Here is a 122,197-nt window from a genome sequence, read left to right as displayed (position 1 = left end):
AAGATACAAACTGGAACAAGTTAAATGGGAACTCGAACTAATAGGAGATGTTTGAGGAATTCCAAAGGGATAGAATATTGAATGATCCTTTTGCCTCCTCATTTACTGAACTCGGTAGAGTCACTATCTCGTGTCCCCTGCCTAGTTTATCTCATATCCTAAGAATGAGCTGTCCTCACAGCTGTAATATTTGTTTTTTTATCAGATCCGTTTCCTGGAGAAAGATGAATGTAGAACCCATTTAAATTCTGAAGCCAGGAATCTGTGCTGAGCATCGTTCCTCTCTTTATGCCTTCCCAGAAAAGCATTTCTGAATCCCTCAGAAGGCTGCCCTCATAATTTTGCCAATTTATATTATTTGTTGCTAACCCTTCCATGGGGAAACTGCTTTTTTTTCCCATCTCGGCGGTGCGGTTTGGTTTCCTGGTGCACTGAAGAAGTGACAAAGGCCCACAATGGAAAAATAAGTCTTGCGTTGCCATCACCCTGACTTTTCAGCTGAGGTGCAAGCCTCTTCTGAGTCACTGTGAAGTATTAGTACGGCTTTATGCATCTTTAGTAAGGCTGCCCCTGGAATATCGCATCCAGTTTTGGTCACCACGTTACAAAAAAAGATATCAAGACTTTGGAAAGAGTGCAGAGAAGAGCAGCTAAGATGATCAAGGGCCTGGAGACAGAAACATCTGAAGAACGGTTGGAGGAATTGGTTACGGCTAGTCTAATGAAGAGAAGGCCTACTAGGGGGTGACATGGTAGCAGTTGTCCATTTATTTCAGGAGTTGCTACAAAGAAGAAGGAGTAAAGCTATTCTCCAAAACACCAGAATGCAAGAAAAGAAACAACGGGTGGAAATAATCAAGGAGACAAGCAACCTGAAATTAAGGGGAAACTTCCTAACAATGAGGAGAATTAACCAGTGGAACAGAAGTTGTCTCCAGAAATCATGGGTCCTCCATCACTGGAGGTTTTTAAGAAGAGACTGGACAGTCACTTGTCTGATAGGGTATAAAGTCTCCTGCTTGAGCAGGGGGCTGGACTAGAAGACCTCCAAGGTCCCTTACAACTCTGTTATCCTATCCTAATCCTATCCTAACCTACCCTACCCTACCCTACTCTACTTTACTCTATTCTTATTCTTATTCTTATTCTTATTCTTATTTATTCTTATTCTTATTCTTATTCTTATTCTTATTCTTATTCTTATTCTTATTCTACTCTACTCTATACTCTATTCCATTCTCCATTCTCCATTCTCTATTCCTATTCCTATTCCTGTTCTGTTCTGTCAGGAACAACAAGAAGAAGGGAGAGCAGTTATATATTGGCAGCTGAAAGATAAATACAGTATACTTTAAATACCTTATTACAATAATATCACATTTATTTATCTAACATTAATAAAGCTAATACAATAAAACTATGGATTAAAATTTATTAGAAAATAACGAAGCAAAATATTGATTAAAAAGGGCTCTTTGATTTTTTTTAACAGGTTTTCCCTTACTATCATTGTAGCTGCAAAATAACAGCAATGAAATATGTTGCTCAGGCTTAAATTCCATTTGCAATGGTGTACTAACAAAGGTCATAATTAAGCATATTTTTATGCTTACTGATAATTACTCCACAAATTCATCTCAGCATGTAGAAACAACTTCAAATACTGGACTATTATATAGCCTATTATTTTTCAGCCTGCTAACACCACAGATGATTTAAGTTAACATCTAACTCTGAATTATTTAATTCAAACTGCAGTCTATTTGAATTCTTAATTAAAATATAAGTGTGTCCTCTAGAAACAGATGTATACAACATCAAAAAGAGCAGGGACTTAAGTAAAAAAAAAAATGCTTTTTCCAAGTCTTCCAAGTGCAGAAACACCTATGTGCCTTGTTGCATGCATCGGAGTCCCAGATAACTAGAAACTGCCAAGAGTATTCAAAGCAGTAGGGTGTGTGTTGTTTGACTGGTTCTTTTTTTTGTCATGATAATTTCCATTCATGGGATCAATTTCTATGCAATTGTGCAATCCTCCCACCCCTTCATTTGCAAGGAAGGAAATGGAAGCAGTGGCAAGAAAAGATAAGGGGCATTAAGCATATTCTCTACTTGTCTATGCAGAGAAAAACAGGAGGGAAATACCTATGTCTTAACACATCAAGGTGTGTTGTTGTTTTTTTTTGGAAAAAGCTGCCTTTTTCCAAAAGGCAACTGGACCTTTTTTGTTGTTTTTCCTTGAAAACACTTGGGACAACCATGATCTGGATAACTGAGAATCTCCATAGACACATCACAATGAACAAAATTCCTTCCTTCCTTCCTTCCTTCCTTCCTTCCTTCCTTCCTTCCTTCCTTCCTTCCTTCCAGCATGTGATAAAGAATCTGGAATTGACATCATACACAATCATACAAAATAAGATAAGATAACCTTTATTCTTATATTTTACTTGATCACGCTGGCCCAGGATAAAAATGAAATTCTGTTGCCTGCCCTCAAAACAAAGAATACATCTACCCATACACATACAACACACACACACACACACAAATATAAATATTAATCTCTGTCCATCTTGAATTCAGAGGAAACGCTCACTACATGATGATAGCATTGAGGATCTTACCTAGTTTGGTCACGAAATGTCTGCAAGAAAGCAACCAAGCTCAGAGAGCACCAAGGGCCCCACAAAAATATTCATTTTGCACATACTGCTGTGTCAATTATCAATTATCAAGTGTAGATAAAGTGTACCTTTCATATGAATGGAGTGAGATCCTACCGAAGCTAAGATTCCTAATCTTAACAACCATACTCTTGTGTCCTAAGTGTTTTGTAACCCTGTTGTTCCCTCACACCAGGCACCCATTAAAGAACAATAACGGGAGATTGGCTTGACTTCTTGGGATGAGGGAGGAACTGGCCCAAAGCCAGCTGGCTTTCATGCTTACAGTAAGTCAGGATGAGAATTCACTGGTCTCCTGACTTGTAATTTGGTGTCTTAACCGCTAAGCCAGACTGGTTCTCCAATGATAAATTAGAACATGGCACACAGAATCGTAACACAGAGGCTCAGCTAATCTCAATGTACACACATTGTACTTTGACCATAAAGGTTTTTTTATTTTATTTTATTTTATTTATTTATAAGGCTGGAGTTCTTCTAGCTAGCCCACCTCCCTGCTAAGGCAGGAAAGCCTATACCATCTCAGACAAATGCTTGTCCAATCTCTTATTAAAAACACCCGGTTATGGAGCTCCCACAACTCCTTGCTGGCAAACTATTCCGTGGTTTAATTGAGTTTCCACCCGTTAGAACTAAAGAAGCTTCTTAGGTGAGAAGCAAAACATTTCCAAAGGAAACAACCACCACAAGGAACCCCAGTTGCCTTTTGGAAAAGCCCCTTCAGGACAGCCAAGACCTACAGATATTTTATACATATGAAGTTGCAAACGCGTGTCCTCTCTTTTTTTGTTTTTAATGTAATGCTGTGAAAGCCCTAATGTAGTTGTGTGTTTTGGCTTCGGGGTTTAAAAGGAAGAGGGGTGGGGGGGAGGGGGTTTGTCCCCTTTAGATATAATACTTGAGTGTTGTTTAAAGTCAGTAAAGTATTTAAACTAGAAAAAGTGTTCTCTATCGTTAGAGTTAAAAAAACAACACAAAGTGAGATTAGAGGATGCCCTTAATATGAATTATGATAAGATTAATGAGTCGATAGAGGTATATATTATTCCCCACAGCAAAGAGAAGCAGAGATGGTCTTTTCTCCGAAGAAGCGAATATATCTAACCCTGTTACTATTTTGAAATGGCTCCCAGATTTTCTGCTTGCAATAATAATAATAATAAAAATATCTTGATTTTGTTTTTGCTAATTAGACAGGTTTTTTATATAGAAACGATTTGCATGTACTGTTGTGTAAAAATAAAAAATTGCAATTGTGCTGTTATCTTCTACTACTCTAAAGAGAGTCAGTTGGTGCCTTTTTTCTTTCTTTTCCTTCTTTACACTATCTTTTGTTCTCTTCCCTCCCCCTTCTCCTGGCTATTAGTTTTTTTTAATTCCTCTTTGTATTTTATATTTTGATAAACCCATAAAACTATTAGAATGGATTTTAAAAGAGAGAGAGAGAATCTCCATAGATATTTAGCCATGCACTTCCACCCATTCCTTCATCCTATTCTCTTTGCAGGATGTGCCAATCCTTTCTTCTTTGTGACAGCCTCTCTAATAGAGTAGAATAATAGAATAACAGAGGTGGAAGGGACCTTGGAGGTCTTCTAGTCCAACCCCCTGCTCAAGCAAGAGACCCTGGCCCAGACTATTTCAGACAAATGGTTGTCCAATCTCTTCTTAAAAACTTCCAGTGTTGGAGTACAAAGAAGAGAATTATCTTGTCCCTCTTAGTTCTTCTCTTTGATCATCTAAATATACCTAAGCTCCTTCAACTTTCATCATTCGATTTAGCCTCCTGGCCTTTTTTCACCTCTAATTCCTGCAATATGGTAGCCACAAGAGCTTTCATAGCTGTGGATTTTCCTAAATTTGGATTCCCTGTCTTTCTTTTCTGAATGAACGGAAATGAGCATCGTAACTTCCCCTCTTTAGTAATTTAAGTGAAGTAGGAATGGCTTTCCGAAGGCCCTTGGTTGGTTCTCAGTTTGAGAGAGTGTACAGCAGTGGCCAAAATTATGGGAAACCTTCTGGGAAAAGTGTATTTTTGAGGTTTGATGGCTAATAACACCACTTTTTTTTTGGAGTGGTACCATAAAGTTATATATCAATGGAAAGATAATTTAATCAAGAACGTAATGCGACATAGTTTGTTCAATTGTCTGTACTGCATTCTATGAAAAGTTATAGCCAAATAACCAGAAAAAGGAAGCACAACTTGCTCAGGTTGATATCAGGTAGCTTTCCTTCCTCCGATTGTAGCCAATGAGCATGAGTGTCTAGAGAGCCAATCGGGTGTCATCTTGTTTTGGCAATGAGCCAATCAGATCACAGTAGGATTCGGTTATTGACATGATGTATTGAAGCCAGGGCTTTTTTTCCTCATAGAACGCTCAGAACGGAGTTCCGGCACCTTTTTTGGATGGGACCTTGTAGGGTAGGCAAGGCGGGTTGTATGACGTGTGTGAGTTCCGGCACCTTTTTCTTTTACAAAAAAAGCACTGATTGAAGCTGAGAGGAAGGACATTTATCAGTGTGCGATGTGATCGCTATCAAGTTGGTTGGGTATTTTTTGTGTGTGTTCTTTCATTGAGTGAGCTTGTAAAACATAATGAAATTAAAGTCACAGTGCAAAGAGTTGACTGGTCGCCAAGAAAGCAATGTAGAATAGTATTAAGTGAAACAAGGCTACAGTTATAACGAAATTAGAAGAAAAATGGGTGGAAACTTAACCAAAGGGGGCATTTCTGCTGTACACTTTTCCCAAAAGGTCTCCACAATTTTGGCCACTGCTGTAGACTTCAAAAGTTAAGCACAAGAAACATTCCATGAATTATGCCCAGGAGCATTGAACATTGTTTGGCTGAGAGGCAAAGTGAATTGATCTGGATGCTGAAGAAAGAGTTCTATTATTTCCAGATATGTCAGAAAATAAATGCCATAGAGGTTAATGGATTTGTTCTGTGTCTCCAATTGCTGGTTTATTGTAGTGATTAAGGCATCAGGCTAGAAAACTGGGTGACTGTGAATTCTAGTTCCATCTCAAGATCAAAGCTAACGGGATGACCCTGAGCCAGTCACTCTTTCTCAGCCTTACGAAGGAAGCAATGGCAAACCACTTCTGCCAAACCTTGCCAATGAAATGGCAGGGATTTGTTTGTCTTGCAGTCACCATAAATCAGGATTGACCATGGACCATAATATTATAATCACCTGCACGGAGAGCTAAGTGATTATAATTTCTAATGATTCTTCTTTACAAAGGAAAAATAGCTAAGGAGATGTGCAATTTTTAGGAGAAAGGAAAAACAACTAAGATTCTATTTCCAAAGAATTGTGTTTTAAAAATATTTAAAAAAACCCCAGCATTTAAAACTTCTAACATAGTTGATTGTACGTGGCCCCAGCTGGCCACATTTTTACTGTTTTGGAAATATTTATCTATTAGGATTTTAATGTTTTCATGCTGTAAGCCGCTCAGAATCTTTTCAATATGAGATGGGTGGGCAAATACATGTAGATTTGAATAAATGATTGATCCCAAACTTCAAGCAAAGTTATTTCAGAAGAAAAATATTGCATTAATATATTTACTTCTTCCATGGCTCCAGTATCAAGCTAGCAATTCTTAACATCTGCAAGGTAAGAACCCTGATTTTAAATCACAATATCCAGGGGGCATAGCTTGTGAGTTAGCTGAAAAGTAAAAGTTTTAGAGAACTAAATGGCAGCAATTTAAAGCATTTTTTTTAAAATCTTTTCAAAACAACTTAATGGCACTTTAATTGTAGGTCATTTAGTTGTAAAATGCTTTGGGGATCTTGTTATTTTAAAGTTAGAAGAAACAACTTGGTGAGAATCCAGAGGTCGGCTTTCAAGTGTAAAGTCTGAGGGTTTCCCAAATAAAATGAACATTTTTAAAGCTACAGTATTATATGTCTGCCTATCCAACAGGAGAAATATTTAATAAGTCCTGGCAAATATTTAACAACTGATTTATTAATCTACAGTAGGATGGCAGAAAATAAAACAGAGAACCTCTGGAGCCTTTGACAACAATTGACAAGTATTTCTAATTCTTACGTTTAGCTCAAAATTCCACTGGTCTTCATTTCATATTGTTTTCACTGTAAATAGTATCGAAATAATCTTATCTATTCCCGGGCTAGACAGTTGGTATCAAAAATATAAAAAAGGAGGAAGAGATAAAATCCCCCATCCTGATAACATTCACCCATCTTTACAGATGAGAGGGTTTAAAATTCTCTTTATTTTATGGGGATATGACTAACCTCTAAAATAACTGGCCTGCTTTCCCACTTTATACAGCTTGGTGCTTCTAGAAATTGCTCCTAAGTTAGTGCATGTGTATATATACAGCCTTTTTTTTAATTTCAGTTTTATTTTTGATTTATATATCAAACTTTTGAACCACACGTCACCCTCATAGAGTTTTACAGTTTTTTTTGGCTTTTTTTTTAGGTTTAACTCAGGCTTTTGTGCCCTGGAAACCTCCGTATAAATAGAGGTGAGAAGAAAAAAGGAATATTTTTTTACTCTCAAGTGTAAAATCTTGGCGCTGCTGAATGAAGCGATGACGGCGATTAATTCATTATTTTATTAAACAGATCTATACAGCCGCCCAACCCACGTCTCGCCCCCTTTAAAAAATGATGACGACTCTATTTACGGGGGTGTCTTTTTGATCGACTGGCCCCACTTTTCAGAAACCGTAGTGGTTGATAGTGAGGAAATGTTTTTAAAACAAATCAAGGTCCTTTGTAGAAGGATGCCCCCCCCCCTGATTTGCAGCAAGTGGCTGCTTTCAAAGAAGTTCTTAAAAGAATGCTATCAGCAGCTCCCAGGAGAGCCAGCATGTCATAATCTCTCAGTGCTGAATTCCTCAAGGTCATTGAGCAAGCTAAGCTGCCTTCTTGAGTATTGCTTCTTGAGAGGGTGGAGAGTGTTGACAAGCATGGTGGACTTGAAGTCAATCAGAATAGAGCTGGAAGGGACCTTGGAGGTCTTCTAGTCCAACCCCTGCTCAAGCAGGAGACCCTATATCAGAGGTAGGCAACCTTGGCTCTTTTATGACTGGTGGACTTCAACTCCCAGAATTCCTGAGCCAGCATGGGGGAACTATGGCCCCCTCATGGACTTCAACTCCCAGAATTCCTGAGCCAGCATGGTGGAACTATGGCCCCTTCATGTCTGGTTGACTTCAACTCCCAGAATTCCTGAGCCAGCATGGGGGAACTATGGCCCCCTCATGGACTTGAACTCCCAGAATTCCTGAGCCAGCATGGGGGAACTATGGCCCCCTCATGGACTTGAGCTCCCAGAATTCCTGAGCCAGCATGGGGGAACTATGGCCCCCTCATGACTCATGGACTTCAACTCCCAGGATTCCTGAGCCAGCATGGCTCATCTTGGAAACCTCTCAGGAATTCTGGGGGTTGAAGTCCACGAGTCATAAAAGAGCCAAGATTGCCTACCCCTGCCCTACACCATTTCAGACAAATGGTTGTCCAGTCTCTTCTTAAAAGCCTCCAGTGATGGAGCATTGATGCTGTCTGTAGGCAACTTCTGTTCCATTGGTTGCTTGTCCTCACTGTTCGGAAGTTTCTCCTTGATTCCAGGCTGCTTCTCTCCTGGATTAGTTTCCATCTGTTGCTTCTTGTCTTAACCTCCGGTGCTTTGGAGAATAAATTCAATTAAATAAATGAAACTTCTCAAGGTCAAGCTAATACCGACGCTTCCTGGCAAGGGATGGGACAGCCAGCCCGTCAGTGAAGAACCCAAAAGATTGATGTTCTAAAATGTTCTAGGTGGAGAAAGCTCAGCTCTGTCTTTAGATAGCTGCTTTTCAGAGGAAGTCAAAAGATCTACTTTCTTGACGAATGTAGCTAGTATATCATCAACTCTCTGGGGCAAATGCAAGTTCTTGAAAAGCAGCTGTGTACAGTTTTTCGGTCTTTTGAGCCTCAGAGTAAAGCTCCTCAGCACAGGAAGCTGTTGATACCTCCAGGCTGTTTTCTTGACATTGGAAATAGTTTGCCATTGCTTCTTTCCTGGCTTTTTTTCCTCTTTTTTAACTTCCCAGTCTTTCCTAAAGTCTCCTAGTGGTCCTCCACCCAGATCCTATTCAGATCCATCCCTTTTTTTTACTATTTGAGAATAATTAAACCAGTTACTGTGGGTTACATATCCGTAGCCTTGAACTTAAACTGGTTGCAAGGCTTCCTGCTACCGTAGCTAGGTTGCCCACGTGAAGCGTAGTCTTTATATACACAGGAAGAATTTCTCTCCTGTTCTGGAGTGCCTTAAAGCAAGTAACAGGCTTTCCTGGCACCCTAAAGCAGCCAGGAGAAGCTTTCCCTGGTGAATTTCTGCCTAGAGGAAAGGTGTCCAATTCTTCCCCTTCCCATTTAAAAAAAAAGAGAAAATTTAAACGTTGCTGCCAGAGTGTCTGTGGAGGTATATAGTGTGTGTGTGTGTGTGTATGTGTGTGTGTGTGTCTGTATATGTTAAATATTTGTCAAGTCATTTGAATATGCCTTGCTAATTAACTCTTTCTTTCCTGTTTGGCCTAACTCAAGGCTATCCACAGGATATAGTAACAACTTATGACAGCTCATTATTTGTGAATAATTTACACACACACACACACACACACACACACACACACACACACACACACACACTCTTTATATACCTCCACAGACACTCTTTGGAAGCAACATTTAAATTTTCTTTTTTGGCCCTCTCAATTCCTGGCAAATGGGGAAGAAATGGAGGTAGTGACAGATTTTACTTTCCTGGGCTCCAAGATCACTGCAGATGGGGACTGTAGTCAAGAAATTAAAAAACGATAAATTATATTCAGAACAAATATGGGACTAAAAAGTTTCATTTAGCTTATGAGTAGATTTTAGTGGGATATTCTTATTAGCACGTTGTTTGTAGTTATATTAAAGGGGAGTTAAAGCACATTATGAATTTGGTTAATTGTATATTATGCATAATTTTTATTTAGAATATGATTATTGTAACTATAATCCTGTATTTAGCTCTGGGAAGTGGGGGGGGGAAGTGGGTGGGTTTGGGGTGGGAGGGATTTGGGGATATATTGTAAAATTTTGTTTTTGTAAAACTCTTTAATAAAAAAAAGAAAAAAATTAAAAAACGCTTGCTCCTTGGGAGGAAAGCCATGGCAAATCTAGACAGCACACTAAAAAGCAGAGACATCACCCTGTCAACAAAAGTGCGTATAGTCAAGGCTATGGTCTTCCCAGTTGCAATGTATGGCAGTGAAAGTTGGACCATAAGAAAGGCTGAGCGCCAAAGAATCGAGGCCTTTGAACTCTGGTGCTGGAGAAGACTCCTGCGAGTCCCTTGGACTGCAAGGCGATCAAACCGGTCAGTCCTAGAGGAGATCAACCCTGACTGCTCTTTAGGAGGCCAGATCCTGAAGCTAAAACTCAAATCCTTTGGCCACCTCATGAGAAGGAAGGACTCACTGGAGGAGAGCCTCATGCTGGGAAAGATGGAGGGCAATAGAAGAAGGGGACGACAGAGAATGAGGTGGCTGGATGGAGTTACTGAAGCAGTAGGCGTGAGCTTAAATGGACTCCAGAAGATGGTAGAGGACAGGAAGGCCTGGAGGAATGTTGTCCATGGGGTCGCTTAAAACTGGACCAAGCGTCAGCTGGCATCTGTGGCTGTTCGGTACTTTGAAACTGGTTTTCATAGCATTTTTTTCTTTTGCATTTTAGAGTTTTTATTGTGCAGTTATTTTATTCTGATTTTCTGCATACTCTCTTGGGAAAGTGGTGAAGGACAGAGTAATAGTGTGTACCTTATATTTTGTCCTTCTGAGTGACAAAAAGTGCTTTTCTTTTACAGGAAAAAATAGGGGCAAGTTTTGGAAAGAGCAAAGGTGATGAATTAAAATTTCTCCGTAATGTAAACCCCATTTAGAGTTTCTGCAACAAGCTGGCTGCAAGCTCTCTCTCTTTTTTTCTTTCTTTATTTTATTGCAAATTTTATTATTTAAAACTTTGGACAAGGTGTTAACGGTCTGACATTCCTTCTTGTCTTACATCATTTTTGTGTTTTATATACATATATACACTTTATGTACATATCATTTATATACAGTTATACAATATTCAATCTTATCAACCACCTTATTGTAATAATATGTGAAATCAGCATCCTGTATATTTCTACTGAGAACCTTCCTTTCTGTCCCCACCATAGGTAAAACTTACTCCAAATTTTGTAGTAATCTAACTGATCTTTATTTTTAATTTCCAAAGTTAACTTGTCCATTTCTGCCCACGCCCAAATTTTATTTATCACTTCACTCTCATCTGGTATTTCACTGTTTTTCCATTTCTGGGCAAACGTCATTCTCGCTGCTGTGATGATGTGTATCATTACATATAACTCTTCTTTGGTATGCTTCTCTGTTGTTATGCCTAGTAGGAAAAATTCTGGTCTATAATCTACTCTCCGTCCTGAGCAAATTCTCTCTTTTCCATGCAATCCTTTGCATGTCTACTCAGAGGTAAGCCCAGTTGATTTCAAGAGACCTTACTTCCAGGTAAAGCTGCCCTCAGCTGTGGCCTCAATCCCAGGGCAGATAGAATAACAAAACCTCAGTGCAACCTCAATGTAAAGCTTCATTTAACATTATTTTTCAGGGTCATTTTGCAAAGGAAGAAGGCCTAATCTTAAAATATACAGCAGAGTATATTGTTAAGGTTTTAGTATATATTGTCCTGCATTCGAACCTGGAAACTGAATATCTTAATCACTGTATGAGCAAAAAAAAAGGTTTATAATATAATCCTGGGGCAATGGGAAAACATGTGGACTGAAGTTCGTATCAAATTATAATTTGAAAGCTTTTTTTAAGAAATTCTCTTATGATCTTTGTTTCTATTTGTATTTTATATTACAGTAATTTTTTTAAAAGGTGTCCACCTGTAGTTGCTTGCTGCAGGCCCCTTTTTGACTGGATCTTTCATGATCATTGCTAGATATTAACCAACTTTCAGTGTCACACACACACTTGCAAAATGTGATTAAACTACTTGGCAAATTACTAATGTGTTTGGACCATGGGATATTTCCATCGCAACCCGTGCAATTGATCTTCACTTTAGTGTGCTGATGGATTCCAGACCACCCCTGTTCCTTTTCTCCAACATTTCTGCTCTCATTACAAATTCTCTCATTTCAGCTGCTTCTTTTTCATTCTTATTCACCTCTTTTCTCCAAGCTGTATTCTTAGAGGCTACCTCAATCATTCCTAGGTTCGTGGTTAGCTCTTGAATTATCACTTTCCACCGGGCCTTAGACACACACACACACACACACACGCACACGTGCTCCTGCACAGAGGGAGGCAGGCCCATGAACCCACCACCTTGTCCAGATTAACCACAGCAGATTATTTAGCCCCACTGATAGGGGTTTGTATAAGGGATCAATGGAGACAATAGCTATTCCAATTTTCTCTGCCCAAACTGAAGTGGCTCTTGAGAGTCTGGGGGGGGGGGAGATGAAGGACAATTTTCACGCCTGTTAATTTGATTGTTTGGTGTGTCTGCCAGACTCCAGTAATCATGTGCCTTCTTATCTGCTTTTCAAAGGGCCTCTTGAAGCAGTTCTGAAGGGGGATGGGGGGGGTGGGGGGGGACAGGTTCCTTGTGGAGAAGTCACATTTTTTTTCGTTTAGTTGGGGAGCATTTCCCAACCCTTTCCAACAACGCTTTTTCATTGAGAAATGCATTTTCCCTTGAAAAAGCTTACAGATATTCACGTATGGAGTCCGTCCTTCAGACACATTGGACATTTGGAATAGAATAGAATAACAGAGTTGGAAGGGACCTTGGAGGTCTTCTAGTCCAACCTCCTGCTCAGGCAGGAAACCCTATACCATTTCAAACAAATGGTTGTCCAATCTCTTCTTAAAAACCTCCAGTGTTGGAGCATTCACCGCTTCTGGTGGCAGGTTGTTCCACTGGTTAATTGTTCTGACTGTCAGGAAGTTTCTCCTTAGTTCTAGGCTGCTTCTCTCCTTGGTTAATTCATAGAATAGCTGGAAGGGACCCTGAAGGTCTTCTAGTCCAGCCCCCCCCCCCCCGCTCAAGCAGGAGAACCTATACTTTCTTAGACAAGTGGCTGTCCAGTCTCTTCTTAGAAACGTCCAGTGTTGGAGCATTCACATCTTCTGGAGGCAGGTGGTTCCACTGGTTAATTGTTTTCAACCAGTTAACTGAGTTAAGCAAATTAGTTAATCAACATATTGGCAAAAGCAGATTCTTGTTGGGAGGTTTCTCCTTAGTTCCAGGTTGCTTCTCTCCTTGACTAGTTTCCATCCGTTGCTTCTTGTCCTGCCTTCAGGGGCTTTGGAGAAGAGCTTGACTCCCTCCTCTTTGGGGCAGCCCCTGAAAAATTGGGACGCTGCTATCATGTCACCCCCAGAGTCCTCCTCTTCATTAAACTCGTCATACTCAATTCCAGTAATAATAAATGGACTACTGCAGTCCACCCTATGTGGGGCTACCCTTGAAGAGCGTTTGGAAGCTACCGCTGGCGCCGAGTGCGGCAGTGGGTAGTTTTTTGGGGCCCCCCCAAGAATGGGCCCTGGGATACCGCTACTCCATAAGCTGCACTGGTTACCAGTCCGGTTTCCAGTTCAAGGTGTTGGGTGATGACTTTTCAAGCCCTTCATGGCAAGGGTCCCACTTACTTGAGGGGACATCTCACCCCACGGAGATTGGTCTGTCCCACTCATGCTGGCAGAGGGGCAGATAGTCGGGCTGTGGGTCCCATCAGCCCAATTATTCCGGCTGGTGGGATCTGGAGGGGTGGGGGAAGCTTCTTCCCCCTTCCCCAGTGTGAGGTTTGCCCCAACCCTCCTATCTTTTCGTAAGGGTCTACAGATGTGGCTCTGCCAGTCAAGGTTGGTCCCCAGAGGGGAAACAGTGCTATGGAGGTGCTGGATCTTCCCTCCCCCCCACCCCCATCCCTGCCTCCCCCTCTCCCCGTGTGCCTTTGGTTTTAAAGTTTGATTTTAAGTTTTAAAGTTTTAATGAGCTGCTCAGAGTTACCAGTAAAATAATAAATTAAATTGAAATAAAATAACAAAACCAAACCATAATAAATAAAATATAATAAAATAAATAAGATATAATATAATATAATATATTAAAATGATAATATAATAATAAAATAAAAATAAATAAATAAAATAAAATAATAAAATATAAAATAAAATAAAACAATAAAATAAAAAAAATATCTTTGTGTGGCTGTATGATAGTGATCATTCTCTTTCTCTCTCTTGGGTGCAGTCACGGATATCTGAAAGAAGAGAATAATCTCCTTTGGGTGTATAAGCGTCTCTGTTCTATAACCATATATTTTTTAAACAGCTTGTCAAAAGGATGATCATTACTGTCTCTGTTTCAAATTTCCTGCTATCATCAGTGGGGTGATTTTACCTTGAAAACAAATTTCTCCTACCTAGACCTTTAGGTGTGTTGCTTTTCGAAACAAACAAACAACACACACACACACAAATAAACTATAAATCTATTAAAGGGGCCATGTGCCCATTGCTTTTCCAAACAAACAAATAATAATAATAAAAATAAACTAACCCTACTAAACGGGCCAAGTTCCCACTGTGATCCGGATCAGTTAATATGTAAACTCTGAAATGCATTGTTGATCCTGCTCTCTGGATCACAGCCAAAGCTGAGTGAGGAAAGTTAAGCATTTAGTAGCGTTGAGAAAAGGTTGACACTTCTAGAAATCTACCCATCCAAACAAATTCTCCCTCCTACTCCTCCTCCTTCTCCACTTTGGGTGTTGAGGGAGATAACAATAATCCTGATGAATTATCTGAGATACATCAGGAGGAAATATTTAGAAAATCTCGGAGAGTTAGAGATGGGAAGCAACATTATCTTGACTGGTCCATGAGACAACACAATTGTCACAGCTGCTCTGGGAATATCTCGGTCCACTGAGGACTGAGATGTGCATATTTTGTTCCATCAGCCAGAAAAGATGACTCACTGGTGTCGACTTAGGTCTGAGCCATGTCCAACTTCTCCAACTTCTTTGTGTCAAGCATCTCTGCTTGTCGGGCGCGTCTTTGAGGCCCTTCAAGTCACTCAAAATCCTCAAGAGGGATCCAGGTGCTGTTAACAGTCCGAAGACTTCTGAGTGGTGCTCAATCCTTGATTAGACAGAAATGCAGATCCGTGTCTCACCGCATCCTTAAGAGATAACAAGAGGCCGAGGGCTAGGCAGATGGAAAATTTTAGGATTTGCTAACACAGTAGAAGCTCACGTTGTGGAAAGATGGCACAAATAAATCAGTCTGTACTTTTCCTGCATTTGTCAGATAGCTATGATCTGCAGAGAATACCCTGGGCACGAGTTTCTCGTACCTCAAACCCTGAAAATATATTAATGATTAACAGTGTGGTTTTATATGGGCCCCCTCGGCAGATAAAAGCATTCCATGTAGCTCACAAATAGCCAGAAACATGTAATTAAACCTTCTCCTCCTCTTCTCCTCCTCTTTCTCCTCCTCCTCCTAAAATGCTGGTTTTTCATCCAAAAGATGGTAACGGGTGGAGTTGTTATTAAATACATGGGCAAACATCTCAGTATATTAACTCAATTTATTTGATTAGGGTGCCAGTTTTGTGGACAGATTGAAAGCATTGGATCAGAAGTCAGGAAACTGAGTTAATTCTGCTTCAGATATAAAAGTTCTTGGGGCCGGTGGGTTTTTTTCTTCCCCTTTCTCTCTCTCTCTCTCTTCCAAGTCATCTCTAAAAATTTGCTAAACAACCTGCCAGGATTTGTATCTGTGGTCTCCAGGAATCGGCAGATAACTTGATATGCTGTTGCAATAACACAATTAAACTTATTCGAGCGTTATAATTACCATTTGAGATTATACGGATCCTAACCCAGTGTTTTCATTCCCACTTGGAGAGGAGTCACCGAAAAAAGAGTATTGATTACAGTAAAAGATTACCGCCTGTATTTTGCTAATGTTCATTTAACAGAATTCTTCTTCCCAACTTTTGGAAATCACTTCTATGCATTACAGGCTTCTACAAATAAATTAGGAGTCCCACAGCACCCTGAAGACCAGTGGTTTTTTTTGGAAAAGAAAAAGGTGCCGGAACTCACACGTGTCATACAACCCGCCTTTCCTACCCTACAAGGATCCATGCAAAAAAGGTGCCGGAACTCCGTTCTGAGCGTTCTATGAGAAAAAAAGCCCTGCTGAAGACTATCAAGTATATTATGAGCTTTTGTCACGTACAGCCCTTTATAACTGGCTTGTATTCTGTGAAATCTTACGCAATCATGGATTTTATACTTTGGGGTGATTCAGGATTCTTTTTGGGATGTTGCTTGAAAAGCAAACAACCCCACAGGGGAGAAAAGAAAAAATTACAACTTAGGACAGTTCATTGAGTGACTAGCTACAACACCGTTGAAGAAAAGGAACTGAAGGACCATTTTTTCCACACTTACGACCGTGGCAGCATCTCCAGGGTCACGTTATCCAAATTCAGACACTTGGCAACTGACTCATACTTTTGACGGCTGCATTGTCCCGGGGGGCAAGAAACGTTGTAAAATGGGGCAAAATTTACCTAAGAAATGTCTTGCTTAGCAACAGAAATTTGGGGCTCCCTTGCGGTCGTAAGTCAAGGACTGCCTGTTAGTATAAATGTGGCCCCTTATGTGTTTTTAATGTTTGCTTTAATGGACATGTTTTTTATCTGTGGTACAAGGACTCAGGTTTGTTCTGCAGAAAATGAGTTTTTCCAGGCTTAAGAAGTGAGCCTATCAGTTATTTTGTTAGCAGCCCTTTAAAGAAGGGCTGTCAAACTCAATTTCATGGAGAGCCGCATCAGCATTGCGGTTGCCCTCAGGGGGCCGGGTGGGCGTGGCCAGGGTGGGCGTGGCTAAAGTGCGTATGGCCTACTGGGTGGGCGTGGCCAGCTCTACATCGTTGGCATCAAGGGTGCCTATGGGGGCCTGGGCAGGAGTGGGACAGATCTGACGGTCTCTGGGCCAGGGCCAAGGCAGTGGGGGCCGTTCCCTCACTGTTTCCAGGATGGCTTCACGGGCCGCATGAAACCACTTCGCGGGCCGGATCCGGCCCCCGGGCCTTGTGTTTGACATGTCTTTAAAGCATAAATTCTTGAGAAAAGATTGGGGATGTTATCTACATTTTTAAAAAAATAAAGAAATAAATAAATCTTGAGTTTATTTCCAAGCGATGCAATATATAGGCCAACGTATAAAGCATATACAGGGCTGTATTTTTAGTTCCGACAGACCACCGGGCCTGGCATTTTTTTATTCCTAGCAGTTATGAAAACACAACAGTAAAAAAATTATCCGATGTCACTAAACTATTTTTTTTTAAAAAATACAAGTTTTAATTGTTCAATGGATTTGAGGATCTTTCATAATTTCTGTATTTTATGTTGAATTCTTGACCTCATGAAACATTCCCTTGGACAATATCTCATAGATGACAGAAGACACCGTGCTGAGTAACTCAAGAATTCCGCATTTGGTTGTAAATCTATTCCTTTATTTAGCTTATGGCATATTGTACATGGGCTTGCCACCTATATTTATATGTTAGGTATATGTAAGGGTGTGTGTGTGTGTGTGTGTGGTATTTAGCGTTTTTAAAATGTGTATTATGTAGGTGTGGCTCAGTGGGTTAGGATGCTGAGCTTGTCAATCAGAAGGTCGGCAGTTTGGCGGGTCGAATCCCGAGGGCCGCGTAGCAGAGTGAGCGCCTGTTACTCATCCCAGCTTATGCCAACCTAGCAGTTCGAAAGCACGTAGAAATGCAAGTAGAAAAATAGGGACCACTCCGGTGGGAAGGTAACAGCGTTCCGTGCGCCTTTGGCGTCTAGTCATGCCGGCCACATGACCACGGAGACGTCCTCGGACAAGCGCTGGCTCTTCGGCTTTGTAATGGAGACGAGCACCGGCCCCTAGAGTTGGAAACGACTAGCACGCATGTGCGGGGGAACCTTTACCTTTACCTTTTACACTTTGAGAGGAAGCAACTAAATTTCATTTTTTAAATGTGTGCCGTTGTGCCCACGGGAAAAAAAAAGACAATAAAGGTTATCTGTTCTAATCTAACCTGTATTACCTTTGCTGTAGAAAGTAAGTCTAATTTGGGCAAATTTCTGTCTGTTGGCGAAATGCATTTCTGAGTTGGTTTGAGTCTACTGTCTACACACAAAGGGGCTAACCATCTCACACACATTTTTACAAACACAAGTCTGAAAGAAGACTCGCCCGTCAAAGTTCAATCAGTTTTGGGAGTTTGCTCAAACAGATGTGTGTGTGTGTGTGTGTGTGTGTGTGAGAGAGAGAGAGAGAGAGGGATGCTCCTCTTTCTGGAACCAATGCTGTGATACTGTTTCCCATGGACACCTTGTAGGAATTTCTCATGATATAGTTAGTTGCATACAGCTGGTTGTGTGCCATGACAACTAGACAGAGAGATAGGTTTTCCCCTCCTGCCGTCACTCAGCTGAACACCTAGATTTCCCAGCTGACCAGTTTTGCCTATTGTGTATGCATATTAACACAGAGTGTATCTGTCTTCTTCTTCTTCCTCATCTCTTCTTTTGCCACTTCCTTCTCCTTCTCTTTCCTCTTTTCTACTCTTCCTTTTCCTTCTTCCTCTTCCTCTTTCACCTTTCTTCTCCCCTTCTCCATCTTCCTTTCTTCCTTCTTTCTTCTTCCTCGGGATTCGACCCGCCAAGCTGCCGACCTTCTGATTGACAAGCTCAGCGTCCTAACTCACTGAGCCACACCTACATAATACACATTTTAAAAACGCTAAATACCACACACACACACACACACACACACACCCTTACATATACGTAACATATAAATATAGGTGGCAAGCCCATGTACAATATGCCATAAGCTAAATAAAGGAATAGATTTACAACCAAATGCGGAATTCTTGAGTTACTCAGCACGATGTCTTCTGTCATCTATGAGATATTGTCCAAGGGAATGTTTCATGAGGTCAAGAATTCAACATAAAAAGAAGAAGAAGAAGAAGAGGAGGAGGAAGAGGAGGAGGAGGAGGAGGAGGAAGAGGAGGAGGAAGAGGAGGAAGGAGGAAGGAGGAGGAGGAAGGGACCTTGGAGTTCATCTAGTCCAACCCCCTGCTCAGGCAGGAAACCCTATACCAGACATGTCAAACACAAGGCCCGGGGGCCGGATGCGGCCCGCGAAGTGGTTTCATGCGGCCCGCGAAGCCATCCTGGAAACAGTGAGGGAACGGCCCCCACTGCCTTGGCCCTGGCCCAGAGACCCTCCTCCTGCCAGAGACCCTCAGATCTGTCCCACTCAGGCCCAGGCCCCCATAGGCACCCTTGATGCGAACGAGGTAGAGCTGGCCACGCCCACCCAGTAGGCCATACGCACTCTAGCCACGCCCACCCAGTAGGCCACGCCCACCCTGGCCATACCCACCCGGCCCTCTGAGGGCAACCGCAATGCTGATGCGTCCCTCAATGAAATTGAGTTTGACACCCCTGCCCTATACCGTTTCAGACAAATGGCTGTCCAGTCTGTTCTTTAAAAACCTCCAGTGTTGGAGCATTCACCGCTTCTGCAGACAGGTTGTTCCACTGGTTAGTTGTTCTCACTGTCAGGAAGTTTCTCCTTAGTTCTAGGTTGCTTCTCTCCTTGACTAGTTTCCATCCGTTGCTTCTTGTCCTGCCTTCAGGTGCTTTGGAGAATAGCTTGACTGCCTCTTCTTTGGGGTAGCCCCTGAGATACTGGAACACGAAGAAGGTTGGATAATACATATTTGTTCATTTCTGTTGCAAGGAAAGTCACAACTCACTTCTATTTCCAACTTTTGTTACCTTAGTTCTTTTTTTCTTCCTTTTTTTAACTTTCTACATTTTTTTTTCTCATCCTTTCTTCTACTTTTTTTTGAGATTTATGTTTCATTACTTGATTCAAAAATAATGCAGCATTTTGACATACACATACACACACACACAGAGAGAGAGAAAAAGGGGTGAGTGCTGCTAAGGTCAGTTTGATCCCTCACCCCAGACAGAAAAGCAAGATCATTAAGCCACAATTGGTCTAATAGTTAAGGAGGCCCTGAGTTCAAGTCCCACCTTAGCCATGAAAGCCAACTTAGGAAACCTGAACCAGTCACTTTCACCCGCTATCCAACCCATGTGTCTAATAAATCTATCATCTGTTTGTGCCTGTCTGTCTGTCTGTCTGTCTGTCTGTCTGTCTATCATCTATCTATCTATCTATCTATCTATCTATCTATCTATCTATCTATCTATCTATCTATCTATCTATCTATCTAATAAATGTGTCTATCATTTGTCTATCTAATCTACTGTATCTATATCATTTCTCTATCAAATCTATCATGTCTAATAAATCTATCTATCATCTATCTATCTATCTATCTATCTATCTATCTATCTATCTATCTATCTATCTATCTATCTATCTATCTATCTATCTATCTATCTATCATCTATCTACCACCTACCTACCTACTCATCCACTCTTTCTTCCTATATCATCTATCTGTCTGTCTGTCTGTCTGTCTGTCTGTCTGTCTATATCTATCTAGTGTCTATTTAATAAATCTATCATTTGTCTATCTAATCTATCATGTGTCTAATAAATCTATCTGTCTGTCTGTCTATCTATCTATGTATCTACCTATCTAATGTTTATGTAATAAATCTGTTTATCATTTGTCTATGTAACCTACCTACCTACCTAGCTACCTGTCTGTCAGTCTGTCTATTTATGACTTGTCTATCTAATCTGTCTGTCTACGGTATCTATCTATGGAAAAACATTTCTTCATTAATGCAACAGGCAAATAAGCCAGTAAAGCAGCAAACGGCAAAGGAAGAAACAAAGAAAGGGAGCCCCCCACCCCCAAACGAGCCCCAAAGCCCCGTCACCCCTCGCCCTCTCCGGAGCGCCCGAGCGGCGCCATCCCCGGCCGCGCCAAAGCGCCCGGCATCGCCCAGCCAGCCCGGCGGCCACCGAGCGGCGCCCTCCGCCGCCCGCCCGCCCCGCTCGCCAGCCATTCAGCGGGAGGCAGAGGCGGAGCCCCGGCAGGCGACTTCGCCTTCTTCTGCCGCCGCCGTCCGGGCAGCGCCGGGCTAGGCTGGAGGCAGCCGCGGAAAATGGCATCTCGCTCGGCCTCGGCTGCGCGCTCCGACCAGCCCGCCACCTTCTTCCGACCGACCCGGCCGTTTTTCGTGGTGCTCATCGTGGGCCTCATGCTCTACTACGGCGTAAGGGGAGGAAGGAGGGAGAGGGGGAGAGAGAGAGAAAGAGAGAGGAAGGAAGGAAGGAAGGAAGGAAGCAGCCGGGCTGGCAAAGCGCAGGAGCCTTTGGAGAAATGCGCACCGGCTTTTCCGCTCCTTCCCCACCTGCTCCTTTCTCTGGGGAGGGGGGCGAAACAAAGAGGGGGGGGCTCTCCCCAGAAGAAGACCCCTCCCCCCCATCGTGTGCAACGGTGTGTATGTGTGTGTGCGCGTGTGCAAGGGGTCAGGGGATGGGATTGCAGGTGTTGGAAGGAAAAGTCCTGGCAGTGGTCCAGTCGGAGCCGGAGAAGATGCTTGCGTGATGCTTCAGAGGCCGCCTCTCTCTATTCTCTAGTGTGCTGTCTTTGCGCCTTCGATCATCCCCTACGATGGTCTGGGTCCCTTAGGAAGACTCACAAAATATCTGCAGGAGAACCACAAAACCGCTTTCCACGTAGGGTAAGTCGACAACGCTTGGGGGGGGGGGCTGTTTAGACAATAGCAGTAGCGCTTAAACTTATATGTCACTTCATAGTGCTTTACAACAAAGCGTCAGTCTATCACACACACACACACACACACACACACACACACACACACACACACCCAACAATCTGGCTTCTTTACTTAATTGACCAGAGAAGGATGGAAGGCTGAGTCAACCTCGAGCTTGTCAGGATTGAACGTCAGGCTGCGGGCAGAGTTTGTCCGCAATGTACTGCATTCTAGCCGCTGCGCCACCATGCCTGTAACGAGCCAGATGTTTATATGGGCATGCGGGAAACTTAAAGTTTCCGTATGGTTGGGATGGGGTAGTAGAAGGACAGGCAGAGCCCAGAGGTGGAGTCAAGAGAGCTATCAGCCTGGAGTCATTGTTGTTGTTAGTTGCGAAGTCGTGTCCGACCCATTGCGACCCCATGGACAATGTTCCTCCAAGCCTTCCTGTCCTCTACCATCTTCTGGAGTCCATTTAGGCTCACTCCTACTGCTTCAGTGACTCCATCCAGCCACCTCATTCTCTGTCGTCCCCTTCTTCTCTTGCCCTCAATCTTTCCCAGCATGAGGCTCTTCTCCAGTGAGTCCTTCCTTCTCATTAGGTGGCCAAAGTATTTGAGTTTTAGCTTCAGGATCTGGCCTTCTAAAGAGCAGTCAGGGTTGATCTCCTCTAGGACTGACCGGTTTGATTGCCTTGCAGTCCAAGGGACTCGCAGGAGTCTTCTCCAGCACCATAGTTCAAAGGCCTCCATTCTTTGGAGCTCAGCCTTTCTTAAGGTCCAACTTTCACAGCCATACATTGCAACTGGGAAGACCATAGCCTTGACTATACGCACTTTTGTTGACAGGGTGATGTCTCTGCTGTTTAGTATGCTGTCTAGATTAACACGCGCTTGACAGACAGCAACACAATGAGCTTTCCTGTTGCAAGAAGACGAATGAGAACACTGAGTACTTTGCCAGAGAAAACTGGGCTTTGATAAGTTTGGGGCAGGGTTTGCCAACTTCCAGAGGTGTTTATCGAAACTCTCAGAATTCTTAGCAATTTCTTGACTTCTGGGTTTTGAAACCCAGTTTTGGAAAGACCAGGGTTATGGAGAATGATGGAAATCAAAGATTTCTCCCTGAACGATGTTCTGAGAACAAGCCAGCCCAACACAGAATGTAGAAATACATTTTTATGACCAAACATGGTGTTTTGGAAGTCGTCAGAAACCAAACTCAGAATGTTTTTCTGAGTTCCATAAATGTGGACAGATCCCAGAGGAGTTTTGCACAAACCTGGGACACGAACTTCCCCTTCTCTTCTTTTTTCCACCTATCCCCTCTCCAGCCTTCTTTCTTCACAGTCCTTCCCTTCCCTTCACTGATGTCCCCAGTTGACTAAACTTTTTCAATGACCTTAGATCAGGGGTAAGCAACCGTGGCTCTTTTATGACTTGTGGACTTCAACTCCCAGAAGTCCTGAGCCAGCCATGCTGAGGGAAAAGCGAGAGGTTTCCAAGCTGAGCCATGCTGGCTCAGGAATTCTGGGAGTTGAAGTCCACCAGTCATGAAGGGGCCATAGTTCCCCCATGCTGGCTCAGGAATTCTGGGAGTTGAAGTCCACCAGTCATGAAGGGGCCATAGTTCCCCCATGCTGGCTCAGGAATTCTGGGAGTTGAAGTCCACGAGTCATAAAAGAGCCATGGTTGTCTACCCCTGCCTTAGACCAAATAACAAGGCAATAGAATAGAGGTAAAGGCAAAGGTAAAGGTTCCCCCGCACACGTGTGCTAGTCGTTTCCGACTCTAGGGGCTGGTGCTCATCTCCGTTTCAAAGCTGAAGAGCCGGCGCTTGTCTGAGGACGTCTCCGTGGTCATGTGGCCGGCATGACTAGATGCCAAAGGCGCACGGAACGCTGTTACCTTCCCACCGTAGTGGTCCCTATTTTTCTACTTGCATTTTTACGTGCTTTTGAACTGCTAGGTTGGCAGAAGCTGGGACGAGTAACAGGTGCTCACTCTGTTACGCGGCACTTGGGATTCGACCCGCCAAACTGCCAACCTTCTGATCAACAAGCTCAGCATCCAAACCCACTGAGTCACCGCGTCCCTTTAATAGAATAGAACAGAACAGAATAGAACAGAAGAGAAAAGAATTCTAGAATCTGTACCAATTCAGCCTCAAGAAGACCAAATTCTGGACATCAAAGTTGAGGAATCAAACTTAGGAATGCTTCCTGTAAAAGACTTCTGGGGAACATACACTTGCCAAGTTAGTGTAGATATTGAGACCGTGTAGATATTGAGACCGTGTTCTAGGTAACCTCCAGATCAGCTGTTAGGTTCTGACAGACATATCATACAACACAACTGTATCTATTAGCAGGGCAATCAAGTCAATTTGAAGGTGAAAGATTAAGAGGAAGTAACACATCCGTACCTCATACAGCCTTAAAATGAGAGTGTCCTTCCCCGAGGCTGCACAAGTCTGGGCAAAAGTTGTGACTTGTTTTTAAAGGTGTTGCTGGAAAGCCCTCTGCACCCCTTCTTTGTTTTTGAATTTGAATCACTTCGTAAGCCCTCTGAACGATTGAGACACGACAGAGTGAGTTTTGGCCTTTCCCTTTATTTGAACTGATGTCTAATTTATTGTTGACAACCCTGGTGCTGTTTGTCTTAATTACAGATATCTGCTGGCTTGTTTACTTCATATCGGAGAAGCATGCTTGAGTATCTGGTTATGCAAGTAAGTTCTCCTAACTTCTTCAGGAGTTAATGGTGGCACAGCTTCAGTTGGGTTGGCACGGTAGTTTTCTACATCTAGGAATCCTCTTTGTGAATAGAACTCAAATTCGAATAGAATAGAATAATAATAGAATAGAATAGAATGGAATGGAATGGAATGGAATGGAATGGAATGGAATAGAATACAGAATACAGAATACAGAATACAACATAGAATAGACTGCAGAATATAACAGAATAGAATAGAATAGAATAGAAATAAAATAGAAAAATAGAATAGCATAGAATAGAATAGAATAGAATAGAATACAGAATACAGAATACAGAATACAACATAGAATAGACTGCAGAATATAACAGAATAGAATAGAATAGAATAGAAAATGCAAGGCATAATAGAATAGAAATAGAAATAAAATAGAAAAATAGAATAGCATAGCATAGAACAGAATAGAATGCAGAATACAACATAGAATAGAATGCAGAATACAATGCATAATAGAATAGAACAGAATAGATTGCAGAATATAACAATAGAATAGAATGCAAAATACAATGCATAATAGAATAGAAATAGAAATAAAATAGAAAAATAGGATAGAAGAGAATAGAATGCAGAATATAACAGAACAGAATAGAATGCAGAATAGAATGCAGAATAGAAGAAATAGAATAGAATAGAATAGAATAGAATAGAATAGAATAGAATAGAATAGAATAGAATAGAATAGAATAGAATAGAATTCTTTATTGGCCAAATGTGATTGGACACACAAGGACTTTGTCTCTGGTGCATAAGCTGTTAGTGTGCATAGAAGCCACAAGTGATAAATCATGATCACCGTCATAAAATACCGTCACCATAAATCTTAAGATACAACACTCAGTGATAATTGCAGGATACCAAATAAACAATCAACACAAATCATCAGCTTCAAACAGTTACAGTCCTAAGAAGCTAAGGAAATAGCTAGTAGGAAAGATGAGAAGGATAATAGTAATACAGTCCTATTAGGGGGTTTGACATCCTAGTGCAGGGGTAGGCAACCTCAGCTCTTTTATGACTCATGGACTTCGACTGACTCAGGAATTCTGGGAGTCGAAGTCCATGAGTCATAAAAGAGCCGAGGTTGCCTACCCCTGCACTAGTGTGAGAATTAGTTGTTTAGCAGAGTGATAACTGGGGGTGGGGGGGTGGGGTGGGGGGTGGGAAGGGGAGGGAAACGTCCTTGTGTCTAGTAGTTTTGTTGTGCAATGCCCTATGGCCTCATCTCGAGGGAGGAAGTTGAAACAGACTTATGTCCAGGATATGAGGGGTTTGTAGATATATTTTCACAGCCCTCTTTCTGACTCGTGCAGAAGACTGGTCCTCAGTGGAAGGCAGTCTGGTAGCAATTGTTGTTGTTTTTTTCCTGCAGTCCTAACCATCCGTTGAAGTTGTGTGTCTGTCTTGTTTGGGACGTGGTGGCTCAGTGGGTTAGGACGCTGAGCTTGTCGATCAGAAGGTCGGCAGTTTGGCGGGTCGAATCCCGAGGGCCGCGTAGCAGAGTGAGCGCCTGTTACTCGTCCCAGCTTCTGCCAACCTAGCAGTTCAAAAGCACGTAAAAATGCAAGTAGAAAAATAGGGACCACTCCGGTGGGAAGGTAACGGCGTTCCGTGCGCCTTTGGCGTCTAGTCATGCCGGCCACGTGACCACGGAGACGTCCTCGGACAAGCGCTGGCTCTTCGGCTTTGAAACGGAGATGAGCACCAGCCCCTAGAGTCGGAAACGACTAGCACGCGTGTGCGGGGGAACCTTTACCTTTACCTTTTTTACCTTGTTTGGTGTATGAGTGAGGGACGCTGCGCTCCCTTATCTAAAAGGTTGCAGAAAGGACTCCCACGTTAATTGTGGCGTTAGAGAGGTGGCACATATTCAGAAATAATACGGTTTTCTCCTCCTCCTCGCAAGGTAGTCCCCAACGTACGGCCACAGTGAAGTCAAAAATTTCAGTTTCTAAGTGAGGTGGCTGTTAAGTGAGTTTTGCCCCATTTTATGACCTTCCTTGCGGAGGTTCAGTCAGTCATTGACTTTGCTTGTCAGAAGGTCGCAGAAGGGGAGCCCGGGACACCGCAACTGTCATGAATGTGAGACAGTGGCTGGGTATCTGAATTTGGATCACGCGACCCCTGGGGATGCAGCAATGGTCGCTAAGTGTGAAAAAGGGCCGTAAGTCCCGTTTGTCAGGGCTGTTGTAACTTCAAACCGTCTCCAAATGGACTGTTAAAATTCGAGGACCACCTGTGCTTTCATTGGAGAGCTGTAAAGAAAACACGTTGAAATAAAGTCCAAAATGGGTCAGTGTTACGTGGAGATGGTCTAGGTACGAAACAACAGGTAGCTGACCTCAGTTTAGGACAGCCAAAAATGTCTTGCTCAATGGGTTCCCCTGGAGAAGACATCTTACTCAGTAGAGGGTGGAGTGTGCTAAATGCCGAAGACACTGTGTGTGATTTCACAACCCTCCTTTTCCACCCTAACAACAACAACAACAACTTTATTGATTAGCCCTTGGGCCATATCAAAGTGTAAAGTTCCAGTAACGAACAGTCACCAAAACTTGATAAAAGCAATCCAAAATGGAATTTGATAAAATACAATTTAAAATGGAATTAAAATAAAATACAATTTAAGATGAAATAGTAATAAAATACAATCTAAAATGAAATTGTAATAATGTACAATAATTTAAGATATAGATAAAATATGATAACATCATATTTCGGAGTCGCCCTTGCAATCTACCCCAATCAGTCCCACATATGCAGATCTTAACCGGATCATTTTGCAGTGGCAGTATCGTAGCCAGTGAGGTTTATCCGAGGCGCGATTATTGCTAATTGAAAACTTTTCCCTTTGCCACCCTATATCCGTCGATAGGAGCTCGCCGTTCATTTCCTTCTAATCCTTTCCCTGAGGCAATAGAAGCAATTACTTGCCCGGCCCAGAGTGTTCTTGTTGCAGAAGAACAGATTCACACCCCTGTTGATTGCTAAGCAATAATTAAATGTGGTCCAACCAAAACAAGATTGATCTGAAGACATACATATGGTAGGGTGAGAAGTTAAGTTATACAAGAAGGAGCAGAAGAGAACAGCCGTGGGGTCCTTGGTGTTTTTCTTGCAGACGTTTCATGACCAAACTAGGTAACAGTGGTAGAAGGGGTTTGCAGAAAGGAGGAAGAGGAGGAGGAGGACTGTGGGGTCCTTGATACTGTCTGAGCTTGGTTGTTTTCTTGCAGACATTACATTACCAGACTAGGTAACATCAGTGCTAGAAGGGAGGAGGAGGAGGACAACAACCGTGGGGTCCTTGATGCTCTCTGAGCTTGGTTTCTTGCAGACATTACATTACCAAACTAGGTAACATCAGTGCTAGAAGGGATGAGTTTTGAAGAAGGGAGGAGGAGGAGGACAACTGTGGGGTCCTTGATGCTGTCTGAGCTTGGTTGTTTTGTGGCAGACGTCTCATGACCAAACTAGGTAACATCACCAGTGAAATTTTCAGTGCAGAATTAAGAATTGAGTAAGCAAAAGAACTTTCTTCCAGATTTATACTCAGATTCAAAAATAGGTTGAGTAACTGGGAATTGGGGTTCCACACCGCAAACAATTGCTTTTCTGATTGCGGGATATGTGCAGAGCCTCCCACATCGTTATTTCAGCCTGAACTGTGTTCCCAAGCGTCCTTTCCCTCTCTTTTCCTCGCAGTAAGAAAGGCATCACGGACAGCAAGACTCAGCTTTGTTGGTTCGTTCAAACGCTTTTGTGCGGCATCATGTCGCTTTATTTTCTGCTGGTTTATAAGCCGCCCAAGAAAACCCAGTGAAGAATTGGAAGTGGACAAGGAAAAAGAAATGAAGAGAAATGTGGTCCACCAGGATGACATGGCCCTTAACACCGAAGGATCTCTCAGTATTTTGGCATTTGACAGAAAACATCTCTCACTGTTACCTGAAAAGAGAAAAACCCTTAGTTTTGGAGCACCCCGGTGATAAACCCATGAGCTGATCAAGGGGAAATCAGATTTTAAGTCGGGAACCTTTTAGAACGTGCACAGTCTTATTGCGCGAGATAACGCAGGAGTAAACACAGTAAACAGTGGTCTATATTAAATGGTGGTTTTATCTTACACTATCTACAATATCATACACCGGGGACAATATACATACACAAGCATGGCTGGCTCAGGAATTCTGGGAGTTGAAGTCCACGAGTCACAAAAGAGCCACGGTTGCCTACCCCTGGGCTAGACAAACTCAAATCCTGCAGCCGTTCTTCGTATGTTTTAGTCTCCAGGCCTTGGATCATCTCAGTTGCTCTTCTCTGAACTTTTTCCAAAGTCTCAACATCTTTTTTTGTAGTATGGTGGCCAAAATTGGTTGCAGAATTCCAGATGTGGCCTCACTAGAGCTTTATAAAGAGGTACTAATGCTTTGTGTGACCTTGATATAGGTGAGCAATAAAGCAATAACGGCAATCCAAAAAATTTGCAAAAGTTTATTTTACATATTTGGAAATATGGGTGCACGTGAGGTGGAAACAGATCAAAGCATGCAACCAGTTTTTATACCCCCCCACCCCCACCCCAAGCTCAACACTGTTCTGGTTTCCCATTAGTTGAATACTAACAAGCTTACAACCTATCCGGAATGCTTATTAATAAACATTTTTTTAAAATCCCATTTATATCCCGCCCTTCTCCGAAGACTCAGGGCGGCTTACAATCTAAGAAGCACAAATCAATGTGCTTAGCAGTAGCCTTCATTCTATGTATATGCCTTCTTATTAGGGCTTTCGCCCCCCCACCCCAGCGGCATTATTACAAAGTCAGCTTATTGCCCCCAACAATCTGGGTCCTCATTTTACCTACCTCGGAAGGATGGAAGGCTGAGTCAACCTTGAGCCTGGTGGGACTCGAACCTTCACTAATTCCCAGCTATAGCGCAAAGTCTCCCCTAGCTACAGTGTTAAGTGTAAGAGCAATTAAAAAGTTCGCCAACTTTCTTCACAATTAAATTTTAGAAGCAATACTTCATATTTCACAATGGTACTTTATATTTGCATGGAGGGGTCAGCAAAGTACAGAGAATTGCCTGATAGAGCAATAAGTGGACGAAAGTGTTCTCTAGAACAAGGGTCCCCAATCTCCAGTCTGTGGACCCGAACTGATCCACAGTATGTCAGAAACTGGTCCGCGCAAACAATCAAAGCCCCATTAGCGGGATGCAGGCAGCCCGCAATACCATGCCGCCCCTCCGGTTCACAGAAAATCCTTTCTCCATGGAACCAGATCCCTGGTTCCCCAAAGGTTGGGAGAAATATGCGCGACAGTTCACTACGCCTGGGGGACCCTTCCCCCCCCAAAAAAAATCAGCCTAATCCAGGCAGCCTTGCATTTTGATTTCACACCATTTACCTGCTCTGTAAATCGGGTTCTTTCTTGGGTTTATTTTTTTTTTAAAAATCCCATTTTATGGAAGGCTGAGTCAACCTTGAGCCTGGTGGGACTCGAACCTGCACTAATTGCAGGCAGCTGGTGTTACTTGAGGAGGCATTAGCTCACTGCTCCACCAAGGCTCTTTGGTGCTTAATTGGTGCAATTAATTGTGCTTAATTGGGCCGGGAGTGGGTTCCATCGACTCCTCTCGGCTGCCCAAGCAACTCGCAAGCGGTGTAGTTGCCTTCGCTTCGCCTTGCTTGAGAATATATCCTGCCTCTTCCTTATCCTTTCTGTGTTAGCTCGAGAAAGTTCTGCAGACGTTGAAAGTGGTGGCTCCTAAGAAACTTAGAATAACAGAACTGGGAGGGACCTTGTAGGTCATCTAATCCAACCCACCCCAACCCACCCAAGCAAGAGACCCTGCACCGTTTCTGACAGATGGCAGTCCAGTCTCTTCTTGAAAGCCTCCAGTGATGAAGCTCCCACAACTTCTGAAGGCCAGCTGTTCCAATGGTTGGTTGTTCTCACTGTCCGAAAATTTCTCCTTATTTCTAGGTTGAATCTCTCCTTGATCAGTTTCCATCCGTTACTCCTTGTCTGGCCTTCAGGGGTTTGGGGAAATAGGTTGACCCCTCCTCTCTCCGTTAGACCCCCCCTCAAGTATTGGAAGACTGCTATCATGTCTCCCCTGGTCCTTCTCTTCACTGGACTAGCCATATGCCTAGTTCCTGGAACCGTTCTTCATACATTTTAGCCTCCAGTTCCCTGATCATCCTTGTTGCTCTTCTCTGCACCCTTTCTAGAGTCTCAACATCTTTTTTTTATAGTGTGGTGACCAAAACTGGAGAATTAGGGAGGGCAGAAGTAGAGCATTGTTAACAATTTGTGGCCCTTTGTGACTTTGAAACAGAAATACGCTTTTACAAATGTATGACAAAAGCAATCTTTAAAATCAGGCCACTGTCTGAATTTCGTGGTCTAAAGACAGAAAACCTTTCGGACATGGGATGGGATGGGGCAGGGAGATATTTCTTCCCTCTTGAACATGCTTTATTTTCAAGGGCACAAGAGGAAGAAAGCAAGATAAATGCTTCAACTATATAGGTGGTCCTCAACGTACGAGCGCAACCGAGCCCAAAATTTCTCCTGCTAAGCGAGACACTTCTTAAATGAATTTTGCCCAGTTTTACGACCTTCCTTACCATGGTTATTAAGTGAATCACTGCAGTTGCTAAGTTAGGAACATGGCTAAGTGCATCTGGCTTCCCCATTGTCTGGGTGTCATGGTTCCGATAGATGAAACCAGTAGAAATAAGAACTCCGAGGCAATGGCTTTCCTCAAAAGGAACACATTTAATGGCTATATAGTATCGGCACAAATAAAGGTGAAACCAAGACTGAAAGTCCCTCCCCCCCCAAGGTTACAAAGTAACAAGTTGAACTCCCCACCGTTGCCGTGTGTCATAAATCACAATCCCCAATTAACTACTTTGACGGGGTTTCTAACGGTAGCTTCAGCCCACCAAAAACTTACATAACTTGACCTTGGTTCCCACAGAACAATTTGTTATGTCTAAACTAAGAGAACATATCTCCCCCTCGTGGTGGGATTCAAATAGGTGAACAACTGATTCTCTGTGTGGATGCCGCTTCCAGAAGTCCATTCTCGGCCTGGGCAACAAAATATTAGCTACCGGTTCTGCCGAAGTGGTGTGAACCGGCTGAATCCCACCACTGTCCCCCCCCCACATTACTGTGCCAACTGAAAACAGAGTGAAGATGGCTGCAGCCAAATTCGGTTAAAGGTTAACACTTGGCTTATCTGAAGGGGATAATGTGACCCCGGGACACTGTGCAACTGTAATAAATATGAGTTACCAAGCGCCTGAATTTTTATCACGTGACCGTGGGGATGCTGCAACGGTCGTTAAGTGTGAAAAATGGTGGTAAGTCCCTCTTTTCACTGCCGTTGAATGACTTTGAATGGTCGCTAAACGAACCGTTGTAAACTGAGGACTACTCATGTTACTTGGTTTAAGATGTAGAATGAAATAGTTACCTTTTTGGATGGAAAAGATGTCTATTTTGAGAAAAACCTAAATAGTTTTATTTTAAAACATCTTTTGAAACCTTTTTTTTTTAAAAAAAAATGTTAAATTAGCCAGGGTGGAAAGAAACAAAGGCAATAAAGCAAAAGGAAGATTTCCATCAAAAAAAGGTGTGTTTAAAATGAAAGGGGAAAAACAACAACAAAACCCTACAGTGATACAGGCGGCAAATGTTTTGAAAACATTTATACACTTTGCACTACGAACCTGACGCATTCTGATGTACACGACCATGATAAAATAAGTTATACACCAAGTTGGATTTAAAAGAAGAAGAAAAAAAAAGACTCCAAGATAAAAACAAGCACACTTACTTAAAATAAATGCAAGTGAAATCTGGATGAGATTTCAGAACATTCTTGGCAGCTTCTAATGGGAATTAGAAATTTTTGCAATCCTGGACATTTCGAGATGTTAATCCCACAGCTTTCTATAATGGCAGGTTGGGATTGACCTGAAAAGTGTGTAATGCAATAAGAGAGCGTCTTATACAGCTTAAAGCCTCCTATTAGATTTGAAGAACGCATTTCTGTTAGCTCATGTTAGCTGTTCCTTATCTCTGCTTCACCCTTTTCACTGTTGCCTAATCTCCACAATTTGCCTGATTTCAGTAACAGAGGAAGCAATCCTAGTTCAATGTCTTGAAAAATCCAATTCTTGCTTTCCAAAAAGGACCGGTGTTGTTTAATTTCTCTTTTAAAAAGGCACGGGCCACTCCCTCCAATATTCTGCTCTTGTTACCTTTGCCTGAATCGGATCAGCTTCGAGGATATGATGTTAAATCCATGGATGGGTTGGTCATTTGAGAAAGCGTATTCGTGCATCAAAATAATATGGAATGGAATAGAATGGAATGGAATGGAATGGAATAGAATAGACATAATAGAAGAATAGAATAGAGTAGAGTAGAGTGGAGTGGAGTGGAGTGGAGTGGAGTGGAGTGGAGTGGAGTGGAGTGGAGTGGAATGGAATGGAATGGAATGGAATGGAATGGAATGGAATGGAATGGAATGGAATAGGAATAGGAATAGGAATAGGAGTTGGAAGGGACCTTGGAGGTCTTCTAGTCCAACCCGTTGCTCAGGCAGGAAACCCTATACCATTCCAGACAAAGGGCTGCCCAGCCCTTTCTTAAAGCTTCAAGTGACGGAGTGCCCACAACTTCTGGAGGCAGGTTGTTCCACTGATTAATTGTTCTCACTGTCAGGAAATTGAGGGCCCAGATTGTTGGGGGCGATAAGGTGACTTTGTAAAAAATGCCACTTGGGGGGGGGGAAAGCCCTAATAAGCAGGCATATACATAGAATGAAGGCTATTGCTAAGCACATTGATTTGTGCTTCTTAGATTGTAAGCCGCCCTGAGTCTTCGGAGAAGGGCGGGATATAAATGGGATTAAAAAAAAATAATAATTCCTCCTTAGTTCTAGAATAGCTTGACTCCCTCTTCTTTGGGGCAGCCCCTGAGATGTTGAAAGACTGCTATCCTGTCACCCCTAGTCCTTCTTTTCATTAAATAGCAATAGTAGCGTTTTTTCTCTTTTTAGAGGCATGCATATATCTGACTAGCTAGTGTTTCTGATGGAGAGAAGGCCATATAGAACACAAATGTGGTGGTGACACGGCCCCATCAGATCCTGGTTCAGAGGTGGAGTTGGAACTGGGATTGTGTGGCAGGGATGGCAAGTCTCCCGTGGAATGTTTGGAGAGGCCAAGGACTGGGCCCGATGCTGGGGGAGGTGGTGAACAGGACAGGGAGCTGCCTGCCCTGGCAGACATGGGGGAGGTTTGGCTGCAGACAGGCAGTGGTGATGAGAGGCCTCAGATCCCCTCTGATGAGGAACAGCTGCCTCCCCCTTTTGATCCGAGGACACGGAGAGTAGAGCGGAGGCAAGCTCACAGTAGGTCTGTGAGGCTGTTTGGAAGAAGGTCACCCCACCCCTCCTTACAAGAAACACCTGGTTTGGGTTGACTTCAGCAGTGGTCGGGGGAGCTAACGTGCTTGGTGTGTACTCCCCCTTGGGAAAACTCAGCCTTGACTCGTGTCTGCCTGTGCCTTGGTGCCTTTGCCTTGTGGACTTGCCTTGCCCTGTGGACCTTGACTTTGGACCTTTTCCCATGAGCTTGTCTTTAGACTTCTTCTCTGCCTTTCCAAATTGTTGCCTACTGGCTTTTGTTTGTGGGACTGTGGGTGGCTACGGGCAGGGAAGTTGGGGTGGGGCTGTACTGATCATTGTAGGGCTGTTGGTTGTGCAATTTGCATTGATTGTGCTTAGATTGTAAGCCGCCCTGAGTCTTCGGAGAAGGGCGGGATATAAATGGGATTAAAAACAAATTTAACAACGCAATAAAGGACTCTATCGAATCCTGCTTCTGCCTAGGTAACCTGGGTCATAACATGTGGTGTGGTGTGGAGTTCAAATAATACAGAGTATCTTCCCTTCTTCAAATCGTTTGTATAATAGGACTAGGCTCTGGATTTCTACCACTCTGAACAAATCCAGATCTCAGGGCTATTAGTCAAATAAAGAGCAAACATTTACAACATAGAAGATGTTGTAAAATTTAGGAGGGGTGCTCTGATACAACAGAAGTTTCAGCAAAGAAGATCGGCTAACTCCGTGTCTTCTTTGTTTGTAAGGTTGAGGTCACTTTGCTTGGTCCTTCCTCACAGCCCTCCTCATCCCTGCTGCTCCAGCAACACCCAATGGGGAAATGCTTGCCAACAATTTTGATACACAAAATAATTCCTCTGTTCAGTTCCTCAGCTAGAGGAGGTGGTGAAGATCACTGCTTGTGGCGTTGCTTTGCTGTGATCAAAACACTTGTGTTCCATTGAAGCTTCTTTCTGTCGCCTCTTGGTGGGACACAAGAGTTTACCCAACGCAACCTGTTAAAGACACTTCAATGTTGTCCCACGCAGGTCTACTGAAGGATGATGTCCTTTTCTTCCGAACTATTAATTCTTGTTTAATTTTGTTGAAACAGTAGAAATATTTATTGTACATTCTGTTCAGTGTATTCATCTAGGAATACATTTGGGTATATTGTCAGGCCACACTGAAGAACACTACTTCTCCATGTTTTACTGGAAACGTTTTGTCAGCTCCAGAATGTTATGGTAATCTTGGCTTTCCCACACTCATATTTGAATTATTGGGTTTGTCTGGAGTTGCTATTTCCCAAAAGGGTCTAGGTTTTTGAGTGTTGAATATCTAGAAGGTGTCCAGGTTCTGACTGACGAACCCAAACAAAGTAAGCGTAGCTGAGATGATCCAATCTCTAATGCAAAACTTTATTGAGCAAATCGTTTTGGCACGGATGAAAGGAAAATCAGCTCTGGTTGTTTCACACCTAAATTGCTGTATTAGAAGTATAGAAACCTCCCTCCCTTCATAGTGCAGGTCACATTATCCAATTATAAGACAGACACTTATTATAAGAGAATGTCTTCTGTTCTCAGTAAACAAGTCTGGACTGTTCTTGGTTCTCACAGAGAACCATTCTTACAGCATCTCCCTTCCCCCCCCCAAGCTTGTAGTCAAGCTAAGAAGCAATAAAGGCTAAGACAGCATATGATAAAAATGTCAGTTCATTTCTGCATTTTGGATGCCTTCTAGTTTCAGTAAAAAGCACAACGCACCTCCCAAATAAAATCTACGGACAACTTTGTTACAAAGGGAAGTGGGAGAACTACATCCTATCACTATTAGCCAGATCATTAAATTATCGTGTACAATCAGCTAATCAAATGCTGCATGTACGTGTGTTACTTATGTATGCAGTCTAACTGAAGATCCATGGTAAGGCAGAAAATAATGGATTGTTAGGATCAACAAAATGGCTGCTGATGCTTCCACAGTTTCTGAAAAGCTGACACTCAGCCCAAAGACTGAATGAGCTGCCTCCACACTAGGCATCCTGCAACTTAATTTGTAAGGCAGATTGGTTGCATTTGTAAGGCAGATTGGTGGCTGTAGCAGTTCGGGCGGACTACCAACTATTTAATTTTCCATCTGCCTCCTTTCTCCCCTTTGGATTGGGATGGACCTGGGCACAAGCCACAGTGGGAGAGTGGCTTGTTTTACATCGGCAGCCCCATAGAGGTGGGAGCTCTATGGGTCTTGCCCCACCCAGGGTGTACATTTTGGACCATCCCCGGGAGCGGATTCGCGACCCGTCGTGAGAGGACGGGTTGTGGTCCGCCCTTGGGAGCACCCAACCGAGTGGCAGTAGGTTGGTTGATAGCCCAAATGTTTCACTCCCTCCCCTTCGAACCTCCTATTGGACTTTTTCAACTACGGGACTGCCTTCTCTGGACTTTATGTATAGATACTCCAGCACGGACTTGTTCGCCCTCAGGGGTGCCCCCCTCTCCTGGGTGCGTCCCGCCTTCTTTGCCATTCCCAGTCTGGAGGAAGGACCCAATTATTGGGACCCTGAGAGATGGCCGGGTAAGGGCAGGGGCCCTCGATATAAATTTAATAGGAGGCCCCTGGTTAATTTTTTAGTGAAATTTTTTATGGGGCTAGGGAGAGGGGTGGGGGGTAGTGGTTGTCTGACTATGGGGGGTGACCATACAACCGTGGTTCAGGCCAGGCCGGGGTCTGACTGCGTAAGGGGGGAGCGGGGTGTGGTTACATCCGGGGCTCGGGAGCGGGTCGTGGGACTACCTATTCCCACGACATTGGGGTATGGCAGCAGGCGTATGGACAGGGGGCCGTATCGTTACCGGGAGGGCCGTCTCCGCTATTTACAAGCGGTGAGGCGCTCCGACCCTCTGTTTCTTCCCCGAGGTTCCGGGAGCGAGGATGTGCAGCCTCCTGAGCTCCGGCTGGTGTATCTGAATGCCAGGTCCGTGATTAATAAGGCTCCCCTTGTGCGGGATTTGGTTGAGGGTGAGCATGCGGACCTGGCTTGTATCACCGAGACCTGGTTGGGTCCAGAGGGTGGGGTCCCTTTGGTCGATCTTTGCCCACCAGGTTTCCGAGTGCTACACTGGCCTCGGGCTCAAGGTAGGGGCGGGGGAGTGGCGGTAGTTATTAGGGAGACCTTATGTCCGCGGGAGACCACCGTTTCTCAGATAGTCGGGTGTCTCTCTTTTTGAGGTTTGGTCCGGGGGCGCAGTTGGGCTTGCTGCTGGTGTACGTTTCGCCTAGTCGCACAGCGGCAGCCCTGCCTGAGCTACTCGATGTCCTCTCCGGGTTGGTGATTGAGTTCCCCAAACTTATAGTTTTGGGTGACTTCAATCTACCATCCCTGGGAGGGTCATCTGAGTTAGCTCGGGAGTTCATGGCTTCCATGATGGCCATGGACCTGACGCAGGTAATTTCTGAACCAACTCATGAGGGAGGCCACACCCTTGACCTGGTTTTTTTATCTAGACGGTGGTTTGATGATCTTGGTGGGGGCTCTCCATTTATTATGCCCCTGTCATGGACCGATCACTACCTCATGCGGCTGGTCTTCCGTTTTGCCACCCCCCGCCGTGGGGTTGCAGAACCAATTAGATGGTACCGCCCTAGGTGCTTAATGGACCCTGATGGGTTCCAGGCAGCGCTGGGATCCCCACCTGCCTCCATTGCTCACAACTCGGCAGATGCCTTAGTGGAAGCCTGGGAAAGGGCAGCCACTGAGGCACTTGACCGAGTTGTACCCTTGCGACCCCTGACCCGGTGCAGATCCCAACGAGCTCCATGGTTCTCTGCGGAGCTCCGGGAGATGAAGCGTTGGAAACGGGGCCTAGAGAGCTGCTGGAGGTCCAGCTGATCCGAATCCGACCGGTTGCGACTAAGAACCTATATTAGGTCTTATCTCGCAGCGATGAGGGCGGCGAGGTGTAATTACTTCTCTGCCCTCATCGCGTCCGCAGATAATCGGCCGTCCGCCCTGTTTAGGGTGACTCGCTCCCTCCTTAATCAGGAGGTGAGGGCGGATCCCTTACAGGGTCGTGCCGAGGAGTTTGGTCAACATCTGTCGGATAAAATCGCTCGGATTCGGACCGGTTTGGACTCCAGCTGGGCAGAGTCTGACGATCAGGACACGGGCGGTCTTGTCAACGTTATTGTTGTGACTCAGGGCCAGCCTGTGGGTCCGACAGCCGGGTCCGATGTATCGGAGGACTCAGATGTGGGGGAGGAGGGAAACGAACCGGCTGATGATGATTTGGAGGCTTTGCAGAGTCCTCAGCCGGGGACCTCTTCTCAGCTGTGTGAGCCCGAGAGTGCGGAGGATGATGACCCACAGCTGGCCCTGTTCAAGGACGCCCGACGCAGGAGGCAGACGAGCAGGGACAAACAAAGAAAGACTATGGGACTCCTCGGGAGGAGGCACAGGGAGACCACGCCCTGAGCTCTCTATAAAAGAAGTGTTTGGGGAGGGGCTGGTTGCTGAAAGCAACTTTTCCGCTTGAGAAGACAAGCTCTTGTGTTTTTGTTAACTGCGTAATTAAATCTTGGCAGAAGCCTTTTAGCCTTGGACGCTTTCCAGACTCTTCTTTTAATTAGGGGTTGCGAGAAGAGGGCTGGTTCAGAACAGTTTGCTTTCAGCCGCCCACCCCTTAATACTACGATGGAGCAGCTTCTTGCCGAGAATGCCCAGCTCAACCAGCAACTCACCTTGCTGGCCACTCAGGTGGCACAACTGCAGGCTCAGGTACATGCTGCCCCCCCACCCAGGAGGAAATGTCAGATAGCTATGCCGGATAAATTTGCTGGTAAACCAGAACTGTTTCCTGCCTTCCTGGGACAATGCCAGCTTTATATCAGCGTGAGAGCAGCTGATTTCCCCACTGACCGAGATAAGGTGGGATTCGTGTTGAGCCTTCTGTCGGGAGATGCAGCTCGTTGGGGCACGCCTCTGTTGGCACAGCCTAGCCCTTTGTTGGATAACTTTGGGGGGTTTTGTGACCATATGCGCCTCATGTACGAGGACCCGATTAAGGCGCAGACCGCCACCCGACGTCTGAAAGCTTTGAGGCAGGGTCAGCGCCCCCTACAGGCCTATATCAGCGATTTCCGGCTGCTTAGCCAGGATTCCGCCTGGAATGAGGCTGCGCTCGTGGATGCCTTTCAGGATGGCTTGTCAGAGGAGATGTTGGATGAGCTGGCCCGCGTGGACATTCCCTCAGACCTGAATGGGCTGATCCATCTTTGTCTGCGGATCGATGCCCGGCTGCAGCAGCGTAAGAGTCGCCGTGCCACCCCACAGACCCCTGCCGCCCCTGTTGTGCGTGAGCCCCCAGTCCAGAGGGAGGAGCCAATGGAGCTGGGTGCCGCCAGGTCCCGTCTATCGGTGACGGAAATGGACAGACGACGATCGGAGGGGTTGTGTTTTTACTGTGGGGACCCTGGACATTTGGCTGCTTCTTGCCCGAAGAAGCGTCAGCGGGCGTCAGTGACCAAGCCTGCCCCGAGAAAGTCCCCTGCTTTGCTATCGGGAAACGGCCCGAGCCCGATCTAGACGGTGTGAAAGATCGGGCGACCCACAACGATCACGCCGAGCGACGCCGTTCCGACGGTGCCTGTGAACCTCCACGGCATTTGATTTTGGAGGCACGACTGATCCTTCCTGGCAAGCCAGAGGGGATTCCGGTCCATGCCTTAATTGACTCTGGGGCTACCACTAACTTTATGGATTCGGCCTTTGTGGCCAAATGGGCTGTTCCCCAGTGTCCGGTGGATCCGCCCATGCTTGTGGAGACCATCGATGGTCGAGTGCTCCTGTCCGGGCCTATCACGGCCGCCACGCAACCCGTGTGTATGGCCATCAGTACCCATGTGGAGGCCATTCAGTTTTACGTCACTTCGGATCTGCACTTCCCCGTGGTCTTGGGACTGGCGTGGCTCCGGGCGCATGATCCACAGATCTATTGGTCTCAGAACTTGGTCACCTTCCCAAGTTTGCAGTGCGTGGACCACACCCGCCATATCTGTGCCGGCCAGGTGGAGGGTTCCTCAGGGGTTTCCTTGCCTCCCGTACTGTCCGACTTTGCTGACGTGTTCAGCGAGTCAGAGGCGGACCAATTACCCCCGCACAGGCCCTACGACTGCTCCATTGACCTAGTCCCTGATGCGCCTCTCCCAGTGGGGCGTTTGTACTCCATGTCGGAGCCCGAGTTGGCTGCATTGCGGGACTTCCTGACAAAGAACTTGGCTCGTGGTTTCATCCGGCCCTCGTCCTCGCCAGTGTCTGCGCCCGTGCTCTTCGTCAAAAAGAAGTCGGGCGAGTTACGACTTTGCTGTGACTACCGGAAACTCAATGCCATCACGGTGCGTAACCGCTACCCGCTGCCCCTCATCCCCGAGCTCTTGGACCGACTCCGGGAGGCTAAGATCTTCACGAAACTGGACCTGCGTGGAGCTTACAACCTCGTCAGGGTTCGGCCGGGTGATGAGTGGAAGACGGCGTTTGGTACTCGCTATGGACATTTCGAGTACACGGTGATGCCGTTTGGCCTGACCAACGCCCCCGCTGTGTTTCAGCATTTTATGAACGACATCTTTCGGGATCTGTTGGACCAGTTTGTTGTGATTTACCTGGACGACATCCTGATTTACTCCCCGTCGCGTGAAGCGCATCATCAGCATCTCCGTCAGGTCCTGCAGCGCCTCCGGAAACATCGGCTGTTTGCCAAGTTGGAGAAGTGCCAGTTCTACCAGGTGACCATTGATTTCTTGGGCCACCGCATTTCTCCTGAGGGCATCGCCATGGATCCAAGTAAAGTTGAGTCGTTGCAGAGTTGGCAACCCCCGCGTCGCGTGAAGGATGTTCAGCGACTTCTTGGATTTGCCAACTACTATCGGACATTCATCCCTGGCTTTGCTGCCTTGACAGCCCCCCTCACCCGGCTCCTGCAGAAGAAGACTCGGTTCCAGTGGAACGCCCCCGAACAACAGGCGTTCCAAGCTTTGAAGGACGCCTTCATGAAGGAGCCCATCTTGAAGCATCCTGACCCGCAACGGCCGTTTGTCGTGGAGGCGGACGCCTCCGACATTGCCATTGGGGCCGTGTTACTCCAGGCAGCGACGCCCAACGGTACCCTTTTCCCTTGCGCGTATCACTCTCGGAAATTGAATCCCTCGGAGCGCAACTATACCATCTGGGAGAAGGAGCTGCTGGCCATCAAGGCGGCGTTCGAGGCTTGGAGGCATCATCTGGAGGGGGCGCGGCATCAAATCGAGGTCCGGACGGACCACAAGAATTTGGAAAGCCTGCAGACCGCTCGGAATTTGAACCAACGCCAGATCCGGTGGTCCCTCTTCTTTGCGAGGTTTGACTTCCGGGTGCGGTACATACCAAGCGGGCACAACCAGAGAGCGGATGCTCTGTCCAGGAAGCCCGAGTACACCCGAGTGGAAGACAAGCTTCCGCCCAGGACAGTGATCCCCGTCGAGTCTTTTGCTGCGGTACGGGAGCCGGTGGATATACGGGCTCGGATCCGGGAGGCGCAGCAGCAGGAGGCGTGGGTGGCTCAGCGGAAGGAAGAGGTGGGACCAGATTCGCCTTGGTCGGTCACGGATGGACTCCTGTATTATCGTGACCGGCTCTATGTTCCAGGAGGGCCACTCAGGGGACTCGTCCTCAGCCAATGTCATGATAACCCGGCTGCGGGGCATTTTGGCCTGTTCAAGACTCTGAACCTGGTCTCCCGTACTTTCTGGTGGCCCCGAGTCCGACACGATGTCCAGTCTTATGTCACCTCCTGCGTCCCATGCAGGCAGGCCAAGTCAGCGACAGGGGCCCCGCCTGGTTTATTGCAGCCTTTGCCAACGCCCAAGAGACCCTGGGGGGCTGTGTCCATGGACTTTCTGACGGATCTACCCCCATCCTCCGGCTTCACGACAGTGTTTGTGGTGGTGGACATGTTGACCAAGATGGCGCACTTCATCCCCTGTCGCGGCTTACCGTCAGCTCGCGCCACTAGTCGCATGTTCATCCAACAGGTGTTCCGGCTGCACGGCCTTCCCGATAGGGTCGTCTCCGATAGGGGGGCCCAGTTTACAGCCCGCTTCTGGCAGGAGTTGATGCGGGCGTTGGACATTAAGGTTTGCCTCTCGTCCGCGCATCATCCTCAGACCGACGGGGGTACCGAGAAGGTCATCGGCATCTTAGAGCAGTATCTGCGCTGCTACGTTAACCTGCAGCAGGACAACTGGGTGGACTATTTGGCCATAGCCGAGTTTGCCTTTAATAACTCGCAACACACCTCCACGCAGATGACACCGTTCTTGGCCAACGTGGGTTATCACCCCAGGTTCTTCCCTCTTTCTCCCGTGGACTCACCGGAGCCGGCAGCGAACGAATTCATGGCGGAGTTACAGGCGATCCATCGGTTGGTGCGACGGCAGCTGGAGAAGGCCAAGGCCGACTACAAGAGGTTCGCCGATCGGTCGAGAAGGGATACGCCTCCACTATTGGTGGGGGATCGGGTCTGGCTGTCCACCAGGAACCTACCATCCACTCGGCCGGCGAGGAAGCTGGACCACCGTTACCTTGGACCGTTCCCAGTCGAGGCCGTCATCAACCCGGTCGCCTATCGTTTAACTCTGCCACGTTCCCTGCGCGTGCACCCCGTCTTCCATCGGTCCTTGTTGGTCCCCGAACAACCGGCCTGTCCACTTCGCCAAGCGGAACCTCCCCCATCAGGAACTCGTGATGGAGGCAGCACCCCCGAGTACGAGGTCGCCAGCATCAGGGATTCCCGCTGGCTGAAAGGTCGCTTCCAGTACCTGATCGAGTGGAAAGGGTACGGGCCGGAGGACTTCACATGGGAAGACGCGACCGCCGTTCATGCCCCTGCGTTGGTGACTGCTTTTCACGAACAGTTCCCATCCCGACCGCATCCGGATCGGCAGACCCGAGGGAAGGGCCCTGCGGTGCGGGATAGTGTTGTGACTCAGGGCCAGCCTGTGGGTCCGACAGCCGGGTCCGATGTATCGGAGGACTCAGATGTGGGGGAGGAGGGAAACGAACCGGCTGATGATGATTTGGAGGCTTTGCAGAGTCCTCAGCCGGGGACCTCTTCTCAGCTGTGTGAGCCCGAGAGTGCGGAGGATGATGACCCACAGCTGGCCCTGTTCAAGGACGCCCGACGCAGGAGGCAGACGAGCAGGGACAAACAAAGAAAGACTATGGGACTCCTCGGGAGGAGGCACAGGGAGACCACGCCCTGAGCTCTCTATAAAAGAAGTGTTTGGGGAGGGGCTGGTTGCTGAAAGCAACTTTTCCGCTTGAGAAGACAAGCTCTTGTGTTTTTGTTAACTGCGTAATTAAATCTTGGCAGTAGCCTTTTAGCCTTGGACGCTTTCCAGACTCTTCTTTTAATTAGGGGTTGCGAGAAGAGGGCTGGTTCAGAACAGTTATCTGGGAGGAGTTTGATTCTGTGACCCCTGAGGAAGTGGACAGGATTATGGGGAGGTTGAGCTCCACCACATGTTTATTGGACCCGTGCCCTTCTTGGCTGGTTTATGCAGCTAGGGAGAGGACACGAGGCTGGTTCCAGGCAGTTATATCTGCTTCTTTGAGTGAGGGCAATTTCCCCACCGTCTTGAAGGAGGTGGTGGTGAGACCTCTCCTCAAGAAGCCTGCCTTGGACCCAGCTGTGCTAAACAACTTTCGTCCAGTCTCCAACCTTCGCTTTCTTGCGAAGGTTGTTGAGAGTGTGGTGGCGCATCAGCTCCCTCTGGTCCTGGATGAAGCGGATTATCTAGACCCGTACCAGTCGGGTTTCAGGCCCAGGTACAGCACGGAGATGGCATTGGTCGCTCTGGTGAATGATCTCTGGAGGGCCCGGGACAGGGGATATTCCTCTGTCCTAGTCCTATTAGACCTCTCGGCGGCTTTCGATACCATCAACCATGGTATCCTGCTGCGGCGTCTCAGGGGATTGGGAGTGGGAGGCACGGTTCTTCGGTGGTTCTCCTCCTATCTCCTGGGACGCTCGCAGTCGGTGTTGGCAGGGGGTCAGAGGTCGACCCCTAGGTCTCTCGTTTGTGGAGTTCCTCAGGGGTCGGTTCTCTCGCCTCACCTGTTCAACATCTACATGAAACCGCTGGGTGAGATCATTCGTGGTTTTGGAGTTGGGTATCATCAATATGCCGATGATACCCAACTTTTCATTTCGACCCCAAACCACCCCAGTGATGCCCTCGCTGTGATGTCCCGTTGCCTGGAGGCGGTTCGGGTCTGGATGGGGAGGAACAGACTTCAGCTCAACCCTGACAAGACTGAGTGGCTGTACATTCTGGCATCCCGGGACATTCAAAATGTTCCATCGCTTTCTATGGGGGGTGAGTTTTTAACCCCCGTGGATGGGGCTCTCAACTTGGGAGTCCTCCTAGATTCACGGCTTACCCTAGAAGACCACATAGTAGCCGTGACTAGGGGGGCTTTCGCTCAGGTTCGCCTGGTGTGTCAGTTGCGGCCCTATCTGGACCGGGATGCCTTGTGTACGGTCACTCATGCGCTCGTGACCTCTCGTCTTGACTATTGCAATGCTCTTTACATGGGGCTTCCCTTGAAGACCACTCGGAGGCTCCAACTGGTACAGAATGCGGCCGCGAGAGTTGTCTTGGGAGTTTCCCGGTACTCCTATGTTACACCTTTGCTCCGCGAGCTGCATTGGTTACCAGTTGTCTTCCGGGTGAGGTTCAAGGTCTTGGTGATGGTTTTTAAGTCCTTACATGGCATGGGTCCGGAATACCTCGGGGACCACCTGCTGCCGGCGTCGACTCCCCTCCGCCCTGTGCGTTCCCACAGAGAGGGCCTCCTCAGGGTGCCTCCGGTCAAAGAATGCCGGCTGGTGGCCCCCAGGGGGAGGGCCTTCTCTGTGGGTGCCCCGGCCTTATGGAATCAACTGCCGGTTGAGCTCCGGATGGCACCGGATCTTCGCTCCTTCCAGCGCGGGTTAAAGACCCATTTATTCGAACAAGCTGGCCTGGCCTGATGGGGTAATGTTAGGGTTTTAATGTTTTTTGTATATTTTGATTGTTTTAATTTGGGCAATAATTTAATCCTTTTTAACTTTTGTACCTCTATTTATATGCCCTGTTCACCGCCCTGAGTCCTTCGGGAGAAGGGCGGTATAGAAATTCAATTAAATAAATAAATAAATAAATAAAATAAATCTCCGTCTAAAAAGGCTTCCAATCCAAGGAAAGGCAAATCCTTGGCTGTGGCAACTTCTTGGTGCTAAAATTTAAGCTTTGCCTATCTCACTGAAATATCAGAGCAGAAATTACATTCCAGTTTGCCCTAAGAAACAGCATCCTACAAACTCTGGATCTGTGAAGGCAATATTTTACCTGCATTTGTTTTAGTACACTTTGACAGTTTCACTTTAGGGGGCGCAGTGGCACAAGGGCTTAAAGACACTGGATTTGTCAGCTAGCGATAGTGGGCATCCTGGCGGTTCAAGTCCTCGGCACTGCCTGATGGACTGAGTTCCTGTCCTTGCTCCGGTTCCTGCCCACCTAGCAGGTGAAAATGTAAGTAGATAAATAGGTACCCCTCCGGTGGGACAGCTAGCTTTGTTTCCAAGTGGACATCCTCCAAACGCCGCTAGCCCATTGGTACAAAGCTAGCTCACCCCCTGTAGTGCACCCTGGATAGTGCACATGTGTGAACAAAAGATCTAGCAATGTTAAGCTGCAGCCTGTGATCCCGGCAGCTGAGTCTGGGGAATCAGAGGAGGAGGAGGAGGGGCCTGGGGAGCCCTCAGAGTCGGAGGAAAGCTCTGATGCGTTACAAGACTTAGAAAGAGAGGAAGAACCTGGCCCCTCCACTCGTGATCGAGCTGAAAGCCAGCTGTGCTGGGAGGCTGAGTCAGACTCAGAGGTAGCACAGCTGGAAGACCTCAGAGACGCACATAAACGTAGACTGGTCACACGAGTTAAATCAGAGGGAGGCAATGGGACGACTCCAGGGGAGAAGGAGAAAGCAGTGAGAAGCCACGCCTTGGCTGCGTAACAAAAAGGGAATGTGTGAGCAGGGCTGGTTGCTGGAGGCAACCGTTTGCAAAGAACTTCTGTGTCAAGAGATGATGGTCTGTTTATTTTACCAGTGAGTTATTTCCTGTTTTGGCTCGTGCTCCGTTTTGTTTGTGGACAAGGTCTGTAACTCAAATAAAAAAGGGTTTATTTTTCCAGTCTACTGTTAAAAGAGGGGTTGCCTTGTGAAGTAACAAGGACATACATAGGCTAGGACAGAACATTGTCTCAATAGGATATTTTTATTAGGGGTCAGTGACAGTTGGGAAGTCCAGGCAGGATCTGGGGAAAATCCCACCAAAACGGTATAGTTAAGCAAGCAATATTCCTCCTTCCACCAAAGTCATCTCTATTGTATTTGTTTCCTGCATCACATTGCTACTCTGATTGTTCTTTATTATTCTTGTGATGCATTTTACTGGTCCTGTTCTAATCTCACTCTCTAAGAAGATGGCTTCGGCATAGTGATGGCTTGTATTGTATTTCCTTAACTCCACATGAAACAGAAGGTGGACCTAATTTTTCTGATAAGGCTTAACTTATGAGAAGTAATTAAACTCTTTAATGTAATTAAAGAAAGACACATGGTGTTGGCTCACAGAAGGTTTTCAATGACATTGAGGTCATTTTGTTGTCCTTCTCCATGGACACAAATGCTCACGAGGAACTTACTTGACATATTGTCATAGCTCAAAAAGTTCTTTTCTCAGTGGAATGATGGTAGACTTATTTTTCTGATAAGGCTTAACTCTGGTTTGAGAGCAGGTGTCTGGCCTTAAGGCTGTAATAAACAGTTGTTGTTGTTGGTTTGAGACGGGTAGGCAATCTTCGCTCTTTTATGACTCGTGGACTTCAACTCCAAGAATTCCTGAGCCCAGAATTCTGGGAATTGAAGTCCACGAGTCATAAAAGAGCCAAAGTTGCCTACCCCTGGTTTGAGAGCAGAAGAGCAAGAAAGCCTAAATCTGCTATCTCTGAGGAGGAGGACAAGTGGCAGTCAGGAGGAGACTCACACTGACTTCCTGAGGTAAATGAAGCAATAAGGATTGTGAATTTTCCACACAATCCAGAAAAGTGTGTTATGGATGATCTGAGCATACCAAGGAGAGACGGGAGTCTCCATGGAGGTCTCCAACTACTTCTCCTTTGCAGAACTACCAGGAAGAGACTTCTTTCACTTCTCAAAATGGCCTCTTGGTAGTTGCTCGCCATCCCATTCCTGCAGAGCTATTTCGACTGAAGCAGAGGGATCAGACTAGAATGTAATTAAAGGAAGAAGCATCTTTTTGGTCCACTGAAGGCTTTCAATAACATTGAAGCCATTTTATTGTCATTGAAGGACACAAAAGCCTATGAGGGACTTAGTTGACATATTGTTTTACCTCAAAAGTTTCTTCTCTCAGTGGAATGATGGTAGACTTATTTTTCTGATAAGGCTTAACTCTAGTTTGAGAGAAGAAGAGCAAGAAAGCCTAAATCTGTTATCTCTGGGGAAGAGGATAAGTGGCAGTAAGGAGGAGACTCATGCTGTCTTCCTGAGGTAAATGAAGCAATAAGGATTGTGAATTTTCCACACAATCCATAACAGTGGGTTATGGATAATCTGAGTCTACCAGGGAGAGACGGGAGACTCCATGGAGGTCTCCAACTACTTCTCCTTTGCAGAACTACCAGGAAGAGACTTCTTTCACTTCTCAAAATGGCCTCTTGGTAGTTGCTCGCCATCCCATTCCTGCAGAGCTATTTCGACTGAGTCAGTGTATCTCATGGTTTATGAAGCAGAGGGATCAGACTAGAATGTAATTAAATGAAGAAGCATCTTTTTGGTCCACTGAAGGCTTTCAATAACATTGAAGCCACTTTATTGTCATTGAAGGACACAAAAGCCTATGAGGGACTTAGTTGACATATTGTTTTACCTCAAAAGTTTCTTCTCTCAGTGGAATGATGGTAGACTTATTTTTCTGATAAGGCTTAACTCTAGTTTGAGAGAAGAAGAGCAAGAAAGCCTAAATCTGTTATCTCTGGGGAAGAGGATAAGTGGCAGTAAGGAGGAGACTCATGCTGTCTTCCTGAGGTAAATGAAGCAATAAGGATTGTGAATTTTCCACACAATCCATAACAGTGGGTTATGGATAATCTGAGCCTACCAGGGAGAGATTGGAGTCTCCATGGAGAGGTCTCCAACTACTCCAGATTTATTGTTTTACCTCAAAAGTTTCTTTTCTCAGTGGAATGATGGTAGACTTATTTTTCTGATAAGGCTTAACTCTAGTTTGAGAGCAGAAGAGCAAGAAAGTTTAAATCTGTTATCTGTGGGGAGGAGAGCAAGTGGCAGTCAGCAAAGGACTCACACTGACTTCCTGAGGTAAATGAGGCAAGAGGGATTATGAATTTTACACACCATCCACTACAGCCTCTTTTGAATGATTTGAGCCCATCTGGGTGAGGTCAGAGCCTCCATGGAGAGGTCTCCAACTACTCCAGGCTTTGGGGAAGAACCAAGAAGAGACTTCCTTCCCTTCTCAAAATGGCTTCCTGGCAGTTGGAGTCACCATCCTATTCTTGCAGCTCTGCTTGGTTTGGGTCATTGTATCCTGTGGTTTATGAAGAGGAGGAATCAGATTAAATGTCATTAAAACCATCATTTTGCCCCACAGAAGGTTTTCAATGACATTGAGGTCATTTTATTGTTATTCGCTAGGACACATATGGCCATGATGAACTTAGTTGACATCTTGTTTCACCTCAAAAGTTTCTGTTTTCAGGGGAATCATGGTAGACTTATTTTTCTGATAAGGCTTAACTCTGGTTTGAGAATGGAAGAGCAAGAAAGCCTAAATCTGTTATCTCTGGGGAGGAGGGCAAGTGGCAGTCAGCAAAGGACTCACACCGACTTCCTGAGGTAAATGAGGCAAGAGGGATTGTGAATTCTCCACACCATCCAGTGTAACCTGTTTCGGATGATCTAAGCCCATCAGAGTGAGGTCAGAGAGGTCTCCAACTACCCCAGCCTTTGGGGAAGAACCAAGAAGAGACTTCCTTCCCTTCTCAAAAGAAATTCATGGTGAATGGACCCTGGACCGCTCAGAGCTGCTTGGATTGAGTCTCTTTATCTGCTGTTTATGAAGAGCAGGAATCTGACTAAAATGTAATTAAAGAAAGAAGTGTCGTTTTGCCCCACAGAAGGTTTTCAATGACATTGAGGTCATTTTATTGTTATTTTCTGGGATACAAATGCTGGCGAGGGACTTACATGACATCTTGTTTTACCTAAAAAGGTTTCTTTTCTCAGGGGAATGGTTGTGAACTTATTTTTCTGATAACACGTAGGTCTGATTTGAGAATAGAAGAGCAAGAAAGCCAAAATCTGTTATCTGTAGGGTGGAGAGCAAATGGCAGTCAGGCCAGGACTCACATTGAGTTCCTGAGCTAAATCAGGCAACTGGGAACTATCTCACCCCAAAGGGATTGGTCCACCCCACTTGTACTGGCAGAGCGGGCCTACTGGGATCCTCTCGGTCAAGGAATTCCTACCAGAGGGGTCCAAGGAGAAGAGCCTTATCTACCGTGGTTCCTACCCTTTGGAAGATTGTGACTTTCAAGATGGCTCCCACCTTCCTGATTTTTTGTACAAGACTGAAGACCTGGCTCTGCCAGATGGCAATTGGGGAGCTTCTTACTGGAGACCATTGACTAATTAAAATCTAATCCCCTCCCCCCTCCCCCTCACGTGTCCAGCTCTCTCCTTTGCCATCTGAAAGGTTTTATCTGCTGTATTATATTATAACTGATGGTCTTAATGTTTCATGTCTTTATCTTGTAAGCCGCCCAGAGTCATTGGACATGTATTTATAACAAAAACAAAATAAATAAATCTGTTATCTGTGGAGAGGAGGGCAAGTGGTTGTCAGGAGAGGACTCACATTGACTTCCTGAGGTAAATCAGGCAACATGGATTATGAATTTTTCACACCATCCAGCACCACCTGTTTTGGATGATCCAAGTCTACCATGGGGAGAATGGAATCTCTACGGTGATCTCAAACCAGTACAGCCTTTGGGCAAGAAGCAAGAAGAGGCTTCCCTCCTTTCTCAAAATGGCCTCATGATAGTTGGACCTACCATCCTATTCCTGCAGTTCTGCCTGGTCTGGCTCATTGTATCTCATGGTTTATGAAGAGGAGGAATCAGATAAATGTAATTTAAAAAGCATCGTTTTGGCCCACAGAAGGTCTTCAGTGTCATTGAGGTCATTTTATTGTTATTCGCTAGGACACAAATGGCCATGATGAACTTAGCTGAGGTCTTGTTTCACCTCAGAAGTTTCTTCTCTCAGGGGAACGATGGTAGACGTATTTTTCTGATAAGGCTTAACTCTGGCTAGAGAGCAGAAGAGCAAGAAGGCCTAAATCTGCTATCTGTGGGGAGGAGAGCAATTGGCAATCAGGAGAAGACTCACATCGACTTCCTAAGCTAAATCAGTTAACAGGGATTGTGAATTTGCCACACTATCCAATGCAACCTGTTTTCAATGATCTGAATCTACCAGGTGTCAGAGTCTCCATGGAGAGGTCTCCAAGTACTCGGGCCTTTGGGGAAGAGCCAAGAAGAGGCTTCCTTCCCTTCTCAAAATGGCCTCATGATAGATGGACCCACCATCTCATTCTTGCAGATCTGCTTGGATTGGGTGTCTCATAGTTTAGAGTAGACATGTCAAACACAAGGCCCGGGGGCCAGATCCGGCCCGCTAAGTGGTTTCATGCAGCCCGTGAAGCCATCCTGGAAACAGTGAGGGAATGGCCCCCACTGCCTTGGCCCTGGCCCAGAGACCCTCCTTCTGCCAGAGACCCTCAGATCTGTCCCACTCCTGCCCAGGCCCCCATAGGCACCCTTGATGCGAACGATGTAGAGCTGGCCACACCCACCCAGTAGGCCATACGCACTCTAGCCACGCCCACCCAGTAGGCCACACCCACCCAGGCCATACCCACCCGGCCCCCTGAGGGCAACTGCAATGCTGATGCGGCCCTCAATGAAATTGAGTTTGACACCCCTGGTTTAGAGAATCAGGCTAAAATGTAATTAAAGAAAGACAGCGTCTTTCCGGCCCACGGAAGGTTTTCAACGACAGAAGGCATTTTGTTGTGTTTCACCAGGTCACAAAAACTCCTGAGGTAGTAGTTTGACTTACTGATCATATACCTCAAAGATTTCTTTTTTTACAGGGGAATGAGGGTGGAGTTATTATTTTGATAATACTTAGATCCCGTTTGAAGCAGAGGAGAAAAGAAGGACAAGAAAATTTAAATCTGCTATCTGTGTGTGGGGGGAAGGGCAAGTGGCAGTCAGGAGAAGACTCTGCAACCAGCTTGTTTAGCTAAATAGCACCCATGGATGTATCTTGCCATCCTTCATTACTTTGGAGCAACTATCACATTACACAGATACAACCGATCTTCTAAAACAGGGGTCCTCAACCCCCAGTCTGTGGACCGGCACCAGGCCGTGGCATGACAGAAACCATTCCGTGTAAACAAGCAAAGCCCCATTTGCAGCACGCAAAAACATGCCTCCCTCCGGTCCATGGTGTATTGTACGTGATTGTCAACACTGTTCAATATAAGAAATGCGTGACAGCTCCTTTTGACAGCTGACAGCCGCACACACGGTTTCCGTTGACAGCTCCACACACAGCTACAGTTGACAGCTGAGTTTGACAGCTGCACACATGGTCCGCATGGATTGGAAAGAGCCAAAATGGCGGGAAGTATTCTAGGACAGGGATTGGCTAGCCACCCGCTGGCATCCCTATATAAGGGGAGATTTGTCCCTTGCTTGTTCGTTCCTGTGAGGCAAATAAACAACTGTTTGTGTTAAAGCCAGCTGTCCTCCTTCTGACAGGAAACCCGCCGCGAACACTACACATGGGAAAACCAGTTTCCACAGAACTGATCCCTGGGTGCCCAAAAGGTTGTGTACTGGAGTTCTTTTAAAACTGCCTTTCTTTAAACAAGGAACAGGACCCCTTGCTTTTTAAAAAATGTCAGTTATTTCACAGCCAGTGAAATACAGGATTATGGATTATGGAAAGCATCTTCTGGAGATAATACTGTGTAGATAGATAGATATTTGGACCTACGAAACCATGAAGAGTCCGTTCCAATCTGAGTGGTCTTTTTAACCAACTCACAAAACTAAAATCTTTGACAACCATGTCAACGTCTGCAAAACATAAAATTAAGAAGTGATACGAGAGGCAGCGTGGAAAATCTAGGAAGGCGTGGTCTGAATGATTTTGCTTCTCTTCCCCAAAACCTTTTTAAAAGTCAACAGATCATCTTTCATTGCAATTATTTATTCTTCTCTGGAAGTTTTATCCAATTTTCGTTGGCTGTGGAATGGACAAAATCTCTTATTTGTTATCCCAATGGATGGATGGACCTCAAATTATGTCTCCATCCATAATTTGAGAGAAAGAACTATTTCTTTCTCTCTTTCTTTTTTCTTTCTTTCTTTCATCTCCACTGCTAATATATTTACTACTACTACTAATAATAATAATAATAAAAGAAGAGGGCAACCGTTACGTGATATTTACCATACCTCCCTATCTTTGTTGAATGGAATTAAAAAGAGAAACATCTGTTTTGTTTAACCCAGTTTTACACTTCCATCGGGCCACTGACCACGGACCCTGCAAGCTGGTGGATCAACCTGTCTTCTGAACATTTATTTTACCGCTGTTGTAGATGCCCACTCAGAAATATTGCTGAAGGTATTAAACTCTTGTTGAAGAAGTTAAACTCTCGGTAGAGTTTAAATTCAGATCTGACAGGCGTATCATTTTCCAATCAATTTTACCAGCCCTCTTTGACTTGTGAGACAGGTTTTACCTGCTTTTAGTGTATCTCTGTCGGCATCAAGGTTGGGCTCCACAATAATGTGGGTACTGTCAGGACTCTTGTTTTTACTCTGAATAAATAAGTCCACTAATTTGCATGATATTGCTTAGGACGTTTTGTTACTTAATTTGTGGACATTAAATTTAAATCAAATTTCAAAGACTCCTTGCAGGTGAGGAGTTGACAAGCTGGCAAGATCTGTAACAGAAGCCTAATGTAAGGACCTGCCTTTCTCCTAAGGAAGCAGAACTCTTGAAACAGGCTTTTGTGTGTGTGTGTGTGAAGCTGCCATTATTAACGAGAATCACTAATAAACCATATCTTTGAGGCTGCTTGACCCGTGTAATCTTAATAGCGGTGACGTTTCATTTTACTGCATTTTTTAAAATGCCTTTTTCCTCTCCCCCTTGATAACCGTCAGTTGTTTTATGTCTTTTTTAAGCTGGCAAAGCACAAAATTTTTGACAAAAGTTATGAAATGAGGCATCCTTTAAAAGTTGACTTGGGTCCATCCCATTCAATCTTGACCAGTATTTTAGTCTTGAGATTCAACTCAGCGTCTTTGCTACCAACACCGTGTTCCTTTTTTTAGACCTGCCAGGCATTTAAACCAAACATCCATCTGGCAATATAGGAGAGCGTTAACCCTGATGTATTTTTAAAAAATCTATTTGGATGCCACCCAGTTCTAACTAATTCTAGACAATTTCTTTGAAGAAAAGCTCAAGAAAATGTCCATTTATTATTTTAATACCCGTTGTATAAAAATGGACAATGAGGTTTCATTTCCCCCCCCCCTTTTTTTAAACTAAACTTCAGATCTGTCAAGCTTCTTTTATATACTGTTGTAAGTCAATAAGTAGATTTAGTTGCTTTAAAGGTAGCCTTGTTTTATTGTTTGTAAAACTTGCTATAATAACCAATCTCTTTTTTTTAAAAAAAATATCATTTTCTATTTTTGTGATAGAAGCTGTCCAGAGTTATTCTGCAGTCAAGCAGCCTCTAAATCTCGTAAAGAAATAAAAAGTAACATTAGCTAAACAATCAATATTGATTTCATTTTATTTGGTGAAACTTTTAATTTCTATCTTCTGTAACGGGAATTGGCCCTAATAAACTGGCTCACCAGGGCATCTGACAGACTGCCCGTTCTCGCAGAATTACTGCTATCCAGAAAAATTGGAAGAGGTAGCAGTAGCTATGCTGCCTTCCACCCCTACATAAAAGGCAGAATACGAATCTAACAAATACATCACATCTCCCATTCAGCTTCAGAATATCCTTCTGACCGAGGAAGCAAGTCTTTTAAGAAGCCAAACCCCTCCAAAGAATTAAAGTTGAAATCTTGAGAACATTTTAAATAGACACAGGATTGCAACTTCTCAGGAACCAAACCCCCCCACCCCGATGCATTAACCAAACATTACTTAGGTAGAGAGCGATTTTTAGAGGAGGGAAAAAAATCTTCAAAATTCTTCAGGTCACGCAAATAAGTGCAATCTTTAGACAGCTCAACAGGATAGGGAAGTTTGCTAAATTGCCTCAGGCAAAGCATTTTTCAGACTGAGTCCTCCCTCTACAAGTTGGAAATGGTGAGAAGTTAAACAATATAGCCAAGGAAGGAACAAGCGAAGGAGGAGGTGACTTCGTGCATTAACAAATCACTGCTAATGTAATTGGCATATATATAATTCAGACTTAGAATATATACATATATATACTTGCAAGGTCAACTCTCCTAAAAGGTAAAGACACATTGGTCCTTTTTTTCTCTTTCCAGACGGTGTGCCAGAAATAACTATCAGTGAGTAACTTGTAATTTTTATGGACTACTGATACAGCAATATTGGATCAACCCAGAAATTATGAATTGTCATCAAGTAGAACATCTATAGTAACGCTGCATCTCTGTCGGTTCTCCATAAACTGAGAAAGATGGAATTATGAACTGGAGTTTAATTGATGCCTTTTACGGATCTGAACAAAAACTCTCCTGGATGAAATAAATAAGCTACTTGTGATTTTGCAAGGTTTATGCTTTGGGAAAACTTGAAAGCTATTTTCTGCCTATTGATGGCTCTTTTAGATTGCAATCTCTTGAGACAGGCATACGTCAGCCAGCTCTGTCACTCATGTATCATAAAGTATAAAGATGTTCTAGAAAGAAATGCTACTTGCAATATATTGAGCTTTCCGTATTGCTTTTCCAAATAAACCAACAACAACTGGAGCTTCTCAGTCAGCTGCCATCATCTTCACCGTTCCACCCAGGTTATCATCGGATAACGCTCTGCCATGATCTTTCTTAATTGAGTAGTATGGCTTCTGTCTCTCGTTTCTACAACACAGGAAACCTGAGAGCGGGGAGGAAAGCATATTGAGTTTCAGGAACCTAAATCAGGGCTTTGGAAAACAATTGATCTCAATCTTTTTTTTTAATGACCCTGTAATCCCTTGCATCAGGGTGGAGTCGGGGCGAGTGAATGGAGCGGAGAGTTTACTGGCAGAATGCCCTTCCTGATGCCTACACGAATCTCACAGCAGATATTTTGTCCTTGCTCCCAGAGAAAGAAATATCTGCCACCACACAGGATCAAACTCACAGCCTTCTCACACAGAGGCAAGAGTTCCACTTATAAGCCACCACACCTCTCCCAATTGATCTCAGTCATAAAATGAAGGTAGGCAGGAATTTATGAAATTCCGTAAACATATTTTAATGGGTTGTAATCACTGCCAATCCTTATTCCACCCCCTGTTCCCAGTTACCCAGTCCCTTGAATTTTTCTCCAGGAAAAATTTGTTAGGATGGAGCCTAAATTTTTTTGCCCACTTTGAGGTTTTCACTGTGTGGTGTTACAATAATGGGGGGGGGGATACAGACTTGTATTTTAAGAGCATTTTAAGCCTTCCCAATGATGGGCAGAATAAAGAGACATTAACACGGGAACTGGGAAGAAATTAAATACTGCTAGGGTACAATTGTGGCAGTAAGTTGGGAGTAAGGAAGGTAAAGGTAAAGGTTCCCCCGCACACGTGTACTAGTCGTTTCCAACTCTAGGGGCCGGTGCTCATCTCCGTTTCAAAGCCGAAGAGCCAGCGCTTGTCCGAGGACGTCTCCGTGGTCATGTGGCCGGCATGACTAGATGCCAAAGGCACACAGAACGCTGTTACCTTCCCACCGGAGCGGTCCCTGTTTTTCTACTTGCATTTTTACGTGCTTTCGAACTGCTAGGTTGGCAGAAGCTGGGATGAGTAACAGGCGCTCACTCTGCTACGCGGCACTCGGGATTCGACCCGCCAAACTGCCGACCTTCTGATCAACCAGCTCAGCATCCTAAACCACTGAGCCACTGCGTCCCTATTGGGAGTAAGTAGGAACCTGCTGTACTCTTAGTACTGTCTATCTTGCAACTCTGCCTTCCTGTTTTTTGAAAGCATTCAAGAAAGCTTATGAAACCAAAATGCCAAATCTAAAATCAAGAATAAAATAAATGCAGTGAAATTCAAGGCATCTCAAAACAATTTAAGCAATATATATTTAGGTATGTATTTATAAATGTAGTATATGCAGGGCTTTTTTTTCTCATAGAACGCTCAGAACGGAGTTCCGGCACCTTTTTTTGGATGGAACCTTGTAGGGTAGGCAAGGCGGGTTGTATGACATGTGTGAGTTCTGGCACCTTTTTCTTTCACAAAAAAAGCACTGAATATATGTATACAAGTACCGTATACTGTTTTACTAGAGTTTTACTAAGATTTATGGATAGCCAACTAGAAAAGATTCATGGATGATTGGTTTTGTATGCAGCAAGGCTATTTTGTGGTAATAATTAACTATACTGTTGTTGTTTTAACTATTCAGTTGTATCTGATTCTGGGCGACTTTATTGGCAAGTGTCTTATATTAGATTATTGGTTTTGCTTGCAGCAAGGCTACTATAGGCATAAAAAATGGGGGAAATACAGAAATACCCACAATGGAGTAGACTGTAAAAATGGTAGAACTTGAAATGGCTAAATTATCTTATCCAATTAGGAAAGGAACAATAACTATTTTTAATAGAAGATTTCTAATCTTTCTAAGCCTTTATGCAATCTTTTGCTGAAGCTGAGCAAAAACAAATGGATGATTTCAAGGTTGACTGATTAAAAAGGAAAGAAGGGGACCAAGATATGCAATGCGGGAGGGTGAAGATGGTCCTTATTCTTTTGTTTGTTAAGTGCTGCCAAAACATTGCTTTAAATATTTTTCCTTTCCCCTCTTTCCTTTTCCTTTCTCGTTTTCCTTACTCTTTTTCTTTCTCATGTTTGACGTTTCCATAATTTTCATCTTACGTAAAGGTTCCTCAGTTAAAAATTACATATTAAAAAGACACCTCCAATCCATCTTCAAGCCAAATACCATCTTTGGTCGTGTAAATTAAGAGCATCCCATAGATAGAGCTTTCAGGATTATCCTCTTGAATCCAAAGCTAAGTTGTTTGATTGAATTGCTAGAAATCTAACTCCTTCCATAGCTCAGAAGTATTATATGCGGAACTTGGCGGAGTGCAGTTAAAATGGCGTCTGACTGAGCTTTTTCCTCCTTGCTTACCTCACTGGTGAATAAATCAGCTCTCACGTATGGTTGTTCTTGTCTGATATCCAAGATTCTGGAACAAAGAGATGTTTATGTAAGATTGTAGCTAGTTCAGTCTCACAGGCAAGAAGCAATAATGGAGTTTTTGGCAGGATTTCTGCAAGCCAATCCAGGCCCGTGTGAATAAAGAACCATGGAAATTAAGAAAGTTTAAAGAAAGTCTACCCCGGGGCCTTTGTGTTGCACTGTTTCCATTGCTTAGAGAGTAGCTATTTTGACAAAGCGTTTCTCGGTTTCCGTGTATTTTTCTTAAATGGAGATTTATTTATTTATTTAAAAACGGAAGTTGCTATGTTGATAGGACACCTTGAACGTTTTAGGTTAGTGACTGGTAGCTACAGCAGAATAGACGAAGTGACCTTTTCCTTCCTCTTCAGATGCAAAAATGTCCTTTCTGACCTCCCACCTGTGCTGGCAGAGAAGGCCTACTTTGGATCCATCGGTGAAAGAAGTCCGACTATTGGGATCCAGAAGAAGAGCTGTCTCTGCTGTAGCACTCATCCTGTGGAACATCTAAGTAAGGTAAGATCCACCTTCACCCTCCTATCCTTCCACAAGGACTTGAAGACCTGCGGGTTGATCTTGGGTTCAAAATGGGGGAGCTCCACACTGGAGGTGGCTGCTGGATTGAGGGCAAACTCCACCTCCTCTCTGCTCTCCACCCACCCATCTTGTTGGTTCTCCTATTGGTGTGTTCTTACTTTTATTGTTCTATGGTTTTGCTTCTGTTTATACGCCTTTCATTTTTTCTTCCCTTGTATTATTGTAAGCCAACTACGGTAGCCCCATGATGAGATAGATGGCAAATAAATTTAACAAATAAATACATTTTCCACGTATTCTAGACATGGAGGATTTTCATGGGCAAAGTAGTTGGCTTCATACCACATCAGAATCTCCACTAAAGCCAACCTCTTGGTGACTATCGGGGCACATCTAGATGGGTTTCCTGGCGATAACCGTGCATATTCTTTTGTTTCATTCAATCTTTTCAGCCTACTATACAGGTTGGTGGATTATGGTCCCCATCAAAGTCAAACCGCGGTTTAGGCTACCTTGCTTCCTCGCGAGCTAAGGTCTCCAATAGCTTTGAAATCTCCCCTGGACAATCGGCGATTGTGACAGTGAATTTACACACTCTGTTATCCAGAGTAAGGGCGTGATCCAAGCACTGCCTCATCTGAGGGAGTTCCATGTTTCCATTGCTCACAGCAACAGCCACTCTGAAACAAGGTGAGAAAATGAAATAAACCATTTTTCTCCCATAGCTGATTTGATAGATTTAATAGGACCAAGGATTAAAATATACCATATGGTTCCCTTTGACCATCTGTAACAATAGCCTTCTAGTAAATGCCTTCAATATTTGTACACCTTTGTCTCCATACCTACTCAGCTCCTCCCGTTCTTCTAGATTCGACACTTATAATAATCCATTTACTGGATTATAATTTCCATCATCCTGTTCATGTGGACTCAACTACCAGAAGAATACAGGGCTGGAGAAAACTAGTTTACAGGTTAAAAAACAAACAAACCCAGTTTCTGATTTTAATTCCTTTGAATGAATCTTGGGCCAATAAAGCAGGAGATTTTGGAGATCAAAGTTCTCCAGAATGGAGTGGACTAAAATGTCTCTTTCTCTTGCCTCATTCCAAGTGAGGGTAGGCTAGTCCTTCACCCATTTTTTTTAGGAGGAATATTTATAAACAAAACCAGCACAGGTTTTGTTCCATCTTATTATTTTACACCACTTGGGAAGGCCTAGCAAGGAGTTGAAAAACATCATCTGCTGAACTTCCATGCTCAAGGAAGTCTGTAGTAATAGACAGCAGATGCTTTTCAGGGTAAAATTTCTACTTAGGAATTATACTTTTTTTTAATTTCATACACCTGCCTTTCTGTTTCTTCAATACCTGGCCAAAAGGAGTAAAACACAAGTTACTTCCTGTCTTGTCCACATACTCCCACTTGCAGTTCTGGTGGATATGGCCCGTCTCCAAATACTGCTAATTTTAGAGCCATCTGACCCACCTACCACTAACTCAGGGATGGAAAAAATGTAGGAAGCATTTGCATCATTCCCCCCCACACACACATCCGTTCACCCTAGCATTAAGACAGTCCAAGGATTTGATGTATCCTTTGAAGGACCACACCTCAAGAATTACAGAGTAGGGTAGGGTTAAGATTTCAAGATTCCGTGAACTTGGATGGGGAGAATAGTGACAGTGTAATTTTTGCCATTTCATTCTGTGCATTTTAACTAGGCGTTTCTCAGAATGATCCATGGATTTCATCAGATTCTCAAAGGGGACAGAAACGGTTAAGAACTCCTGGAAGGGATTTTTAAAGGATTTCTAACAGATAATGCTAAAACTAAAACCATCATGACTAGGACATAAAGCATAGAATAATAGGGTTGGAAGGGGCCTTGAAGATCTTCTAGTCCAACCCCTGGCCAAGTCAGGAGAGCTTTTACCATCCCGGATAAATGATTGTCTATTTTTTTTTCTTGGAATGCCACCAGCGATGGAGCACCCACATCTGTCCCCACATCTAGATAAATTTGGAGATGTTGAAGACTACTTGGTGTAAAACAGAACCTTGAGGTGCCCCCCCACCCCATTTCACACTTCCCTCCATGTAGATGTAGTTCCATTGAGAACTACCTGCTGGTAGTATACAGTCAAAAATTTGCTCCTGAAACGAATTAGCAGATAGGGCTCATATTTGCAAATTGTATTTTAAAATGACCCCCCCCCCCCACCAAACCAAAGGGAGTAACTATGACTCTTACAGTTCAATTATATGGCCTGGGTGTCTCCTCATGGCGACTGCTGGAGAAACTGCGGGTGGACTACTTGCACCCCTAATACTGGAGCTAAGATGCAGGCCACACACACACACAAACACACACACACACACACACCTTGCCGGATTACCCCTTGCAAGGGGTTAACTGCTGGTTGTGTCAAATAGAAAGAAAAAGAAGTCTTTGTCCCTTTCGATCACAAGAGTCCAGAGTAGACTTTCTCTCCTACATGAAGAGGTCTCTTGGCTTGCTCCATGTATACTCTGACAGCTTGGGACAAGGCTTGCTTAATGTTTACCCAAACACTCTGTAGGGACGTCATCCCCCTGACTTAAGAGTCTGTGAGAAGGGGGGCTCCTGTGGGTACTCGGGCATAGGAACAAATTCCCTGCCAGTTGCTATCTTAAATGGGGTCAGACTGGTGCCACCATGAATGGTATTATTGTAGGCTAAAGGAAGGAATTGGTAGTTCCCTCCCTTCCATTCAGGACAGAGCACAGAGGCGTTGCTTGAGCAGTGTCCGCAAGATTGTCTGGATGCTACACGTCCTCTTCACGACCTGTTTTCCTTGTTCCCTTCGGGGCGGAGGGAGGGGGGCTCCGTGGTATCCGAAGCAGGGCATCCAGATTCAGCCACAGCTTTGTCCCATACAGTACCAACCTTGTGAACTCTCAAGCTTCCTTCTTCCATTACGCATTCAAGACGGACAGCGATTAATATTTATATGTTACTTACACGTCAGGATGTAGCTCTATACATATGGCGTGTATAGGAGGCTTTAAGTGGGCGTTATGTACGTGTACACCTTGAGAGGCAGCAGCTAAATTTCATTTTTTAAATGGGTGCCACTGTGCCCACAGGAAAAAATGACAAGGTTATCTAATCTAATTAATTAGTCTGTTGATAGTTAACGTAGGATCTAAGGTACTGTTCCACCATTGCGTTTGCACGTTCAGCCGACGGAAGAGAGATGGAGGTGCCAGTTGGACAATTGCTTCCACTAACAGATCTTCTTGCCTCCTGTGTTCCTGTGGGCTCCAGTTCCCATCATTGCGGAGCCTCAGTATACCCAGATTCTACTGCCATCCTGGCAAAACACAATGCCGAATGAGTAGCTGCCGTACGTGTTAAGCACCTGATAGAGTCCCCCGGAGGATGACAAGGTTCTACAATGACAATGACTATCTCTTGAAGACGGGGATGTTAAAGGAAGAGCTCCTTGCAGTACTGGACACCCCCCCACACACACACTTCCCAGGTCATGCATCAGGAGCCATAAAGTAGTGCCTCAATTCATCAACCGTCCATCAAATGGACAACCACGATGTCCTAAACTCAAGACGTTTAAGTTGGTTTCGTTTTATGGAATTAAGAGAATCTGACAAAATTAGCCTTCCAAACTCTCAACTAGCTCTCCTTTATCAGCTTCCGAGAGAAGCAGCAGCTTGAAGCAGGAGATTTATTTAACAGAATAACCGAGTCGGAAGGGACTACGGTGGTCTTCTAGTCCAGCCCCCTACTTTTCTTTTTGACTTGGAAATAAATGTCCCCTTTGCTTTCTGGATGTCGAGCTCAACAGCTGGAGACCAAGAGAGACTAGCTTGCCCAAGCAGATGTTTTTTCTGGTGAGAATAAGAAAGTGGTTTTTCCTCGTTTGAGATATCTCGGTAATCTCTCAATCAAACCCCGATACTCTGCTAGGCTTCTGAGATCAGCCAAGATCAACTAGAAGTTCACCAACCAAATTGCAGGAAGATAATTCTCCGTTGAGTCAAACTCAACTCTCCTGGCATAATGTTGCAGTTCTGCAGTCTAGTGTACAACCTTGAAGTTCCTTGGGTGGCCGCCCAGTCCAAGCACTAAGCTATCCCCAGATAATATCAATAACATACAAAACTGAGCTTTTGGATAATTTTATACCTTTTGCCCTTTAATTCTGGCAGTTTCCCAGACACCAGGGCAGCCAGTGCAATTGCTCCTTCTATGTCGACAGCAACACGTTCGTATTCCAGCAACCTCAGCATAGAAATCAAGACGTCCTCTTCCCTGAAGGAGGAGAACAGCAGTTATTCAAAAGTATTGCACTGAACAGAGCAAGGCTCATCTTTGTCACACCCAGTACAGGGTAAAGTCCTTGACTTACGATGGGATATCTGGAAATGCACGAGGTTTCTCAACCTGACGTTTTGTAGCTGCAGTGGATTTTAGTAAGGTAAAGGTAAAGGTTCCCCCGCACATGCGTGCTAGTCGTTTCCGACTCTAGGGGCCGGTGCTCATCTCCGTTTCAAAGCCGAAGAGCTTGTCCGAGGACGTCTCCGTGGTCATGTGGCCGGCATGACTAGACGCCAAAGGCGCACGGAACGCTGTTACCTTCCCACCGTAGTGGTCCCTATTTTTCTACTTGCATTTTTACGTGCTTTCGAACTGCTAGGTTGGCAGAAGCTGGGACGAGTAACAGGCGCTCACTCTGTTACGCGGCACTCGGGATTCAACCCGCCAAACTGCCGACCTTCTGATCGACAAGCTCAGCATCCTAACCCACTGAGCCACCGCGTCCCTTCGGATTTTAATTCTAGTAAAAAAAAAGTGATTTGAATCGCTTAGTTTCCTTCTTCTTAAAGCTCCGTGGTCTGAGCTGAAAGGGATGATATTCAGGTATAACATAGACAGCTGGCAACTAAATTACCAAGGAGTTGCACTCACACCTGGGAAGGCAGTTCAGATTTGGAACTCATATGGGAGGGGTTTATTCAAGTTTAAAGGGACAAATTACATAATTAGGGTGCAACTCACCATAAATGGCACGCCCATCTTTAAAATGCAAGGTTTTCCTTGCATAACTAGAAAAGAAAAACCAGGGACCTTGTGTTCAGTAGGGAATGGAGATAAGAGATGATCTGACATGGGGAGCAAACACCAAAGTTGTGATGAAGAGAGCACAGCAGAGGCTCTACTTCTTGAGAATTCTCAGGAAGCATCATCTCTCAAAGGACCTGTTGTTGGCATTCTACCACTGTACCATAGACAGCCTGTTAACCTATGGTCTGTGTGTGTGGTTTGGGAGTTGTACAGTCAGGGAAAAAACAATGCTGTCCAGGGTCTAAAGACTGCGGAGAGAATAATTGGGTGTACTCTTCCTACTTTAGATCAAATCTATGCCTCCAGGTGTTATAAGAAAGCTGTGGAGATTGTGCAGGATTGTACGCACCCCAGAAATGATCTCTTTCAGCTTCTGCCTTCTAGAAGGAGGTATAGGGTCATAAAGACCAGGACTAGCCGCTTGAGAAATAGTTTTTATCCAAAAGCGGTTTTGGCTTTGAATGCAGCAGAATGCAGTTTCTGAGAGAACTTCTGTATTTAGTTTTTACAGTGTTAGAGTGTTTCTAGGGGTTAAATGTGTATATGTGGGGTGGGGTGGCTGGTATGTTGATATGTATTTTGTTGTTTTTGTTGGGTTTTGTGGGGTTGATGTGGATTTTTCAATTTCGTTGTTCTGTATGGGACAATGACAATAAAGATTATCATATCGTATCGTAACTCAACACGCCTCTCAGAGGCACAGGGAAAACTGCTAGTGTTCTGTTCTCTGGGCCCAACAAATCTGTTGCTTCTTCTCAGTCCAGTATTTCTGGATATGAACCTACATTAGATTCCAAGGTGAGATATAGGAGGTTTCATGCATTTGTGAAGAACCAGCTGTTGCGAAACATTGGACACGTTCCTTTTGAGTGCCAACTGCAGAAAAGTCTGCTTGCTTAGATTATTTCAGAACTAAATAATACTGGGGCCTTAATGTTTTGCAGGGAACAAACCTGCATCTCATTAATCATAGATTTATAGGGCTGGAAGGGCCCTTGGAGGTCTTCTTGTCCAACCCCTTGCCCAAGGCAGGAGTCCTTATAGCAGTGATGGCAAACCTTTCAGAGTGCCCAAACTGCAATCCAAAACCCATTTATTTATCGCAAAATGCTAACACAGCAATTTAATCTGAATACTGAGGTTTTAGTTTAGAAAAAAAAAAACAACTCCTACATTAACATCTTTTGTCTTAAAAGAAAAACACAGTAGCAAAGCTTTCAGTGACACAAGCAACTTTTTACTGAAAGGTGAAAGTTTGCATTTGGCACGCTTTTGAACAATGAATGTGATTTTTGCTGTTGTATGCATGCTGGTATTTTGTCTAACCTTGGCTCATAGTTTGTACGTTTGAGGGCAACACATGCAACACTCAGGCCATCTGTTGGTCTGCTTCTGGTGTCAGATTTGATATAATTCAAAGCTGAAAACAGCGTGCTCGCTCCGGAGGCTTGTTTTGACTAGGAAGGGGCCTGAGAAATGGCTTTTTTCTGTGAAATCTTAGCCAAAGAGGGAGGCGCATGTGCCCATAGAGAGGGCTCCAAGTGCCCCCCTCTGGCACGCATGCCATAGGTTCGCCACCACTGCCTTATAGCATCCTGGACAAATGGTTGCCCAATCTTTTCTTGAAAACGTCCAGAGATGGAGCACCCACATCTCTAGAAGGCAATCTGTTCCATTGATTGTTCTATCAAGGAAATTCCTCTTTAGTTCCAGGTTGGAAATCTTTCTCTGAGCTGCTTCCACCCATTGCTTCTTGTCCTATCCTTAGGTGCTGCGGAGAATTAATAGACCCCAACCCCTTCCCTGCAATAGCCCTTCAAGTATTGGATGATGGCTAGCAAGCCAAAGGCCAAAGAGAATTGAATATTGAGATCAGATTGGGGTTAACTGCAGGGATGATGACTTGCTATGGACATGTCCTATTTTCTTTGAATCTACTTGTCTATTTGTATTCGTTTTATATTTTATATATTTGTGCCGGCGGGTGACTCCCAGGGGGAGAGCATTCTCAGTGGGCGCGCCTGCCCTATGGAATCAGCTGCCGGTGGAACTCCGGATCGCCCCCGACCTTCGTTCGTTTCGCCCGTACCTAAAAACCTGGCTATTTGAGCTGGCCGGCCTGGACCTGAGGGGTTTTTAAGGTTTTAAATTCAATTTTAAAGTGTTGGGGCTATTAATTTAATTGTATTTTAATCTGTATATTGTATTTTTTTTTAATTTGCCCTGTAAACCGCCCTGAGTCCTTCGGGAAAAGGGCGGTATATAAATCGAATAAAATAAAATAAAATAAATAAAATATGGTCAAATGACTGCATCTATAGGGTTTCCATTCTACGTTCTTCTGGATAGGAATCAATTATATCCCAATTAGAATCTGCCTGCTCCCCATTTAAGCTCAGATCTATTTTGTACCCAAGTCAGAAAACCCAATCTATGGGTTGGTTCTCAAGATCACCTGGAAACACCCCAAAACGTAAGCACCACAAATGCTAATTTTTAATCAGAGTAAAGCGTTGCCTTCACATACCTCACCGTTACAACTTTATCAACCCAGTTCCCTGTCAGTTGAAAAGAGTTGGTGCCAAAACCACTCAATTCTGAAAAACGAAGCAACAAAAGAAAGAAGAAAACAAGGAATACATGAATACTTTTACGCACTGGTTATAAAATAAATGCTAAATCAACGTACAAGGTTTGACTGTTTTGTAGTCTAATGTTAGAATTCAGGCAAGGCTATTGCAAGGTCCAGAAAAAAATCTTTCAAGTTGTCACCGGTTATTCTGAGATTAAGGACCAGTCAAAAGAGTAGCACAAAGCGAGACGTAGGATGGACAATCAAGGCCAAAAGATAACCAGAGGGGTAAAAAGATAGGAAGAAACCGGGGATATGAAAGAAATTGAATACAACTATCTAGATTTAATCGTCAGAATTGCCTCTGAAGCAACCATCCAAAGCGCTACTTTTAAGTCCATGGCATCAAGTCTTAATGAAAATTATTCTGGCCGTGTTCTTCAGAATCACGATATTTTTACAAGGGAATTTAATGTTTTTTTTAACTGTTTCCTTATTTGCACAGAAAGAGAAGGGTGAGAGAAAGTTTTTTTAAAAAACCCACTTGGGAGAGGAAACTAAGCCTCAGGGGAGACAGATTGAAGCGCGGGGGGGGGGGGGGGAAGAGCAAGATTTTTCCTGCTCTGTAGAACATCCTCCGTTCAGAGACCAGAATGGACCCAACTCGGTTAGCCTTTTGTAAAAGCACCCAGTTTATGTTCCTTAGTCTGGGGTGCTGAATGTGGCCAGCGCCCCCGTTTCCTGGCTATATCGCTAAAAAGCCAGATACATCTTACTCTCGTGTATCTTGAATTGGCAGTTTGTAATGTTGTTACTGTTTTTGTTTTAAAATGTTCATATATATATATACATATATATATAATTTTTAATCCTAATATCTTTTTCTCAACTGTTAAGCTACCCAGAATCATTGACCGAGATCAATGGCCATAGAAAATGAACAAACGAACAAACAAATGAACAGTTAAGCCTTGTTTGAAGGAGATAGAACCCCTTTTAAATCTTCGGTAGATTTAATCTTTTTCTGATATCACTAGTAAGTAGTATGTAAGTAGCCTACAATTGGATATTTTATTGTTTCTGGCCATATGGCTGTAACAAACTGATCTGATTGGATATCACTGGTGCTTCTAGCGATAGCTCTGGAGTTCTAAGATACGGGAAAATAGATTTCAAGGGAATACTGGAGGAAAGCTTCCTCACAAGTAAACCAATTGTTAGTACAATAGCTGTTGCTGGAAAGCTATCATTTGGGAGTAGCTAACAACTCTATTAATTCTGTAACAAAGCGGTGAACGTTATACTATGCAATTCATTTCGTTAGTTGTTAGTACATTACTGTCTTCATTTGGTGCACTGTTTTTGTTCTTTTTAATTTTGCCGGTCAACTGAATAAATGTTACTGACTGATGTATCATTCTGGGGTAGTTTAATTAGATTCCTGCCCTGAGCAGAGCATGAGATAAAACAGCCTTTACAAACCATCTTTTGGGGTTTGTCAGCCAGCTGTAGCCCAAGATAAGCCCGCGAGAATTGCAGTTGCTAAAAATGCTACCGCATCACAATGTTTAGAATTTCAATTGCCTGCTGTGGAGAATTAAATTTTCCCAGTTTTCATTTTTGGCACGTTTCCCCGTTTAAAAGCAGTCTCAAACAGGGGATGTTAAAACAGGGTTAAAAAAAAAAGCTTTTTTTTTCTTCCCCTCTGGTTTTTTAATAGTTTTACTCCCGGCAGAGGAAAGACAGAAGCAAACCTACAATACAGGGAGTCAGCCTGTTTGAAGTAATGCCATAGAAATAAAATGCTGTGTATAATATTGTAGTAAAAAATGTTAGCTTTTGCCCTGTTGTTGCAGCGGTAAACAGGTATTAAGTCACTGATAGTCCTTTGGCTATCCCACTTGAATTAGCCTCAAGTGGTGCTTAAAATCGAATTATCACTTGAACCAGAGATTTCTATGGGAAACAACCAGCTTCTGCAAGCTAAACCAGGACGGGCTTGAAGGAAATGAATCATCCTTGCCCCTCAGAGGCCTTTCTCCCTTTCAAAGGAGAGTTTACAATAGGAAGTCTCCACCCTCTTGCAACTCAACCTAAGATTTCCTACAGAGCCTCACCCAACTTTCTACGTTATGGTTTTTTTTTTGCAGCTCAAACAAGTAGCTGGCATAGAAAAATCACACACACACACACACACACACACACACACACACACCCCGCTAGTTTTAAACAAAACTTCACGGTTTCTGCAATTTAAGCAAGCAGTTACATCTGGAAAATCCCGCCTTTTTGCCCTTCCACTCCCACCCCAAAACCAGCATTTTAGCAGACAGGACCAGTTTTTCCAACCCACAAGCCACACCGTGGAATGCTCCCCGTCTCGCAGACTTCAAATTTATAGTTTTCTGAGAACGCCTCTCATCTTTGCGAACCAACCAAGGAAGAGTTGGGGCGGTGCTCCATCCTAAGGATTTACAGCTGGAGAGATTTGACCCCCCCCCTCTCTCTCTTAGATGCTGCATTCCTTGTGCCTTTTAAGTTATTTGTTTGGAAGGCTGAGTAAAGGGAAAGTATATCCAGAGTAAGCGACTCTCTGCTTTTTGCGAGCAGAGGACTGGGAGATGAAATAATGAAGGCCAATCTCCACATTTTTTTTTCTTCCACCAGTGTAAATGCCCCCAAATTATAATTATTTTCTCCTCCTCCTCCTCCTCCTCCTCCTCCTCCTCCTCCTCCTCCTCCCCCCTCCTCCTCCTCCTCCTCCTCCTCCTCCTCCTCCTTCTTCTTCCAAAACTTCATGAAAACTGGCCATTGGTGACTTTGCTAGTTGCTGCTAGAAAACTAGGACTGACCCTTAAAAATCCTTCTGTGTCCAAAAGACTAATTTGAAAGTTATACTCTGTTTGTGCCATGGTACTTATTTATACATCTTTCTGTTAGTTATCCTGGATATTATTATTATTTTTTTAAAAAAATGCTGTCAAACAAGCAGGGTTTGTTTTCAAGAAGAGCGCTGCCTGACTTTCCTACTGCAAAACATTATGCAACTTAAAAATATCCACTGTTTTTCTTTAATTGCTATCAGAAAGAAAGAAAGAAGAAAGAAAGAAAGAAAGAAAGAAAGAAAGAAAGAAAGAAAGAAAGAAAGAAAGAAAGAAAGAAAGAAAGAAAGAGAAAGCAAGGAGGAAGGAAGGAAGGAAGGAAGGAAGGAAGGAAGGAAGGAAGGAAGGAAGGAAGGGAAGGAAGGAAGGAAGGAAGGAAGGAAGGAAGGAAAGGAAGGAAGGAAGGAAGGAAGGAAGGAAAGGGAGGGAGGAAGGAAGGAAAGAAAGAAAGAAAGAAAGAAAGAAAGAAAGAAAGAAAGGAAAGAAAGAAAGAAAGAAAGAAAGAGAAAGAAAGAAAGAAGAGAACAAGAAGAGAGAGAAAAAAGAGGAAGGAAGGGAGGGAGGAAAGAAAAAAGAAAGAGAAAAGAAAGAAAGAGAAAAGAGAACAAGAAAGGAGATAGAGAAAAAAGAGGAAGGAGAAAGAAGGAGAAAAAGAAAGAAAGAGAAAAAGAAAGAAAGGAAAAGGAAAGACTTTCTTTCTCATAATAAAGGCTAAGTGGTAATCCAGGAAGACTAATTGCCATTTAATATGAATATAAATTTATCTATGATCTCATGTCCGTTTTTTGTATGCCTAGAGATGCCATCCAGGGCATCTTTTAAAGAAAGGAAAACTGTAGCTCAATTGAGCAGTAGTTCATTTTCTTGTCAGATTTCAACTCTGGCAGAGTTGAGTCAGGATTACTCCAAGTATTAGCTTATACACAGAATCCTCCAACCTGCTCTTTTTATAACAATGGGGTGAGCGAGAGAATGGCCAGGGACACGCCGCAATACAGCAACTCCGATTAATTGCCTTGCCTACCGTCTTATCACAAAACGGCCTCATTCACGACTTAGAATGACATAAGCTGCCTTTACATATATATTTTTTTCTGCACAGCTGAATGTGCTTAAACTCCTCCATCCTTCAGTTTGCAGAAATCTCCGTCATCTTGAAATTTCCTACTTGCCAATTGCTCTCCCGTCTCAGTTGCCTCTGGCTTCCCAGTCACTCCGGTCCCCTACAAAATTTGCAGACCTTCAGGCTGTCTTTGAAGAGGGCTGGAAGACATAGGAAGACATCTCCAGAAATGCCTCTGAGCCTGTCCCACTCATGGAGTAGGGAGTAGGAGGAAGACAAAGTTGTATGGACGCAAAAGAGGTTCCCGGGAATATTTGCACAATAGTTTCAGTCGAGAGAGAAAAGGCCCAAATCTTTTACCTCTGTAAAATTGAGGGTGGCTGGAGGTGTGATCTTGAACAGGTTGTCCTATCTTTAATGACTGCTGATCTACGGGGATGTTCTCCAGTTCTACACCCTGAGGAACAGGAAGCAAACAAGAGCAGGGTTTCAGTTGAGCGCACACATATTGCACCTCCAAAGGCCAGTGCCTTTCACAGCTCCACAAATTTCCAAATAGTTTATATTTAAGAATACTCTTTCATTTTCCCCTCTGGGCTCTTTGGTTCTCCTGCAGAAACTTTAGACTCGACACTCTTAGGGTGAAATTAAAATGTATCCCAAAACATAATGACCACCTTCCTACTGCTACCCATTGCAAGGAACAGCCCTTATCTAGTGTCGGTCTATATTTCTGGAAAGGAGAATAATTGTACACTTCTTATGGTATGAAGCCATTCCCCACCATCCAGTCAGAGCTGAAGAAGCTTCTTGGATGAGAAGCGAAACGTCTTCAAAGAAAAACAAGGAAGTCCAGTTGCCTCCTGAAAAAGCACCTTGGGGACAACCATGACTTGGATGACTGAGAATCACCATAGATATATGAAGTAGAGCTTCACACCATCTGAGTTGGTTCCCCATCACTCTAAACCACCAAGGGAGAGAAATCACCAACAGTCATAACTAACCCAACTTGGCATGTTTGCAAATGCATTTGCTAGAACTTGGAGAGTCCATGTGGTTTTATGGTTAGGGTGCTAGACCAGGGGTAGGCAACCTTGGCTCTTTTATGACTTGCGGACTTCAACTCCCAGAATTCCTGAGCCAGTGTGGGGGAACGATGGCCCCTTCATGACTTGTGGACTTCAACTCCCAGAAATCCTGAGCCAGCAGGGGGGAAACTTTGGCCTCTTCATGACTTGTGGACTTCAAGTTGAAGTCCACAAGTCATAAAAGAGCCAAGGTTGCCTACCCCCTTGCTAGACCAATAGTGGAGAGATCAAAATTCAGCATTTCAGCTGTGGCTTTGCAGGATCAAAATATCATAATGCTTCTAGAGGGCATCTACTTTGAAGAAGGTGACTTAAGAAATTCCTGTGCTCAAAAAACTGGGGAAACTCTACTGGCAATTCCGCTTCCTTGTTTTAATCTTGTGTTCACCAGTCCACATTACAAGGAGGCGAAGGGAAAGAAGATGGCTCTGTTTCCTGTTATCCTACTGAGATTTAGTATCTTTCTCTTCCTTGGTTCGGCAGATTAACCAGGTCTGAAGCTGAAGTAAAGGCTTCCAAACACACGCACGAAGAAAGCAAAGTTGTACAGATGCTTACCACCACAAAGATATGTTGGTTCAAATGTTTCAAGGCAGCAGAGTTGCTGGCCAGCAATCCACTGGGCGTGCCTGCTGGCAATATTATTGCATCCAGTTTGGGCACCTGCTCGTAGATCTCCATACCCATGGTGCCCAGCCCTGATAGATAGATAGCACTATCATCTCTGCAGACACAAGCAGGGGAAAAAAAAGAGAATGGCTATTTAACGAAGAGCAATAGTGTGTGACCTACCTTCCTTGTGTTCCCTCAACCCACCTCCTTATGCCTTTTTTCTTTTCTTTTGTTTTTTTGACTCTCTCTGTACAGGTCACGGCACCGATGTGGTATGTCTCATCGAAACCTGATCCAGAAAGTTCTCCACTTGGAAAGGTGAATATAAAACGAGGGCAAACTCCACTGCCTACTAGCAATGATGATGTTCCCTTGTTTGGTAGTGAAACGTCTGCAAGAAACAGAGCACCAAGGGTCCCTTCTATCAAAAGGGCTAATTTTCCTTCTCATCTATGTTGAAACGGCTTGGCTGTTTCAGGACGCAAAGCTCCCCTTAAAGTTTTTCCTCTCATAACTCCTCCACGCTCTGTAGCCTGAGGAACTGTTCCATTGGATTTGTCGTTTTTAACCATTCTTGGCGATTTTGATAGGCAAGTGGTCTCCATGCTACCTGGCCAAGCACAGATTGTTTCAGCGATTGCGTGCTCAACTTTGCATTAGCTTTGATGTTATGAAGCCAGCGTGCCCTTCACTTGTTCTTTCTTCTTGCTCCATCAACCATTCCTAGCGTCACAGACTTCTCCGTTGAATTTCCACCCATGATATGGCCAAAGGAAATCGGAGGCAGCCTTATGACTTCAGCTCCTATCGATGTGTCTGGTTTTATATGATTTAACACAGGGGTGTCAAACTCAATTTCATTGAGGGCTGCATCAGCATTGTGGTTGCCCTCGGGGGGGGGCGGGGGTGTGTGGCCAGGGTGGGAATGGCCTACTGGGTGGGTGTGGCCTACTGGGTGGGCGTGGCTAAAGTGCGTATGGCCTACTGGGTGGGCGTGGCCAGCTCTACATCGTTCGCATCAAGAGTGCCTATGGGGGCCTGGGCAGGAGTGGGACAGATCTGTGGGTCTCTGGCAGAAGGGGGGGTCTCTGGGCCAGGGCCAAGGCAGTGGGGGCCGTTCCCTCACTGTTTCCAGGATGGCTTCGAGGGCCACATGGAGCCACTTTGCGGGCCAGATCCAGCCCCCGGGCCTTGTGTTTGACATGTCTGATTTAACACATCTCTGTTACTTACTCTGGCTGTCCATGGTAAATGCAATAATTTACGCCCCCGGCATAGTTTAAAGGCATCAGTCTTTCTTTGATCAGCCCTTCTAAGTGTCCAACTCTCACACCCATGCATCATGATAGAGAAGACTATTGCTTTAACTAGCCTACTTTTTGTAGTTCGATCAATATCTCTGCTTTTCCCACATCTTATTCATGCTAACTACTGTGGGGCAGCCTAAGGTTATCCTGTGTTTGATTTCAGGAATAGAGCTGCCATTGTGGACAATGTTAAATCCCCAAAGGAAAAAAATAATAATGTTCCATTTGATTAGGCTGAGACAATTCTGCACCAGAGGTTCATAGCCTAACACTTTCAGGAGCATCACAGATGTGTCCAAAGTCTAATATTTTCCCCTCTTCCAAAGAGTTTGTTTGCTTTTCTACAATGGCACTTTGGAAATAAACCTTCGTTTGGTTATCCATAACAGACACTCGCAGAATGTTTATTATACACATTAGAAAACTGCCACATGACCTTAGTTTTTGATATAATCGCCATTCAAATTGAGGCGCTCGTCATAACGTCTTACAAGGTTTCAAATTCCTTAATCGTCGCTCAGCACCAAATCTGGGCTATGGGGAGGGGGGTGATCAGAAACAACCCAACGGAACTGCTTCAGAAGTTCTTGGGTGCGTCTAGCGGTGTGCAGACGAGCATTGTCGCAAACCAACACCACACTGGAAGTCAGCAGGCCCCGACACTTGTTATGGATAGCTTGTCTTGAGTTTTCACAATGTTTCACAGTAGACGTATGAAGTAATGGTCGAACCACGCTCCATGAACTTCATTAGCTGTTACTCCTTTGGCATCTTCAAATTTGGCGGGATTTTTTATGGCGCCACTTCCGGCGTGGGTGTTGCTTCACGATAATGCTCACCCGCACACTGCTAGACACCCCCAAGACCTTTTGAAGCAGTTCCGTTGGGATGTTTTTGATCAGCCCTACACACCCCATAGCCCAGATTTGGCGCCGAGCGACAATTTCAAACCTTGTAAGACGTTATGACAAGGGCCTCAATTGGAATGGCGATCACGTCAAAAAGTCATGCAAAGTGGTAGTTTTCTAATGTGTATAATAAAAGTTCTCCATCTGAGAGTGTCTGTCACTGATAACCAAACGGAGGCTTATTTCCCAAATTGCCCTCGTAATTTTGGCCAATCGCATCTGTGGGCACAAGACTAACACAGATCTTAAGCGTGGCATACCATTCTTTTGCAACTGCTCTTTGCAAGCTCTGATTCTCTCTCTCTCTCTCTCTTTCTCTCTTTGCTGGTAACCATACTGCAAACGAGAGAAAGCTCTGCTATTTTCTAACGCTTTCTGCCACTCCATAAGAGGGTAAAAGGAGCTTGGCATGTAGGTGGGCCAGGGAATTTATAGGAAACAAGTTAAGTCCATATTGCACGTCAAGCTTAGCTGCGTAATTCTTTCCGCTTTGCAGAGCCAAAATTGGAAGCTTTAACCTTCATCTTTGAAGACTTTGATCTTAAACGGGTTAAAAAAAAGGTCCACGTAAGACAGGGGTCTTCAAACTTGGCCCTTTTATAACTTGTGGACTTCAATTCCCAGAATTCCTCAGCCAGCATTCTGCATTATTCTATTCTGTGCTGTGCTGTGCTGTGCTGTGCTGTGCTATTTCTATTCTATTCTATTCTGTTCTGTTCTATTCTATTCATTCTCTATTCTATGCTACGCTATGCTATGCTATTCTTATTCTATTTTCTATTCTACTCTATTTATTGTCTGTTTTGTTCTGTTCTGTTCTATTATTCTATTAATATTGGGCATGCCACAAAATGTAAACTTACAAACACTGCCATCTATCGGTTGGCTATAGCTGTTGTTGTAGAAAATATAAAGAGTAAAATTGTTAAAAAGAAATTTATAGAAAATTTGGTATATAAAATCTCTTGCTTCTTGTTGCAGTTAAGCAGAGAGGCCCATGCGGACTCTTGGTTTGTTCTATAGGGCTCTACAGGGAATTTCTAACATTTTGCAATGGAAATTTGGGGTTAATTTGTGGTCCAGAGTCAACGATTACGTGTAGCTTGCCCAGGGTGTCTCTTGGGATGCTATTTTTAATTTCCCAGGGTAACCTACAGACAGCTTGGTGTTCTTAATGGTCTCCTATTTAAGTGTCTATGGAGATTCTCAGTCATCCAGGTCATAGTTATCCCAAAGGTTTTTTTTTTCCCCCAGGAGGCAACTGGACTTTCTTGTTTTTCTTTGATGACGTTTCCCTTCTCATCCAAGAAGCTTCTTCAGCTCTGGCTGGATGGTGGGGGAATGGAAGGATTTATGCTCCTTGCAGACAGCTGGTCGTTTGCTTCCTTTTAGAGGGTTGTTGAGGCCACCTGGAGGTTTACCTGTGTCTTCAGAATCACCTGAGTGGGGCAAATGGGTACAATACCAGTCTTTTCAGCAGTTCCAAGAAGGCTCCACACCCATTTGCCCCACTCAGGTGACTCTGAAGACACAGATAATACTCCAGGTGGCCTCAACAACCCTCTAAAAGGAGGCAAATGACCAGCTGTCTGCAAGGAGTATAAATCCTCCCATTTTTCCACCATTCAATCAGAGTTGAAGAAGCTTCTTGGATGAGAAGCAAAACGTCTTCAAGGAAAAACAAGAAAGTCCAGTTGCCTCTTGGTAAAAAAAAAGCACCTTTGGGACTCCTATTCAAGTCCTGACCATTTGGGAACCATGTTTAGTTTTGGGCCCCAAATCAGCTAGATACTGCCACCTACAGGTAGGAATGAACACTGCTACTCAGAATCTTCTGTGCTCATTTCAAGTGTGGGTTTTGCAAACACGTTCGGCAAGATAACAACTTACTCTTCGAGGTATAAGTAGTTGTTTTCTTGGGCAAGTCTCCTGGCGTGCAACTGAGAGTCTCTGACAGTAGAGCCGTAGGAAATGACCATGGCACCGTACTCACGACACGTCTTCACCCTGGTTGGCGGACTGCAAGCAGACATGATGACAAAGACCGGAATGTGGAGCTCCGAGGCGTGATACGCGACAGCCATGGAGAAGTTGCAGTCTGAGGCCACAATCACACCGTTTCTTTGCTGGTCCTGGAGAACGCGAACCCACAAACGTTCAGGACATTGGTTAGGAGCTGGATACAAGCTTTCCCAATCATGTGAATAGAATGACAGAGTTGGAAGGGACCTTGGAGGTCTTCTAGTCGAACCCCCTGCTCAAGCAATGCAATCCTAGACAATTTCTGACAAATGGTTGTCCAGTCTCTTCATAAAAACTTCCAGTGTTGGAGCATTCACAGCTTCTTGAGGCAAGTTGTTCCACTGGTTAATTTTTCTCACTGTCAGGAAATTCCTCCTTAGTTCCAGGTTGCTTCTCTCTTTGATTAGTTTCCATCCATTGCTTCTTGGCCTTCCTTCAGGTGCTTTGGAGAATAGCTTGAATCTAACCTTTTGGATCTAATCCAGGGGTCTTCAAACATGGCCCTTTTATGACTTGTGGACCTCGACTCCCACAGTTCCTCAGCCAGGCACGCTGGCTGAGGAATTCTGGGAGTTGAAGCCCACAAGTCATAAAAGGGCCAAGTCTGAAGACCCCTGGTCTAATCTGTTAAAACAATTCATCGGGGTCAGCTCAAGAAGGCAGCAAACAGACCTGGTTCACATTCAGGTATTCCTCCACTTAACAAGCATTCGTTTAGCAGCCATTTCAAGACATTGAAAATCTGACCCTTGGACTTAGGGCTGTTGCAGCATCCCCACAGTCATGTGATCAAAATGCTTGTCAACTTGCATGTATTTAGGATAGTTGCAATGTCTAGGGATGGATTGGATCACCATTTCTGACCTTTCCAGCTAGTTTCTGACAAGCAAAGTCAAAAAGGGGGAAGCCAAATTTGCTTAACAAACGTGTCAAGACAGGTCATAACATTTGGGTGCCCCTCACTTAGCAAAGGCCTCGCTTAGCGATGGAAATTCTAGTCCCTATTGTGGTCGAGGCAATGGTGGGATACGGCCGGTTCATACCGGTTCAGCATTACCGGGAACTAACTTTTTTCGTTGCCCAGGCCCAGAATGGACATCCACACAGAGAACTGGTTGTTCACCTATCTGAATCCCACCACTGGGTCGAGGGCTACCTGTATTAGCATTATAAAAGGGAAAATGCGGGGAGGAAAGTCAAAAGAAAAGAGATTGAGGTTGTCTCATCTTTTTTTAAAAAAACAAACACAAAAAACAATAATTAAATTCAGTGGGAAGGGGTGCTTCCAAATGGCAACACTGGGCAAGGTCAGACACAGGTCTCGACTTTTGCATTTCCACAAGTGTCATTTCACACTGAACTTATGAAAATCTTCTAATAAGGACAAGCTATCAATAATGAAGTCAGGTTTATTGTCAGCACTGTCTGGCTGATGCTAATTTACTGAGGTTTGGTTGCCTTCAAGAGCTAAGGACACTTTATAAAGCCTTGATGAGACCACACTTGGAATACGGCATGCAGTTTTGGTCACCACGATGTAAAAAAGATGTTAAGACTCTAGAAAGAGTGCAGAGAAGAGCAACAGGGATGATCAGGGGGATGGAGGCTAAAACATACGAAGAACGATTGCTGGAATTGGGTATATCTACTCTAGTTCAATGAAGAGAAGGACTAGGAGTTGGACCATGGCAATCTTCAATATCTCAGGGATTGCCCCAAAGAAGAGGGAGTCAAGCTATTCTCCAAAGCACCTGAAGGCAGGAAGAAGAAGCAACGGATGGAAACTATCGAAGGAGAGAAGCAACCTAGAACTAAGGAGAAACTTCCTAACAGTGAGGATAATTAACCAGTGGAACAACTTGCCATCAGAAATCATGGGTCCTCCATCACTGGAGGTTTTTAAGAAGAGACTGGACAGCCATTTATCTGAAATTGTCTAGAGTTACCTGCTTGAGCAGGGGGTTGGACTAGAAGACCTCCAAGGTCCCTTCTCACTATTCTGTTATTCTGGTTTGGGGTTCAGTAATAATACATAAGAAAGTATGTAAAACTACTCTTTAAGATGCTGTCCTCCATAGAGCTTATAAGTAGTCTGTTCTCTCTCTCTTTTTTTTTTACTGTTCCTGCTTCGTCATTCATATTACTTTCTGGGTTTCAGGTCTTCCAAGGTGAACGGTGCCTAGACAGCTTTCAGCTCCCCCTAAAAGGAACCACTGGGATTTTGTTCCATCCACCAGCTAAATGATTACAACACGGAGTTAATATTTCACTCAACGCAAAGGCTTTATAGAAACGTGCAAGGTCAAAAACATGAGCCCAGTGGCGGAGCGTCAGTTGATTTATGGAAAGCCAGCTTCGTATTCCAGTTTCACAGCAACACTTATTAGGGAAATTTTTTTTTTTTTGGGAGAACAATTTCTCTCCTTGGGAAAGGTGGCCAAGAGAACTTGGAAGCTGGTTATCTTTCAGACTAGGCTAGCTCACTTCTTGCAGTCCTTTCAAAATTTAGCAAAGCATTGGTCCGCTCTGACGCTCGCGTTTCGCTTTTCTGATTTTCCTACCTCTCTTAAGGACATCAGAAGGTAAAGGACGCCTCGCTCCTTCGCAGTTCCCGTATGCTGAAGAAGCTCTTTCTTTAGGTATATGTCCATTCCATATTGCTTTGAAAGCCTAGAATACTGGAAAACAAAGGGACATCGTTGCAAACATACAGACTTGCAAATTTATTCAATCCGTTTGCCAATATTGCTGTAAAAATCTTAGCATCCTGATTAATGAGGGATATTGGTCTATATGACCCTGGGCTTGATTTTAAAAAAAGGGAATGATTCATTAAGTAAATAATTATAATGAAACACTGGAGGATTTTATAAAAAAAACAGCGTTGGTGGAAGGCAAAGGGAATAAACCTACTCAAGAATATATCCTATTTTGGAGGGGACAAGGGCACAATTGAAATATATTGCATACTGTTAGTTGTTACATAAGAAATATAGGTAATAAAAATGGTCTCCAAGGGGGTGGGTGCACTGTAATATTTGTTATTTTTTTATACTGTTTTTTTATTTAAGCTTATATGTATTATGTTTGTATCATTTGCATTTGAATAAGATTAATGAAAAAAAGCAAACAAACAGACTTGCAATGTTTTATTCAGCCACCCTTACAATGGCACTGGAAAAAGGAATTTATGACCGTTTTTCAGACTTACGTCCCCAAGGGTCACGTGATCAACATTCAGATGCTTTGCAACTGACTTGTACTTATGCCTGTGGCAGCTTCCCAGCCTCCCAGACCCCTTTTACGACCTTCTGACAAGCAAAGTCAATGGGGACGCCAGATTCACTTTGCAGCTGTTTTATTAACTTAAGAACTGCAGTGATTCGCTTAGCAACGAAAGGTCGTAAACTGGAGCAAAACTCACAGTAAAGGAAGTCGCGTTGAAGTGTGGATTAATTTATTTCTGGTCTACACCCGTTTCGCTGCTAAATTCATGGTCTCCTGGCTTTTGCATGGATTTGTCTTGCTTTTAATGAAACACCGTGCACATTCTTTCTGAACGTCTTGTTTTTTGAGTTTATTTCCCATTAAGCTCCCTTCTGATTTGATTTGCCTTAATTAGTTGTTAGAACTGTACCCCAGCTTTCAGAGAAATGTCAGAACAATAGAGTGGTGACTATAATATCTGTGCGGATCCACAAAATAAAACTGAAGTCATTCCACTTAAGGCTGCAGACTGCAAAATCTCAGAGGACCTTCATCCTGAACGGCAGATGTGATTTGTCACTGAAAATTTCCCTCGATTGATCACCAATTTTTATTTGCTCTAAGCAATCGCACCAACGCTAGCAAGCACCGTTCAGAAGAGGCCACAGATTAACAAGCACAAACAAAGCCTTATGGGTGATAAAGAGATCTGCCATGGACAGATGTTCTATTCTAAGGGATCAATATCATGTTGTTGGTAGATTATTTATGATTTGGATGATAATGGGCTGGTTCTGGCTTATCTTGGCTTGCTTGCTTCCTGTGAGATTAGAATTGTTGATAGTTCTTTGATGGGAAAGATCATTCGGAAAACTTAGTTCTTCAGCTGTGATTGTTGAAATGACTTTGGGTTATTGAGTTGATAAGGCAATGGCTCGTGTTTATCAAGGTGGTGGTTGATTACTATGGGGAACATGTTACGCATTGAATGTCTATGGAATGTCTCCACAGACATTTAGCCTTGCACTTTGGGATGAATGCCCTTCAGATGGTGCAGGAATATGAACGGATTTCCAGAAAACATTGCAGATTACAAGAACAGGGCATACACAGCCTGCAGCCAAGAAGGATGCATGCACATTTGCACCACTCGGGTGACCCTGAGGACACGGATAAACCTCCAAGTGGTCCCAACAGACTCTCTAAAAGAAGGCAAATGACCAGCTGTCTGCAAGGAGTATAAATCCTTCCATTTCTCCACCATCCAGTCAGAGCTGAAGAAGCTTCTTGGATGAGAAGTGAAACATCTTCAAAAGAAAAACAAGAAAGTCCAGTTGCCTCATGGGGAAAAAAACATCTTTGGGACAGCTTCCTCACCCTATGTATTGAAAGGAATGTGTTTTGAGGCACCATGCTTGGGGTCTTCATTAGAAATAAGAGTCAGTCAACTGTCTCTTCAGCAGCTCGCCCAGTTGGATATGTCTCCCTTCTGGAAATGTTTTAGTTATTTCCACCCTACCACTGGTTGGTTGATGCCGGTATTATGCACGGTAGACTTTTATCTTTTAATTACGTTGCTCCCCATCTTAGAGGGATCTCTGATCGATGCAGCCAGCTGGGAATCTCTTATTTCTCGCAGACTATAAAAGATGGTGATTGAAATATACGGAAACTCAGTTTTCCAATTGAACCAACTCAAACGATGGAAACCGTGTCAATTTACGTCGTTTGTGTGATGGCCTCAACACATGAATGGCACAAATTGATTTAATGGGGCAGGGGGGGGGGAAATAATGGACAGCCTTTCCTACAGTCTGTTAAATGGCAGTTTTGTATTGAACTATACACTGGTCTTGCTTATGCCATAAGTGAAAAACTGCACAGCAACTAAACTTATTTTTAACTTGTTTCTTTCCGTTCCGTGAATAGCCTCCTGTAATTCATGAGAACAACTTTCAGGGGAAAAAAATGGAGGAACATGTAATACATTACAAATGTTTGCAAGATCATAGGTGTCTGGGGAGGAGGGGGGCAGACCCAGGCTTTGCAAATAAAGCTAAAACAGGGAGGTCCCTCTTAGATATCAGAATAACATAGTTGGAAGGGACCTTGGAGGTCTTCTAGTCCAACCCCCTGCTCAAGCTGGAGACCCTATAGCATTTCAGACAAGTGGCTGTCCAGTCTCTTCTTAAAAATTTCCGGTGTTGGAGCCCCCACAGCTTCTGGAGGCAGGTTGTTCCACTGGTTAGTTGTTCTAACTGTCAGGAAGTTTCTCCTTAATTCCAGGTTGCTTCTCTCCTTGATCAGTTTCCATCCGTTGCTTCTTGTCCTGCCTTTGGGCACTTTGGAGAATAGCTTGATTCCCTCTTCTTTGGGGCAGCCCCTGAGATATTGGAAGACTGCTATCATGTCATTCCTACTCCTTTTCACTAGATTAGAAATACCCAATTCCTGCAACCGTTCTTCATACGTTTTAGCCTCCAGTCCCCTGATCATCTTTGTTGCTCTTCTCTCCACTCTTTTCAGAGTCTCAACATCTTTTTTTATATCGTGGTGACCAAAATCTCTTTCAATATCTCTTTTAAAGGACCTTGTCTGGTGGCATCTGCAGGGTGGAAGAGGTATCACATGCACTGTGATTTCATTCCCCAGGGGCTGTGAATAACTGTGGCCCAGGTATCTTCAATACTCAGGAGCAAATCCAATCCACAGGGTGTACAACAAATTTTGCAATCCCAACGGTGGCTTGCAAGTTGTAGGTGCTTCATCACTCGAGGCTTTTAAGAAGAGATTGGACAGCCATTGGTGGCGCAGTGGTTAGAATGCAGTATTGCAGGCTATTTCTGCCGGCTGCCTGCAGTTTAGCAGCTCGATCCTGACCGACTCAAGGTTGACTCAGCCTTCCAACCTTCCGAGGTCGGTAAAATGAGGATCTGGATTGTTGGGAGGCAAGAATCTGACTCTGTAAACTGCTTAGAGAGGGCTGTAAAGGACTGTGAAGCAGCATATAAGTGCTAGAAGGAAGGAAGGAAGGAAGGACAGTGGTTAGAATGCTGTATTGCATGCTAACTCTCCCCATTGTGAGGAGTTCGATCCTGACTGGCTCAAGGTTCATTCAGCCTTCCATCCTTCCGAGGTCAGTAAAACGAGGACCCAGATTGTTGGGGGAAAATAGGCTGACTCTGTAAACCGCTTAGAGAGGGCTGTAAAGCACTGAGAAGTGATATATAAATCTAAGTGCTATTGCTATTGCAGGCTAACTCTGCCCACAGTCAAGAGTTCGATCCTGACTGGCTCAAGGTTGATTCAGCCTTCTATCTTTCCGAAGTCAGTAAAACAAGGACCCAGATTGTTGGGGGCAAATATGCTGATTCCGTAAACCTCTTAGAGAGGGTTGTAAAGGACTGTGAAGCGGTATATAAGTCTACGTGCTATTGCTAGTGTTATTTGTCTGGGAATGGTATAGGGCTAAAAGCCTTCCAAACTCTGTTATTCTGTAATTCTGATTTCTGGTTTGGCATTGAAAAACAACCAAGAACGATACCGTGCACGGGGTTTTCAGGACCCCGTACTGGATCTTGAGCGCCGCAGCGTTGATGTCTTGAATTTTTTTGCAGGCGGTATAAATCGGCTTGTTAATGGCCACCTCTGGGCAGGTGGCAGAATCATTCAGCTTTCCCTCCTCGTGGCTAATGATCTTCATTTCCCATGTCTTCACTCCCCCATTTAATTCCTCTTCCTCCCCGAAATCTTTCAGCCTTTCCGGGTGGATGGACGATCGCCTTTGCTCAGCGCGGTTGCTTCTTCTTTGCCGATCCTTATGCGAAGGAAAGGCAGAACTGGTGGATGCCGCTAGCTTTTCGGGTCTGCTTTCACCACTCCTAAAGGAAGAGGGAATGAAATGGGTTATGAACGATTCATCGCGTTGAACATCAACCGTGGGAGATATGTGGACATTATCTACTTAGGGCCTAGATCAGGGATAGGCAACCTTGGCTCTTTTATGACTGGTGGACTTCAGCTCCCAGAATTCCTGAGCCAGCATGAGGGAAATTTGGCCCCTTCATGACTTGTGGACTTCAACTCCCAGAATTCCTGAGCCAGCATGAGGGAAATTTGGCCCCTTCATGACTTGTGGACTTCAACTCCCAGAATTCCTGAGCCAGCATGGCTCAGCTTGGAAACCTCTCCCTTTCCCCTCAGCATGGCTGGCTCAGGAATTCTGGGAGTTGAAGTCCACCAGTCATAAAAGAGCCAAGGTTGCCTATCCCTGGCCTAGATTCTCCCTCATGTTCTTCCATTATTTCATTCATCACCATGCAGTCACATATATACATGCTGGAAGGGGATCAGTTAGGTGGCTGGACATTCTATGAGAAAATTATGTAAACCAGGTCCCCCAGCTGTAGAGATGGAAAGTCCTGGGGAAAAAAAACTGGATTTTTTCCCCACAAACTGTGGGGGGAAAAACACAGAAATAAAACCCCGTGTTTTTCCCCAATTTTTCTGGACCCCCCCCCCCAGGCATTTCATCTCTACTTAGCTATAAATCAGGGGTCTTCAAGCTTGGCTCTTTTACAACTTGTGGACTTCAGCTCCCAGAATTCCTCAGCCAGTGTGCCTGGCTGAGGAATTCTGGGAGTTGAAGTCCACAAATCATAAAAGGACCACATTTGAAGACTGTTGTATACACTGCTCACAATTGTCTATTGACGACTGAACTGTATTAATATTTTATATGGGTTCAGAATCCTGCATTCTTCAACAAAGGCTAATAGTGGGGTCCAGTGTGTGTTTTTTAAAAAAACATATTCAATGTTGCAAAATCACAATTCTAGTTATTTTCTACATGCTTTCTTTTAAAAAAAAAGTGATACAGAACATTTTTTTTAAAAAAAATATTTTATAGTTAACATTTTACAAAGACACATACAGTACATGCACACAAATACACACAGATGCATGTTTGCCTTCTTAATTTTAGTTGGTTTAATAAGACAAGTCATGGGATTTTTAAAAACCTACTTTTTTGCAAATAACATCTTTCCAGAGCTATGGACAGAAAAAGAGAAAAATCATTGATATGTTTACATGAAAAGAATTATGATATGTTGAATAAAAAGAATATTGTTATGTTTACGTGAAAAGAATAAACGAAGAAGAAGAAGAAAGCAAAACAAATGGCGGAAACAAAGCTGAATTAGCAGTCTTTCCGTGAGTATCGTTTCACTGCTGAGGAACCACTGCTTTGTTTGTTTATTCCTTACAATAAACAGGAAATGTTTTTAAAAAGCCAAGTACAATCCTTACACAGTATTTAATATTAAATATTTAAATCAAGCATAAATATTTAAATCAAGTGATTCCTCAATGTTTCATATCTGGTTTCTCCCCAAATCCTGATAAGTTTCTGGATTGGATAAAAGCTCCTATCTATACCAGTATCCTGGTGTCCTGGTTCCGAGAGATGAAACTCTGCAAAGAACTTCAAGGCATTGTTTACCTTAAAGAATCTTTATTTGAGTAGTATGGCATCGGCACGTACGCAGGCGAAACCAAAATCTGAGTTCCCCTCCCCTGAGCACATAGTATCAAAGCACAATTCCCTCCTCCAATTGACAGTCATAAATCACATTCCCCAATTAGTTTGAAGTGTGGGCTTCCCCTCCAGCTCTCCAGCCCGCCAATTCTTTATCATCTCTTATTTCAATAACCTTGGTTCTCACACTAGGTTCAGTACCGTTATGTCTAGCTAGACTCTCGTGCACGTTCCTTCCCCCGGCGTCATCTAACTCTTAACTCTTAAGAGTAAAATGTAAGAAGGAAAATGGTTGCATCTCCATCTGTTGTCAGTGCAAAAACATCCAACGTTAGCAGCAGCGTTGAGACCTGGATGTTGTATTGCTGAACGGCATTTGGCTGTTCTACACGTAATCAAATTGTAAAAGTTGGGTGCACATACTGTAAACATGCTCTGCTTAGATGGGATCTAGTATGTAATTTGGCATACGACATCTGTCATTATAATAGATGGATGAGTGATTAATTGCCTTTGAGGGGAAAAATATATGCTATTATCTACCTTTTGTTTCTATAATCAAATAATGGTAAAAGCCATTGTTTTGTTTTTTTAAAAAAATGTCATTAATTTGATGATGAAGAAACCCTAGGGCAATTAATAAATTATTTCTTTATCTTATCTTACTACTTTTGCTAATGCTTTTCAGAGCTTCTCTGGCTTTAAGCAAAGCGTACTTTTTTTTCCTAGGTCAGTTCCTTTTACTGCTTTCAGTCTTGATATTTTACAAATATTTATCTCTCTTAATCTATGCAATTAGGTCATAATTATTCCTATTTTTGTATAAGCTGTTATGGGAATGTAATGCTTGCGGCTGTTTAAAAATTATTTTCTGAATTACTGACTCTGTGGTTATGTTTTAAAGTGTGGTATTATTTTACAATCTTATCAAAACTTGCTTTGCTAGATGCTAGGAGGTATCAATGCTTTTTATAATGTGAGGAGAAATTAGAATTAGTCAGTCTGCAAGTTGTCAACAAGCTCCCCTTGCTGAGTATAACTTATTTATGATTTCTATTATAGAAACATGAACAGGATCGGCTCCTACAACTTTGGTGCTATCATACAATTAGCTTTGAAATCAGTCCATAATCAGCTGTCCAAATAAGCCACATCTTACGAGGTTTATACAGAACACAAAGGAATTCAGATAAAACATATTAGCCCATAAAATGGCTTCTTGATTTCACTTCACATTCGCAGCAAGAAGTTAGAACATAAAAACCATAGAAACTCAAGACAGTCCAGTTGCCTCCTGAGAAAAAAAGCACCTTTGGGGCATAGAAACTAAGAGGAAAATGACAAAATAATAACAATAATAATCTACAGTGTAAAACAAACAACAAATCTAATTACTGGGAAAGTGCAATGTACCTAGCAACGTCGAAAGAAAGAAAGAAAGAAAGAAAGAAAGAAAGAAAGAAAGAAAGAAAGAAAGAAAGAAAGAAAGAAAGAAAGAAAGAGGAAGGAAAGAAAGAAAGAAAGAAAGGAAAGATAGAAAGAAAGAGAAAGAAAGAAAGAAAAGAAAGAAAAGAAAGAAAAGAAAGAAAAGAAAGAAAAGAAAGAAAGGAAAGAAAGAAAGAAAGAAAAAGATCGAAAGAAAGAAAGAAAAAGAAAAAGAGAGAAAGAAAGAGAAAAATAAAGAAAGAAAAACAACGTAAGAAAGAGAAAGAAAGAAAGGAGAAAGAAAAAGGAGATAGAGAAAAAAGAAAAGAAAAAGAGAGAAAGGGGGAGGGAGGGAGGATGAAAATGAGGGAGAGAGTGGGAGAGAAATAAATAAAAGAAAAAATGCTAAAGAGAAATAAGAGAAAAAAGAGAGAAAGAAAAAAGAAATAAGAGAGAAAGAGAAAGAAAGAAAAGAGAAAGAAAGAAAGAAAGAAAAAGAGAGAAAAAGAAAGAAAAGAGATAAAAACGAGCAAGGAAGGAAGGGAGCTTTTATCCATTCTTCGCAATATTCATGCTAGCTACAATTTCGCCGAAATGAGAGGAGAAAGAGACAGTCCGTCATAGTGTCGTGATTACCTATAAAGTAAAGCAAGGAAACAAATGAAGAGGCGAACTAGCGCTCCAACGACTGCATTATAAGGAGGCAGGCGGGGGCCACGGGAGGCAAGGGCCACGGATTTGGCCGCAGGTACAAGCGTGGGACTGTCCATAACTTTTAAAAGGTGGGGAGAGAGAGAGAGAGAAAAAAAAAAAGCAACAGGCTACGTTCTACACATCACAGGGCAACAGAGTCCAACCTTTGCCAGAACGGATCGTATTCTTGTTCTTCTTCGCTCTCTTCCTTGGATAATCCATTTTTTAAACCCGTGGAATAGAAAAGCTGGGCAGCAAAATTCATGGCGACCTCTCGGCTATCCCTGAAACGGGAAGATTCCCCGGCGAGGAATTTTTTTAAAAAAGGAAGAAGAAAACTTGGATCTTCAGAAGACGGCCAGGTGGGTTGCAAGAGACCCACAGATTGTGTGGGTCCAGAGTCCGGCTACACACACTGTCCTCTGACGTGACAGGGGACTGAAGAAACGGCTTTGAAGATTGACGGCTGCTATATAAAGAGATTATTTCACAGAGAGCAACCTGTCCTTGTCAATTTGAGTCAGGGCCTGAGTGACGCTTAGTTCAGTCCGGCTGACAATTTGCGGGTGTTAAACTCTTTGCAGCTTCTCTGTCTTGGAGGGGGGGGGGCAAATCGATGCTGAAACGGAACCCCAAAATCACAGCAAAACAGGAAGACGGATTCAGGTTCTGGAGTCCAGTATCTCAGGCTATCCTCCAAAGCACCTAAAGGCAGGAGAAGAAGCAACGGATGGAAACCAATCAAGGAGAGAAGCAACCTGGAACTAAGGAGGAATTTCCTGACAGTTAGAACAATTAACCAGTGGAACAACCTGCCTCCAGAAGCTGTGAATGCTCCAACGTTGGAGGTTTTCAAGAAGAAACTGGACAACCATTTATCTGAAATAGTATAGGGTTTCCTGCCTGAGCAGGGAGTTGGACTAGAAGACCTCCAAGGTCTCATCTCTTCTCTTCTCTTCTCTTCTCTTCTCTTCTCTTCTCTTCTCTTCTCTTCTCTTCTCTTCTCTTCTCTTCTCTTCTCTTCTCTTCCCTTCCCTTCCCTTCCCTTCCCTTCCCTTCCCTTCCCTTCCCTTCCCTTCCATTCCATTCCATTCCATTCCATTCCATTCCATTCTATTCTGCACTCTACTCTACTCTACTCTACTCTACTCTACTCTACTCTACTCTACTCTACTCTACTCTATTCTATTCTATTCTGCATTCTACTCTACTCTACTCTATATTGTATTCTATTCTATTCTATTCTGCATTCTATTCTATTCTATTCTGCATTCTATTCTATTCTATTCTATTCTATTCTATTCTATTCTATTCTATTCTATTCTATTCTATTCTGCATTCTATTCTATTCTATTCTATTCTATTCTATTCTATTCTATTCTATTCTATTCTATTCTATTCTATTCTATTCTATTCTATTCTGCATTCTATTCTATTCTATTCTATTCTGCATTCTATTCTATTCTATTCTATTCTATTCTATTCTATTCTATTCTATTCTATTCTATTCTATTCTATTCTATTCTATTCTATTCTATTCTATTCTATTCCAATTCTAGCTCTGGTAAACCCTAAAGAAGACCAAGGCGAAGACAACCTCAATCAACATGCTTTCATGAAGAGATGATCCACCAACCCAAACTAAGAGCCAAAGAGCATTGCAATTCTTTGGCTCCAGGCTCCAGTATTTCTTGGCCCCATCCTGCCAAGAATGGAGGATTTGACTGCATGCCAGGTGCGAATAGCGCTTGGGTGTGTGTGCGAGCAGGAAAAACTGTGTAGGGCAGGGTTGGGAAGAAAATATAAAAGAATGAACGAAGCTTGAAAGGAAACCATCTTCACAGCAATGTTAGCTGAAAGCCTTTTTTGTCTGAAAGCAGCTTCAATTTTGGAAAGGAATCGATGCACGCAGAGGCTTTGAAGACTTGAATTTCTATCAGTGTTTAAGATAAGTAGCTTGTAATTAAGACTGCCATATCTAGGATGTAAATAACCAGATTACTACTAAATGACAGCAAAGGTGGTTCATTCTCTCTCTCTCTCTCTCTCTCTCTCTCTCTCTCTCTCTCTCTCTCTCTCTCTCTCTCTCTCTCTCTCTCCTCTCTTATCTCTTTTTTTCTTTCTCTTCTCTTTCTCTCTTTCTTTCTCTTTCTCTTCTCTCATTTTCTCTCTTTCTCTTTCTTTCTCTCTCTCTCTGCTCTCTTTATCTCTTTCTCTTTTTCTTTCTCTTCTCTTTCTCTTCTCTCATTTTTTCTCTCTCTCTCTTTCTTTCTCTCTGTTTCTCTTCTCTCTCTCTCTCCTGCCCACTTCCAGTCATCTAAAAAATAGCATTATAATGAGCTCTTCTTTCACGTCCAAATTCAATTATCTGGGATTTCTAGAAAAGAATAAATGAGACTGCCTGTTCAGGTAGAATAGAATTACTGCTAAGCTTGTAAGCCGCCCTGAGTCTTCGGAGAAGGGCGGGATATAAATGGAATTAAAATAAAATAAAATAAATAAATAAATTTTCAATTATTCCATAATAATCATAATAATAACCACAAATAGCAACTCCGCCCTCTAGTTGATCTCCACTTCTCCATTCATGGAGTCTTCATGCACTTGGCAATTATTTGTTTGGTTTTTTTTGTTGTTGTTTGTCTTTTGGGATTTCCACCCCCACCCCCCACCCCAACTGCCCAGTGTAGATGATGGTCTCCAATCAAGGACTAACCGGGGCCAACCCTGCTTAGCTTTTTTGCGAACAGGTCAGGCCAGCTAAATACTGCCCCCTGCTGGGACAGCCCACAAAGCAGTATCCTGTGTAATTCTTGCTTCTGAAGACTTTAAGAAGTATGGACTTCAACTCCCAGAATCCCCCAGTCTGCAAGGAATCTTATTATGTAACTCCTGAATTCTTCTTTGAAGGGGTACAAGTCTAACCGAGGTCCATCAAGTTCAGTAAAAGTACTGGGGTCCAATCCTTCTTCTTTCCCTTCTTTGTAAAAAAAAACAAAAACAAACAGATGTTGAGACTCTGGAAAGAGTGCAGAAAAGCGCAACAAAGAGGATTAGAGGGCTGGAGGTTAAAACATAGGAAGAATCAGGGCGGAGATACAGATATTTGCCACTACTGCACATATGAAGAATTGTTTGCAGGAGTTGGGTGTATCTAGGCTAGCAAAAAGAAAGACTTGGGGTGACACGATAGCAGTGTTCCAATATTTGAGGGGCTGCAATAAAGAAGAGGGGAGGTCAACCTATTCTGCAAAGCACTGAAGGCAGGTCAAGAAGCAACGGATGGAAACTAATCAAGGAGAGAAGCAAACCTAGAACTAAGGGCAAACTTCCTGACAGGGAGAACAAAAGTTGCCTTCAGAAGTTGTGGGTGCTCCATCACTGGAAGCTTTTTAGAAGAGAATGGACAGTCATTTATTTGGAATGGTATAGAGTCTCCTACTTTAGCAGGAGGTTGGATTAGTCATCAGAAGGCCCTTCCAACTCCGTTATTCTGTTCCGTTCTTTCAGATGTCATTCAGCTTCTCTTCTTTTCAAACAAATAGCAATAGCAAATGACACCCATCATCCCCAGCCAGCACCTCCTTGTTCTTCACACCTGAAAACTAGGAAAGGCTTTAGGGATGCAAAAGGAAAGAAGAAATACCTAAAAGCAAGAGACTTGGTAAATAACATCATCATCATCATCATCATCATCATCATCATCATCATCATCATCATCATCATAATTTGGAAGGGATCTTTGAGGTCTTCTAGTCCAACCCCCTGCTCAGGCAGGAAACCCTATACCATTTTGGATAAATGGCTGTCCAATCTCTTCTTTCAAATTTCCAGTGTTGGAGCATTCACCACTTCTGGAAGCAAGTCGTTCCAGTGATTAATTGTTCTAATTGTCAGAAAATTTCTCCTTAGTTCTAGGTTGGATCTCTCTTTAATGAATAGAATAGAATAGAATAGAATAGAATAGAATAGAATAGAAGATTGAAGAATAGAATAGAATAGAATAGAATAGAATAGAATAGAATAGAATAGAATAGAATAGAATAGAATAGAATAGAATAGAATAGAATAGAATAGAATAGAATAGAATAGAATAGAATAGAATAATAGAATAGAATAGAAGAGTTTGAAGGGACCTTGGGGGTCTTCTAATCCAACCCCCTGCTCAGGCAGGAAACTCTATACCATTTCAGACAGATGGCAGTCCAGTCTCTTCTTGAAAGCTTCCAGGGATGAAGATCCCACAACTTTCTGTGACAGCTCCCCCAAGACAGTTGTCAAATCCCTCCCTATTCCTTCTTTCAATAGACTTGAACATACCTAGTTCCCTCAACCGTTCATGGTTGAGAACATTTGTTTGGATGGTCGGAGGACATTTCAGTTCAATGATGAGAAAAGGCTTTCTCCACGGTGAACTGTACTCCTAACCATCCAAACGAACCAAAATTTGGGGGGGGGGGGTAGCTTTCTGAGAATCTGTGGCACATTAAAAGAGAGCGCAGGATTATATACCAGCTGCAAAAAAATCCGTACTTCTGATGTGTAGTTAGAACTTCTCGAAATTGCTCCAAGTCCAGGAAAGAAGGAATGAAGCAAGCCACCCAAAAGAGCAGAGACCAAGGATCAGAGACCAAACTAGTGTGAGAAGCAGTTTAGTAGATATTATTAGGCAAAATCTCTCTGGCTCAACCCAAGGCTACTTCAGATCTCACTTTTTCTAGAGATAATGCAAACGCGGAGACTTTCCCAGGACATGAAGGCCCCTAGACAGCGTGATTTTAGATAAGACCTTGGCCAAAATTTAACTATGGTGATAGCGATTACCTTGTGAAGAGTAGCCATCCTTGGTTTAAAATTAACTGTGCCTAGGGTCAGAACTCTTTAGCGTCTTAAGACGGGATAAACTGGAAAAGGAGCTATTATTATCCTGACTCTTCGTTCCTTCCACGGCTTCGAAGAAAGCCGCTTATTTCGGTTCCAGACACAGCTTTTGCAAGTCCTGAAAAGGGAGTCTTCGCCCAGAATTACTAGCATATTATTTAAGCTTCCGTCTTAGATTTGGAGCAAAATTGAGACGAAATAGCCTTACCATTCAATGGAACAGCGTTAAATAAAATCCATGGTCTTTTTTTTCTTCCCTGGCATATGCTCGGCTTTCTTTCCCCTTACTCTGACCTTCTAATCTTTTTCAATCCTCTCCAATCCTCTTCAATATTAAAGAATTAATATGGAACGTTCCCGCTGCCCTTTTCCTTTTGCAGCCATTCAGCCTCTTCTGCTGATTGCAGGAATTGGGGATGTCTAATTGTGAACAGAAGGATTAGGGTGGCGTGATAGCAGTGCTCTCCAATATCTCAGGGGTTGCCCCAAAGAAGAGGGAGTCAAGCTCATCTCCGAAGCACCCGAGGGCAGGAGAAGAAAAAATGGATGGAAACTAATCAAGGAGAGAAGCAACCTAGAACTAAGGAGAAATTCCATGACAGTTAGAACAATTAATCAGTGGAACAGAAGTTGCCTTCAGACGTTGTGGGTGCTTCATCACTGGAGGTTTTTAAGAAGAGACTGGACTGCCATCTATCAGAAATGGTGTAGGGTCTCCCACTTGAGCAGAGGGTTGGACTAGACGACCTTCAAGGTCCCTTCCAGCTCTATTCTGATTACCTCTTCTCCAAAGCACCTGAAGGCAGGACGAGAAGCAACGAACAAGAAGACAACCAAGCTAAAACTAAACTTGCTAAAAATTGTTCTTTAGCAAGAACAATTAATCAGTGGGATGGCTTGCCTTCAGAAGCTGTAGGTCCTCCGTCACTGGAGGTTTTCAAGAAGAGATTAGACAGCCATTTGTCCCAAATGGTCTCCTGTTGGAGCAGGGGGCTGGACTAGAAGACCTCGAAGGTCCCTTCCAACCTTGTGAAGAGAAGAGAAGAGTTGGAAGGGACCTTAGCGGTCTTCTAGTCCAACCCCCCTGCTCAGGCAGGAAACCCTACACCATTTCAGACAAATGGCTGTCCAGTCTCTTCTTAAAAATGTCCAGTGTTGGAGCATTCACCGCTGCTGGAGGCAGGTTGTTTTGGAAGCAATTCTGTTATAATGCTGACTGCCGTCTGAAGACCGTGTTGAAATTTTGATTGAGGTACCTGGTGCCAGTTTCCTTCTTCTCTTCTCTGCAGCCCATGCCAAATTCGTTTGGCTCCCACCAAAGTGGAAGGGTTGTGTTGTTTCACACCCTTCCCACGTTCCCAGATGGGTAGGAAATGCTGGTGGTGGGTTTATTGAGCCCTTTTCCTAATATGGTGAAAATATGAGAGACTCGTTGTGTTTCTGGACCCAACCCTGAAGCCAGAGGGAAACCAGGCATGCCTTAAAATAATATTCATTCCTAGCCAACTCTAACGCCATCCAAAAAGATATCAGCAACATTTTTTTTAGCAAATTCCAAACCGTGGATTTCTGTGTTTTGGCTTTCATTTCTGCAGGTAGTAATCCTTGGCTTACAACAACGGCTGGGACTGGTGCTTTTGTTGTTAAGCAATGCGGTCGGTCGTTAATGAGTCACACCTGATTTGACAAGCTTTTGGTGCCTTAATCAGGAATCGTCATTTATTCATTGTGAGATGAATCTGGCTTCTCGCACGGACTGGGAAGATTGCAAATGGGGGGGGGGGTCACGTGACCCCAGGATGCTGCAACCATCATCAATATATCCCAGTTGCCAAGCAACCGAATTTTGATCAGTGATTGTGGAGAAGTGTGAAAACTGGATCTCGGATGATTTTTTTCTTTCTTTTCATGTCTCGTAATGTTGCAACTTATGAACAAATGGTCACATGTTGTCTTGCAAAAAATTGTGCCTTTAACCCAGTTGTAGCACGGAACCCACATTCCAGTGTCTTAACGTCGCCGCTTTCTAAAAGGGACTCCAGACAAGAAGACCTGCAAGGTCCCTTCCAGCTCTTATTATTCTGCATTCTACAGATAGCTCTCATTCCTGTAGAGCAGACATGTCAAACACAAGGCCCGGGGGCCGGATCCGGCCCGCGAAGTGGTTTCATGCGGCCCGCGAAGCCATCCTGGAAACAGTGAGGGAACGGCCCCCACTGCCTTGGCCCTGGCCCAGAGACCCTCCTCCTGCCAGAGACCCTCAGATCCGTCCCACTCCTGCCCAGGTCTCCCCATAGGCACCCTTGATGCCAACGATGTAGAGCTGGCCACGCCCACCCAGTAAGCCGTACACACTCCAGCCACGCCCACCCAGTACGCCACGCCCACCCAGTAGGCCATACCCACCCGGCCCCCTGAGGGCAACCGCAATGCTGATGCGGCCCTCAATGAAATTGAGTTTGACACCCCTGCTGTAGAGTCTATTGGCCGTCTACTTATGAAAGAATTTATCATAATCACGTTTTCTCCTCTAGTAAACAAAGTTCCTGGAAGATCCAGCAGGCCAAGGCCTGAATGATTTCATGATGCAAATGGGAGTGAAACATTTATACATTCTCATCAACCCAAGTTGGAAAGGACATCCTCGTCTGACCCAACCTAACATGGATTATCCCTAAACAAATCCTAGGTACATCCACCCTGGTTCTGATGCCTTGAACAGCTTTCTAAAATCCCCACAAATCAGCTCCATCTAGGTTTCTCAAACCCATTCCTAGAGAATTTAGGTGGAATTGGATGTGGATGGAAGCTCTCATCTGGATCCTGAAGCACCCCTGAAAGTTTAGTTGAGTAGCAAACAGAATGGAAAAAAAAAGAAAAAACACCCCAAAGGGATATTTTGTCAATCCAGTGTGTTTCCTCACATGCTTTCTAATGGTCTTTCCCACTGCTGTGTGGAAGTGCTTTAAGGTAAAGGTAAAAGTCCCCCCCCCGCACATGCGTGCTAGTCGTTTCCGACTCTAGGGGCCGGTGCTCATCTCCGTTTCAAAGCCGAAGAGCCAGCGCTTGTCCGAGGACGTCTCCGTGGTCATGTGGCCGGCATGACTAGACGCTAAAGGCGCACGGAACGCTGTTGCCTTCCCACTGTGGTGGTCCCTATTTTTCTACTTGCATTTTTACGTGCTTTCGAACTGCTAGGTTGGCAGAAGCTGGGACGAGTAACAGGCGCTCACTCTGTTACGCGGCACTCGGGATTCGACCCGCCAAACTGCCGAACTTCTGATCGACAAGCTCAGCATCCTAACCCACTGAGCCACCGCTTTAATGGACAGAATACGACACAAGCTTGGATTATCTCCATTCTCCGTCTGTCTTTACTGTTTTAGTTCCCAGTCAACTTGATTTCCCTGTAAAGCGACCAGGTGACAAAGTTTGGCAGATTTTACACACTGAGTTTGTCCAATGTTGGGGAAAAAAGGGACAGTTTTACAGCTAAGGACAACTTCAACTTATCTTACTCATGCACTTAACAGGATAACAGAGTTGGAAGGGACCTTGGAGGTCTTCTAGTCCAGCCCCCTGCTCAAGCAGGAAACCCTACATCATTTCAGACAAATGGCTGTCCAGCCTCTTCTTAAAAACCTCCAGTGATGGAGCATTCACAGCTTCTGGAGGCAAGTCATGCCACTGGTGAATTCGTTCCACTGGAGGTAAGCTGTTCCTGTGATTAATTGTTCTCACAGACAGGAAATTTCTCCTTATTTCTAAGTTGCTTCTCCCCTTGATGAGTTTCCATCCGTTGCTTCTTGTCCTGCCTTCAGGGGCTTTGGAGAACAGCTTGACTCCCTCTTCTTTGGGGCAGCCCCTCAAATATTGAAACACTGCCATCTTGTCACCTCTAGTCCTTCTTTTCACTAGACTAGGGGACGCTACAACAGTCATAAGTGTGAAAAACAGTCACAAGAGTTTTATGAGAGCACTCGTAACTTTGAACGGTCGCTAAGTGAACTGTTGTAAATTGAGGACTACCTACAGCTATTTGTTTTGTCCACTGACACTTTTTGCAATCTCTAAAAAAAGCCAATAGCACTTATATTCTGCTTCGTTGCTTTTCACAGCCTAAGCGATTTATCAACTGATAGCCATTCTGTCACCAGGCTAAATTTTAGCCAGGCTGAAAACTGAGGCAGGGAATGGAATACAACAGAAAAGCTAAATAAACCCTTGCTGTTATCAACAGAAGATTTCTATGGAGATTCTCAGTCTGTCCAGGTCCTGGTTTTTTTTTAATTTTTTATTTTAATTCCATTTATATCCCGCCCTTCTCCGAAGACTCAGGGCGGCTTACAAGCTTAGCAGTAGCCTTCATTCTATGCATATGCCTGCTTATTAGGGCTTTCACACACACCCCAAGCGGCATTATTACAAAGTCAGCTTAATTGCCCCCAACCATCTGGGTCCTCATTTTACCTACCTCGGAAGGATGGAAGGCTGAGTCAACCTTGAGCCTGGTGGGACTCGAACCTGCACTAATTGCAGGCAGCTGGTGTTACTTAAGGAGGCATTAGCCCACTGCTCCACCAAGGCTTTGTCCCAAAGACGCAACTGGACTTTTGTGTTTTTCTCGGAAGACGTTTCGCTTCTCCTCCAAGAAGCTTCTTCAGCTGAATCAGAGTTTCGAAGGAACCTCTCCTGAGAAAGCACCTTTGGGACAACCGTGACCCTGGATGACTGAGAATCTCCACAGAAACATTATTTTTTTTTGTATTTTTCTTTGAAGATGTTTCGCTTCTCTTCCCCTGAATCAGAGCTGAAGAAGCTTCTTGGGTAAGAAGTGAAATGTCTTCAGAGAAAAACTAGAAAGTCTAGTGTCCTCTTTAATAATAATAATAAGTTGGAAGAGACCTTGGAGGTCATCTAGTCCAACCCCCTGCTAAGGCAGGAAACCCTCTACCATTTCAGACAAATGGCTGTCCAGTCTCTTCTTAAAAACTTCCAGTGTTGGAGCATTCACCACTTCTGGAGGCAGGTTGTTCCACTGGTTAATTGTTCTGTCAGGAAGTTTCTCCTTAGTTCTAGGTTGCTTCTCTCCTTGACTAGTTTCCATCCGTTGCTTCTTCTCCTGCCTTTGGGCGCTTTGGAGAATAGCCTGACTCCCTCTTCTTTGTGACAGCCCCTGAGATACTGGAAGGCTGCTATCACATCACCCCTCACCCTTCTCTTTGTTAAACTACACATACCCAATTCCAGCAACCGTTCCCTGTATGTTTAGCCTCCAGTCCCCTGATCATCTTTGTTGCTCTTCTCTGTACTCTTTCTAGAGTCTCGACATCTTTTTTACATCGTGGTGACCAAAACTGGGTGCAGTATTCCAGGTGTGGCCTTACCAAGGCATTGTAAAGTGGTATTAGTACTTCACTTGATCTTGATTCTGTTCCTCTGTTAATGCAGCCTAGCACTGTGTTGGCTTTTTTGGCAGCTGCAGCACACTGCTGTCTCATATTGAAGTGATTGTCCACTAGGACTCCGAGATCTTGAAGAAGCGCAGAAGGTTTTCCCCAAAGTCTAGCTCGGGGGGCCTTCAAACTTGGGCCCTTTTATGACTTGTGGACTTCAACTCCCAGAATTCCTCAGCCAGGCGCCTGGCTGAGGAATTCTGGGAGTTGGAGTCCACAAGTCATAAAAGGGCCAAGTTTGAAGACGCCTGGTCTAGCTGAATTCCTGTTAATGACTGTGTTGATCCCTCTTTGCTCCTTCTTTCTCTGCCTGCTGAAAATTGCACATACAGAGCAAGTTAGCTGCTTCGCCCTTGTTGATGCAGTCTGTCTTCCGCCCATTCCACTCATGAACAGCATAAATTAATAACCAACACCCTACTTTTTCCCTGTGGCAGATCTGGCTCAGAATGAGCTTGATGGATAACTAGACCCAATGTAGTTGGAATTTGGGGAGGGGAAGGGAGGGGAAGAAGAAAGAGGGCTGTGTAAGAAAGTTGGCTCAGCTAAGAGACTCTTTCTTACCAACCCCAGCTATTTTGCCAGAAGTTGATCTGCGTGTCCTGGAAAGAAAAGCCATTTATTTCTCGTCATCTACCGAAGCAGGAGAGAGCGACAGGAGGTGGTGAAACCATGCTTCTTTACACCGTGTCTCTTTTTTTACTTCTCACAGTCAACCGTGGAGGCTCGGGTAAGTGTTTGAAATGCTTGCAAACGTTCTGCCTTCTTTTGCAAAGGTGAAATAATTCAGAGGGTTCTTGCAACAGAGAAAAAAGGTTGTTTGTTCAAACCTGGTGGAGGAATTTTTTTTTTAAGTGGACGGATTTCCTAACAACGAGGCATGCAAAGGAGGCTATGTTTCACAGAGGAAAACAAATGCATTTAGGGAACACTCAAAGATTGGCAGGCGGTTTAAGCCTTTCCCCAAATCTTAAAGAGTGATATTAACAAGACAGAAGCCAGGTTAAAGGATTATGATCCCCTTTGCAGATGCAAATGTTGCTGCTGGAAACACATTTGGCTGTGAGGTTTTTGCAAAGAAGTTCTACTGATAAGAAAATCTCGGTGGCCCAATTAATAGGGAAGTTAACAAATCAACAACTAATCTTTTCCTGGGCTAATGCACTAATAAGAATTTGCTTGCACGCTGCATCTGCTTAAATAAATAGCACAGCCGCTGGGGGGGGGGGAACGTTTTGCAAAGCAAACACCGAATTTGAAGCTCAATATGTAGCAATGGTTTTGAAGTGTATTTACATCAGATAAGTTTGAAAAAGTTGCCCTCTTAACTTTAGGAAGGCATCAAGTCTGTAATCATTTACCTGAAATGTTGCTATATATCCAGTGGACACAGTGCTCAAAGGAACGTTTCCATGTCTTCCAGTAGAGTATTTTGCAAGATCATAAATGTCTCGTCAAAAGGATTCACTATATTCACACACGGATACAAGCACACAGGCATGTGTGACATTCCTGCATCTCTTTTTCCTTCTCCAAGGAGACCATTTGTAATCTTGCATAGAAAATTCCACAGATGTAACGTCTTACTCTTAGAAAGGTAGGGTTAATAGCTGGAGCAGGATCTCTGGGTAATGACGATACCGCTTTATCAGATAGCTCCAGGCAATATTTAAGTCAAGTAGGATTCTTCACAGATACATTTAAGTGGTTTTGTGGGGGTTTTTTTGGCTTGATGTGGAAGTGGTTTGCCGTTACCTTCTTCTAAGCTGTGTTGACTTTGGGGGTTCCTGAGACTCCCTCATCCAAATCCTGGCCAAGATCAACTCTGCTTGGTTTTTCCGACCAGTCAAGATCAACTAGGATGGTGTCACAGTGGTTAGAGCACAGCATTGCAGGCCGACTCTGCCCGCTTTCTGGAGTTCGATCCTGACTGCCTCAAGGTTGACTCAGCCTCCTTCTGAGGTCTGTAAAACGGGGAACCAGATTGTTGGGGGCCACAGGCTGACTCTGTAAACCGCTTAGAGAGGGCCGTAAAGCACTGTGTGAAGTGGTATATAAGTCTAAGTGCTGTGGCTATTTGTATCGACTCAGCCTTCCGTTCTTCTGAGGCTTGCAAAATGAAGACCCAGATTGTTGGGGGTGACAGGCTGACTCTGCAAATTGCTTAGAGAGGGCTGTAAAGCACTCTGAAGCAGCATATATGTCTACGTGCTATTGCTATTGCTGGATGTTTAACAGAAGAAGACAATTGGAAGGTCTTCAAATTCCTGTTCAAGCAGGAAGCCCTACACCATTTTAGACAAACGGCTGTCCAATCTCTTCTTTAAAGCCTCCAGTGTTGGCGCATCCACAACTTTTGGAGGCAAGTTATTTTACTGATGATTTGTTCTCACTGTCAGGAAATTCCTCCTTAATTCTGGGTTGCTTCTCTCCTTGGTTTGTTTCCATCCGTTGCTCCTTGTTCTGCCTTCAGGAGCCTTGGAGAACAGGTTTTTTTATTTTTATTTTTTTATTTTAATTCCATTTATATCCCGCCCTTCTCCGAAGACTCAGGGCAGCTTACAAGCTTAGCAGTAGCCTTCATTCTATGCATATGCCTGCTTATTAGGGCTTTCATACACCCCCCAAGCGGCATTATTACAAAGTCAGCTTATTGCCCCCAACAATCTGGGTCCTCATTTTACCTACCTCGGAAGGATGGAAGGCTGAGTCAACCTTGAGCCTGGTGGGACTCGAACCTGCACTAATTTCAGGCAGCTGGTGTTACTTAAGGAGGCATTAGCCCACTGCTCCAACAAGGTTGTCCCACTCCTAGTCAACTCAACTGCTGAGCTGGCCTGTCAAAACCCAAGGATCCTGTAAAACGTTTGCAGCTTATTCAAGGTGCCTAAGGAAGCGTTGAATTTAACGTTTGCCTCAGCCAAATCAGTTTTTTAATATTCTAAATCTGTCATTTGGCCTGACAGAGCTCAAAGCTACAGCCCAAAGGTTCAGCGAAGCTATATATTTAAATCCATGTTTGCACCAAATCCAGGTTTAGAGGCAAAAAGTTGAGAAGTTGCTGAATGGGAAGCAAGCCTTTTTGTCGGTGTGATTTTTCCCATGCTATTTCCCCCTGTGACAAGTATAAAAAAGAGGGAAAGCTGCTTTGATCCAACCATTGCACTGCCATTTTGGTTTGACTACACCTTGATCTTGATCTTGTGCAGAAACAGGACCATGAAACCAGCAAGATCTGAGCTTGACTTGGAACTAGCCCTTCCTTCCTTCCTTCCTTCCTTCCTTCCTTCCTTCCTTCCTTCCTTCCTTCCTTCCTTCCTTCCTTCCTTCCTCCCTCCCTCCCTCCCTCCCTCCCTCCCTCCCTTCCTTCCTTCCTTCCTTCCTTCCTTCCTTCCTTCCTTCCTTCCTTCCTTCCTTCCTTCCTAATAGCACTTAGACTTATATACCACTTCACAGTCCTTTACAGCCCTCTCTAAGCAGTTCACATCTTCCTTCCTTCCTTCCTTCCTTCCTTCCTTCCTTCCTTCCTTCCTTCCTTCCTTCCTTCCTTCCTTCCTTCCTCTTTCCCTCCCTCACTCCCTCCCTCCCCCCATTCCCTTGTCTTCCTTCCTTCCTTTCTCTTTTTCCTTCCTTCCTTCCTCCCTCCCTCTCCCCCTCCCTCCCATTCCCTCATCTTCCTTTTCCTTTCCTTTCCTTTCCTTTCCTTTCCTTTCCTTTCCTTTCCTTTCCTTTCCTTTCCTTTCCTTTCCTTTCCTTTCCTTCCCTTCCCTTCCCTTCCCTTCCCCTTCCTTCCTTCCTTCCTTCCTTCCTTCCTTCCTTCCTTCCTTCCTTCCTTCCTTCCTTCTTTCTTTCCTTCCTTCCTTCCTTCCTTCCTTCCTTCCTTCCTTCCTTCCTTCCTTCCTTCCTTCGTTCCCTCCCTCCCTCCCTCCCTCCCTCCCTCCCTCCCTCCCTCCCTCCCTCCCTCTATTCTAGGAACTGGTGAAGTTCTACCATTCTTTCATTTGAAGTCCATGAAATTTATTTATTTATTCCTGGACTTGGGTGGATATCACAAATTCATTGAAGCATTTTAGCCGGTCATCGCATTGTAAAGTTTGAGTACCGAAGCAGAAATCCATTTCCTTTTCAGAACCTTTTCAAACCTTTTCTGACCTTGGCATAACCACAAAAGTATTCTTTAAAGTGTCCTTTTATTCTAGGCAATCAGAAATGCGTCTTAAAATAACCTCATGGGAATATTTACGCTGCTGTCCTGAGACAGGGTACACATCTTCAACAAGCCAACACAAATTAAACGAGGCATGAACATGTTTCCACTACCCTGTGACCTTACTAGACTAGTATGTTTAAATATTTAATTGCTTTTTAAAAAATATATATTTATATAGTGTTTAGGGAGCTGCAAACTTTTAAAAAAATGGATTCTGAGGGCAAGTTATAAGCAGATTTTACTAACAGGTCATTGAAGAGACCTATGAAGTTTTCACGGAACTGTTAAAAGAATTAGAGTGAAATATAAAGGGCTTGAAAACTCCCCCTATATATTAAGGACAAAGTGTTATAATCCCAACAAGACCCATTAATTCGATGCTCTTGAAAATATGCGAGTGTCTGAATACAGATTTATTTGCTTTCTGGGCACACAAGCAAGCACAACCACAGCAGACACTTGTTTAAGCCAAGATCATTTTTACCCCACTGATGTCATCGGTTGGAGCGAGGAAGCCTTCGCCAGTAAACAGACCAGAATGGAACGAATCAGACCATCTTAGGATAACAATAGACGTTTGATCTGTTTGCAGAGGAACTCCCTTGCGTTCCAAATTGGGGACACAGGAATGCTTTTGGCAAAGTTTGCCACCGTGAAGACAAGTCCAGATGTTCATCTCTGAGTCATCACAGTTCCCTGTATTCTTTCCCCACCAAAACCAAAGAAAACCCATTCTAAATTGAGAGAAAGGGTAAATTGCACTATGCACCCCATTTGCACAGATGACCTGGATAGAATAGAATAGAATAGAGTAGAGTAGAGTAGAGTAGAGTAGAGTAGAGTAGAGTAAAGTAGAGTAGAGTAGAATAGAATAGAATAGAATAGAATAGAATAGAATAGAATAGAATAGAATAGAATAGAATAGAATAGAATAGAATAGAATAGAGCTGGAAGGGACCTTGGAGGTCTTCTAGTCTAGCCCCCTGCTCAAGCAGGAGACCCTATACCATTTCAGGCAAATGGGGTGTCCAGTCTCTTCTTAAAAACTTCCAGTGTTGGAGCATTCACCACTTCTGGAGGCAGGTTGTTCCACTGGTTAATTGTTCTAACTGTCAGGAAGTTTCTCCTTAGTTCTAGGTTGCTTCTCTCCTTGACTAGTTTCCATCCGTCGCTTCTTGTCCGGCCTTCGGATGCTTTGGAGAACAGCTTGACTCCCTCTTCTTTGTGGCAATTCCTGAGATATTGGAACATTGTTATCATGTCACCCCTAGACCTTCTCTTCATTAAACTAGACAAACCCAATTCCAGGGTAAACTAGGAGCGCAAAACATCCTTTAGCCCCCAAATTAACTCATTTGCCAGTATGGTTTCCCCCCCAAAACACCATTTCCCCCCCTGTAAAATAATACATTAGTAGTGTCTGCCTTCTTCTGCCCTTGGCTAGAATGGAACAGAACAGAATAACAGAGTTGAAAGGAACCTTGGAGGTCTTCTAGTCCAGCCCACTGCTCAAACAGGAGACCCATTTCAGACAAATGGTTGTCCAGTCTCTTCTTAAAAGCCTCCAGTGATGGAGCATCCACAACTTCTGAAGGCAACTTCTGTTCCACTGGTTCATTGTCCTCACTGTTATGAATTTTCTCCTTAGTTCTAGATTGCTTCTCTGCTTGATTCGTTCCCATCCGTTCTTTCTTGTCTTGCCTTCTGGTCCTTTGGAGAATAGGTTGACCCCCCTCTTTTCTTGTGGCAACCCCTGAAATATTGGAAGATTGCTTTACCCGCCATCTCCCTTACCTCCTTTGCCAGACGGGTGAAATGGCCAGATTTTGAATTTGCAGATGTTATCTCGGCAGAGGCCAAGAGGCATTTTAATAAGGAGAAAGTCACGGTGAAGTCAGGAGGGTGTGCTGAGCAAAGATTGAAATTGGCTTGCTGTGTTCTCAGTGGCCCATGAAATTCCGAGCAGACTTCATGTGGAAAAAATTATTTGGATTTCTCTTTTCTTTTGTGTTCCGCGAGCAGGAAAGTATTTTCTCGTTGGCCATAACTCAAAGTTAATTATTACCTAGTTTCAAGGTTAATTCCGGGACCAAAAAGAAAAGGAAAAAAATGCAATTTTACCTTTTCCTTCATCCATTTCTACTGCCAGAGAATTTGTCCTCTTCTTTCAGCCTAGGTTGGCCTATCCTGGAAGAAATCAGTGTCGGAATAGAGCATCTCTTTGCAATTAGGCCTTATTTCACAGTTGGATAAGTGGCCTCTGCAACCCAATTTGATAATTGATTTCTGCCAGAGGAGATCATGGCACCTAACCAGGTTGACGAAGGCTAAAAAAGCTAAGCCAGATCTAATGTCTCAAGTCCCTAGTATGGGAAGCTGGAGGGAACAGCACAGAAGAAAGTGGGGGCCAGTTATGCTGATGTTGTTGCCAAGAAGAAAAAAACACATGTATCCATGGACTGTAGTCGCCCTGAGTTAAGTTCAACTGGGAGACGCAGATTTAACTTCGTTGTGCCTGAGGGCTGAAATCGAGAAGGCACAAACTCAGTGCCAAGTTATAAGCTTGGCAGCCTATGCTTTTTGCAATCGTAGAAGCTTGCTTTCATTTTGTAACAACAATGTGATGATGAAAAAAAAATCCTTTGTAAAGTGGTTTCTTTCTTTTTTCTTTTTCCCCCAGGAAAGACTTTGTTGAAAGTCTCTTCCCTTCCACTCCAAGCAGCAAATGCCTTTGGGGTGTGGGGAATGGCTTTCTGCCCTCTTTGAAGCCAATTCCCTGATGTTGAAACCAGCAAGACGGACATAGTTTTGGCTTGTCCTCGTTCTTAAGTGGGTGGGGAACTCAGCTGCAAACCCGAGTTAAGGCTTGATGGATGTCCAAGGAATTAGAAGAGAAAGCTTTTCTTGCTTTTATAATCACGGCTTGTTATTCTTCCTTAGAGGGGAACTTATTCTGCCTTTTAAGAGGCAAGGGTAAAACTTTGTAGGGGAGGGGAAGGAGAGAAAGGAACCATTGAGAAGAAAACAAAGGAAGTAGTCTTTCCAATTTCAAAAAAAAAAAAAAGAAAGAAAGAAAGAAAGAAAGAAAGAAAGAAAGAAAGAAAGAAAGAAAGAAAGAAAGAAAGAAAGAAAAGGGGGGGACTGATGGAATCTGGGATTTTTCCAAGCTAGAGTTCATTAAATGGGTTGGTGCTTCATGGTCCGGGATACCCCATGAGATTTTGGAGAGGGACCTCGGGAAACAGGCTGTAGTTAACATATCAAAAGGCATCAGGTTAAGGAAGACTACTTATTCTGGAGCTGCTAACCATAACTGGAGCATCTTTCTCAGGTTCAAAGCATGGATGTTTACAGCCTTCCTTCCTTCCAAAACGAGGTTGATCTGCGTTTAAAGCAAGTCGGAATTCTCCAAAGACATACTGCCTCCTGGTGACCTCTCGGAAATGACCGTGTGTCATCTTCTGCACCAAAAATTCAGAATTATATTGTGGTTGTTAGCTGCAAAGTTGTGTCTAACCCATCGCGACCCCCATGGACGACGTTCCTCCAGGCCTTCCTGTCCTCTACCATCTTCTGGAGTCCATTTAGGCTCACGCCTCCTGCTTCAGCAACTCCATCCAGCCACCTCATTCTCTGTCGTCCCCTTCTTCTCTTGCCCTCAACCTTTCCCAGCATTAGGCTCTTCTCCAGGGAGTCCTTCCTTCTCATTAGGTGGCCAAAGTATTTGAGTTTCAGCTTCAGGATCTGGCCTTCTAAAGAGAAGTCAGGGTTGATCTCCTCTAGGACTGACCGGTTTGATCGCCTTGCAGTCCAAGGAACTCGCAGGAGTCTTCTCCAGCACCAGAGTTCAAAGGCCTCAATTCTTTGGCGCTCGGCCTTTTTTATGGTCCACCTTTCACTGCCATACATTGCAACTGGGAAGACCATAGCCTTGACTATATGCACTTTTGTTGACAGGGTGATGTCTCTGCTTTTCAGTGTGCTGTCTAGATTTGCCATGGCTTTCCTCCCCAGGAGCAAGCATCTTTTAATTTCTTGGCTGCAGTCCCCGTCTGCAGTGATCTTGGAGCCCAGGAAAATAAAATCTGTCACTAGATTTTATATAGAATTATATAGCTAACGTATTTTTCCCAAAATAAGCCCCACCCCCAAAATGAGCCCCAGTTAAGATCATCAGCCAGACAGATGCATTGAGTACCGTATTTCCCCGAATATACGCCCTAACTGAAAAATAAGCCCTAATTAGTCTTTTGGAGCAAAAATTAATATAAGACCCGGTCTTCTTTTCAGGGAAACACGGTATTTTTGTTGTTCAGTCGCACAGTCATGTCTGACTTTTCGAGACCGCATGGTCCAGAGCAGGTCATGCTGCCCCATCCTCCACTGTCTCTCAGAGTTTGCCCAAATTCATGTTCAGCGTGTTGATGACACCATCTAACCATCTCCTTCTCTGTCATTCCCGTCTCCTTTCACTTCCCCTCTTTCCCAACATCTGGCTCTTTTCCAATGAGCTATTGCTTTTTTAAAAGAATCCCAGTCTTTTAAAGAATACTTAGTCTAAAGGTCTACGGAGATTCTTAGCCATCCAGGTCCTGGTTGTCCCAAAGGTGCTTTTTTCCGGAGGCAACTGGACTTTCTTGTTTTTCCTTTGAAGACATTTCTCTTCCCATCCAAGAAGCTTCTTCAGCTCTGACTGGATGGTGGGGAATGGAAGGATTTGCATTCCTTGCAGACAGCTGGTCATTTGCATCCTTTCAGAGAGTCGTTGAGGCCACTTGGAGGTTTATCTATGTCCTCGGGGTCACTTGAGTGGTGCAAATGTTTGTGGAGACTTCATGGCTGCAGGATGCTGTGTTGAAAACATCCTGCAGCCAAGAAGGCTCCATACCCATTTGCACCACTCGGGTGACCCCGAGGTCACAGGCAAATGAGTATGAGTATGAATGAATCATGAACTCAGTTCGCACGTTGTTTGGGAAATTAACATATGTGTGTAAAGAATAAAAAATTATATATATATATATATATATATATATATATATATATATATATATATATATATATATGGATCTTCGGTCATTCGGGTTTCCTCCTGCGTAGAAATAAAGGTGTAGGTGCAACATTTTGATGGGATTCCGTCGAAACGTTGCACCTACACCTTTATTTCTACGCGGGAGGAAACCCGAATGACCGAAGATCCACATATAAACACCCGCGAAAACCTCATATATATATATTGCGTAATTCAATGAAGCTATGAGCTATGCCGTGCAGGGCCACCCAAGACGGACAGGTCATAGCTGAGAGTTCTGACAAAACGTGATCCACTGGAGAAGGAAATGGCAACCCACTCCAGTATCTTTGCCATGAAAACCCTATGGACAGTACCAAAAGGCAAAACGATATGACGCTGGAAGATGAGCCCCTCAGGTCAGAAGGTGTCCAATATGCTACTGGGGAAGAGCAGAGGGCTAGTACTAGTAGCGCCAGAAAGAATGAAGCGACTGGGCCAAAGCCGAAAGGACGCTCAGCTGTGGATATGTCTGGTGGTGAAAGGAAAGTCCGATGCTGTAAAGATTTTTTCTCCATAGGAACCTGGAATGTAAGATCCATGAATCAAGGAAAACTGGACGTGGTCAAACAAGAGATGACAAGACTGAACAGTGACATCTTAGGTATCAGCGAACTAAAATGGACAGGAATGGGTGAATTTAATTCAGATGACCATCAGGTATACTACTGTGGGCAAGAATCCTTCAGAAGAAATGGAGTAGCCTTCATAGTCAATAAAAGAGTAGGAAAAGCAATACTGGGATACAATCCTCAAAATGACAGAATGATCTCAGTTCGAATCCAAGGCAAACCATTCAATATCACAGTAGTCCAGGTCTATGCCCCAACCACCAGTGCTGAAGAGGATGAAATTGACCAGTTCTATGAAGCACTACAGCACCTTATAGAACTAACACCAAAAAATGATGTTCTTATCATCATGGGGGATTGGAATGCTAAAGTAGGAAGCCAAAAGATAACTGGAATAACAGGCAAGTTTGGCCTTGGAGTGCAAAATGAAGCAGGGCACAGGTTGATAGAATTCTGTCAAGAGAATACGATGGTCATAGCAAACACTCTTTTCCAACAACCCAAGAGACGGCTCTACACATGGACATCACCAGATGGTCAACACAGAAATCAGATTGACTATATGCTCTGCAGCCAAAGATGGAGAAGCTCTATACAGTCAGTAAAAACAAGACCAGGAGCTGACTGTGGCTCAGACCATGAGCTTCTCCTTGCAAAGTTTAGGCTTAAACTGAAGAAAGTAGGGAAAAGCACTAGGCCAGTCAGGTATGAATTAAATCATATCCCTGTTGAATATTCAGTAGAGGTGACAAATAGATTTAAGGAATTAGATCTGATAGACAGAGTGCCTGAAAAACTATGGACAGAGGTTCGCGACATTGTACAACAGGTAGCAACCAAAACCATCCCAAAGAAAAAGAAATGCAAGAAAGCAAAATGGCTGTCTGAGGAAGCTTTGCAAATAGCTGAGGAAAGGAGGGAAGCGAAAGGCAAGGGAGAAAAAGAAAGATACACCCAATTGAATGCAGAATTCCAGAGAATAGCTATAAGAGATAAGAATGCCTTCTTAAATGAACAGTGCAAAGAAATAGAAGAAAATAATAGAATAGGGAGGACCAGAGATCTTTTCAAGAAAATTGGAGAAATGAAGGGAACGTTTAATGCAAAAATGGGCATGATAAAGGACCAAAATGACAGGGACCTAACAGAGGCAGAAGAGATTAAGAAGAGGTAGCAAAAGTACACAGAAGAACTATACAAGAATGAGTTTAACATTCCTGAAAATCACAATGAGGTGGTCACTGACCTTGAGCCAGACATCCTAGAATGTGAAGTGAAGTGGGCCTTAGAAAAGCTGAGCAACAACAAAGCTAGTGGAGGTGACAGTATTCCAGCTGAGCTATTCAAAATCTTAAAAGACAATGCAGTAAAAGTGCTACACTCAATTTGCCAGCAAATTTGGAAAACTCAACAATGGCCACAGGATTGGAAAAGATCAGTTTACATTCCAATTCCAAAGAAAGGCAGTGCCAAAGAATGTTCAAACTATCGCACCATTGCACTCATTTCTCATGCTAGTAAAGTCATGCTTAAAATCCTACAAGCTAGACTTCAGCAGTATGTGGATCGAGAACTACCAGAAGTGCAGGCAGGATTTCGAAGAGGCAGAGGAACTAGAGATCAAATTGCCAACATACGCTGGATCATGGAGAAAGCTAGGGAGTTCCAGAAAAACATCTACTTCTGCTTCATTGACTATGCTAAAGCCTTTGATTGTGTGGATCATAACAAACTGTGGCAAGTTCTTAAAGAGATGGGAGTACCAGACCATCTTATTTGTCTCTTGAGAAACCTATATGCGGGTCAAGAAGCAACAGTGAGAACTGGACACGGAACCACTGATTGGTTCAAAATTGGGAAAGGAGTCCGGCAAGGCTGTATACTGTCGCCCTGCCTATTTAACTTATATGCAGAGCACATCATGAGAAAGGCAGGGCTAGATGAATCAAAAGTTGGAATTAAGATTGCCGGAAGAAATATCAACAACCTAAGATACGCAGATGATACCACTCTAATGGCAGAAAGTGAAGAAGAACTAAAGAGCCTCTTGTTGCAGGTGAAGAAGGAGAGTGCAAAACTTGGGTTGAAACTTAACATTAAGAAAACCAAGATCATGGCATCTGGCCCTCTCAATTCCTGGCAAATAGATGGGGAAGAAATGGAGGTAGTGACAGATTTTATTTTCCTGGGCTCCAAGATCACTGCAGATGGGGACTGTAGCCAAGAAATTAAAAGACGCTTGCTCCTGGGGAGGAAAGCCATGGCAAATCTAGACAGCACACTAAAAAGCAGAGACATCACCCTGTCAACAAAAGTGCGTATAGTCAAGGCTATGGTCTTCCCAGTTGCAACGTATGGCAGTGAAAGTTGGACCATAAGAAAGGCTGAGCGCCAAAGAATTGAGGCCTTTGAACTGTGGTGCTGGAGAAGACTCCTGCGAGTCCCTTGGACCGCAAGGCGATCAAACCGGTCAGTCCTAGAGGAGATCAATCCTGACTGCTCTTTAGAAGGCCAGATCCTGAAGCTAAAACTCAAGTACTTTGGCCACCTAATGAGAAGGAAGGACTCAATGGAGAAGAGCCTAATGCTGGGAAAGATCGAGGGCAATAGAAGAAGGGGACGACAGAGAATGAGGTGGCTGGATGGAGTCACTGAAGCAGTATGCGTGAGCTTAAATGGACTCCAGAAGATGGTAGAGGACAGGAAGGCCTGGAGGAATGTTGTCCATGGGGTCGCGATGGGTCGGACACGACTTCGCAGCTAACAACAACAACAACAATATATATATATATATATATATATATATATATATATATATATATATATATATATATATATATATATATATATATATATATATATATATATATATATATATATATATATATATATATATATATATATATATATATATATATATATATATATATATATATATATATATATATATATATATATATATATATATATATATATATATATATATATATTAGTTATATTTATATACCGCCCTATTCCCTGAGGACTCAGGGCGGTTTACAGGGAATTAAAAATCCAAAATACAAAAATTAAGAACCAAATTAAAAAAATATTAAATTGACCCTGTAGTCGATTAAAAAGAACCCCAAATTAAAATTTCTCCTCAGTCTGGGCCCGAGAGCTTGAAGAGCCAGGTCTTCAGGCCCCGGCGGAATGATCGGAGGTCGGGGGCAGTTCTCAGCTCCACCGGCAGCTGGTTCCAGAGGGCAGGCGCTCCCACCGAGAAGGCCCTATCCCTGGGTGTCACCCGCCGGCAATCTCTTACCGGCGGGACCCTGAGCAGACCCTCCCTGTGGGAGTGCACATGCTTCTCCCAGAAGAAGGAAGCTGAAGCCACCAGCCTGAGGATGACGGATGGGATTCCGTCGAAACGTTGCTCCTACACCTTCAATTCTACGCATATATATATAAAGGGACGTGGTGGCTCAGTGGGTTAGGACGCTGAGCTTGTCGATCTGAAGGTCGGCAGTTTGGCGGGTCGAATCCCGAGTGCCACGTAACAGAGTGAGCACCTGTTACTCGTCCCAGCTTCTGCCAACCTAGCAGTTCGAAAGCACGTAAAAATGCAAGTAGAAAAATAGGGACCACTACGGTGGGAAGGTAACAGCGTTCCGTGCGCCTTTGGCGTCTAGTCATGCCAGCCACATGACCACGGAGACGTCCTCGGACAAGCGCTGGCTCTTCAGCTTTGAAACGGAGATGAGCACCGGCCCCTAGAGTCGGAAACGACTAGCACGCATGTGCGGGGGAACCTTTACCTTTACCTTTATATATATAAAAGGAAACTGGGAGTCCGTGAGTTCTAGTCATCAGGCACAAAGCCCAAAAGAGATATCTCTCTCAATCCTAGGAAGATGAGGGCAATGCCACGCCACTTCTGAGGTATTGCCAAGAAAACCACAGGGACCTTTGCAGGCCGTGACCCTGGGTCAACACGGAGAGCGCCAGAAAAACCAAAACAACCCAAACAGAAATAACAAGGAGAGGGAGGGGGAACGATGGATGAACCCAACTATGAAAAAAATCACCTAGAGAGCTTTAAAACGGTGAGGTCATTTGCTTTTCTCCTTTCCCAGTTGCTGCTGGTCCGGCCGCTGACCATCAGGGAACCTCAGAGCAAGAGGACTGGTGTGATGATCCCAGCACCATTCACCAGCGCTTGGATGCTATCCAAGAGGTAAGAAGATGCAATGGCACAAGATGCAGGATGGTTATCCCCACCTACCTCCCTGTGCAAAAGAGGCTCCCGGTTCCATGGGGGAAACTGAACCGCAGAGTTCTGGAACTGGGTTGCAGGAAATGGAAAAATGGGAAGTGGGAAACAAAATCAGAAGGTCTAGAGCAGTATTTCTGCACCTCAGCAAGCCTTAAGCTGCGTGGACTTCAGCTTCCAGAGAGAGGGAGGTAATCTGTTGAGAAGGTTTTGGGAAAGGAAGGAAGGAAGGAAGGAAGGAAGGAAGGAAGGAAGGAAGGAAGGAAGGAAGGAAGGAAGGAAGGAAGGAAGGAAGGAAGGAAGGAAGGAAAAGACAGATGGAGAGGGAGGGAGAGGGGAAGGAAGGAAAGGAAAGGAAAGGAAAGGAAAGGAAAGGAAAGGAAAGGAAAGGAAAGGAAAGGAAAGGAAAGGAAAGGAAAGGAAAGGAAAGGAAAGGAAAGGAAAGGAAAGGAAAGGAAAGGAAAAGACAGATGTAGAGGAAGGGAGAGGAAGGAAGGAAGGAAGGAAGGAAGGAAGGAAGGAAGGAAGGAAGGAAGGAAGGAAGGAAGGAAGGAAGGAAAAGACAGATGGAGAGGGAGGGAGAGAGGAAGAAAGGTTAGGAAAGGAAAACGAGGAAGAGAGGAAGGAAGGAAGGAAGGAAGGAAGGAAGGAAGGAAGGAAGGAAGGAAGGAAGAGACAGATTGAGAGGGAGGGAGAGAGGAAGGAATGAAGGAAGGAAAAGAGATGGAGAGGGAGGGAGAGAGGGAGGGAGGAAGGAAGGAAGGAAGGAAGGAAGGAAGGAAAAGAAAGATGGAGAGGGAGGGAGGAAGAAAGGAAGGGAAGAAGGAAGGAAAGAAAGAGAAAAAGAAAGAAAAAGAAAGAAAGAAAAGACAAATGGAGAGGTAAGGAGGGAGGGAGGACTTGAGTAGCAAATTTAGGAATATCACCTTTAGCTTAAAGAATGGAGACCTGCTGATAAAATAGACAAAAATGAGTTATATGATTCGTGGTCATATAACTTAGAAAAACAAACAAATATGTATTGTCCAGCTCAGATGGTGACTCCTAGCTGACCCGGAGCAATTGTGAAAGAAGCTGAACAGGGTCATAGGTGATTTGCACTTCGATGGGAATCCATTAATGAGCAACAGTTAAGAATGTTCCCTTTCCATTCAGAATTACTGTAAGTCAGAGTATGTTGATTCCAAGGCAGCAATGTTGCAATGGATGCATTAGTCCTGGATTAAGGACTTTCTTGTAGAAATCTCAAGTGGAGGCTTGCATAAGAGCAATTCTTATTCTGGCACCTCTGGCTATTCCCCTTGATAAATTGTTTGAATAGAAGAAGACGCATTTGCTACAAACTACAACTCGGAAGTTGTGTGGTCTTCAACAAGACTTGCTTCCAACCTAAGTGATCGGTCGAGAAAAGCAATCTCTGTCAAAAAAAATTTTTCCAGAATCCTTTAATTCTGATTTTCCTATTGTTTGCAATTAAGTGGGTTTTTTGGGCTCGATTTATACAACTTTCTTAGCCTGGTTCCTGAATTAACCTATACAGTTTTCCCCAATAAATTGAATTAGAAAGCTAACCAAAAGGGTTGAGTTTCCATAGCGCTTTAAGCCACGAGGGAACCAAATCAAGTTTACCACTAACCTTAGCATGTTGGGCGAATGAGTTACTAGGTCTTAAGCATGAAGCAGCAAGGCCATTAAGTTCCCCGAATTTCTTCTCTCCTTCCATCAGCAACTGGAAAAAACAGTTGAACATTTGGACTCCGAAGTCAAGTCACTGCTCAACGACGTTAGTGAAACTGCGTGGACCAAGCCACTTGCTCCTGGGACCCCACTGGTAGATCTCTTTGAAGGTAGGAAGTGGAGCCAAGCCAAGTTGAATGTCCCCACCCAATCGAGGAGTCGAGATATAGGGTGCAAGAGTTCTCAGAAGTTCTCCAACTATTTTGGAAGCACAATGCTCCCTTTTTAGGAGCCCTGCTACTGGATAACCCCATTGTGTGGAGGGGCACGGACTTGAAATACGGGTTTTGTAGTACTGTTGCACTGACAAACTAAGAGGGGTTTACCCATAGGTGCTCTCCAAAAAAAAACAACTGACCTCTCTTTGTTGTTTCCTTGAAAGTGTTTCGCTTCTCATCCAAGAAGCTTCCTCAGTTCATTGAAGCTTCTGCAAGTTGAAGCTTGTTCACTTCAGTGCAGAACTGAAGAAGCTTCTTGGATGAGAAGCAAAATGTCTTCCTCTCCTCTCCTCTCCTCTCCTCTCCTCTCCTCTCCTCTCCTCTCCTCTCCTCTCCTCTCCTCTCCTCTCCTCTCCTCTCCTCTCCCCTTTTTGGTTATTGGAAGGACCAGACTGAATGCTATCCATTGCTGTGTTTTGTCAGCAACTGTGGCTTTTTGCTGTGCCTGAAAAGGTTATCAACCCAACTTCTCTTTCTCTTTCTAGATCCTAGCTGAGCTTCCAGTTGATGGGCTGAAAATCCAGATTGTGAACTTTACTTCAGCAGAGTCAGCCTTCAAGTTGCCTTTTGATAATGCCTCAGCCTTGAAACCCAGCTGGTCTATAAAGTGTTGTGATGGACAGCAGCATTGAGTAAACATGTGTCATGTCAGTTGAAAACATGTCCGCAGGTGCAGTAGCAGGGGGCCAATGTTTTCTTGTAGACAAAGCAAATCGGCAACCGATGCAACTCCCGCAGGAGAGGTGATACATGTACACACCGAGGTCTGCACAAAACATGCAGGCTGTTGCATTTTGTACCACTGGAGCTTCCGGATGTCTTTCAAGGGCAGCCCCATGTAGAGCACATTGCAATAGTCAAGACGGGAGGGGACCTAAATCCTAAATACCATTAATCAATATCTGACCAGCCAGTTGAGAAGGAAGTATTATTTAGAACAGGGGTCTTCAAACTTGGCCCTTTTATGACTTGTGGACTTCAACTCCCAGAATTCCTCAGCCATTCACGCTGGCTGAGGAATTCTGGGAGTTGAAGTCCACAAGTCATAAAAGGGCCAAGTTTGAAGACCCCTGATATTGAACATGGTGAAGAAGTACAAGGTGAACATTGTCCACTGACTATAATGTTCCCTAATATTATGAAAAGAAGTGCTTTCAGGATCCTTCCCTCTCTTAAAGTAAAGGTAAAGGTTCCCCCGCACACGTGTGCTAGTCGTTTCCGACTCTAGGGGCCGGTGCTCATCTCCGTTTCAAAGCCGAAGAGCCAGCGCTTGTCCAAGGACGTCTCCGTGGTCATGTGGCCGGCCTGACTAGATGCCAAAGGCGGATGGAACGCTGTTACCTTCCCACCATAGTGGTCCCTATTTTTCTACTTGCATTTTTACGTGCTTTCGAACTGCTAGGTTGGCAGAAGCTGGGATGAGTAACAGGTGCTCACTCTGTTCTTACTGGTCCATAAATTATTTCTCAACTAGGGTCCTACAATTTACACAAGCCACAGCCTTGATGACTAAGCATGATGGGAACTGGAGTTCAGTACTCATGGAAAATGCCCTTTGGAGAGAATGCTAATCTGAATGACTCCTTTGCCTTCTTAAACCTAGAAGTCCTGTTTTTTTTCAGGAAGCACCGTATGGAACAGCATGCAATCAGTCTAAAGTAGAGGATGAGACTAAGTGCTCTCCTTCTTCTTGAAGCATTGATGGACATCTCCACTAGATCCATAATGAGTGACTCGTGATTGAACGTTCGAATGAAGGACTCAATAGTCAGATGTTTGGGACTTTCTTCACGGATGAGTTGAAGAGCTCTCCACCTACCTTAAGCAGAAAAGTACACCGGCATGACATCTGATGTCCTGTAACTCAGGGGTCTCTCACCTTGGCAACTTGTGGACTTCAACTACCATAATTCCCCAGCCAGACATGCTGGCTGAGGAATTCTGGGAGTTGAAGTCCACAAGTCTTAAAGTTGCTAAAGTTGGAGACTCCTGCCATAGCTGATTCCTCAGCTGTTTCAGCTCCTAGTCCCTGGAAGTTCTGAGTTTTGTCACTATTGACACAAGGCTAGATGTGCATCTCTGATAGGCCTCTGTTCCAAAACATTGATTTGGCCAATGATGGGACAGGATCATTATTAGGTACAAAGTAAGAAAGATCTGCTTGCCTTTTTTCATCTCCTGTGCTGGACGAGAAACTATTTGTTCGCCTGGTTTAATTTAGTGCCTGAAGCAACATAAATTGCCAGCAAGATGTCAATGACACTGCTGGGAAAAAAATTAGCGCAAGACACGAACTGAACACAACTATTCTTGCTGTTTATGCTCTTCTTCTCAGAAGCATCCAGATGGTCTCTGTAGGAAACTGAAGCCAAAGGCTGGACAAGATGGAACATTTCATTGGATCAAGCTGTTTTCGAACTCAGCATGAATCAGAAGCCCAAGATAATTTGGAGCAGAAGTTAACACAGTGACCTTAAAGCAGCATTTTTTTTTGTTTTCAAGCTCTAGATTCCATTTATGGGGTGTTGGCCAAAGGTTGGCAGCCTCTGGGTGTAAGTGTCCCGTTAACAGCTGGATTTGATGGAATGCTCCAAGCAGGATGCAAAGACACCCCAATGGTTTCTTCCAACAGACTCGCACTTTTTAAAAGTGAGTGTGCAAGGAGGAAGCAGATGGCCATCACTGGCCCCAGAAGCAAACTGAATTCTGCTTCGGCATTTATTGGGAAAGTGGAAACTCTAGCACGGTATGCCTACTGATCCAAAACAACTCATATGGAACAGAATAACAGGGCTGGAAGGGATCTTGGAGATCTAATAGTTCACGGGTTGGCAACTCGTGGCTCTGGAGCCACATGCGGCTCTCTCAGCCTTCTCCTGCAGCTCCCATTTGCAGAGAGAGAAAGACAGAGACAGAGACAGGCACATGTGCTCTCTCTCTCTCTCTCTCTCTCTCTCTCTCTCTCTCTCTCTCTCTCTCTCTCTCTCTCTCTCTCTCTGTGTGTGTGTGTGTGTGTGTGTGTGTTTAAAAAAGAGTGGCCTCATGCTGTTCTCTGACAAGCTGACAAGCTTATTCGGTGGGGCTCCTGCCTTTGCTGCATCTCCACAGGAAGCAGGAAGCAGGAAGCAGCAGAAAGCAGCAGCTCTCAAGGGCAGAAGAGCCAGCCCAATAAGAATGTGTGTCAGCTTGTTGGAGAACAGCGTGAAGCCAGCTTGCCAGGTGAGCAGAAGATGGGAGAGAGGAAAAGAGTGAGGGGGGGGGGAGAGAGAGGGGGGGAGGGAGACAAAGAGAGGGAGAGTGAAGGAGGGTGAGAGAGATAAAGAGAACTCATGTGCAGCAGCCTCTATTTCTTTGTAATTAAACTCTTCAATCAAGTTTTTCCCCCCCTCACATTTTTTTTCCTCTGGGAAATGAGTCCAAATGGCTCTTTGCGTGTTTAAGGTTGCCGACCCCTGGTCTAGTCCAACCCCCTGCTCAAGCAGGAGACCCTATACCAGGGGTAGGCAACCTCGGCTCTTTTATGACTCATGGACTTCAACTCCCAGAATTCCTGAGCCAGCTTGGCTGGCTCAGGAATTCTGGGAGTTGAAGTCCATGAGTCATAAAAGAGCCGAGGTTGCCCACCCCTGCCCTATACCATATCAGACTAATGGTTGTCCCATCTCTTCTTAAAAACCTCCAGTGTTGGAGCATTCACCGCTTCTGGAGGCAGGTTGTTCCCCTGAGTAATTGTTCTGACTGGCAGGAAGTTTCTCCTTAGTTCTAGGTTGCTTCTCTCCTTGACAAGTTTCCATCCGTTGCTTCTTGTCCTGCCTTCAGGTGCTTTGGAGAATAGCTTGACTCCCTCTTCTTTGGGGCAGACCCTCAAATATTGGAAGGCTGCTATCATGTCCCCCCTCGTCCTTCTCTTCATTAAACTAGACATACCCAATTCCAGCCACCGTTCCTTCTGTGTTTTAGCCTCCAGTCCCCTGATCCTCTTTGTTGCTCTTCTCTGCACTCTTTCTAGAGTCTCGACATCTATTTTTAATACCGTCGCGACCAAAACTGGATGCAATATCACAAGTGTGGTCATCAACATTTTAGCCAGAGTAACAAATGAAGTAACCCAATTCAGTGTCCAAACAGTGATGTCAGGAGAGAATGCATGTTCCCAACACATGGCCCCAAATAACCGCTGCAAGAAACTGAGAAGATAGATAATTTTATTTAAACAACGTGTGCATTTTTTTTAAAAAAAAATGATTACATATATTTGGTTTAAAAGGAGTAACTCAGATCACCGACAGAGGAAAAAATTGGCGTGTATTCCCATAGAAAGCAGGCAATGAATTGTAGCACAATTTAAGCAATATGTCCATAAGGAAACAAAGAATGAATTTGGGGGAATCTGTTTCTGCAAAAAGCAGAATGGGGAATGCTCGGTTCCGATTACAAATTATTTGGAAATCAAAATCCCTGCAAAAGGAGTTGTATGAACTAGGGTTTCATGAACAACCTGTGTTCTGGAGAAACCACTTAATCAGAGAAGAAACGAGTGAACGGATGATTGGACTGGAAGATTTCCCAAAGATTTAAGGTACTATTGATATTTCTTTCTTTTTTAAAATAATAATAATAATAATAATAACCTGATTCGTAAGATGGAAGATAGGGGAGTTTTCCTAGCATGCAGGAAGAGATTTAATTCTTCTCCCCCTTTCGTTGTCCTAGTAAAAAAAGGATGTCATCCAATATTGAAATTAGTATCAGGAATAGAAGCATCCATGAGTTCTCCAAAAAATGAGGTACCTAAAAGGTTGAATCATGGCAACTGGACCAAACTTGGTTAATCTAAAACGTTTCGTTGTTCATCCACGCAACTTCATCAATCAAAACAACAACAACAAAAATAATTAGGCTCTCTGACTCTATTTTTTTTTTAATTTTGACTGATGGAAGTTGCTGGGATGAGCAACGCAAATGTCTCAGATTAATGAACTTGGATGCAGTTGCCACGATTCCACCATTTTGTTACTTTTGGCCTGGATGATTTGAGTCTTAATTGACATTTTCCAAATGATGCTTTGATTGCACATCAAACTCTGAGCCCTTGTATTTCAATGAACACAACAATTATTATTATTTTTCCCCCAGGCCATCAGCCAGAGGTATCTTTCCCCCTCAAACAGTAACGAAATAAAAAAAAAAATTGGCAATTAAACCCATCGCATTTCAGAACAGGCACTTTTGATTCGGATTTAAAAACAAAACAAAACCACTCCATGCATTTCAAACAAACAAACGCACAAAGTCCACACAGCTAGACAAAAATATTGCACACAAAAATATATAGGATCCTTCTGTACTCTAAAGGGAGCATTTCTCAGAGGCCACATTTGCGGTGAAAGAGTTTCTCTAAGAATGCAACAAAAAATATCTCTATTTACTACAGAAGGCTTTTATATATATATATATATATATATATATATATATATATATATATATATATATATATATATATATATATATATATTCCTGTATTTATTATATACCTTTAGAGGATGGAATATATTAAGAATATCAATCCGATCCAGCAGTGGGCGTTTTGACAGCTTTGTGTGAAAGGATAACATAAAGCTAGCTGTGACTTCGAAAGACGTATTCCAAAATTCCAGACCTTCTGCTTAGTCGTTCCCGCCACACAGCTTGAGAAGGATTTTCCGATAGTCCCCTGAAGTATCACCCTGAAAATAAAATGAAAACAAAACCCCAAAAGGGAAGTTGAAAGAAAAATGAAAAGTGAAGGAGTGGAACAGAACTGCTGTTCTGCAAACGAATTTCTCAAGAGCAATCCCTTCAATTCCTTGAAGACTTTTCGCTTCTCATCCAAGAAGCTTCTTCAGCTCTGAGTTAAAACTGTCCTAAGCCAGAACTGGAGAAGCTTCTTGGATGAGAAGTGAAATGTCTTCAAGGAAAAAACAAACAAAGAAAGAAAGTCCATTTGCCTCTTGAAAAAGCACCTTTGGGACAACTGGGATATGAACCTGGATGACGGAGAATCTCCTTACACAGCCCCAAAGTAGGATTTGCTAAATAAGCACGGTGAGAAAGATGCAAACAGCTACCAAGGTCAGAACATATTGATAGCTTTCTTTTACAGATGGGAATAACAACATTCTTGAAATCTTTAGGCACAGATGCAAGTTTTATATACAGGTTAAACAAGTCACACAGTGACTCTACAAACAAATGCATTCACGTTTTAACACCTCTCCAATTACACCATCTACACCTGCAGCCTTACTGTTTTTAACATTCTCATATTTCTGGCTTCTTTTTTATTTTCCTTTCTCCCCCCCCCCCCTTAGTCAGTAAAATGATAAGCATTATTATTAATAATACATATAATTCAGTGGTGGGATTCAAATATGTGAACAACCGGTTCTCTGTGTGTATGCCGCTTCTGGAAGTCCATTCTGGGCCTGGGCAACAAAGAATTAGCTACTGGTTCTGCTGAAGTGGTGCAAACTGGCTGAATCCCACCACTGAAATAATTTCTGTTTCAATTTCACACTCATTCCCGGAATAATCAGGAATGGAACAACTGGCCATGGGACAACTCACCACAGGACAATTATTTAAAACAACTGATAATTATTTTAGTTTTTGCCACTCACATTTCATTCTGTCCTTTCTTTTGCATCCTTTTTAAAATAATTCTATTCCACCATTTCTTTGATATTAGTATAACTCTTGTTCCGCAACAAGTTGTTCTGCTGTGTTGGCTGTGGCAAGTTGGCCATGATGAGTTGGCCATGGCAAGTTGGCCAAGGCGAGTTGGCCATGGCGAGTTGGCTGTGGTGAGTTGGCCCTGGCAAGTTGGCCGTGATGAGTTGGCCCTGGCAAGTTGGCTGTGGATAGTTGGCCATGGTAAATTGGCCATGGTGAGATGGCCATGGTGAGATGGCCATGGTGAGATGGCCATGGTGAGTTGGCCATGGTAAATTGGCTGTGGTGAGTTGGTTGTGGTGAGTTGGCCATGGCCACTTGGCCATGGTCAGTTGGCCATGCTGAATTGTCATAGACCCGAGAAATCTCCAACTACTTCTACCAGCTATACTTTCATCCCAAATCATATCCTTGCTTTTACTTTTCATTCCATTCTGTACACTTTGATGGAGACTCCACTAGCTGATTCCATAAACATACAGGTGCATTATAAAATCAGTACCGCCCACCGTATTTTACTATTGTATTTGGGATTTTGTGAACGGCCATTCCAACACCAAGTCTTTTCTAGTTGTTAGCATTTTATGTTCACACAACACGTGTGCATTTTAAGCATATTGTGTGGCAAAATCTAATTTGTAATCACTGTAAAAGGCAGTCTTTCTAACTAAGCAAGAGATAGGTTGATGTTCTATGCCGCCACCCAAAGAGAGAGCTTGGATGGAAAGTTGACCCTTGGCAACACCTTACCGAGATGTCTGTGTAGAGAGATTTCCCATACATTCTTTTGTATTCCTGCCGTATATCCATCAGATCAACTTCACTACGTGAGACCATGATCCGTATGAGAGTCCGGTCCTTGGTTCCTGCTCCCTAAAAATCACAGAAAGGGCCAGAAAAAATCAGTCCTGTTCAGATTGAGATCCTCAGCTGAAGATTCACTGCCTCCTGGACTGAACTGTGGAGTCCTTAATTCTCTCTGAGCTTGATGGCTGTCTTGCAGATGTTTTATGACCCAACTACACTGGATATAAAAAGTCTACAGACCCCTGTTAAAATGCCAGGCTTTTGAGACGCGCTTCAGATTCTTTTTCCATAACACATAAACGGTACAATTCCTTTGAAAAAACAAACTGAACTCTGCATCCCTGCTAACCAACAAAAGGGTTTTGTCCATGAATTTAAAAAGTTCCCTACAGTCCCATATCCAAACCAATGTTTGGAAGACACACCTAGATTAAGACACTACTCTGTCCCAGTAGGTTTGCAAGCCACAATAAGAAACATCTGGGTTTTTAATAGGAATTTTCAGTAGGGAAACTCCACTGAAGTATCTACCTACGTCAAGGTAATAATTTATCAGCTAACCAGGTGACATAATGTAAGACGCAATGATGGGAATTACTCAGCAGGGTCTGTGTCTCTTTAAGAGCCAGCAGTGTCTGTATCTCTTTAAGAACCTTTGTATAAAAAGGAAGGCTCTGCAGATGTGTCCTCTCTCTTCCATTTCCTGCTGTAACTGCTGTGTGTTGGATCCTGCTGTATTAGCTGATACTGTAGATAGTGTAAGATAAACCACCATTTAATATAGACCACTGTTTACTGGGTTTACTCCTGGGCTATCACATGCAAAAAGACTGTGCATGCTCTGACATCCTAGAAGTCATAAGAAATGTTTACAGGTAGTCCTTGAGTTATGATTGCTCGCTTAGTGACTATTCGAAGATATGATGGGCCTAGTTTGGGTCCTTATGATTGGGTTCCAAAATTCTGATGGTTGGGCCTCCTCTGTGGTCATGTGTTCAAATTTAGGGAGCCTGGGAATGTGGTTGCATTTATGGCAATTGTACATCACTGTGTTGCTTCTGGTTTTTGGCAAAACTGTGCCCGTAGTGATCCATGGGTTTGCTTAATGGCCACTGGAAAAAAGTTCATATGACCAACCCATTTTTCAACCATTGTGACTTACAGACAGGCTGAATTACAGTCATATGTCAAGGACTACCTGTACTTGTTTGAGTTTACCTGGAACTATATAGTTTTTTTTAATCTTTAATATATATCTATACCTACAGTATGTCTATATCTCTATAGCTATATTATATTTCTATCTCTATATCCATCTCTATAGTTATAGCATATCTATCTATCTATCTATCTTATCATCTATCTACTATCTATCTATCTATCTATCTATCTATCTATCTATCTATCTATCTATCTATCCATCCATCTATCTATCCAGGGGGTTGGACTAGATGACCTCCAAGGTCCCTTCCAACATTATTATTATTATTATTATTATTATTATTATTATTATTATTATTATTATTATTATTATTATTATTATTATTATTATTATTTCTATCTATCTATCTATCTATCTATCTATCTATCTATCTATCTATCTATCTATCTATCTATCTATCACTGAGCTACAATGACATATATTTGTAGCTAACCTGGCCTTAAATCTGCAAGCCCAACTCACATCTACATTTTGTACCCCTGCAGTAAGATAACAGATTTTTCTTAATGAAGCCTAGATCCCTTGAATATTTGAACAAGATTTTTTTTAAGCATCTGGGGTTTCTGACGTAGTTACCTTCATGGCCTTGTGCAGCCTCTCTGCAAAGAAAGCCGGTGTGTT

The 122,197-nt window shown here is 43.8% G+C and overlaps 4 protein-coding genes across 5 annotated transcripts in view; 2 read left to right on the top strand and 2 right to left on the bottom strand.

Annotated features, from left to right (window-relative positions):
• Nucleotides 1–20,937: 20,937 nt before the first annotated feature.
• TMEM254 (transmembrane protein 254) lies at nt 20,938–28,833 on the top strand. The gene is made up of 4 exons (XM_081329138.1): nt 20,938–21,085; nt 21,453–21,556; nt 24,263–24,322; nt 28,073–28,833. The coding sequence occupies exons 1-4, from the start codon at nt 20,975–20,977 to the stop codon at nt 28,188–28,190; spliced, it is 393 nt and encodes a 130-aa protein (XP_081185264.1). The 5' UTR covers nt 20,938–20,974; the 3' UTR covers nt 28,191–28,833.
• Nucleotides 28,834–54,538: 25,705 nt separating this feature from the next.
• LOC308669172 (L-threonine ammonia-lyase-like) lies at nt 54,539–87,072 on the bottom strand. Of its 2 annotated transcripts, none has more exons than XM_081329739.1 (12): nt 86,383–87,072; nt 83,808–83,834; nt 82,327–82,663; nt 78,137–78,253; nt 75,444–75,685; nt 71,285–71,450; nt 69,996–70,092; nt 65,646–65,715; nt 62,180–62,305; nt 58,500–58,667; nt 57,400–57,457; nt 54,539–55,156 (listed from the first exon to the last, which is right to left on the bottom strand). In XM_081329739.1, exons 1-12 carry the CDS (start codon nt 86,514–86,516, stop codon nt 55,058–55,060), a joined length of 1,641 nt encoding a protein of 546 aa, XP_081185865.1. In that variant the 5' UTR covers nt 86,517–87,072; the 3' UTR covers nt 54,539–55,057. The 2 variants fall into 2 exon arrangements, with proteins under 2 accessions (XP_081185865.1, XP_081185866.1); XM_081329740.1 differs by having other exon boundaries at nt 86,604–87,072.
• Nucleotides 87,073–97,037: 9,965 nt separating this feature from the next.
• PLAC9 (placenta associated 9) lies at nt 97,038–113,790 on the top strand. Its single transcript, XM_081330123.1, has 4 exons — nt 97,038–97,506; nt 110,745–110,845; nt 112,608–112,728; nt 113,322–113,790. The coding sequence occupies exons 1-4, from the start codon at nt 97,449–97,451 to the stop codon at nt 113,330–113,332; spliced, it is 291 nt and encodes a 96-aa protein (XP_081186249.1). The 5' UTR covers nt 97,038–97,448; the 3' UTR covers nt 113,333–113,790.
• A 3,658-nt stretch (nt 113,791–117,448) lies between these two features.
• Nucleotides 117,449–122,197, bottom strand: part of ANXA11 (annexin A11) — a 39,152-nt gene continuing 34,403 nt past the window's right edge. Inside the window, exons 13-15 of the mRNA XM_081329742.1 lie at nt 122,153–122,197; nt 120,298–120,420; nt 117,449–118,562 (exon numbers count right to left, since the gene is read on the bottom strand). The exon at nt 122,153–122,197 is cut by the window's right edge and continues 14 nt beyond it. Coding sequence (XP_081185868.1) covers nt 118,503–118,562; nt 120,298–120,420; nt 122,153–122,197 — 228 coding nt within the window. The 3' untranslated portion in view covers nt 117,449–118,502. The remainder of the gene's footprint in view (nt 118,563–120,297; nt 120,421–122,152) is intronic.

The sequence above is a fragment of the Vipera berus genome, assembly GCF_964194415.1.
Source record: "Vipera berus genome assembly, chromosome: 5".
NCBI lineage: Eukaryota > Metazoa > Chordata > Lepidosauria > Squamata > Viperidae > Vipera > Vipera berus.
Note: the sequence above shows the minus strand (reverse complement) of the source record. Positions and strands in the feature narration are given on the sequence as shown.

What these genes read in the sequence shown, in the direction of transcription:
- TMEM254 (XM_081329138.1), top strand. Translation starts at nt 20,975, where the DNA reads ATGGCATCTCGCTCGGCCTCGGCTGCGCGCTCCGACCAGCCCGCCACC. An exon ending in AAAACCGCTTTCCACGTAGG is followed by an intron (nt 21,557 to 24,262) that starts GTAAGTCGACAA and finishes TCTTAATTACAG; the next exon opens with ATATCTGCTGGCTTGTTTAC. An exon ending in TTGAGTATCTGGTTATGCAA is followed by an intron (nt 24,323 to 28,072) that starts GTAAGTTCTCCT and finishes TTTTCCTCGCAG; the next exon opens with TAAGAAAGGCATCACGGACA.
- LOC308669172 (XM_081329739.1), bottom strand. Translation starts at nt 86,516, where the DNA reads ATGGACAGTCCCACGCTTGTACCTGCGGCCAAATCCGTGGCCCTTGCC. An exon ending in TCCTGAAAACCCCGTGCACG is followed by an intron (nt 78,254 to 82,326) that starts GTATCGTTCTTG and finishes TTTGTTTTCCAG; the next exon opens with TATTCTAGGCTTTCAAAGCA. An exon ending in ACCAACATATCTTTGTGGTG is followed by an intron (nt 70,093 to 71,284) that starts GTAAGCATCTGT and finishes CCTGTTCCTCAG; the next exon opens with GGTGTAGAACTGGAGAACAT.
- PLAC9 (XM_081330123.1), top strand. Translation starts at nt 97,449, where the DNA reads ATGCTTCTTTACACCGTGTCTCTTTTTTTACTTCTCACAGTCAACCGT. An exon ending in AGTCAACCGTGGAGGCTCGG is followed by an intron (nt 97,507 to 110,744) that starts GTAAGTGTTTGA and finishes CTCCTTTCCCAG; the next exon opens with TTGCTGCTGGTCCGGCCGCT. An exon ending in GCTTGGATGCTATCCAAGAG is followed by an intron (nt 110,846 to 112,607) that starts GTAAGAAGATGC and finishes TCCTTCCATCAG; the next exon opens with CAACTGGAAAAAACAGTTGA.